This window comes from Bicyclus anynana, chromosome 22 (genome assembly GCF_947172395.1).
Source record: "Bicyclus anynana chromosome 22, ilBicAnyn1.1, whole genome shotgun sequence".
Classification (NCBI taxonomy): Eukaryota; Metazoa; Arthropoda; class Insecta; order Lepidoptera; family Nymphalidae; genus Bicyclus; species Bicyclus anynana.
In genome coordinates, this window is record NC_069104.1 from 10,267,015 (window position 1) to 10,411,193 (window position 144,179).

A 144,179-nucleotide genomic window follows, 5' to 3' on the forward strand; every position below is an offset into this window, starting at 1 on the left:
TGGAAACTAGCGTCGGCACGAGCCAACATGAGATCGAGAGACGTCATGTCCATCTCAGACTACTGTTTCCTACAATATTATGATCGGCCTATTTTTAACAGCCTATTTTATGGGTGATACTGTAGCTTTGATTCACCACGCTACTTCAATGCGGGATGACGGGCTTAGGATGATAACGTAAAACTATAACAACCGCTACAAATATGAATGATAACATCAGGACAGGCGGCTCCAGGGTAATTACAACTTCCCAATTAATGAGTAAAAATGTTATTTATACTCATAATAAAGAATAGCTCAGTATTTTATTATTCAGCGTCACATAAGCCATGGAATAGTCACAGACAGACATAATGATTGATAGTAAATCAAAATCAATATTATCAATAAATATTTGAAATCTCTCCCACGGCTTGATCTAGTAAAAATCTCAGCATTTACTTGTGTAACCACAACCTCGGTTCGCTAGGATCGATGTAATCAAGATTTAATACCAATGGAATGTAAATTATGTGGTGCTTGGACGCGAAACAAAATGCTCTCCGACTGGAGGTAAGTGCTTCGGACAAATTATATTTCATTTTCATTCAGATCACTGGAACTTTCGGAATATTATGTGGTTGGAAATTAAATTTTGGTCTTGTCTTAGCCCGGTGAATTGACATCATAAAAAATATTGTGTACATATTTAATAATGATGCGGCTTCGTCCGCGTGTACCTATCTACCTTACAACTACACACCTACGATGAGTATCCTATGAACGTTTTTTAGCTCTTAGCTACCTCTCCACCAATTTTCAGCCAAATCGGTCAAGCCGTTCCTGAGTTATAAAAAGTCCACGTCCACTGCAGGACATAGGCTTTTTGTAGGGATTGTAGGGACTTCCAAACATCACGATACTGAACCGCCTGCATTCAGCGAATCCCTGGTGGGGGGTCGACACTGCGCTTTCTAGTGCGGGATCACTATTCCAGCACTTTGGGACCCCCAACGCCCATTAGCTTTTCGAACAATGTGCCCCGCCCATTGCCACTTCAGCTTTGCGACTCTTTGATCTACGTCGGTGAGTTTACTTCTTATAAAAAGTGACTTTCTTTTATATATAGATTTATTTGGTTCAAAAATGAGTTATAATCTGTGGTCATTTATGCATCGATATAAATATGTCTTTTTTTCTACAAAAAAGACACTTGAAGGACAGTGAGCTTTTTGCTCACGGTCACCTACTCGTGTAACTTTTTAAGGCGTGCCATCTCACGGGTTAAAAAAAGCTTAGTTACATTTACAATTTACTTTACAGAATGCGATATCAGGCTTAAAACTAAACTAACAAACGTACTGACACGTATCAACAGAAATGGAGATGGACTGAACATATGCTCCGCTGCACAAAAGAAAAATGGAGCAAACAGGAGACAGTTTGGTATCCAAGGGACGGTGCTAGGAGCCGAGGTCGGAAAACAAAAAGATGGGAGGATGACCTAAAAATGACTTTAGGACCCCTTTGGATGAGGATAGCGGCAGACAGAAAACAGTGGAAGGAGTTGGAGGAGGCCTTTGCCGTAAGGCACACTGAAATAAGAGACATTCTATAGTAATAGTGTAGTTTGAATGTGTACCTACTTTTATTTTTCAAATTATTGTAATGTATTTGTTAACAACTGTATATATTTCGGGAAATAAAAGGCTTTATTATTATTATTATTATTATTATTACAGAATGCGAGAGAGTTGCAAGTAGATAATCTTATCGATTAGTGTAAACGAATGGTGGTAGTTTCGCCACTCGGAAGCAATTATTGGCCCATTAAACTCTTCGATCACGTGTGTAAATAATTGAACGAGTTTCGCCATTCACGACGAGTTACTCTCGTAAAAATAGTTAGGACTGATCTGTACGTTGACCAATGTTTGTACAAATCAAGATCAAATAGTATCATCATTACACTCATATTCGGCTCACTGTTGAGCACGAATCTCCTCTCAGAATTAAAGGGGTTAGGCTACTTCACCGCGCTGGGCCAATGCGGATTAGCATATTTATATAAATTCTCAAGTATGCAGGTTTCCTTACGATGTTTTTCATTAACCGTTTGACACTCTTGTACTATACTTTCATAGTAAATTAAACATTATAATCCTAAGATTACTAACACGCTTTTCAAATAATGCTGCCTTAAAGAGTCATTGGTTAAAAAAAGCCCTAGTTTAGGTAGCTTAGTGATACTAGCCTATGGACATTCCTGACAGGAAGAAAATGGTACCACCCTGGATATATACTCGTCCAAATGAAAAAAAAAAACAAAATAACGGAAATATATAAAAAAATACATAAAACAACGTACATAAAGCCGAATATAGAACCTCCTCCTTTTTACAAGTCAGTAAAAAAGGCATGTTCACGACAACTAAAAATCAACGAATATTTTCATAGTTTTATTATAAATAAAACATAATTCAATAAAAAACAAACAAATATCGGATTACCGTGAAATTCAATCTGTTATAAAAATCATGTATCCACAAAAATAACATTATACAAAAACAAAGCCTAAATATTTTATTTGCATAGAAAAAACAGAACGCAAGCTACGTGTTATGTTTTCATTATACTCGTATCCGTGTTTTAGGTAGAAAAATATGATATTTCGTTATTATAAACAGTGAATTTAATACACACGTTATTAGAAAGAAAAACTCATAACAATATTATGAATATTAACCGTACCGCGGAACTTTCCTCTTAAAACATGAATTACTTTGTGAATATTTTCCATACATTAAAAACGAGATTCATATCAACTGCCAACAGTTTTATTGCCTCTCATATTTATACTAAAGTTGAAAATTTGACATGGGTTGAGCAGTATTTAAATATGTATTTATTTATGTGACCTGCGAATGCCTCTTAGACTTAAGGGTAAAATATACAAAACGGTTGTAAGACCTGTCGTGCTGTATGGATCAGAATGTTGGGCGGTGAAAGGGACGGATAGTAAACGAATGCATGTGAACGAAATGCGTATGTTGAGATGGATGTGTGGTGTGACAAGAAAAGATAAAATAAGGAATGAGTATATAAGAGGAAGTCTGAAGGTGGCGCCATTGAGGAGTAGAAGGTTAGCTTGGTATGGACATGTAAGGCGTAGAGAGGAAAGTCATATTACTAGAAAAATGTTGAATGTGCAAGTGGAAGGACATGAGAGGAGAGGAAGGCCAATGAAGAGATGGTTGGATTGTGTGAAAGAGGACATGTGTGTAAAAGGAGTGGATGATGAGTTGACGAGTAATAGAGACGAATGAAAAAGATTGACATATTTTTCCGACCCCACTTAAGTGGGATAAGGGTAAGGAGATGATGATGATGTATTTATTTATCTACCTTTCTCTCTGAGGCACGGTAGCCCTACCCAGGAATTTGGGAAATCTAAAATTAGTAGCCGATCAAGTTATGTAGATTTTAATTTGAATACTTCTCGGTATAGGTAGGTAACTATGAAATTGAGTACATTTTACTACCTAATTACTACTTAAATTTTGGTTACACCAGCTGGCCTATTCACTATTTTGGTCTTTATTATCAACATAATCTATTGACAAAGTGCCGTCTACATACCTACTATATAATGATATCCACCAGTAAGCACTGGATGACATTTGTAATTTGTATCTTAGTTTGTGGATGACATTTTGTCAGTTGATTTGTTTTTATTTTGACGGTTTGATAATAAATACCAAAATAGGAAATAGGCCAGCTGGACTATAAAGAGCACACTAAGCCATAAGTATTGGTCATTATAATTAAAATATAATAGTAAATTAAACAGTCGGATACAAAAGGCAGTGATTCTTGAGACGCCGCGTATTGTGAGGAGGTTCCTCACTCTGGAGCCCTGACCACCGGTTGCTTGGACACTCAAATGTCCCGCAGCGGGAGGGTGAATTTTTTTTTTTTTTTTTTTTAAATTTTTAATAATGTTTTGTATTTTATACTTATATTGTTAAAAATTAAAAAAAAAAAAGAAGTAATAAATAAATGAGAGATAAAATTAGTAAACTAGTACGGGTGGTACTAAAATCCATTATTTATATTATTATCAAAAAGAGATGAGCGTTAATATATTATAAAGGTATCCCTTAAACCTACACCCAAGGTCACAAGTTCTGGGACCAACTCGAGGTGTTTCCTCTACCACGAAATGATGGTACATTCACTGTCGCTTCTACCTGTCACGTCTCTATCATTAGGCTTACTACCCGCGGCTTGGTTTTTACTTATTTTTGCAATTAATGGTACATTCCAGAGTGGAAAAATGGCGTTGGCGAAAAATTTAATCCAAAAATTGCACTGAAAATAATCACAGTTCTGTGAGCTCTCTCTTCAAAATGTGCACAAATATATTTTTAAGCTATTGCATATTGAACCTTATGACTTCGTACAGTCGTACCATGTATATAACCATATACATGGTAAGACTGTACGAGCTCGCACGGATGTAAATAAATAGTTAAGTTAGTCTCTTACCATCAGGTGAGATTGTAGTCAAGGGCCAACTTGTAGAGAACAAAAAAGAACAGTTATGATTGCATATTTATTAGTATTTTTATTTAATAATTCGTATTTTTTTTAATTTTTCGAGTAGAATAAAAATTAGTTATAACACATTTAAAAGTATCATTACATGTGTAACTATTGCGTCCATTTGGCGAATCGTGCACGAATCGGGCGCGGTCCAACGCTATTAGACTAATGTGTTTTTTGTTACCTGCGTCAGCGAAAGATGTGTAGTGAACGGACCTTGTACTTACTGCCTTTTATCTAAGGATAAAAGGATCTACAGTGTTTTTCAGCTCTATGTCAGTGTAAATATTTGTAAGTTGAACTAATGTTATCAAATCTTTATCAAAAAATAGTGCCTGAAGACTAGACAATATTGCTAGTGAATGACCTATGGTTCCGAGACTTGGCTGTTAACTATGAAAAGAAAGAAGACACAAAATATCTTTATTGCTACATTATGTGGCATAACCTAGGAAAAGGTCCCAGCTCAGCATATTGTACACCTTCCTATAGGCAAAGAGCATACACCGCCAAGTCAGCTATGGGTATTATAAGATGGAACGAGCTATGCTCGAAGTACCTCTGCGAAATCGAATCAGAAATTCGGAGATCCGCAGAATAACCAAGTTGCCGACATGACTCAACGAGTCGCGAAGCTGAAGTGGCAATGGGCGGGGCACATAGATCGATGGCCGTTAGTACTATAATGGCAAATCCCCAGTAGAAAACGCAGTGTTGGTCAACCTCCAACCAGACCTGGACGAATTAAGAAAACCTCAATCGATCCAGCCGGGGATCGAACCCAGGACCTTCGTCTTGTAATTCTTCAGGCTTACCACAGCACCACGGAGACCGTCATGTGATATTAGTAGCAAGTCTGACAAAATTATAAACGTAGCGTATGGTGGTGTGGCGTTTACCTTCCAAGCCACTATCCAGACTTTGGTGCATCCGATAACAAATAAAATTGACCAGCATCCAGCTACAATACGATACGATACTTACGTAAATGAACTGAGTAATGTGTAATACCTACAGTTCATTTCCTCCAGTGATAAACAACATTAAGATGTAATGCAACAGAAATTGAGACCATCATTCTTCGGTACGCGGCTAAATCCATTAGCGAAACCAAAAAAGAATATCCTCCAACATTACGTAATGTGTCTTCGTAATTAAATTTGTTTCACTGTGACACTCTCCATTTACTTCGCGCGTTGCGGAGCAGTGGCGTAGCGTGCCATGGAGGGGCCCTGTATCAAACTATGTTGAGGGGCCCAAATTAAGAGTTAAGATTTCTCACAAAATAAAAAAAAATGCGTGCCTAAAATTAATATGACTGTGACTTAACCGTCCGTGAAAGTTCGTGATAGCCCAGTGGATATGACCTCTGCCTCCGATTCCGGAGGGTGTGGGTTCGAATCCGATCTGGGGTATGCGCCTTTTTAGTTGTGTGCATTTTAAGAAATTAAATATCACGTGTCTCTAACGGTGAAGGAAAACATCATGAGGAAACCTGCATACCACAGAATTTTCTTGATTCACTGCGTGTGTGTAGTTTGCCAATCCGCATTGGGCCAGCGTGGTGGACTATTGGCCTAACCCCTCTCATTCTGAGAAGAGACTCGAGCAGTGAGCCGAATATGGGTTGAAAACGTGACTTAACCTGATTTTTTTTTATATTTTGGTAACGTTTTCTAAATTTTGAGCGCACGCTTAACCCGGGAAAAGAAGATTTTTTTGACTTTAGTCATTTCTGAAGTGAAAACTTACAGGCAATTTTTCCGGGAAGCACCAAATTAAGTGAGATTGCGGTTGCGAAATACCTACCTAATAGGTATTTTAAGAACGTTTGCTTGCACACGTAAGGGGCCCCTGTAGTCCGAGGGCCCCGTATCATTGATACGGCGATAGCTACGCCCCTGTTGCGAAGGCTTTCATATAAATGCGTGACTCGGCTTCGTGTTGGGACATAATTCATAGAATAGGACGTGGATTGCATATTTTTTGAATACATTCAAAGGTTTTGGTTTTGCCTCGAAATATGTTAAAAAATACATATAGTCTAGGATCCAGGGAACATTTTTACAATTGATGTCAAGCTAACGTTCCGTGAGTAACTTCATCATGCGTGATACATATCTTCGTGTAGGGAGAGAATTCATATAAATAGGATGTGAACTACATATTTTTTGAATAATTCTATTCAAAGGATCAAGGCTGAATTAGAATACATATTTTGTGGTTCTAAAGTTAAAAAGTATAAAAAAATGTGTTATAAAAGGAGGATACAGTTTAGTGATATTTTTATTTGGATAATTGACGAAATACGCAGTACCAATTCTTAGTTTGGAATTGGAAAATCGGTAGTGTTACACTTCTGTGTGGACAGCACTAACCAAACTAGTAAATCGGTTAACCCTCCGGGTCATCCCTGCAAGTTCCTACTAACTTTGAGTACAAAACATTCGAAAAATCGCTTATTGGTAGTCCACAGATCCGCATCGTACGTAAATATCGCTTATTGGTAGTCCACAGTTCCGCATCGTACGTAAATATCGCTTATTTGTAGTCCACAGATCCGCATCGTACATAAATATTAATAATTGGTAGTACACAGATCCGCATCGTACGTAAATATCGCTTATTGGTAGTCCACAGATCCGCATCGCACATAAATATCGCATGTTGGTAATCCACAAATCCGCATCGAACGTAAATATCGCTTATTGGTATTCCACAGACCCGCATCGTACTTTATTAACGCTTATTGGTAATCCACAGATTTGAATCATACGTAAATATTGCTTATCGGTAGTCCACAGTTCCGCATCGTACGTAAATATCGCTTATTTTTAGTACAAAGATCCGCATCGTACGTAAATATTACTAATTGGTAGTCCATAGATCCGCATCGTACGTATCGGACGCATTGCATTAATAAGTATATATAGTCCCGTGGGATTTGTGAAAACTAAATTTCACGTGGACAAAGTCACGGGCGCTCGCTAGTATATGACTATGTTTATAAAGTTACAGATAAGAATAAAAAAATGGGTTCCTTTTACCTCTCTAAGAAAGAATTACCTATACGAAAATCTACTTCCCCAAATCCCATAGGGGAAATAAGGGAGAATGGATCGTGTGTTGTGTGTTTTGGAAGATTTGTTCGTGTTTTATTCCGCGTTCTTTGCAAAATAAATGCAAGATAAGTAATCCTTTTGTAAAATAAATTGCAATGTGCATTTTGTACCATATGGAATAAAATATAGCCTACTTATATCTGTTGATATATTATAGCAAATTAAGGTTTCTGTTGGTTATAGATAAAACCATACACAGATATTCATGACGTATAAAAAGGGGTTTAAAAAGGACGAAACAAGAAAATAATTCATATAGAAATCTAGAAGTGCATAGGTACACGAGGTAACAAACATTAAAAAAAAACATACGCGTCCATTTGAGAACCTCCTCCTTTTTTTGAAGTCGGTTCATAAATAATCAAGGTGGTCGGACATAATCGATTTATATCTGAATTATTTTCTTGTTTCGTCCTTTTAACATCGATTTTTATACGTAGACGGCTTATATATTTTAAACTTTATTTTTTTTAAGTATTTGTTGTTATAGCTGCAACAGAAATACATCATCTGTAAAAATACAATTATCCAACTACTAGCGGACGCCCGCGACTTCGTCCGCGTGGAATTCAGTTTTTCACAAATCCCGCGGGAACCATGGATTTTCCCGGGATGAAAAGTAGCCTATGTGTTAATCCAGACCAAAATTTATTTCCATTCCAAATTTCTGCCAAATTGCTTTAGTAACTGCAGCGTAAAAGAGGAACAAACATACTTGCACACTTACACACAAACTTTCGCCTTTATAATATTAGTGTGATTAGTGTGATAAAGGTTCGTGAGATACAGCTTGATGATAGATGGACAGACGGACAGCGGAGTCTTAGTAATAAGGCCCCATTTGACGCTTTGGATACAGAATCCAAAGGTATCATTTCTCTGGTTTCTACTTCGCAACACTGTAAACCCGATATTGCTGCACTAAGGATAGTGCAATCAGCTGGGGGTGGGTTGGGATGAAAGGAATGAAACTTTATAACTAACGTAATTAAATAACGTGGGTAAGCTGTATAGCTTAACGAGAAACCGTGTGAAATGGGGGATAACGAGACTAGATGGGTAGATTCGGTCTATAGGGCTATTTTCAATTATAACACTTTTATAAAGTCGCTTTTCTAACTATTCATAAGATAAACTAGCTTACGCTCCTCGGTTTCACCAGCTTCGTTCCCGTTTCCGTGGCATTACGGGGATAAAGTAAAGCATATGAGACTCACAAATAACGTAAATTTCTAGTGGAAAAAGAATTTTCGAAATCGGTTCAGTAGATCCAAAGATTACCCCCTACAACACTACAAACCTTACCTCTTTATAATCAGTAGCGTGCACTTCATAGATGCATAAACTCAATGCATGAGGATTCATCATGTACCTGTATTGGAGGTGGAGGTTTTCCATTTTGTACAATTTTTATCTTTTTTGCATACCCTAATTAAAACGCACGCAACTGTTAATAAAAAAATATTAGTAAGTATAGATAATACAGATGAATAACTGTAGATACATACATTATCCATCCACACTAGTGCATACTAATATTATAAATACCAAAAATAAATCTAAAATATTATTAAAATAATGATGTAACACATAATTACACACATTATTTTCAAAAATAATAAGATGTTTTTTTTTTACAAAATTACGCCTAATTGCTACACGCAATTTGAAATTGATAAGATCGGAGGGCTAGATTTTACATCAAGATTATTTTGACTTTAATTATAATATTCGTGTTAGCAACACCAAATTAGTGGTTGTAACAACAAAAAACGAGTAAATTTACAATGTCTGTTATGTTTTTAGCTAGAAAACCTATTATGTTTTTAATTAGAAAGCGCAGTGTTGGTTGCCTTACCAGGTGGACTGACGACATCAAGCGAGTCGCTGGATACAGGTGATGCAGGTGGCTTAGGATTGTGATGTTTGGAAGTCCCTACAAAAGGCCTGTGTCCTTCAGTGGACGTCTTTCAGATGATGTGATGATGATTATGTTTTTAGGGTTCCGTAACACAAAAGAAAAAACGGAACCTTTAAAGGATCAGTTTTATGTTGGTTTGTTAATCTGTCAAGACCCTTTCGGTGACTTAAACAGGTATAGACTTGAAATTAAACACATATACCCAGAGCCACAATCGCTAGTAGTTGTAAAAATACCGAACTTCCTAGTTAACGTAATAAAGGCCATGGCTGTTTAAGCTACAACAGACGTATATATTTCGCCACTGTCAAGGAATCAACGGGCCTTGCTAGCTAGGCGTGGGTTCGAATTCGGTTCAGGGAATACACCTCCAACTTTTCAGTTATATGCATTATAAGAAATTAAATATCACGTGTCTCAAACGGTGAAGGAAAAACATCGTAAGGACCGTAGCGTACCTGCATACCAGAAAATTTTCCTAATTCTCCAATATGCGTGTGTGAAATCTGCCAATCTAAATTGAGACTCGAGCTCAGCAGTGAGTCGAATATGAGTTGATAATGATGAAGGAATCATAATTTTCAAGGTTCAGAACTATGAAACTCGACAATTATTACCGTCTAAGTCTATGGAACATCTGCAACTAAATCATAAAAAATACATTTTATTTAAATTACGGACAAAGTATCAATTACCTACATCCATCTACTATTAAAAAGTGGATGCACAATCAGCGATCAAAAAAACGTATACCCAATGAGTGCCAAACACAATTTCTTGGCACTCAATTCAAGTAGTCGCACTTGCAAATTCAACCTTAAATTCAATCCTTAAGGTTGAATTTGCTTTGAATTTGAGATTTTATTGAATATTACACTATATTTAAAGGCCTTTCTTTACTATTAATTCTAAAACTGTCAAAGCCAAATTGGCCAGTCTATAAGCGAAATTTTCTACTATGATTGTGAGTTTTTTTACTATAAGAGGTCAATGATTACCTACCTACTTTATACGGAACTCAGTGGGCGACTCCTACTCGCACTGGCCCGGTTTTTATTATTTTGCTTTCATTTAAAATACACGTTTATAAAAACTAGCATACAAATGAAAATCTAACTTATTTAACAATAGTAGCTTACCTAGCATTGTGCTCATATTAGATTTAAAAGTTATTGCTGCCTGTCTTCATAAAATATGTGGAAGGAAGCGGAGCTAGGAATATGAAAAGTAATAAAATTGTTGACATACATTGTTCTAAGCGCGCAGTATTACGAGGAAAGTGTTAAGTAAAAAGTTCCAAGTAAAAAGTTTGTAATAAAATTGTTCGTACTTGAAATTTTCACGATACGTTTATTATTTTTCACACATTTTGTAAACTTGAATTATATTGAAAGTTATATTTGAAGCTCGTAATCCTAAAGACAGGATTCTGGTTTAATTTTTTTTTTTTCTATAAAATATTTAAAACTGAATATATATACGAGTATATAATTATTATAAAAGAACGTAAGAAATATTCTATAAATAATTTATTTTATAAGATACTAGCTGACGCCGCGCGGTTTCACCCGCGGCATTCCCGTTCCCGTAGAAATACGGGAATAATATATAGCCTATAGTCTTCATCGATAAATGGGCTATCTAACTCTGAAAGAATTTTTCAAATCGGACCAGTAGTTCCTGAGATTAGCGCGTTCAATCAAACAAACAAACAAACTCTTCAGCTTTGTAATATTAGTATAGATTTTAACGCATTTTTCAGTAATTAAATGGACTTACTTTGGACGTCAATTAATCTGTATAATATTTACTTATGATTGCGATAACGATGTTATTTAATAGCTTTATAAGCAACATTTAAAAACTGCAGTGAGCGTTTAATTTTATAGGTTGATATATTTTTGACGGCCTCCGTGGCGCAGTGGTGTGCGCGGCGGATTTATAAGACGGTGGTCCTGGGTTCGATCCCCAGCTGGGACGATTGAGGTTTTCTTAATTGGTCCAGGTCTGACTGGTGGGAGTATACGGCCGTGGCTAGTTACCACCCTACCGACAAAAACGTACCGCCAAACGATTTGACATCCCTTTCGGTTTCTACATGTCATGTAGAAACCGAAAGGGATGTGGATTTTCATCACCCCTAACAAGTTAGCCCGCTTCCATCTTAGATTGCATCATCACTTACTAAGATTGTAGTCAAGAGCCTAGCCAAATGTAATGTTTAAAAAAATATGAGAAGTAGATATAGGTAATATTACTACAGGGTATTCCAGTTTTATGTTATTCTGTAGTTGTCTCTAACGGCATTTTCCTTGTCTGCAGAGAGCCTGCTGAGCGGGTAGGATGCAGCGGCATGCACCGCATCGTGCTGCTAGCGGCGCTGCTCACCAGGGCGGTCGCCGTCCACGTCCATATCACAGGTATTCATTCACTCACCCTTAGTGTTGTTATTCTGGTCAGGTGCATGCAGAAAGGCTGCTGAGCGGGTAGGATGCAGCGGCATGCACCGCATCGTGCTGCTAGCGGCGCTGCTCACCAGGGCGGTCGCCGTCCACGTCCATATCACAGGTATTCATTCACCTGTTGTGTTGTTGTTCTGGTCAGGTGCATGCAGAAAGCCTGCTGAGAGAGTAGGATGCAGCGGCATGCACCGCATCGTGCTGCTAGCAGCGCTGCTCACCAGGGTGGTCGCTCACTCACTCACCTGTATTGTTGTTGTTCTGGTCAGGCGCATGCAGAGAACCTGCATCGAGCAAATATAATAATATGTATGTTTAACATTGCACCATTACTATATAACAAATGGAAGACGACTATCCATTCCGAGAACTCGATTACACTGAACTGCTCAACCAGCAGGCTACAGTGTGGCAGGGCGCCTCAACTCCGTCAAGCGTATCAGACGCCCGCCATGTTGATACCGATGCTATTGGACGAGAGTCACGTGATCAATCGTTCACAGTCTTATTTATTTAAACAGTAAATAACTACAATTATATGAAAACCTGATTCTAATATTATCACAATAATTAACGTAGATTTTGCTAACCGTTCAAATAACTCACTCGCCGACATATGCAAGTATGTATATTTATTATCCTGAACCTGCTTTCCAACCTAGAAGTAGATTCATGATATAATTACACTCCACATTTCAAAAGTGCTTGCAATGTTTTAAATTTTAAAGTCAACCTGAAATAAACGTGCAATCATGGAATTGAATACTAATTTAAAAGCGTACAGTCGGTATTGACCTAATTGGGCTTATATCCTTTTTTGTTGAACAAGATAATATTTATTTTAACGAGTATTTGCTTTGATTATTAGCACAATTCATGTAAATATTTATTATTGAATTTCCGTTGAAAATTATTCATTTATCAACCCATATTCGGCTCACTGCTGAGCTCGAGTCATTGGGAGACTTCACACACGCAGAGAATTAAGAAAATTTTCTGGTATGCAGGTTTCCTCACGATGTTTTTTTCACCGTTTGAGACACGTGATATTTAATATCTTATAATGCACACAATTGAAAAGTTGGAGGTGCATGCCCCGGACCGGATTCGAACCCACAGCCTCCGGAATCGGAGGCACCACTGAAATATCCGACTGAAAATGATTACGTAACAATATTTACAAAGTGGTACAACACTATCTTCTTCGCAATTTTTAAAAATTTCTGTCTCTCCATATTCCTTTGTGCCTTAATAAACATTTGCCGAATTGATCGAACCGTTCGTTTGTCCGATTTCTTTACCGATCCCGTGGGAACCATGAATTTTTCGAGATAAAAGTATTCTATAACGTTGCCCAATACCTTCTTTATCTTCCACAAAAATATCCGTTCCAAACAGTTATAGTCTCAATAGCTCAACGGTGAGAGCGGTCTGACTCATCACTGAGTGCTGGTGGTTCGATCCCCGCCCCGTTGGTTAACTGTCGTACCCACTCCTAACACAGTACAGTACAACGGAGAGGAATAGGATATATTGGTTATACCTATTATAAAAAATGTGGCATAAATTCTTTTTTTTTTTAAGTTATAGCCTCAATATCTCAACGGTAAGAGCGGTCAGACTCATCACCGGGGGGTGGTTGTTTATTGCCGTACCTATCTATACTAATATTATAAAGCTGAAGAGTTTGTTTTTTGTTTGATTGAACGCGCTTATCTCAGGAACTACTGGTCCAATTTAAAAAATTCTTTCAGTTTTAGATAGCCCATTTATCGAGGAAGGCTATAGGCTACATATTATCCCCGTATTCCTACGGGAACGGAAACCACGTGGGTAAAACCGCGTGGCGTCAGCTAGTACCGAATAATGGTCATATTTTAAAAAAGATATGGCAAATATTAAGACATAAATATTTAAAAAAATGCTTGTGTTAAATGTTTGTGTTGTTCGTATAAATAGCTATGAGTAATTAAGTAGGTACTTAATGAGCTATAATTACTTGTTTTCAATATAGGTAATATATTTAGAGTGCTTGGGAGTATTTCCCATAACTTGAAGGTATTAAAAAAAATTTTTTTTTTCATAAAAGTAATTCAAATAATAAAATTTATTTATAATTAAATATAATTTATTGTTTTAAAAATATTATTACTTATTTTTATGTTTTTGTATGTTCGGTTGTGTGTATGTTTTTTTTTTCAATTTTACATGTTGGGCTAAACACGGCTAAAACGTCGGAGTGTGCCCGACTAGCTTCGAACCCACACACTTCATAATCAATTAATAAAAATAAAAATGTAAAAAAACGAGCGCAACCACACGACTGAAATAAAACTTCTTTAGCTCAACGTCCGTTCGCCTCGCCCGATTACGCTTTTCGTAACGCATTCACCAGCTTACTCGCCAAGTTAAGCGTGCGTAAAAAAGTTTTACTCCAAAAAGTAAAAGTTATATTTTGTTTCAGCACCGGGAACTGAACCTACGTACCCCGCGCAAAGCACGATGCCGCCCACCGTCTTCCACAACCCGCCGAACACCAAACCTCGTCGCGTCACCAACAGAAAAGGAAAAGCTGACTCCCCGATGCTAAATTACATCTTCGACTCTTACGCTACTAGCAATAAGCATTTCCATGACACGTAAGTATTTTTTACACGCTTTATATTACCTTCACTTGTAACTATGTATGTAAAAAAATCTTGGAATCCTAATTTGACCCACTTCCCGGTCTTCGATTAGGATGAAATTTTGCACACGCTCTGAGTTCTGATGATAATACTAGCACAGAAACGTCATTACAAATCCAATATGGCGGCCTCACCAATCACTTGTAACTATATATAGGTAAGCAAATCTTAGAATCATAATTTGACCCACTTCCCGGTCTTCGATTAGGATGACATTTTGCACACCCTCTGAGTTCTGTTGATAATACATGACTAGCTAAGAAACGACATTAGAAATTCAATATGTCGGCCTCACCAATCACCTGTAACTATATAGGTAAGCAATTCTTAGAATCTTAATTTGACCCACTTCCCGGTCTTCGATTACGATGAAATTTTGCACACGCTCTGATCTCTGATGACAACACATGACTAGCTAAGAAACGTTATTACAAATACAATATGGCGGCTTCCCCAAGCTTGTAACTATATACGTAAAAAAATATGAAATCTTAATTTGACCCACTTCCCAGTTTTCGATTAGGATGAAATTTTTGGTAATTATTGATTAGTCTATTATGATAATAATTTACGTAATAATCGTTGTTAGTGTTAAATCTTGAAATCAAATTATAAAAAAAAGTTTGTATAAGCGGATGTCAAGGAGACGCGTGACGATAGTTTTTTTATGGGTTTCCACAGCGTGGCTTGTAAAGATTCATTCTATATCATTCTTTATTCTGTGTACACAATATTATGTTGAAATAACGATCTCATTCTGTATCATTCTTTATTATGTTGAAATAACGATCATTATTGCGACCAACAAACAGTAAATATAGAAACAGAAAAGTCCTTTCGATACAAATACCATTCACATAAAGTGAAGTACGCCACAAGTGATAGCTATTGAAAGAAAATAGACTAGAAAATAGAAAATTCCTAGAAAAGTACTGGCGAAGTTCAGTGAGAGGCCGAGATCTATAAAAATATTTGCTTTATACAAAAATACATGCGATGCGTGGTATAGATCGTGTGGTAAGAGGATTGTAAAGTGCTCAGAAATGCAGTGCATTTTAGTTGGGCAGATTTTTCGTAACTTACTCGCAGCTATTTGTTGCATCTCTTGGATTTATGTTATGCTTTTTCCCTGTAACGTAGTTGTTTTTAATCTTGAGCACTTGCTTATCTTCTTTCTTATACATCATTTTTTCCTATATAACATAACTAGCTGACGCCGCGCGGTTTCGCCCGCGTGGTTCCTGTTCCCGTAGGAATACGGGGATATAATATAGCCTATAGCCTTCCTCGATAAATGGGCTATCTAACACTGAAAAAATTTTTGAAATCGGACCAGTAGTTCCTGAGATTAGCGCGTTCAATCAAACAAACAAACAAACAAACAAACTCTTCAGCTTTATAATATTAGTATAGATAATATTAATAATTAGATAGTGGGCTGTCATAGCCCAGTGGATATGATATCTGCCTTCGATTCGAGAGCGTTGGTTTGAATCCAGTCCGAGGCATGCACCTCCAACTTTTAAGTCATGTGAATTCTAGGAAACTAAATATCGTAAGGAAACCTAATGTAGGTATACCTAATAATTTTCTTAATTAATATCTAAAAGTGTGAAGTCGGCCGATCCGCATTGGGCCAGCGAGGTGGACCATTAGGCTAACCCCTCTCATTCGGAGAGGAGACTCGTGCTCAGCAGTGAGCTGAATATGGGTTATCACTGATGAAGATCTCTATTTTTATGATATTTATTTTTGCTCCTATTTTATGTGATATATCGGTTTTTCTTTTGTTTCAACATAATTTTTAAAATATTTACAAAATCATGTTCATCTGTTTATATGTAGGTTGTAGGGGTAATCTCTGGATCTACTGAATCGCTTTTGAAAATTGTTTACCAATAAAAATCTACATTTTCACAGAGTGAGACGAATATCTTAGAATTCCATGGATTCACCGTGCAGGTGCCGGGTCCATCGCGTGGTAGAGAGAAAAACTCCGAGCAGAGTCCTGAACTTGTGACTACAGGATGTAGGGTTAAGAAATTCCTTGACGGTCATAAGACTATTTTATAGTCGTAATTTATAATCCTACGGACAGGAACTACGCTGATGAAAACGCGGGGCCTCTGATAATATTTTTTTTTGATGTAGACTTAATGATGTACCCAATGTAAACTTTATCAATCAATTTACTTAACGGTCAAAATGTTTGTTATCGCCGTGTTACAACGACTTGCGGTACGGACGGCTTCAGTGTACTCGTGGCACAATGTATCATCTATGCTCGTGGCGTTCGAGCTGTCCACATCTCTTATAGTGTAATTCTTTATGGGTTACTTGGGATAGGCGGGGAGAGTTGAGTGGAAAAGGGGAGTGTTTGATATCAGTCAAAGGATTCTTTAACCCTACACACATCGTTCACGAGTACGTAACTCCACTCAAGGTCAAGAATCATAACCTTTGTTCGACATTAGTTTTCTTATTTTTGTAATCACCTTTGAGTCCACTAAAATGTTATTTTTTCATCCCTAGGGATGTATGTTTTCTTAATAATAGCCCTTTTCTGATGTACTCGTGAATTCCATTTGGTAGTTTCTGATTGAAGTTCCATTAACAAAACAAAACTGTTCCATAAATGCTTTATGTAGAAAAACAACGTCTCAAGGATATCCAGTACCGTGTAATAACAAAACCGTTTTCCGAAGCAAACTAATTATAGCTAAGGAACTTATGCCAGAGCATTTTACGCTAGAATGGAGTACTCCCTTTGTTAGTAGGAACGTCGCTTCGCACGACCGTTTTCTGTTTTACAAGCTCAGAACTAGCGGTTGAGACCTCATTCAATAGTACCTTATATAATATTTCTTGAATATTCATTCATGAATATTTCTATGAGTTAATTTCTCGGTTTGTAAGATATGCAGATTTTACTTCTTAATGGACTAAGTAAAAGCTCTTTTCGCGTGGGATACGTTCTCTAAATGTGTTGCGAATACAGAAACCGTGAACATAGAATGGTATTTTATATGGCATTATAAGGGATACGTTCTTGGGTGACTTGGGTGAATAAATAACAAATATATAAAGAAAAAACAATTAATTGAAGTTATTAGTTAACTATTATCTTCAGTCTTAGACAATACTTTGAGGAATTTTGATTTTTTTTCTTGCTTGACATTTTTTAAAAGCTTCTATTCAGAGCCATTTTAAGCAGTGGCATTTTTAAACCATCCATTCGCAATTTCGACAATAGGTATATGCAAGTTAAAGTTTAAATTTGCAGATTTTACGCCAGTTTTGTCAGTCAGATCCGCGAATAACGAAATATTTAGCCACGAATATAGGAATTGGGACGCAATTCTTTTATCCGCGAATAGTGAAAACGTGAATAAGGAGCTTTTACTGTAGGTACCTAATTTCATAATATCTGAAAGGTTGCCAACATATACTTGATTATGAATATTGTAGATTAATAAAGAGGTTGGTTTGGAAAGAAGCATGTCCAGGGTCCAGACTTACAACTGTCCAAGTATAAACCTTATTTTTAACCGACTTCAAAAAAGGAGGAGGTTCTCAATTCAAGTCTATGTTTTTTTTCTACAACAAATCTCCACAAACCCGCAAGGTATCAAAGCACATGATATTGAAAATCTTAAGATGCTGATAGACGAGCATTCACTTGTAATGAGGCTTCGGCCGTGGCTAGTTACCACCCTACCGACAAAGACGTACCGCCAAGCGATTTAGCGTTCCGATACGATGTCGTGTAGAAACCGTGTGGATTTTCATCCTTCTCCTAACAAATTAGCCCGCTTCCATCTTAGATTGCATCATCACTTACCATCAGGTAAGATTGTAGTTAAGGGATAACTTGTAAAGAAAAAAAAAGAGCAGATTTGACACACGCGACCTTCAAGTCTAACATCTTTATGAAGAATATCTTTTGACGAGCATCGAATAGAACGTTCGCTAGAATTTTTAAGATGTTCGTAGCAATATTTGGTTCTATGCTTGACCCGGTTTGTTGTTCAGTTCGACAAATATAAAAACGGTGAATGGTCGATGTTCAGTTACAAGTGAATGCTCAAGTCTATCAGCACCTTTAGGTTTCATCCGTGTGAAAGTTAAATGTGTCAGCTCGCTCCGAGATCTTACTCTAGTATGCCTATCGCAATCTCAAGTTCACGTTCTAATAGCTAAGGAACTTAAGTCAGAGAATTTCATGCTAGAATGGAGTTTGTGCTCCCTGTTACTTGGGACGTCGTTTCACGTTTAAATAGCATAGCGTATAGCTCAGCACTAGCGGCTGGGACTTCGTTCAATAGTTAAACCTGATATAATATTTTTTGAATATTCTCTTGAATATGAATATATCTATGAGTTTTTTTTTCTTATTGAGAAAGAATACAATAAGGAACTTAAGCTAACTTATCCTAATAACTATACTAATCATGCCCACGTGGAATGGTGGCAAGAATGGCTGCATTTCCGCGTTGGACAGCTATGCTGAAAAATGGGCCAGCCCTTCTGTCACCAGTCGAGGCAACTAGCCGCGGTGAAATTATTCGGTAAAATTTTTTGGCACTGCGACTTCATGGCCCAAGGGTATTCACGGCAAAAGGTAATCTTCTAATAATGTATTTCTCTTCTCTCTTCACATACCGTTTTCAGCTTTTTCTGCTGCGGCTCCCGGTCTTGATTCTGTCTCCCTGATATGGGTGCTAATGTGTCAACGCATGTAGCGTCCCGCATTAGGGCCCGTCCCATTTCCCAGGGAACCAGCGTCAATCCATCAGGTCTCTTGCCAACAACCCGACTTATTCCTGACGGCTCTATTAGCGCAGGAATATTTATGGTGGCAAGAGCCCTTTTTATTATATCATTAAGAGAGCCATGCCGAAATAGCCTACCGCCACTCCTTTGGCATGAAAGCCCGTGAACTCCAAATGCACTTACCTCTTTTTCTATGAGTTAATTTCGTTTGTAAAATAAGCGGATTTTACTTCTTTATAGATAATGAGCCTGCTATAGACATAATCATTTTCAACCCATATTCGGCTCACTGCTGAGCCCGAGTCTCTTCTCAGAATGAGAGGGGTTAGGCCAATAGCCCACCACGCTGGCCTAATGCAGATTGGTAGACTTCACACTTGTAGAGAATTGAGCAAATTCTCAGGTATGCAGATTTCCTCACAATGTTCTTCCTTCATCGTTAAATAAACAGACTGTTGGATTTTGTTAAATGTGGAAGATCTGGCCATTACTGTCTCTTATTCTAGTTGAAAAAATACTAATAAATGTTATCTAAAGAAAAGATAACAAACGATTGCAGAAAAACAAACTTTTCTCCTCTAACAATGATAAAACAATAAGCAACTTCCACTGTAGCCTGCAGTCGTTTAAATCTTATCCGATATTTATGAAGACTTTTCTGAATAAGAAAAAGGCAAGATTTAAGATTCCTCTTATCTTATTTTTTTCTTTATTCAACGATTACTTAACCCTTCACTTGGATTTTTAAGTCAGGCAAAACTTGGTAGGGATTCAAAATTTATTAATTTTTTTTAATATACCAAACTCTGATGCGGCTTAAAAATGGAACGCTAAATCTATATCTATTATCTATACTTATAATAAAACTGGTTAAATTCTATACATTTATTCGCAATTTGAAATTCTACTTATACTATTTGTAACACCAAACGGTACCGTGGCATAACGGACGCCAGCGCCATCTAGAATCTATACTTATAATACGAATTCTGTACATTCTGTACATTGACGATATTTTGAAAATTTTTATTGTAGGGTATTAAGTATATAAAATAAGTATATAATTGATACTGAAACCAATTTTTTTTTTTTTTATTTTTTGTCGGTCTGTCTGTCCGTTGTTTTTTGTTATTCGGGCATTACGCTGAAATTACTGAATAAATTCAAATGAAACTTAGCACAGTTTGAGATCAAGATAATGAAAAAAGGTTAAAATATACTTTTTATTGTAAAATAAAATAGGGGTTGAAAGTTTGTATGGAAAGTTTTTATTTTTTAGAGTTACAGTTTTAAATTTTTTTTCCTAAATGATTTTTTTTCACATCATCAAATGTGGTTCGAAAATTTTTAAAATTAAACCTCTGAAGTGGTGAAATAGGGCTTGAAATCAAATCATGTATTTTCTAATAAATTACATTTTTTGAAAGTTTACATTTCGCCCGCTAGTTTAATTAGTGTAGATTATTCTAAGCCAAGAAGTATGTAAAGGATTTTATAATACATGAAAAACTAACAAAATATTCATGAAAGAGATGCCTGATTTGCTGAAAAACTCATAAAAAGCATTTGTTAGCAACAAGCTTGCTTACATTGAAATTACATCTCACTCGGCATTCCCGCTGCAGTTTTGCGAAACTTTACAAAGCAAACGTACTTTTGGAACAAGCTGAAATATCATAATAGTTTTCGTGTGCAAAATTGTTTTCAAAAGGGTGTTGTTTCTACAACTAAATTGTATAACTGAAATAATATTTATTTACTTTATGAAACTACTATATACATATACTACATAAATAATAAATAACAATAATAATAAGCTTTGGTTGTGCACATGATAATGCACAATAATTTACGACCTCCGTGGCGCAGTGGTGTGCGCGGTGGATTTACAAGACGGAGGTCCTGGGTTCGATCCCCGGCTGGGCCGATTGAGTTTTCTTAATTGGTCCAGGTCTGGTGGGAGGCTTCGGCCGTGAATAGTTACCACCCTACCGACAAAGACGTACCGCCAAGTAATTTAGCGTTCCGGAACGATGTCGTGTAGAAACCAAGAGTGTGGATTTCATCCTACTCCTAACAAGTTAGCCCGTTTCCATCTTAGATTGCATCATCACTTACTATCAGGTGAGATTGTAGTCAAGGGCTAACTTGTATAGAATAAAAAAAAAAACATAGGAAGTTAGGATTGCGTACTTTGCTTTGTTTATGTCTTGTTTACTTACCTACTTTAGCAGCCGATAGACATCCAATAGTGGACATAGTCCTCTTGCATGGATCTCCAAGCACAACGGTCTCGAGTCGCCAGCATCCAATGGCTCTCTGCAACCCGCTTGACATCCTAGGTCCACCTAGTGGTGGGTCGATCAACACTGCGATGTCTCGCTTCTCTTCATTCTCGCTGAGCTATGTCAGTGACTTTAGTCTGCGGATCTGCTCATTCCCGATTCGATCACACATAGAAACTCCAAGCATAGCACGCTCCATCGCCCGCTAAGTGACTTTGAGCATTCTAGGCGTCATTCATAGTTAGCGATTAAGTTTCGGCGACTAAGAACTAAAATATTCAAAATGGCGTTCATTTTTATTAATTCTTATTATTATCTTATACAACTCACAGATAAAAAACGAATTTAATAAGAGGTGTAAGTTGATAGTAAAAATATAAAATTTCAAAGGCTTTAAAGGCACTTTTGAAAATTTATAGTCCCTTTAACGACCCGACCGGAAAAGTTTTAATAGTTTCGGAGCTCTTTACGAAATTGTTTCAAGTCCATTACTAAAGATATCACGTCAAATATTGGAGGAAACTTTGACTACTTTTACCCCAATTTTGTGTTTTATCATCGTTAGTTATGAAGTAGATAATTTGTTTTATTTTGCCAGAAGTCTATACTAATATTTTATAGAGGTAAAGTTTGTTAAGCTGTAGACCTGTGGAAAATGATTTTAAAATATTTTTTTCACTAGACAATCACGTAGACATCCCCGTATTCCCGCGTGTGAATCCGTGGCCTGTCTACTACTGTCTACTTATTAACATTTTAATCCTACTAATATTATTAAGGCAAAAGTTTGTATGGACGCAACTACTGAACCGATTTGGCTGAAATTTGGAATGGAAATAGATTACACTCTGGATTATCACATAGGCTACCCCTTCTCATTTCGGAAAAATCTATGATTCCCGAGGGATTTGTAAAAAATTAAATTTCACGTAGACGAAATTGCGGGAGTCCGCTAGTAGAAAATAAATTGTTACATGATTTAAGGAAACACTCAATTTATATTATTAAAATAATTTTATTGTTCGTTTAATAAAATGCACTCATATTTTAATAAACCTTGTGTACAAAAACTTGGAAGCTAAATAAGAAAGCTTTTCACAAATCTCTCGGGAACCATTCCTGCTCCCAGAGAAATTCCGGAACAAAAAGTAGCCTATATATTTTTTAATAACTTATTTGATCTTCTAGTGAACGTTCAGACAAGCTGACAGTCCTACATTTTATAAAATGTCTTTTATTTTGGTATCATGTAATGTAATGCAATCTCTTGAAAAAACATTACCTTAAATTACTGTCAGCCTGCGCGACAGTTTGTATGGATGTTTGGATGTATGTTTGTTACTCTTTAACGCCGCTACTACTGAAGCGATTTGGCTTAAATTTGGATTGGAAATAGATTTTACTCTGAATTAACATACAATTTTTATCCCAAAAAAATCCATGGTTTCCCGAGATTTGCGAAAACTGATGATTTTGGTGATATAGATGTTTGTTACTCTTTCACGCCTCGACTACTGAACCAAATTAGCTGAAATTTGGTATTGATATATATTATAGCCTGGATTAACACATAGGCTACTTTTTATCCTGGAAAAATCCATGGTTCCCGAGGGATTTATGAAAAACTAAATTCCACGCGGACGAAGTCACGGGCGTCTGCTAGTTTTTTTCATTATTAAAGAGTATTGGTTGTAGCTTAATTTCGTAGTTACATACGAGTAGGTAATGTATAGCATTATTAATATATAGCATAGCTAAAAATTATATAGCATAGGTGACAGCTCAAAATAATACAAATTATGGCAACAATTTAGCCAAGTAGCAAAGTTTTGCATTTCAATTCCAAGGAACCACTGTGTGACATGTAAAATTCATAAGCTTCGCAATGAAAAAGAAAACATTTTTATATTAAGAGAATGTTTCGTTCAGTCGAAGCTTTTAGGCATGAGTCTGATAATAAGCTATAATAATATAGCTTCTATAATAGTATAGTTTCATAACTGTATTAAATTTAACGTGACTTTTTCGAATAATGGCCAACTATTTTAGAAACCACGTAATTTTTTGTATTAGGTAGTTTTGCTTTAGTAGGTTCCTCTCGTTGCGTGAACGAGCTTATGGTTAAGAACCCCGTACGTGTTGGAGACTCATAGTTTTTAACCGACTTAGTGTTTCCATAAGGTATTTTAAACCACTACAATTTTATGAATTGCGGTGCCAATCCAGTGTCATGTTTTAATTAAAGCCGTTTCTGAAAGAACCACAGAATTGTGTAATTTAAACAGCTTGAATTAAAACATCACTGGCTTGGCACTGCCTTCAAAGTGATCAGAAGGTAGCACATAGGTAAGATGTTATTTTTTGCTTTTTAGTTTAGGTTAATTTTTGAGTTGGAAGTCGGTTGAATTTTTTTTATTAAAATTTTTATAATAATGTATAAAGAAATGTTAATAGCCATGACATTGTAGACAATATTTAGGTATTTATTAGTTTAAATTACTTCTGTTGTTTACTATGCTTCAAAATTAAATTAAAACATTTAGCCACCCTTGTTCGCCTCAGTTTCGACACGCTAGTGACAAAAGCATATTTTTTTTAGAATTGTAGGTATTCATATTAATTCATTATGAAACACGGCTAAAACTAACGTAATACAACGTCAGAGTATGCCCGACTAGTTTCGAACCCTTAGTCCCTAGCTCTCAGTTAAGAGTCGTGTTGCAAGAACCAACTCATGACTAAGGGCCCCGTATGGGTTGGAAACTAGTCGGGCATCCGACGTTGTATCACGTGAGTTTTAGCCCTGTTTCGTAATCAATTAATAGTATATCTTCTCACGGTAAATTATAATCTATCACTTCCGATAGATTATAATATACCGAAAAATAACACTTTAAATTGTAATCAGTATTTTCAGTTCACAATATGACGGCAGATTATAATATCACGAGTGAGATTATAAACTAACGTATTTTACAATTTAACGGTAACATATACATATGTATAATAGAAGTGTTTTTGAGGTATAGACGAGATCTGGCACATAAAACATTTCTACTTTAAACATTCCTATAGCACTTGCTTTGTAACGTTGTTTCAAACTTCTCAGCTTCGCAATTTTAAAATAAACAGTGTATATTATAGCTTGCCATCTGGCCCCGGCCTTGTAGTAAAATTATACAGACGTTTTCTTATTACAAACTAAAAGAACATTTTCCGAGTCTCGACAAATACGAGTCGCGACATTTTTATCAAATAATGCTTTTTGCAAAGTCTGCGATCCTTTTAGTTCCACTTTTATTTGATATTATTGTTAACTTCAGTCTGTATAGATAAGAAAACTACACCTGTGACGTAACACGCTAAGGCTTCCATTATTTACTTATCAGAATGATATGTGAATAATGGAAGAAATAGAATAGAATAGAATAGAATCTCTTTATTTGTCCACACACAAGTAATGAAATAAAAATAAACAAAATGAACATACAATACATACATCTGGTCGTGGACAAAAAAGGTATCCACCTCAGCACGATGCCACAGCGAGCTGTGGCGCTGGTTTTCAGGTGGAACCTTGTGTGTTCTCGGACGTGTCTACGTGACGTGTCTTAACTTAAAAGTTAATATGTGTCTTAACTTAAAACTTAATATGAAATGATATATTAATGATAAACTTAATATTTTATGACACAACTATCTTAAAATCTCAAGTCAGACAGGCACTTCAATTTTATTTATATATGATATGACTCTGCCTCCGATTTCGGAAAGTGTGGGTTCAAATCCGGTCCGGGGCATGCACCTCCAACTTGTCAGTTGTGTGCATTTTAAGAAATTAAATATCACGTGTCTCAAACTGTGAAGGAAAACATCGTGAGAAAACCAAAGAATTTACTCAATTCTCTGCGTGTGTGAAGTCTGCCAATCCGCATTTGGCCAGCGTGGTGGACTATTGGCCTAACCCCTCATTTTGAGAGGAGACTCGAGCTTAGCAGTGAGCCGAATATGGGTTGATAATGATGAATGATGATGAAGTAAACTAAGGCCAAAGTCTTAGTCGACACATTTCTAGTTATTACGTATGTGATCACGAAATGTGTGGGCGTGGTCTAATAAACCATAGACTGCGACACACATGACTTCCCATTTACCACTTTAGCTTGCTAATCCACATTATGATAATGCACACCACTAATTCTAATGACCACTAACGTCGGCCATCTTGAATTAAGTGACGTCATGAGATCCCTTAAGTACTCCACAACTTGATGGTTTAGTGGTTTATAGCATCAGTTTTATTTTACCATGGCGGATGCCCGCGACTTCGTCCACGTGAAATTCAGTTTCTCACAAATCTCGCGGGAACCGGATTTTCCGGGATTAAAAAGCCTACTATGTTACTTAAGAACCTCCTCTATCTTTCAGTGAAAGTCGTATTATAATCGGTCCAGTCTTTTCAAAAAGTAGCCTAGACAAACACGACAGACAGACAAACATACATACGCACAAAAATAAAAATAAAAAAATTGTGTTTTAGTATCGTGTAATTATAACTAAAAGCACTTTAATAACATAACTAAATGAAAACAAAAACAGACAATTCAGTTTTATTGTTAAAGAAATTCAGATTCTATGTAACAAAATATCATCCGGTGCCTACTAGTGGAAATACAAAATATAGATACAAAAATTATGTTATGTAGATGACATTTCTCAATTCATTTGTTGTTTTTTTATGGATTCGAATCGAACTCGCATCGAATCAGTAATTAGGAGATCTGCAAAAGAATCAAAGACAGCAATATAGCTTGAAAAAGTAGCAAACCTAATATAGCAATAAGCGGTGTACGTAGTCCGAAGAATGGAAGGTGGGGCTCACGACGTTGGAATGACGTTGTTTTAGTCGACAATGTCTTCCAGTGTAGAAAAGCTCTATCATCCATTATGCACTATTCACTGCTATCTGAGCAACATAAAAATAACTTTGAACGTATCACCGTTTTCTTCTACTCCTTATACTGTACTAGTTTACCAAGTAAAGCATTTGGCCGCCATTAATTTAAATTCCAGCAATGCCACACTTTAAATATTAGCCGCGCGCCAAAACAAACGGAAATGTTTGGCAACACCCTCGTAATGGCCGGCTTCGCGATTAACGGTCACGCGACGGCCTAATTAAAAGTTATTACCACTGTGTTACTGGTGTGACGGACCTTACAATGTGTTACACTGGAAAACTTAAGAGCGAGCCACATTAGTGCGTTACGTTACGTAGCATCGTAGCAAAGTCGACTTACGTCCAAATAGTTTTAGCAGACTCAAAAGTGATTACAAACAGTGAACAAAGGCTATGATTCACAACATTTGTCAGGACAACTTAATTAACAAATCAAACTGTTCAAAATAACCCTAGAATGGCAGAGAATGACCTTGAGTGAAGTCACGCACTTGTGAACGTTGTGTGTAGGGTTAAAGAATTCTTTGACTGTTAACAAACACTCCCCTTTTCCACTCAAGTCACTCTCCCCGCCTATCCCAAGTAACCCATAAAGAATTACACAACAAGAGATGTGGACGACTTGAACGCCACGAGCACACTAAAGCCGTCCGTACCACAAGTCGTTGCAACGCGCCGATCACAACAGTTTAAATGGCGTGCCACATTCAAGCGTTTTGTCGTAATAGGACGTTTCAACGGACAACGGACAGTGCTGTATGTATTGCGACGTTGTGAGTCATCGAAATACACGTGTGGTATACCATTCGTTAATCTGTTGCGACGACACAACACAACGCACCAATGAGTAATAAAATTTGTCTTAAAAGTCTGTAGTATTTTTTCCTACCGCTGAAGTCGAAAAAAGCATATAACCTTTTATTCTTCCTATCATCGAATCTACTAAATCTAATCGATTCCAATTACGCTTTAGTAATTGCAAAGGAGATGGTCCTAAATTGTATAGAGCTCCGGATCAGTCATTGCACCCTAGCGGAAATAAAAAAAAAAGTGTGTGTCAGCTCCGACGCACGGATGGAGTTTACTCTTTTCAATAGCAACGCCTGAAAAGTGAAAGGTGCGCAAGCGAGGTGCAGCGCTGCGTGCGCGCCCACCAACAGCGTGCACGTGCGTGCGGACGCGCTAGGCATGTGAACGCTGTTGTTCACACGCTAGGCATGGTTGCGCACAAAAAAGGTAACGCTATGCGTTCATCGAATTTTACTGCCCATATTTTGTTCATAACGGAGGCTATATATGAAAAATCTATTCTTAAGGAGTGAACTCCAATAAGTTATGAAATGACATGCGTTACGTTTTTTGTGCGCAACCTATTCTGCGCACCTTTCACCGTGCGCTGCCGCCAACAGCGTGCACATACGTGCGCACCCATGTGCACGCTGTAGGCGGGCGCGCACGCCGCGGCCTGCTGCACCTCGGTTGCGCACCTTTCACTTTTAAGGCGCGAGTATTGAGACGTGCTTCGGGGTAACTTTTTGTTTCTTTTTAACATGCACACTTTTTTTTGTTGGTAAACAGTGCACATCGAGTTGGGCTTTAATACTTATGTTAAAGAAGACTAAATGTATAGAATTGTAAAATAACTAATAGACTTTACAATATACTTCACATTATATATTTTACTCTTACAATGATATAATCATTAAAATAAATTAGAAAGTTGCGCACTAAAGGTGCGCACCAAAAACGTGACACTTTTTCGTTAGTTCAGTTGGTTTTACCCCTCGGATTTTTCTCATACCGGGCGCCATATATATAAAAAATCGATTCTTAAGGAGTAAACTCCAAAAAATTAACTATTTTCTATACAAATCTACGAATTTACTTTAATTCTTTCGAAATAATATTCATTCTCTCCCAAGAAAATGCAACACTAATATGGGTAACAGTGGCGGATTGATGACCTTTTCAACGCAATAGTCGTTATGACGTTTGCTGTCAAATGTCATGTCATAGTTGGTTTATGGGCGCCATCTTGATATAACTCAAAAACTTGGATTTCATTTTTTTCTTTTTATTTATGTAGTTACATTTCTTCACTCACTTATATTTTAACAAATACCCTGTATGTTTTAATGATACGGAGAACAAGAGTGTACCTGGAATGGACCAACTCTTTTAGCATCCCGGGCTCGCCTACTACAAGGAGGATGAGTTAAACTTTAAATCATTTTGCTTTGCTGCAGGTTCAAAGCGCCATCGTTCGACGGTGACATGTCGTCTGATACGCTTATCAATGCTGATACAGGCGCTACTGTTCTATTCGACTGCCGAGTAACATCGCTGCGGGATAAAACAGTTAGTATTTGTCTAAATAATTATTTGTTTGTTTGATTGAACGCGCTAATCTCAAGAACTACTGGTCCGATTTGAAAAATTCTTTCAGTGTTAGATAGCCCATTTATCGAGGAAGGCTATAGGCTATATTTTATCCCCGTTTTCTTACGGGAACGGGAACCACGCGGGTGGAACCGCGCGGCGTCAGGTAGTAATTATTATAAAGAGGCCGCTATTGAGTCGTGATAACCCAGTGGATATAACCTCTGCCTTCGATCAAAAGATATTAGTTATTATTTAAACAAAATTTACGCTTTTTTAAAGTTATTAATTAAAAAAAAGCGCAAATTTTACATTAAGAGCTTCTAAATTTCATGTAAAAACAAATTTTAGGTAATATTTTGTTTCAGGTCTCATGGATAAGGGTTTCTGATGAAGATAATCTCGAATTGCTGACCGTTGATTTAGAAACGCATACAGCTGATTACAGGTGTGTTTTTTTTAACCAATTGGTTTAATTCTTGGCTGCAATTAATTTCATTTAATTTCTATTCATTTTATTAAACTTAGTCAAAGTTTGTTCGTTTTTATTTATTTGGTTTCATTACGTTTCAATGCATTTAATTTTAGTTTAAATTACTTTTAAAAAGAAAATTCACTTCAGTGTCATAATCAGTATACATTCTTTTTAACATAATACATGACTGTTAAAATAGAATGGGCTTACAGCTCACCATTAACGCCATGATGCCATGAATTGCAAAAAATGCAATACCTGATGCTGGTATTCTGCTGAGGCTTCACAGTCAGTTAAAAAAAAAAATATTGTTACGAACTAGGGTTCGAGGATTTGGAATTAAACACCCGGTGACTCGTATAAGACTTTATTTCACTTTTTAAACCAAGTACCAATACTGGTGGTAATTTACGTTAACTTCGATCGATAGCTTCGTTGGAATACACCCGGAATGATAAGATACGGAATAGGAAGGAACTCACGTGATCTTCGACCCGTTCTTTTGTCCAGGATGCGTCCACCATAAGACTTAAACAGCGGGTGCGTGGCAACACAAAACAAGCAAAATTGATTCACAGTCTATTATTTATAAGGAGCACTCAACTTGTTGGTTTTTAATGATTTATCCACAAAACACACGCGTACACGGCTTTTTGTGATGGCGGTAAAATATTTCTCAGCGTGCGCACGACCAGCTCTCAACGAATTAGCGGGGCGACTCCAACCATTGTCGATCGCAGCAGGCGAACGTGCGTAACGTGAGATGGAAGATAGGGGAAAGGATAAAATGAAGCAGGACAGCTATCGTAGCTACACTTTAATTTCTACCATTCCCCCGCCTGTGAGCTACTAAGCTCGCAATAAAAAAAATAAAGAAAATAGCGAAAGTACATAATACAAATAAACAAATTATACGTATAAGTACTTAGAGACAAATATTTATGAGTTATAAATATTAATAGCGATAAATAATATAGTTAATAATAAAATAATTCTGATAAATTAATAGATATTTAATACAATAAGACACTTACTTAAAATAACGTAAGACTAGTCTATTGCGCAGGCAAAGGACAAAGCTTCACCATAGGCCGAATGAAGAGTCCAGTTTTAGTCTTTACTTCAGCGACTCTAGTAATCCCATCCTTGCCAGGGAATATGCGTGTTATAATGCCCAATGGCCATTGCAAGGGCGGAGCGTTATCTACGTTAATAAGGACCACAGTCCCTGCCTTAACCGAAAGAGACGTAGTATTCCATTTCTCGCGTGTTTGGAGGGTGTGTAAGTACTCAACCCTGAAGCGTTTCCAAAATGATTGAATTAGCGAATCTAAAAGCATAAATCTACTAAGTAACCGTTCCTTTTCACCACTAAGATCGGGTGCAGGTAAATACTCTAAAGGCACTCTATATAAAAAGTGAGCTGGCGTTAGAGCAGAAGGCTCAGAAGGGTCCGTACTCGCAAGGTAAAGCGGCCTACTATTTAATATCGCTTCAATTTGCGTAACTACTGTAAGCATCTCTTCATACGTCAAAATCTGCTTACCTATCACTTTAAAAAGAAGGGATTTTGCACTTTTTATGTTGCTCTCCCATATGCCCCCAAAATGGCTCCCAGTGGGAGGATTTAGTTTCCAGATTATGCGGCGTTTAGCGAGTTCAGTACTAAAATCCTTATAATACTCATCACTTTTTAATAGCGAAAATAATTCATCAAAATATCCTTTCGATGAAACAAAATTAGTCCCATTATCACTATATATAAATTTACAATTTGCACCAGATCTAGAGATAAATCTCTTAAATAAATTTAAAAATGAAGCGGAACTAAGATCAGGTGCAAGTTCAAAGTGAACTGCTTTGGTAACCAGGCATATAAAGATACAAAGATAAGCTTTTTGCCTATGTATACCTCGGCCTCTACATAGAGTAATGTAGAGCGGACCTGTGAAGTCCACGCCTGTATAGGTATAAGCGTTAGCCTGCTCTATGCGACATGGCGGCAAATTAGCCATAAACGGGAATATTTGCTTAGGATTTAATCTATAGCATTTGATACATTTATGTATGCGTTGTTTTATGGCGCGCCTCGCGGATAAAATCCAATATTTTTGTCTAGTTATAGAAAGTAAAATCTGAGGACCTGCATGTAAATTTTCACGGTGGTAGTAATCAATTAACAAATCGATTATATGACCTTTTCTAGGCAATAAAATCGGATGTTTATGACAATAATCTAAAGAGGAATAAGTTAAGCGACCACCTACGTGAAGAATATTATCGCGAATAAACGGATTTAATTTTTGAATAGCACGCGAACACGAAATTCCTTTTTTTAGTTTTTGAATATCCTCATAGAAATTTGTATTTTGAACAACTTCAATGACTTTTGTTTCTGCGACATTTAAATCTTCCGCGGTAATATGAATTCCTTTAGGTAATTTCTTGAGAAATTTCAATAAAAAGACAACCGATCTCAGATACTTATGCCAAGAAGAAAACTTAGTACTTAACGTCAGTAAAGGATGTTCATCTACACTTCGCATGACAAGAGATATAGATTTCTGTTCTGGAAGCGCAGAGGCGTTAGGTGAGAATTTCTGAACGGGCCATTGATTAATAGGCGATGAAGCCCATGTTGGCCCATTGAACCAGAGTTCATGGGTTAATAATTGCGAAGGCAATAGTCCACGAGATATACAATCTGCAGGATTCTCTATACCAGAAATATGATAAAGATCATCGGTACACAATAGTTCCTGAAACTGCGATATTCTATTAGCAATGTAAGTTTGAAATCTGTGAGGTGAGGACTTTAACCAACACAGAGCGACAGTAGAGTCTGAAAATACAAAAATATTGTCTACAGGTTGTCGCGATATTAAAGTATCATATACGTTGCGAACTAATTTTGCAAGTAATACAAGAGCGTTTAACTCTAGTCTAGCCAGCGTAACTAAACTAGAGGGAGAAGACACACGTGATTTAGAGCAAACTAATGAAATGATAGGTTTATTATCTCCATTTGTCACGTGTGTATAAATTACACAACCATACGCCTTTTCACTGGCGTCGGCGAATGCGAGTAAAGATAAATTAGAGTTATTTTCTACACCAAGGTGTCGCGGAATTTTAAGCTTTGATAAAAGAGGCAGCTCATCTATAAATTGTAACCAAGCCTCTATAATATGAGAAGGGAGCGTTTCATCCCATGACAACTTTAAAATCCATAATTCCTTAATTATCAATTTGGCGTATAAAATCACAGGCCCAACGAGTCCTAAGACATCGTAGAGTTGAGCAGTTGCGGAGAGAATAGAGCGTTTCGTCCATTTGAGCGAGGGGGGAGATACAAAAAAACTTAAACTATCATGAACGGGAAACCAATGTAATCCTAAAATCTTAAAGGTGTGTTCGTCGTCAAACGATATTCCTTCAGACTGTCGGTGCGTTTGAGGTATGTTACGTAATAATTCAGGAGAGTTACTAGTCCATTTAATTAAATCGAACCCTCCGGACTTAAACATTTGGATCAACTGCTCAGCCTTCTCTACTGCTTCTGAAGGATCAGAGGCAGAGGAAGCGAGGTCGTCCATATAAACATCTCTTTCGATTATCGCTGCGGCCGCGGGCCATCTATCCTTCTCTCTTTTAGCCAATTCGCGTAACGTGCGAAGCGCTAAAAAAGGAGACGAACGCAATCCGAAAGTAACGCGATTAAACTCGTAGATTTCTAGTGGTTCATTATTAGAAAATCTAAATAAAATTCGCTGAAATTTACGATGAGCGGGGAGAACTTCAATACATAAATACATTTGTTTCACATCTGCGAAAAAAGCGATTTTAAAGAGGCGAACGTTTATTAAAATATTAAATATTTCAGCTTGCAAGTTGCAGCCTGTATGAAGTAAATCATTTAAAGATATATTAACATCAGTTTTCATAGAAGCGTCTAGAACAATTCTAAGTTTGGTAGTCGCTTTGTCGTCCCGTATAACAGGCCTATGAGGCAAGTAAAAACCAGGCATAATGCTTTCTTGAGGAGAAATCTTAGAAAGAATACCCTTATCTAAATAATCTTGAATAACTTCGTTATATTTTATTCTTAAATCAGGTGAGTTATTAAACTTCTTCTCAAGGTTGAGAAACCTTCTCTTAGCGGGTATATAAGAGTTACCCAAGCGAACCGGGTCTTCCTTAAAGGGAAGAGATACAATAAAACTGCCATCAGTTTTACGAGTAGTCGTTGTGACATATATTTTTTCACATTCCTGCTCTTCGGGACTCAAAAATTTCTGATGAGGAGCTTCTTCTACCTTCCAGAACCTCTCTAAGAGATTATCTAGAGGTTCACGACTGAAAGCGCAAAAGGCAGAAGTAGATATAAGCCCAGAAGCGATCGGCGCGTCGCCCATGATGACGTAACCGAGCGAGGTTTCTATAGCAGACGGTGACCTATTCTCAGCGGTAATTTTATTAAAAAGCAAAATATCGCAATATAATTTAACACCAATTAATAAATCAACACAACCTGGTTCTGAAAAACTGTCATCGGCTAATGGAATGTTTTTTATCAAGCTTTCTAGTGCGGACAAGTTTACTTTAGCATCAGGCAATTGAGAAGTAATACCTTCTACCACCAGAGGGCGTATATCGTATACTTTGGTGTCATCGAAGCGTGAGGTGAATTTCAAATTAGAAATCCCAAGTATTTTTTGAGAAGTCCCACCTATGCCCTGTACTTCTGTAAAGCGATTTTGTGAATATACAGGAAGCGATAATTTTTTACAAGAAGCTATAGTAATATAATCACTCTGCGAGCCAGGGTCTACTAGACATCGCAGAAAGTGAGTGCGGCCATAGTTATCAATAACTTTTATTTTAGCGGTACCTAACAATGTAGTTGCGTTGCGTTCATGAAAATCACGAGAAATTGTACATAGCGATGTGTGTCCATTAGCGGACGAGTCATTATTCGACTCATTTTTAGCTTTTTGTGTAGCTACATCAGCGGGTATATTAGCGTAAGAATTAAAATTATTATGAGAGTTAGCGGTTTTATTAGCGGGTAGCGATATAGAATGAGAGTGCGTTGCGTTTTGTGCCGTGTTTATATTAACCGGATCACTATAATTAAATTTATTTGCGTGAGAAAAACATAACAGAGACGAATGTCTCTGGTTACAATGAGCGCAATTGTGAGTCGATAAGCAAGAGGCGGTTTTATGAAGAGTGCTTAAGCAGTTAGTACAATAAGAATTATTTTTTACTACTTGAAATCGTTTTTGCGGCGTTAATTTCATGAAATTCGGACATTTATATAAGTGATTATGCTTTTCATTTTTACATAAAATACATTTAGAGTCTTTAGAGTTTTGAATAGACTCCGTATTCACAAAAGATTTAGTAAATTTTGCAATAGGCGATTTTTTATTATGAGGTTTGGTTGAAACGTGCGAATCAGATGGTTTACTATTACATCCTCTAGAAAGAACCTTACTTTGTTCTTTGACAAATTCTACTAATTGTCCGTAAGAAGGAATTTTTTCTTTGCGATAAGTTATTTCAAAAAGTTTCACCGTTTCGGGATCAAGCTTCAGAAGTGCGAGATGTAATAGGAAAAAATCTGTTAAATTATCCAATTTTAATTGTTTAAGAGCGTCGACGGAGGAGTTGAAAGAATTTAAAAATAATTCGAGACCAGAAGCGGTATTATTATTTAATGATTTAAAATTCAAAAGTTGATTTACATATGTACCAGCCAATGAACGAGGATCGTCATACTTGTCTATCAAATTTTTCCATATAATAGAATAATTTTCACCCGATACTGGCAACCCTGCGCACACGGATGCCGCAGAACCTTTCAATTTTCCAACTAAATAACACACTTTTTCACTGTCAGAAAGCGTTGGGTTATTATGTATTAAATTCTTGAATTGTTCATAGAATAGCTGCCAGTGAGACGAATCTCCCGAAAAGTCGGGTAATTCAATAGCAGGGAGACTGGATTTCATTGTGGGAAATTTAGAAAGACAAGGTTTTGTAGAATCATTTTTACTATGATAATAGGGTTCCAAAGATTTTTTAATAAAACAAAACATTTCCTCAAATGCGTTCCAACTTTGATAACTGATAACAGCGTTTGGATTTACTTTCATTTGCGCCATAGTATACTGATCCAAATTTAATTCAAACTCCTTACGCAAAACGTCTATATTGGCTGCCTGTACCAATAACGAAGGTAGTTTGCTACTGTCATCGCTAACTAGTAAGGTCAAGTCGTAAATACCTTGTAAGCGGCTAAACATCATTTCTTTCTTCGCTTCTAACAGCTTGAGATGGCATTCATCTGCGCTGTAGCTTGCGGGCAAGACTTCTTTTTTACTCATGATGAAATATTAATTTGTAAATTAATTAAATAAAAGAAAGTAAATACTTCTTCTTTAAATAAGTGTTAAAAAATATTAACAAATAGCGTTATATTAAGATGTCAACAAAAAGTTACTTGAAATCTATTATAAGTATCAAAAGATTTATGCTATAAAATGGAATACTTCGTTTCTCGTAACGAATGAATGAATGAATTCGGAGTATGTACCGTTATGTACCTACCTACTAGTTATGACGCGGCGTAATAGTTTAGCGTAATTAGCGTATCGATTTTATTTATATAGCGGAACTAACCGAAGAAAACATCTTATTCTTCGATTATAATAAATATATATATGTGCGGAATAGTATATTATAACAATAATATAAAAATATAATACGAAATAAGAAATAGCGAACTTAGTACGTCACAACGGAGGTAGGTTAGACAACGAAATTATAGTACAAATCCGCTCGAATAGGACCAAAAATGTTATGGTGGTAATTTACGTTAACTTCGATCGATAGCTTCGTTGGAATACACCCGGAATGATAAGATACGGAATAGGAAGGAACTCACGTGATCTTCGACCCGTTCTTTTGTCCAGGATGCGTCCACCATAAGACTTAAACAGCGGGTGCGTGGCAACACAAAACAAGCAAAATTGATTCACAGTCTATTATTTATAAGGAGCACTCAACTTGTTGGTTTTTAATGATTTATCCACAAAACACACGCGTACACGGCTTTTTGTGATGGCGGTAAAATATTTCTCAGCGTGCGCACGACCAGCTCTCAACGAATTAGCGGGGCGACTCCAACCATTGTCGATCGCAGCAGGCGAACGTGCGTAACGTGAGATGGAAGATAGGGGAAAGGATAAAATGAAGCAGGACAGCTATCGTAGCTACACTTTAATTTCTACCAAATACACTTCCAAACGTAGGAAATTCGTTGTCCAAAATCGTAGCCGAGTTCAGTTATGTTCACTTGAATCGCTTGTGTCACTCCGAAGTTCACTTCACTCCATTCTGAAGTGAACTGAACTGTTAAGTGTTGTTTATTCCACAGAGTTCGCCAAATCATAACTATAGATATGAGATAAAAACATCTCGATTTTTAAACAACTCGAAGGGGCGAGCGATTATGAACCCTATGTCTGCAGTAATAGGGTTCTCCGTAACAATATTAAAAATACTCGAAAAAAATTCTTGTTAAAAATAAAAAAATCTAATCGCAATATCGAAATTAATAATTATAATAATAATCATGTGGATACTCTGACCACTTACCATAGGACCTACCTCGCTAGACGTTATCCCACTGTCAAAAGTATATATGATCACGATCTAACGTTCTAATACAAACTGCGTATAAAGAATCGATGTTTCAGTGTATTAAAATTACACGTGTGTGTATTACGATTTAAATTTATAGTTGTGTATAGTGTAAGGACACAGGATAATGTTTATTGGTGTTCAATACTTTCGATGTGTGAGTTTATCTCGTCCTCTTCAAAAAACGACAGACAATTTTGTTGGTGAATTTGAGTGTGTTAGTCCAAGTGCGATAAAAGTCCAAATTGGTCTGAGTGTGTGTACTATAAATATCTATACTTATATTATAAAGCTGAAGAGTTTGTTTGTTTGTTTGTTTGATTGAACGCGCTAATCTCAGGAACTATGGTCCGATTTGAAAAAATCTTTCAGTGTTAGATAGCCCATTTATCTAGGAAGGCTATAGGCTATATATTATTCCTACGGAAACGGGAACCACGCAGATGAAACCGCGCGGCGTCAGCTAGTTGATCCATAAAATGACACAGCCTTACATATTCCAAACCAGAACACCATCTGTACGAGCTTTTACGATAACTGTCTCGTTAACTACTATCTCAGAGTCACAGACTGTTAACATTTACGTCCTTCAAGGATACTAATAATAACTCTGTACCCCGGTTACCTAATGGTTTAAGCGTAGTTAACGATTATTGCCGAATTCATAATAATAATGATTATTTTAATTATATGACGTAGGTAGAAGGTATTATGGCTTATACTAACGCCTGCAACAACGTCCGCGTGATAAAATCTATCTAACTCTATCTATCTTATGATGATAACTACCTAAGTGTAAGGTAAGAGTGACATAGGGTTTAATATTGTCTTTATTTACTACTTCACTTTAAGCAGCTTATGTTTTAAATTTCATAATTTATTTTACTTTTATTTTGACAGTTAGTTAATCTATCTTAATATATAAATGCGAAAGATCATTCTTTTATTAATTTCTCGAAAACCGCTTGACGTACAAAGTTTAAATTTGGCAGGGAGGTAGTTCGTAGGAAGTAGACGTCCACTAAGAACGAATTTTGCGCGAGGGCCAGATTAAGGAGGTGTAAGGGCGGACGAAGTCGCGGACATCTGCTAGTACTCGTACTTTCTAATACAGAGGTAAAGTTTGTGGTGTTGCAAGGGGTAATGTACTGAACCGATTTTGAAACTTCTTTTACCACTCAAAGACACGTTATTTGTGAGTGTAATTGGCTATTTCTTATCACCGTATTTTTACGAGAACGAAAACTAAGTGGGTGAAATCACGTGGCGTCGGGCCTATTCAAAATGATCAATCCGTTTTCTTGGTTTATTGAGAGTAACAAACAGAAATTCATGTATGTAGAATTAAAATGTAATGTACAAAATATAGATTTCTCGTTTAACTTCGGTCACTTCTGCAGACTGCAGGAAGAATTTTCAATTTAATGCAGCAAATTTGTTAACTCGTTTAACACGAGTTACGAAACTCAGTGTGCAGAAATTAATTTAGGTTTAACCCTCTTTTGGTATGTTTAATCATATTTTATATTTAACCGATATGAAAAAAGTGGTTCTGTATTCGACTCACATGTTTATATTATGTTTGTGAGACCGCGAGTTGCACAATATAGAGTTCTTGCTCTTTATATGAATACTAGCCGACGCCGCGCGGTTTCACCCGCGTTGCTTCTGTAGGAATACGGGGATAAAATATAGCCTATAGCTCTCGGGGATAGTTTAGCTTCTCAAAAGTGAAATAATTTTTCAAATCGGTTCAGTAGTCTTAGAGCCTATTCAATGCAAACAAACAATCAAATCTTTCCTCTTTATAATATAGATAATTCATTGAAGTTTCAAATTCACGGAAGTTTGTTTTTCCTTGGAAAAACATTACAACCCTATCTCACAAATTATATTTTAATTTTTCCTTTCCACACGAATGTTTTCTTTTTTATATTCATGTAAAAAATCGTTTTAGGGAGGTTTTTAAAATTACAAATGATGTCCTAAATTATATTATTATTACAAAGTAAATTACATACATAGTAAAAATTACATATAAAGTAAATTACATTATTATGTTTTATGTAATATTTAAATTAGAATTTGGCAGGTTGAATATTTCTATTTACGCTCAATTTTCCAAGACAGCGTAGTTGGTGTAGGGGCTAAATTTTTCATTTACTCATTTACTTTATGAAATCCCTGGGTTGTGACCATGAGGTCTTGAATTCGAGTTCTGGATCACAAAAATAAAGTAGCGTATTATTAAAACTATATTTTTTTAAATAATAATTTAATCTAAAACTACAGCCTCCGTGGCGTAGTGGAATGCGCTGCGAATTTACAACACGGAGGTCCTGGGTTCGATCCCCGGCTGGGCCGATTGACTTTTTATTAATTGGTCCAGGTTTGGCTGGTGGGAGGCTTCGGCCGTGGCTAGTTACCACCCTACCGGCAAAGACGTACCGCCAAGCGATTTAGCGTTCCGGTACGTTGTCGTGTAGAAACCAAAGAGAGTGTGGATTTTCATCCTCCTCCTAACAAGTTAGCTTGCTTCCATCTTAGATTGCATCATCACTTGCCATCAGCTGAGATTGTAGTCAAGGGCTAACTAATTGTAAAGAATAAAACAAAAAAAAAAAATTCCTTTCGAAGCATCTCTTAGTCTATTAAGTGCAGATGCACTTAACAATTTTACTGTTTCTTAGGTACAAAGTGGACGTAGCGGGCGAGACGTGGAAGCTAACGCTGTCGGACGCCAAAGTGCACGACTCGGGCATATACTGCTGTCACGTGTCCACACATCCTCCGATGTTGAAGCGCTTTAAGCTTATTGTACATGGTAAGTACCTGAAACTCAGATTAATTACGTAAGGACCTGCCTCGCTAGACGTTGTTTTTCTGTCAAAGTATATGATCAACGATCTAATGCGATTATAAAAACTGTCTCTATAGAGGTTTTCTTAATTGGTCCAGATCTGGCTGGTGGGAGGCTTCGGCCGTGGCTAGTTACCACCTTACCGACGAAGACGTACCACCAAGCGATTTAGCGTTCCGATACGATGCCGTGTAGAAACCGAAAGGGGTGTGGATTTTCATCCTCCTCCTAACAAGTTAGCCCGTTTCCATCTTAAGACTGCATCATCACTTACCATCAGGTGAGATAGACAAGGGCTAACTTGTAAAGAATAAAAAAAAAATATATTTGCTTTTAGGTACAATTTTATATACGAATATCGATGTGAAAATGTGTGTTATTTAACCTTACAAAATTTTTCCAGCGCCCGAAATAAAAATGAACAAAGAAGCTTTCCTGGAGAGCGGGGAGACTCTGTCGCTTAAATGCGCCGTATTGCACCTCAGTGCCGGGGAAACATCGCCCGAGATACGTTGGTACAGAGGCAATAGCACGGCGTCGCTTGACGAGATACGAGGCGGCGTTCTGATTGAGACAGACCTTTTGACGCTGACGAGTCATCTACAGGTAAGTTCATCATCTTAATTATGATGTTTGAGCAGACTCACAACATTTGTCAGGACAACTTAATTAACAAATCAAACTGTAACCAAAAGTATACCCTAGAATGGCAGAGAATGACCTTGAGTGAAGTCACGCACTTGTGAACGTTGTGTGTAGGGTTAAAGGATCCTTTGACTGTTAACAAACACATCCCTTATCCACTCAAGTCACTCTCCCCGCCTATCCCGAGTAACCCATAAAGAATTACACAACAAGAGATGCGAATGGCTCGAACGCTACGAGCACACTGAAGCCGTCCGTACCGCAAGTCGTTGCAACGCGGCGATAACAGATGTGAATACACTTGATTTTGCTCAAAATCAAGGGTAAGGTAATTGACTAGACTTATAGAGAGACATAGGTTGAAATGTCGCCTGAAATACGTTGGTATAAGGGTCAATAGCACACCGTCACTGGTCGAAATACGGTGCGGTGTTCTGATAGAAACGGATCTTTTGACACTGACGAGGTTACAGGTTACTTTGTCATCATAATCAGACTATTTAATGACGGAAATGTGCAAGAATTCGGTGTAAACCGAAGGTAGGTAGTATGTCAGACAAGTAGGTAATGTATTGCCTGAACTTAGCAAGCCTTATGTCGAAACACTCATTCGAGACGCTGGCTCAGATGCAATAGCACGGCGTTACTCGACGAGATAGGAGACGGTGTTCTGAAAACTATTTCTGGATTGTTTATTAGGTTTCGAGTGAGTCGTGTTATATTTATATAATATAAAAATAAAAAAAAAATAAAATAAAAATATGTTTATTTCAGGCCTTGACCCATAGTTGTTAGTGTACAAAAAAAAGACAATAGCTTAAAATAAATAAATAGTAAATATTATATAAATATGCAATAATAAAATAATTATTACGAGATCGATCTCCAAATAGCTTAATTCGCTCTAGAATTTACGATTAAAATCAACTGCTCTACAAGCAGTGGTCAATAAATGCATGGTTAAACTCAAAGCGTTAATGCAATTTATAAACGTGAAATATCCACGCTCCTTTACTGGCTGTAGCTCAAAAATCAAAGACAATATTTTAGAACAGCTGAGTCATGCATTGGTAAATACAAAAGCGTTAGCTTTTAGCGATTTCTGTTCTGTGGTAAATACTATAGGCAGCATTGTCTTTGCACAGTCTTAAAATATTTCAAAAGATTTATAATCTATATTAATATTATAAAGCTGAAGAGTTTGTTTGATTGAACGTGCTAATACTACTGGTCCGATTTAAAAAATTCTTTTAGTGTTAGATAGCAGATTTATCGAGGCTATATATTATCCTCATATTCCTATGGGAACGGGAACCACGCGGGCGTCAGCTAGTTTTTAATATTTTCCATGACAATTGTCTGGTGATCATAGTCTCCTAAACTATTACGAGAGCTACTTTAAACGCCAAAATATGTACATTCAACGTATTTAGATCGCTCATTTATCGATTAATAAAAAAACGCATTTTAAATGGGTCAAACGGAACAAATTAAGCGAGAATTCTACCAATTTAGTATTTGTACAGATCCTATTGGATTTAACGAATATCGTATTGAATTATTGACAGTTTAATGCAAACTGGGACCGGGCTTTGTCAAACTAAATTAAATCTCTCACTTTTCGACAATATCGTGAATTCCTACAGATATTGGAAGAGTCAATTTAGGAGAACGTTTGTTACTAAATTCAAAATGTTGGTATATCCACTTTACTCCTACTATGCACACATATTATACACACTTTTGAAAAGTAAAGTCTGTCAGTAATTAGTGACTGTTCACCGGTTCACAAATTTTGCGAGTAAAGTGAGCAAGAAATTCAGTAGTTTCAGTCAATGAGTTTAAACCACGAACTTACGAATTTTTCACGAACAACACTGCGATTTCCGAGGCAGGGTCACCACTCCATTACCTTGGTACCTACTCCAACGTTCATTGGAGTAGGTACCAACGTTCATTGGATCTTCGATCTATGTGGCCTGTCCATTGTCACTTTAGCTTCGCGAATTGCATTTTTACGCGAATTTACGAAATAATAAATAAGTTCGTATTGGTGTTCATATTTTTCACTGTGCTCTCGTCGGGTTAAGTGAAAGCATCTAACAAAATAGATTTAAACGAGGCTAAAAACGCCTTTTTTATACAAAATTTTATCCCAATTTACCCTAAGAAACGAGAATTATGCGAATAAAATAGCGAAGAACAGCTAATATAACATTAAAAGATAGCAGTATGGTGGGGCTTTCCGATGCTCAGTGGGGGTTTTGCTACATTAACCCTTACCTTTCCCTCAGTGCACACCCTGTTGATCCTGGTTCCGCTACACTCGTTTGATTTTGATGTTCATTCTCGTAATTGAAAGGAAGAGGAAATTCTTTATAGCTAGACCTTTTTTAGGCTAAGAGATAGCATTCAAATTATCACAAAGATTTTTACAAAACTTTTGTTGAATATTTTTTAGATATTGTTAATTTAGAAAGAATAAAATTATTTTTATTAGTGTTGATTGACGTCATTTAATTATGTAGATATTTAAGAGATAGCATTCAATTTGTCACTAATATTTTTTACTAAACTTTTGTTGAATATTTTTTAGATATTGTTAATATAGAAAGAATAAAATCATTTTTATTAGTGTTTATTGTCATTTAATTATGTAGATTTTAAAGTATTATTGTTTGATTTTCTTAGTTTGCTGATATAAATTGACTAGCAGACGCCTGCGACTTCGTCCGACCTTGACCTCCTTAATCGGGCCCTGTCGCAAAATCCTTTCTTAGCAGATATCTACTAACATTAAACTACCTCCCTGTCAAATTTCAAGTTTGTTCGGTAAGCAGTTTCCGATATTTCGTGAAGAATGACCTTTCGTTTATATGTATAAATTTTCTGTTTTTCATCATAAAGTTCCTTCGGTAAAATTAATTCAAAGATAAGGTCGATTATTATAATCCTTCTTTTCTTTCTTTTGGGCAGATTAACAATTCAAGAAACATAATATTATATTACCTAAATATATTTTTCATTTACCAAAAGTGTCAATTAATGAAGCAATTACTCAAAATTTTAGTTAGTAAGAACATGACCAATAATATATTTTTTAAAACAGAGTATCTACACTACAACCGTTCTTGATGAATACTGTTTACCAACAAAAAAATTAAAAATGAGGGTTTAACTAGTCATTTCATTAAAATGAATAAATCAAATTAATAAAAACAAATTTGATTAATAAGCTTAGAACAATAAGCTTAGAACAATAAGAGGCTAATAAATTTTGAATATATAAACAAACCATACATAATTTAAAATAAATAAGTTATGAAATTACATGCGTTTTCTGCCTTCATTTTCAATTTATTTGTTGATAAACAATTCATCAAGAAAGGCTGTAGTATAGACATTTTTCCACAGATATTATTTTGTTGTTTTCATAAATCCTTTACAAAGTTCAAACTTATGTATCATGCTTGCTGCATGAACGCGCATTTAGAGCACGAAGATTGAAAAGAAAAATAACACACTAAGACCACGCTAACTTTGTTTCCTCTTACAAGGAAAGAAAATTAGAAACCCACGAAAATGTGCAGGAAAATTTTTCACTAAAGAATTGTGTATACACTGAACAATAGTTGGAAAATGAGAATCTGCTCATATAGGAAATTTACTTTGTAAAATTTTCCACATCAATTACTGTTGTTCCAAAGTAATTACACAATATTTGTACTCTAATTTAGTACGTAGTAGTTTATGATTTATGATGTACTGTCTAGATAATACGACAAACTTCGTATTACGTCAGAATCATTAAATGTTATCTTCAATGGATGAATAATATACAGTTTTTTAAAGAACCAAGACCTCTGATTTTTTGAGATTTTTGGTAATTGTTTTGGATATTTGTTTCTATCTTCTTTTGTATCTAAATGTTACCTAAGTATTTTTTAATATTAAAAAATGTGAAAGCAGAAAACGAATAAAGTGAATTCTATAAAATTTATGACAGAGGAACATTTATCATATTAAAAAAGCACAATATCAGATAGGCAACAAGGTTCGTATTATATTTCGTAGCATCATTGAAAATACAAAATAAGGGTTCCTTTTTAACTACGGAACCTTAAAAACTAATAAAGAATCTTAATTGTATTATTCAATATAAATTAAGTTCGAAACGAACATTACTACGTTACTTTCAATGTTAATTGAGACTAAATTTTTATAACTGGAACAATTCTTTTTGATGTTGGCTCTTACAGTTTCCGTTGAAACCCGCCACTAAAAGTAAGGCGGTTTTACAACCGCATTTTTATCGGAATTGCTTTTAATTTCGCCTTCGATAGCGTTAGGACTTAATTAATTGAAACAAGGCGTATTTTTATAACAACCAACCTTGCTTCTATTTGCAAGGTGTATAAAATTTTATACCTACTTTGGTTGCTTCATAACGATAGTAATTAAGTTTTAATATTAGTTACTCGTAACTTGGAGACTCGTATACTTAAAAATGGGTAGGTATGAATTCAATAACTTCTTTGAATATAATATAATATAATAATTTATTTATTTTGCTATTATCCACGAAAAGCCGACGAACCCATGCGACAACGTCACCCAGGTCCGACAAAATACTCTCTACGTACGTGCACTAGATGTTGACTCTACAACGTGCAAAGTCTTTGCAATTGCACGTTATAGAGTCAACATCTCCTGAGGATGCTCCGGTTTCGGGGTGAAACGTACGTAGAGAGTATTTTGTCGGAGCTGGATGACGTTGTCGTATGGATTCGTCAGCTTTTCGCGGATGATAGCAAAACAAATAAATTATTATATATTCATGATGAACTTCCGCAAAGTAAGGTCTTTGATTATGTCATTGATGTAAATAAATCGCCTAAAATTTTCGGATTTTAGCTAATTTGTTATTCTGTGTGTTGAATTTATATTAATACCTTAATTGTTAGGGAATGACTTTCGTTACCAATCGGTTACATCATTTCCATATTTTTTTTAGTTTTCGAAACGTTTGCGTTAGTAGAAAGAGAATCGATATGTAACGTTGCTAGAGACTAGACTAACGCGATTTGCGTTAGTCCTTTAGTAGCATCACATTAATCAGCACGGCCCAAACTGCTGGCGCAGCTGCGGAATTTGCTCAAACGCTTAAGCCGTACATTACAAGGTCAGATGTAAGGAACGTATTTGAGGCGCTTGGGACTTTGGCATCTGTGGGTCTTTGCATATTTTATTTTAGGCTATAATTGGGGGATGGTTCTCTGTATAAACTTTATATTTAACTTAAACTTTATATAACTTGTACGCGGTATATCCAATACTTTTTATTATTTTTTTAGGGAAAGTAAGGTTATTTCTAAGGAAATACTAAATACTATCTCATTAACGTGATAGGACTTTGGGCATGTTTAGCCTTTATTTTGTCTCTAATATTGCCAATATTTTTGATAATATTTAGGGTAAGAGTGTTCTTTAGGAAATGGTTAGTGATATATAACACATCACATTGGATTTTGTATTATTAATTGTTTTCTTTGCGGGCTTGTTATTTAATGTGTAAAATTTATTTGCGAAAACTTGTAATTGTCTATATTATTTTATAAGCCATCATAATAATATAATTATTTATTGTAAACTAAAAGACGCCGCGCGGTTTCACCCGCGTGGTTCCCGTTCCCGTAGGAATACGGGGATAAAATATAGCTTATATCTCGGGGATAGTGTAGCTTCCAAACAGTGAAAGAATTTTTCAAATCAGAGCCATCAGTTTCAGAGCCTATTCAATGCAAAGAAACAATCAAATATTTCCTCTATAATATTAGTATACATAATATTGAGTGTGTGGGCAACTTAAGTTGTCATTTACGCGAGCAGCAATTGCTACAGACGACGGCAGTGGTCTGTAGCAATTGACTGCCGTTGATTGCCCTTGACCTGCCGCCGTGACTTCGCCGAATGCAGTCGACTGCAGTTGTCGGTAGCAGTTGCTGCTCGTGTAAATGGAGCCTAAGACTTTCAAATTATTATCATGAAATATCTCTTCTGTCTCTGTTCAAGAGAGAGTTAAAACCTGTCGTGACTCGTGGCTCATTACTGTCAGCGACACAATAATTCTAAATAATTTATTCTGGTAGTAAAGTATGTTACTGTCTGATTGGGGTAAGTGTTTGATGGTTATGGCGTCACTTACAGCGAATTTTGATAAGAGATAAAAAAATTCGCTAAACTATTGAGTGTGAGAAAATTATTGTTGATATATGTTAATAAAATATGCAGAACAGATTTTACTACCTGATTCTGATATATGTCAGACAATCTGAGAGTAAGTTTTGTCACTTCCTAACTTTTACTATCATACGATACAGACAAATAAAATTAATCCGACACATACGAAAAGGTGGTGAAACCGGTCCACAATATAATAATGAGCTGAGAATATTTAGATATCAGTATTTTTACCAATACAATTAATAGTTGTTACGCGTAATCACAATCAAATTAAATCTAAAATACATCTTTGAAAACAAACTTTTATGTTAATGCTAGAAAATGAAAATTTGCTACCACAGTCGTATATGGAAATTATCATGTCGAAAATAAAAAAAATCATTAAAGACTACCCTCACGAGCGTATGTATAAGCTTACTGACTGTGGCAATAAGTTTTTTATATAGTATGTTGTCACCCGAGTTTAGCTGTTCTTAAATCATGCAAAATGTCGAAGTCCCCTAAGCTTAGAGGAAGTTGCTCAAATTTATATTTCTAGGTTTGACTTACACATACATACATACCTACAAACAAGGTACTTTAAATAAAAGCTTGTAATAATTTATAGCGTCCCGCTGTCACTAAGGCCACACCCCTTCACCTCGGGCTATGTAATTTAGCCCGCCCGTTCGTTCCGAATTGCCGTCATATATTTGCGGGCTAAAGTGTAAGTGGTGAGTTAAATATTTTCCTGTACTTACTTCTTATATATCCTTTAGTTTATAGTGAAATAGCAAAGATATTAGAGCTAGCGTTTGCTGTATATGGGCTATAATGGCTTAAGCTCGCTTATGAGAGTCCCTGGTGCAGTTTAACGACTCTCGAAGCGGCAAACTACTATACTATACCTACTTGACTTTTAGCTCAGTATTCAGTTAAGCACTAGATGCTATATATACATAGGATTTGATAATAAAGATATTCAGCAAAGAACTAGATATTCTTTATAAGGATTTATTGGTTTGTGGGTTTTATACTATTAAAACAACTCGATGGATATAACTGATCACTATATTATTATCCAAAATATTATTATTTAGCAAGGTAGGCAATACGTCCGTCCACTAGCACGGTGTGACAAGAAGTGAGGAGCATTACGAAAACATTTAAATACATTCTGTTTGGAATGAACGATGATGGCGCTGGCGTATTATTTTATACAATCAAATATCTTCTTAATTATATTTAAAATCAAGATTAGTTTTTGTATTTATTTGTAAAATAAACCAACAGGATTTGCTACTGAAGATTAAAATAAATTACTATTTAAAAAAAACTTCTCTTCTTTTTAGGGTCCCGTGTCTCAAAAGGAAAAAACAGATGGGATCACTTTGTTGTATGTTGGTCCATCAGACCGTCGGTTGATAAAACGAATTGTTGTCCAAAGGAGTTCACCACTTTCATACGATCAGTGACCAGATCAGACCATAAACTACTAAGTACCAAGTAACTATGTTAAAAGTGAATTTCAAATTGACACATTTATTAGCTCCATCTATAATTTATATTATTTTTTACAATAAATAACACGTAAACAAATAATGAAACCCGATGTTAAGTTAATAAATTATTTAGCTGTGGTGTAAGTTTATCTATGGCACCGCACATAATAAAATGCTACTTGAATGACTATTTGTCATATTGCGTTTGTCACATCGTATATGTGTGGTTAGAACCCAAACAGTTTAAAAAAAATGAAGGAAAGATTATAAAATAATTATATCTTATTTATTCTGCTTTAAAAATAAATTGTTACAGTTATTATGGAGTCTTCCAACAATTAACTATTTTTTCTAGTATTTCTCAACAACTGGCATTTCCAAGTTAAACATGACCGACCTCCTTTGGAATTTGAAACCATGTCATGTGGGTCATCGCATGAAGTGGCTTTAGCACAAGCATAAACAGAATTTTATTATTTTTATGATATAAAGTTTTATGACTAAGAATGATTGGTACTGAACCCTATGTGGGCGAATCTGACTCGCACTTGTCTACATGCTTAAAAACATTTCTTACCTGCTTAAAAAAAATCTGTTGCAGCCTGGTAGTTAGTTAGATACAATTCGTGCTTATTCCAGTCATGGTTAGTGACTAGAGATACCTTGTACCCATTTTTATGTTGGTCTTTGCCTCTGCATTGGATGTCCCATATTTGTTCAAAGCTATCCTACGTGGGTATACCTTCAACGCGGATTTTTACCACATTTCAATGTCAGCCTTAACTCGGTGGCAAAGCCGACACTTTGTTTCCAAAAATGTGTGCCTCAAACGCGATTGTTTGCGTCGGAATTGGAAGCTTGGTTTTCTTTTTATGACAACGCGGGCTAACGCAAAGTTGCCAAAGAGATACCGATTGGATGAACCATGAAACGTTTTTTATTTATTTTCCTTTGATCTGGTCATACACCATTATTTCATCATCATTATCAACCCATATTCGGCTCATTGCTGAGCTCGAGTCTCCTCTCAGAATGAGAGGGGTTAGGCCAATAGTCCACCACGCTGGCCCAATGCGGATTGGTAGACTTCACACACGCAGATAATTAAGAAAAATCTCTGGTATGCAGATATCACGATGTAATTCCTTAACCGTTTGAGACACATGATATTTAATTTCTTAAAATGCACACGATTGAAAAGTAGGAGGTGCGTGCCCTGGATTCGAACTCACACCCTCCGGAATCGGAGGCAGAGGTCATATCCACTGGGCTCCATGTTGGCAAGAATACTAGTTGCATTTCAGCGCAGGACAACCAGGCTGATCATTACTTCATACTATTTTTAAACATCCAATTTGATTGATGATTTACTTTACGTAAATTTTAGGTTTAAAACTGAGATTTTTAAATTTAAAAAAATATTTTATCCAAGTTATTTGTCCTATCCTATTCAGTTAGGTAGGTCCAATTTCAAGAAAGATGTAAATCGCCGAATCCAGCTCGACTGGGCAGCGTTTGGGAAACTCTTTTCATCCGAAATTCCTCAGTGCCTGAAGACGAAAGATCCGAGACTTGGTCGCTAACTAGGGGCCTTATTAAAAGACTCAAAGTCACTCAGCGGGCGATGGAGCAAGCTACGCCTGGGTTTCTCTGCGTGACCGAATCAGAAATGAGGAGATCCGCAGACGAACTAAAAAAACTTATATAGTTCAGCGAGTCACCAAGCTGCAGTTGCAATGGGCAGGCCACATAGTTCGAAGAGTCGATGGACGTTGGGGTCCCAAGGTGCTGGAATGACGACCCCGCACCGGAAAGCGCAGTGTTGGTCGACACCCCACTAGGTGGACCGAAGACATCAAGCAGGTTGCAGGGAGCCGCTGGATGTTGGAAGCTCGAGATCGGTTTGTTTGAATATCCATGTCCAGCAGAGGACGTCCATCGGCTGATAATGATGATGATGATGATGATTTGTCCTATTACAAGGAAAAAAACTAAAGCAGACGAAGTAGCGAGCGTTCTTTAGTTAACGTACAACATTGCCATCCGATCAATGCGTTTTTCCTTTATTTTCGGGATCTAGATTTGATTTACGATTCCCCGAGAAGCCTGTCTTTGTCTTCGTAACAAAGGCTTTAAAACGTTTATATCCCTGATAGAGTAGGCTTTGATTTGGCATTTTACTTTTTCTCTATACCAAGGAAGATTACGTAAAGCCTTGATTCTCGGATCTCGTTACTACAATCAGATACCGGTAATAAAATTGTCATTCTCCACTTACTCGAATGCTTCGTTGCCCGTTGGTTCAGTGGTTAGCCTATACGGCTTCGGGTCACGAAATCTTAGTTTCAAGTCCTGGGTCCGGCTATAACCGCCAACCCGTATTGGATCGGCGCGGTGGATCTAAGCTCCATATCTTAGAGATGTAGTTCAGCAGTGGGGTGATAATGATGATGATGATATTCTCGGACCAAGACGCTTTTGGAACCCTCGTAACTTTAATTTTAAGTTTTCGACTATTATTACCACCATTAGATTAAATTAAATTATGACATAATTTTGACCTTTCAAAAGTGCTTGTAAACTAAGCCTAATTGAAATAAATGAATTTTGAATTTTGAATTTTTTTTTAAATTTTGATGATAACTAATTGTTCTCAATGACTAACTATTCCAATAGAGGATAATTCATTCATTAATTATCAACCCATATTCGGCTCACTGATGAGCTCGAGTCTCAGTATAATTAGAGGGGTTAGGCCAATAGTCCACCACGCTGGCCCAATGTGTATTGGCAGACTTCACATGCGCAGAGAATTAAGAAAATTCTCAGGAATGCAGGTTTCCTCACGATGTTTTTCCTTCACCATTTGAGACACGTGATATTTAATTTCTTAAAATGCGCACAACTGAAAAGTTGGAAGTGCATGCCCCGGACAGGATTCGAACCCACAACCATGGGCTATCACGGCTCTCAAGATAATAATAGCTTCCAAGAGGATATTTGTTTTTATATATTCAATCGGAACCATATCAGAAAGTAGATTTGGGACTATTGTATAGGTAGTGACTTGTTTCAGTCATTTTGATTTGAAAACCAAATTAGTACATAAATTTTCGTAAACATTTATAAGACCAATCTAGAAATACCTATCTTTCAAACAAAAAAGACGAAGTAATTTCATAATTTCACAATTCATTTATTTTTGCTGAGAACACATACAATCTAATGTATTCAGCCATTTCTAGCATACAACAGTAGTACAAGAAGTAAAAAATAATACACGCGTTAAACTGTGAACCTCCTCCTTTGAAGTCGGATAACTACCCTAACATCATTCAAATAATGCTAATTGTAATGTTTGTTACAAAGGAAGGCAGAACCTTACGATTTCTCAAGGCATTTAACGCATACACAAAGGATCTTGTTCTCGGAATGCATATTAAATGAAATATTATTCTGATTGTGAATTACTGTAGACTTATTAAGATGCAGCTTTACCGGAGGGCTTAAGCTTATGTTAAAGCTTTGCTAAAGAGAGAGCCTGGGCGCTACAATATTACAATATTAGAAACGAAACTAAGAAGCTGCGATCCGCAACAAACAGGCTAATGAATGATATTTCGCCATTCCCGGAGAATAAAACCGCAATTGCAAAAAGCTAATTTTTTAGGTGAAATAAAAGACCTATTTTTGATGATTGTTGACAAAGTAATAGACTTAGATAGAACTAGCGGACGCCCGCGATTTTGCCCGCCTTTAGATCTGTTTAATCCGGCCCTAAGCAAAATCCGTCCTTAGCAGATACATACTGCAAGATAGATACAACTATAGACCTCCCTGCTAAATTTCATCTTTGTTCGAAAAGCAGTTTTCGAGATTTAGTGGTCATCACTCTATATTCTATATTTTGAGATTTAGTGATCATCACTCTATACTATCGCATTTATATATTAAAATTAAGAAAGCTCTTTTAAGCCAACTTACGCGCAGCGACCGGAAGGTTTTGTAGGAGAATAAAATGGTAACTGCCATTACGCGTGTTTTAGTGATTGGGATCTATAGGGTTAGCACCGCCTTCAAACTGATCAGTAGGTAGGTAATACGATGTTTTTTTTCACATTTTAGTTTAGTCGGTAGGTACGTTTTATGATTTTTGAAGTCGGTTGAATTTTTTTTTTATTTTTTTTTAAATAAATAGTTCATAAATTATATTAAAGGGTCCTGTTAAATTTTAGTTAGAATATTCCTCAGGAATGGATTAGGTACACTTTGTTGAATATTAAACACAGCCCGCTTAAGGCCGGTAACATGGCAGGTCAAAGGATATTTCGAGTATGAATTTAAGCCCTCGACGCTTTAGTAAATGCGTATCAATATACCGCCCCGCAGCTCCTCTCAGGATTTGCTGCCAACTCCGTTCCACGGAACACGGACTTGGAGCGGTATTATGCAAAATAGAGTTTATAGTGGAACGTTGAATTTCGAATAGTTGTAGAACGTTAGTATGAATTTGCAATGCGTTAAGGCTACGTTACACGTCAGTTTCTTGGATACGTGTGACTGTTGTTGAAGTGACTTCTTATGGGAATGTAAACTTGGTAACGTAACGCGTTACGGCGCCACTGTCTGGCTTCCCTTTCACTCATACGGCAGCAGGTTTAAGTTGTCGTCCAGAGACGCAGACGTTTGTTTTTCTAAGCATTATTTTTATCGATGCAGGTCGAGAATCTCTTAGTGTAACTTAGCCTATAAAAACGTTAACTTGTAGTATAATTATACTTGTATCTTAATAATATTATTAATAATATGAACTTTTGTTCCTTTGCAGTACAAATTGAAATTCAGAATTCGTTTGTCTTAAAATGGTTAAACTTACTGGTTTAAGTACTTTTGAAACGTCAAGTTTACTTATTTCTAGACACTCTAGCACTCTTCCGGAATTCAGGTTGTGATGAAAAGAAAGCAATAAAATCAGCAGTTGCACTCTTTATTGCAGAACTAGCTGACGCCGCACAAACCGTGCGTTCCGCTCATGTGGTTCCCGTTCCCGTAGGAATACGGGGATAAAATATAGCCTTTCTCGATAAATGGGCTATCTAACACTGAAAGAATTTTTCAAATTTGACAAGTAGTTCCTGAGATTAGCGCGTTCAAACAAATAAACAAACTCTTCAGCTTTATAATATTAGTATAGATTTATCATAATATTAAGATACACAATTTATAATTCCCACAACGAAGTTCCTAAACAGATGGACCATTTTGTATAAAAAGCTGTTTTTCGAGATACTTGTAAGATTCTTATTAATGAGAAGGTGGTACTCTTTTTTTTATTCTTCACGAGTTAGCCCTTGACTACAATCTCACCCGATGATAAGCGATGATGCAGTCTAAGATGGAAGCGGGCTAACTTGTTAAAAGGAAGATGAAAATCCACACCCCTTTCGGTTTCTACACGACATCGTACCGAAACGCTAAATCGCTTCTGCGCCCACTCTTACACCTAAATGCTAAATTGCTTGGTGGTAGGTCTTTGCCGGTAGGGTGGTAACTAGCCACGGCAAGAAAATTTCAATCGGTCGAGCTGGGGTTCGAACCCAGGACCTCCGTTTTGTAAATCCACCGAGCAGACCACTGCGCCACGGAGGCCGTCAAAATAGATATCACCTTAGTAAAAATCTAAATTTTAAACTAAGGCTTTTATTTATAATCGTTAAAATAAGACGTGAAGATAATATCACTGTTTTACATGATTTTGGAAATATTTTGGATTTATTGGATTTGGTTTTTAAGGTTTCGTAGTTTATTTATTTTAGAAAGAACAGTTATCGGAATATTAGTTTGCCCAAAGAGCTTGATAATTATTCCTAAAGTCACACTAGATGGCGCTAGTAGTACTTTAGGACGCGTTTACGTTTTGCGTTTAGAGGAACCGTATAATAAATCTCACTAACACACAATTTCGTCATTAGATATCGGGATCTTACGTTATATTTTTGCAATTGTTTTCATATGCACTAGTGCATATAGAAAGCATACGGAAAATAATAAATTGAACATGAACACGCGTCCTAACGTGCATTGTGCTTCACATACTCGTAGTGTAAGCGTGTATGTTTGTTCCTCCTTTTCCTTTCCGCCTTATCGTTCGTAGTTTTCTTTTTCAGTCAATATGTTTGTAGTTTTAGCTGGTGGGAGGTTTCGGCCGTGGCTAGTTACCACCCTACCGGCAAAGACGTACCGCCACGCGTGTAGAAACCGAAAGGAGTGTGGGTTTTCATCCTCCCCCTAACAAGTTACTTTACTACGTTTCCATCTTAGATTGCGTCATCACTTACCATCAGGTGTGATTGTAGTCAAGAGTTAACTTGTAAAGGATAAAAAAATACTATAAAACAAGAAAACCAACAACAGAACAGATAAGAAAGATGTTTGTATCCACAAAATGCGGCCTTGTCGTTCGTAGTGTTCTTTTCCAGGCAATATGTTGTAGTCAATGACGTTAGAAGCAAAAAGATTTAGAAGAAGAAGGTAGATAGGTTATACGCGGATCCCAAGTAGCACGTTAAAACTATGCTAATTAGCAAACCTGAGCTCAGTCGCAGCACTTTCGTCGCGCCGTTGACAACGCTGCTGAAATATGCCCGTTGTAAACATCGAATGTGGTTTATATAACCTATCTACCTCTTTTTTCTAACATCATTGGTTGTAGTCTCAGACTAATTAGATAAAGACCTGCCTCGCAAGACATTATTTTTCTGTCAAAGTATATGATCAACGATCTTATGCGATTATAAACACTGTCTTTATAGAATCGATGTTTCATAGTTTACAATCGTGTCCGTCGGTTAAAAACCTCCGTAAAAATACCTTCTTGTGTAGTTAAATGGTGTAAAAAACGAACAAAAACTCCTAGTTTAGTCTATGATATGTATGAAATCGAAATAAGCTCGTTTTCCTTAGAAAATGGCAGAAAATTTTGTTCGTGAATTTGGGTGCGATACTAGTCCTTATGTATTTAGTCTGAGGTTGTAGTAGTAAAACTGCACATTTTACATGAAACCTGCGCAACGAGTTATGTCTCTTATATCCAGCGATTCAATTTAGAAAACGAAATGAGGAGTGCGCGATTTTTATCCCTGTGTCGTAATGCTATAGCGAAATTGTTTCTTTTTTCGCGCTCGCTTACGCTTGGAGCACATTCTGTTTCACTATTTGTATAATAAAGCTATACTCGCTCGAAAAAAAGCGTATTCGTAAATTTTGTGAGCTCAGATTGAGTTGGCAAATGTTGGGAATACTCTGACGAATATAGTAAAGGTTGCCGCGCATTTACAATTTACGTTTACGTTCAGAATAATACTAACTGTTGGTTTTGTGGTCAATCTTAAAGTGAAATTCATCATTGTGGAGGTGCCCTCAGGGGATCGTTCACCTGAGCGTCGAATTTAAACTCTATGCGTTAAAAAATTCGACACTCAGCGGGTGAATGGTCCCCCGTAGGCGCCCCCACAACGTCTGAATTATAAGTGGCTTCGAATCACAAGATTCTGGTTTCGAGTCATGTCTATAAAATACTAAGCTTGAGAAATTTTCAATGAAAAATTCTTAGCGCAGCGTTGGGCTATAGTCTACAAAGTAGAGGGTTCTAGGTTCAATTCCTAGCACGGTTTTTATATTTCCTAATTTGGCTCATATTGGTTTGGGGGATTTAAATGTATTTTAGATGAACAAAAAAAACGAAAATACGATGAAAAAAAACGTACATACAGCCGAACGTAGAACCTCCTCCTTTTTGAAAGTCGATTAAACGATGTAGTGACTCATTATTTCAATAGTACACCGAGATACATAATAGGCCCGCAGATCATCAGAAGATATTGAACCATGTGATATGTCCATATAACATAATTATAGTGCTAGGCTAAGCCCAAGTACTTTGGATTGATGTCAGTCAGTTAGTCAGTTTGGCCGATATCACCGTACTCCTGAACCTTTTCGAAAACCTCTATTAAAGCTCTTAACAACCGGTTAATGATGAGAAGATCGTAGTACTCTATCGCTGAATATGAAACAAAATAGTTATTATTTTTCTACCTGCATTTGTTTATGTGACGATTATATGAGATGAAGACAAAAAATATTAGTCAATGTCGTTAAAACGAATTTACCGCCGGCAAGGTATGGCCGTAACGTAATATCCGGAGAATTATACGTTACTCGGCGAGATAATATGTGGTTATCGGTTTACCTACGCTAAGGCAGCGTACACATGATTTTATGAACTTGAGCGTAGACACTTAAGTCATAACGCAATGCTGTACTAACATTAAAGGTACTAGATCGTCAGACTATGAATATCTTATCGTAATTCTTAACCCTGAAGCGGTCGAGCACTTAAAAGTAACGGGAGTGGTCGTGCGAATTACATCCGTAGTACGTTACACATTGCGGAGCTCAGGTACAAATTTTAGTGACCACTCCAGGGTTAAAACTTTTGCTAGAGGCCGTTTGTTGGAAGTCCGCGATATTAAAGCCCCGTGCTTTGAGAAGTACCTTTAACCCTAGATACCCATTTCCATACCCACGATTTTTTGATATCCATCACTTAAATAATGTTCTGCTTTCTAACTAAACCAAACGATAAGCTTGTACGTGATAATTGTCCAGCGGGCGCGGTTAAAATTCAAGACTGTTCAGCCATCTGATAACCATTTGTTCCAACGGTGGTAAAATGTGCTAGAACGTTGGCCTTAATACCATTGAAGCGAGCAACGATGACAACAACCCAGATGAGCCACAAATACTGAAGTACCACCAATACCGGGGACGAAGACGACGAACCACCAATAGTGAAAGACGTACCCTTTGAATAGAGTAACAAAAGTGACGACCATGGTATGAGCTTAATTGGTAATAGTCAATCGAGTGAAGATAAAGCCCCAGATTTTGAAGCATGAGCTTACGCCGTAACCGTTGATATCTTGAGATTTAAGTGGCAATAATTACCACAAACTTGTGACAACAAGTGGATCAAAAATGCTTAAATTTATACAAAATGAAACATGACCTAGGTCCCTGTATCGCATTGAAAACATCAAATAATATGTATACTCGATGACATGTATACAAATTTTGATACAAAATGTATTAAATAACAAAATATTGAATATTATTTGACGATTATTTCATTTAAAGAAGCTAATATATTTTTGTGAAATAACATTTCAAACAAACCAACGCACACTTTAGTCTGTGTGCACTGAGCTTAAAATTCGTCTCTTATATCGCGCTGTTCAAAATTTGGAAGCCGGTGGGACTGTGCACCTGCTGATAAAATTCCTCTATTTGTATTCCGTTTCTTTTAAAGCTTGAAATTTGAAAAATAATCCTCTCTTCACGGTCCACAGATTCATGCATTTTTTGTATAAATTAAGTGGCATTGAAGGATTTTTTTTTGCCACTGAATAGTAAAAGGGCTAAACGTTTCAAACCCGAATGGGTTTTTAGTGTTGGTATAGTAATCGGCCTGAATGTTGAACTATGCGCATTGGTAACCCCTTTTTCGGGTGTTAGTGACTTGCAGTAAGAGGTATAGGTATAAGTAGGTAGAGATACCACGAGTAACCGTAGCAACATGTTGACGCCAATACTCGTACAATCGCGTACGAAAGTTTCAATTATTTGACATCCTTTTAATGTAGGTAGTTGACAACTACGGAGAACGTGACTAACACTTTTGTTTATAATTGTAGTTGCTCAGACAACTGACTGAACCTCCTTTCTTGCCCGGGTAAGACGCTGGGATCTTTTTCCCCCAGTTATGTTCTTCCAGCCCTTTTTGGCCTATGAGTGATGGGTAAAGATATATTAACATACGAGAAGGACCTCAAATATTTATAACTGTGATTCAATTCAGTTGTGGTTTTTGAAAAACATGTCTTTTGTTTTATGTCCCGTTTTCTAAGCCTGATTGGAAGAACCTTGACGCAAAATGTTATCAAAATTACTATCTGCTTATTAAAAATTTAAATTTGCTAAAATTTTATTTATTCAAAAAATGTAGGCCTCACTGACCCATTTCAAATTCTCACTCTGCATATTGCTTTAACTAAAACATTTTTCTTAACCGAAAAGGCTCGACGAGAGCTTAAAATACAACGTCAAGCGTTTTATATGAATTCACACATTTTTTACGTATAACAAGAGAGGAATTTTTCGCGTCGTATTATATTACGTTTTTTGTTTACGTGAACCAGTATTTTCCTCTTGTGCAATATTACTAAGCGACTTTATTTACGCAGTGTTGAAATGGTGTATTTTTTTCTAGGGTTTTTTTCTGGCATACCGATGCGATATCGTATAGAATTATATATTAGTTTATTTTTTATATACCTACTAAGAAACGGTGCTTTTCGGATACCTATTACATTTAATGCAACAAAATATTTAGGCTTAATTTGTTCAATTGTATTATAAGATATCAATAATTTTTTAGATTTTTAAGTAAAGGTTTTGCTGATATGCCTCTTGCACCCATTTTTACGACATGTAAACTAACCACAAAAAAAAACATATAACATTTTTTTTATTGGGTTAAAAAGCTCATCAAAAATAGTCAAATGAGTGCTATAAACCCAAAACATTGTAACTTCAGTTACCGTGTTTTGGGTTTACACGGCAGACATAGGTTATTCAATTGCTAGAATATACGGTGATGGAACGAGCTATGCTTCGAGTTTTCGATTTTCGCCTTTTAGATAGTAATGCGCAAGTCCGACTTGCACTTGGCCGTTTTTTTTTTTGTTAGGATGTTTTTGTCTCCGATATCGGATCGGATGGTTGTAAAACGCTCTAATACACTTTATTCCGCAGGTGGCACTCTTGAAAGTGGAGGACGCTGGCAACTACACCTGCGCATTGGAAGCACCCCTGCTGATGAAGACCTTCGCGAGGGTCCATGTGTTACAAGGTACCAATATTCTTAAGATATACCAATTGATAAAACAGGTCACCTGGTGTTAGGTGATGATGCTAAAAGCATTACGTTTTAACATCAAATGATATTGAAAAATGTGGAATCTAGTTTCTTACAAATATTAAAAACTAGCTGACGCCGCGGTTTCACCCGCGTGGTTCCTGTTCCCGTAGCCTATAGCCTTCCTCGATAAATGGGCTATGTAACACTAAAAGAATTTTACAAATCGGACCAGTAGTTCCTGAGATTAGCGCGTTCAATCATACAAACAAACAAACAAACAATCAAATTCTTCAGCTTTATAATAATAGTATAGATTTGACTTGCGATATATATTAACTGGCTTATTTACTTACTAGCGGACGCCCGCGACTTCGTCCGCGTAAAAATTGATGTAAACTTCTCTCCCTCTACCTTACCCTGCTGATAAACCTACCCTACCCCTACCTAACTCCTACCCTACCGCTGACGCTAACCCTACCCTCCCCCTACCTCCTCCCTACCCTAACCCTATTCGTACCTTATCCATACCCTATCCTACCCTACCCCTAATCTACCCCTATCCTACCCCTACCTTTCTCCTACCCTACCGCTAACCCTAACCCTTCCCTACCCCTACCTTACCCCTACCCTACCCCTACCCTACCTTACCCTACCCTGCCCCTATCCTACTCCTCCCCTACCCTATACGTTCCATATCCTTCTCCTACCTCTACCTTGCCCCTACCCTACACTACCCCTGCCTTATCCGTACCCTACCCTACCTTACCCTAGACTTTCTCTAAATTACCCGTACCCTACCTCTAACCTACCTCTTCCCTACCCCTATCCTATCCCTACCCTCAGCAAAATTGGTCCAGCCTTTTGAGCGTGGTGCAATGACCAAAAGACTATAATTTCCCAAGCGACTTCTATGCTAATACTATAAAGAGGTAAAGTTTGTGTGGTTGTCGGGGGTAATCTCTGATTCTACAGGACCGATTTGAAAAATTATTTTGCCAATAGAAAGCTACATTATTTGCGAGTGTCATAGGCTATGTTTGGTCCTCATATTCACACGGGAACGGGAACCACGTAATTGAAACCGCGGGGCGTCATATAGCGGCATTTCTGTGACTTTCAGTAAATTTTGTATTATCTCCGAAACTATATAATTAATTAACATACTGTAAAGGGCAAATCTTATCTCTATAATATCCTTGTGATTATTAAATAATTTATTTTGATAAGGATTTAAGTTTAGTTGTGTAAATAATGACGTAAACCTCTTTATAATATTAGTATAGATCAATTAAGTTTTGTTGTTTTTTTTTCTGTTTGGCCTTTTCTTTTAATTTATTATTATTATTATTATCATTATCTCTTTTATCACTATTGGATTTTGTATTAAATACTCTCCTTGCGAGTATTATAGTATAGGTAGTAATGTATTTACAAACAAAAAAATAATTTAAACAAATTATGAAAACGCATGTTTTTTTTTTCAATTTGTTTAAAGTAAATACTGTAAGTACTGAATTATTTTATTATCTCGCAATCGTAGTGAAAGTTTAGTGTAACAGCGGGGGCTAAACCCATTTTATACTCGGTTTCTATTTAGCTGCCCTCGAAAATGTTGAACCCCCACTAGGTTGACCGATGACATCAAGCAAATAACAGAGTGTTACCTATTTTTTTATTTTTATTTAAGAAAGAATATTTGCCATATTTTTAAATATGACCCATATTCCCATACCCCTCCAACTAGTCGGGAAAGACTATATTAGGAGTGGGTACGTCTATAGACCAACGGGGCGGGGATCGAACCACCACCCCTTAGTGATGAGTCCGACCTTACCGTTGAGCTATTGAGGTCGTTGGAGGCATGCAGCTCGAGTTCATAAGGAAGTCCATACAATAGGCATGTACAGCAGTGGATGTCTAAACTACTCTGTACCATAATAGTTTATTCATTGCGGCAGTAAGAATTTATAATAAGTTACCAAAAGAAATTAGGAAAGAAAAGAATATAAACTGCTTTAAAAATAATTTATATAAATACCTAACTCAACAGGCATTCTACAGTGTAAATGAGTATTTAAGTTATTATTGTTATTTTCATACATATTTTAATTGTGACGATGTAAATTTTAAATGGTGAAATTGTCATTTGAATCATTAAATACTTAATAAATAATTTGCATGCCTAATTGGCAAGATACATTTACCATCTACATCTACCGACCATCTGTATAAATAATACATGTAGGTATCTGCAAAGAAATAAATTGATTGATTGATTGATTGATTGATTGATTGATTGATTGATTGATTGTCCATCGGCTGTTAATGATGAATAAGTAAAGAGATTTAAATAAATAAATACGTACCACCGATTGTTTGCCGACCTTAATGAAGGTTGATCCCTTGTAATTGTGACGTGATATAATTATTCCGAGGGGTGTTAAATTCTGAATTGAATGCATACAAATCTGAATGCATAATTTGAATTGCATTACTCATTACTATCGGACTGTTTTAATTGCCACGCCTTTTACAATGGGGTGGAGGGAGCCGTGATAGCCCAGTGGATATGACTTCTGGCTCCGATTCCAGAGGATGTAGGTTTACCAGAGAATTTTCTTAATTCTCTGCGTGTGTGATGTCTGCCAATCCGCATTGGGATAGCGTGGTGGACTATTGGCCTAACCCCTCTCATTCTGAGAGAATGAAATTATGAGAATATATATAACAAATAATGCCTATATATATATATATATATATATAGGCATTATTTATATATATATATTATATATTATTATTTTTATTAGTCGTTCGTTCGTTCGTTAGTTCGTTGTTTAATTGGCGACGAAATTAAATTTAGTCAATATTCCACATTTGTCCTCTTCAGTTTTAATGCGCTATGGCTTGGCAACTTCGCCTCACTTCCCCGCATGCACGATTTCACACCCGCCCAGTCTTTCCCCCCGTCGCCCGCATATCATGGGAGTGTCATTAACGAACTTGCTAGACTATAGCGCCCCATCTCTAGTATAAAATATAACTCTTTAGTATTATTTAAACAATATGTTCTGAAAATGTAATGTTTGCCGACCTCTATAACTTAGTTGCCGTGCATTGCTTTATAACGAGTTTTCCGGAAATCGAAGTTCTGGAAAACTCAGTTTTCTCTTCGATTTGACTTCCAGGTTTGTTATGAGGTGGTTTCCAATTTAATTAAAGCAAAATGTTTCTTAGTTTGGTATAAGAATCTGCAGTGGCATATCATTTATAAAACTGAAATCTGAAATTTGAGCTCATGTTTTTTCTTTACAAGTTAACAATTTGACTACAATCTCACCTGATGGTAAGTGATGATGTAATCTAAGATGGACGCGGGCTAACATGTTAGGAGGAGGATGAAAATCCACACCCCTTTTGGTTTCTATACCGGAACGCTTGGCGGTGCGTCTTTGCTGGTAACTTGTCACTGCCTAAGCCTCCCACCAGCCAAACCTGGACCAATTAAGAAAACCTCAATCGGCCCAGCCGGGGATCGAACCCAGGACCTCCGTCTTGTAAATCCACTTCGCCACGGAGGCCATCAAATGTGACCAAAGTCGTGGGCATCCGTTAGTATTAATTTTTTTAATTTTTTTATTCTTAACAAGTTAGCCCTTGACTATAATCTCACCTGGTGGTAAGTGATAATGTAATCTAAGTTGGAAGCGAGTTAACATGTTAGGAGGAAGATGAAAATCCACACCCCTTTCGGTTTCTATGCGACATCGTACCGTAAATCGCTTGGCGGTACGTCTTTGCCGGTAGGGTGCCGGTGGTAACTAGTCACGACCTAAACTTCCCACCAGCCAGACATGGACCAATTAAGAAAACCTTAATCCAGCCAAGCCGGGGATCGAACTCAGGACCTCCGTCTTTTAAATCCACTGCGCCACGGAGACCATCATATGTGACCATTGTCGTAGGCATCCGCTAGTATTCAATTAAGATACAGTGTTCAATTCTCATAGTAATGAATCATACATTAATGCGAGATCGTCCAGTATGAGATTTTACGATTGGACGCAGTTTCGAGTAACAAGTAAATATGCAGAGCTTCTGAATAAAGGGATTATACGATACGTACGGGTCTCGAGCACTCGCTGCGGTGTGTTTGTATGGACGTTTATATGGACGCGAAATATAAATACAATCAGATGTGTATGTATAATACACTAAACTAAACTCGTGGACGCTTGCAATTTTGTGCACGAGGAAGCTTTTGATATGTCCCAAAATGGGCCTTTATAATTTATAAGTAGGTTGATAGTATTTTTTACGGATAGAAGATACAGATTGCTGTTGAGAACATAATTGCAGAATTTTTGGAACCCGCATTAATTAGATAATTTTTTTTTTGTTTCCCTTGTCTAACACCTGGAATTGAATTCCTGGTGTAAACTGTCAATGTCATGTATTATTGTCGAATGTCAATAAAACACAAGTTAAAAAGAAACATTAAATTGTAGACAGAGAACCGTTAAACAAAAAAATCCTTAAATTGCTATTAAAAAGGCCATAAACGAACGCTACTACGCGTAGATACAATCTGTCAGGGTGTGAGTTTCAAGCATGTTGCCATGATAAAAATTCTTAATTAATGTTGTCAGTTATAAAAAAATACATTTTATTTAATTTATTAAAAAAAAATGCGGGTTCCAAAATTTTATTAATTTTGGGTTTTAAGCGCTATATTTTATGTTCTTTTAAGAAAAAAATGATTTGTTCTGCTTAGTTGACACTCGGAATAACGGCCCAGCCTCCATACAAAATTGGGGCATGTCCTTTGAACCTTGGTCGTCATCATCACTATTCATATATCCACACACACCCATATTCGGCTCTGTTGAGCTCGAGTCTCCTCTCAAAATAAGAGGGGTTAGGCTAATAGTCCACCGGACACAATGCGGATTTACAGACTCAACACACGCAGAAATTAAATTCTTTAAGAAAATTCAGCCTTGTGGGTCTAAGCTGCCAGTATCTGCTGTGAAGGAGCCTCCTTCTTCACTGGCTCGTCATGAAGATTTAAAAAAACTGTCATCATCCATAATTTACACTTGAACAATAAACCACCCTGAGCCGTGATAGCCCAGTGGATATGACCTGTGCCTCTGATTCCGGAGGGTGTCGGTTCGATTCCGGTCCGGGGCATGCACCTCCAAATTTTCAGTTGTGTGCATTTTAAGAAATTAAATGTCACGTGTCTCAAACGGTGAAGGAAAAACATCGTGAGGAAACCTGCATACCAGAGAATTTTCTTAATTCTCTGCATGTGTGAAGTCTGCCAATCCGCATTGGATTCATATTGGCCTATTGGCCTAACCCTTCTCCTTCTGAGCGGAGACTCGAGCTCAACAGTGAACCGAATTGAGTTGATAATGATGATGATAATAATAAACCATGGAAGCAGTAGTTAAAAGCTAATATAATCCCAAACTACTAAGCAGTCATTAATGGAACGCAGCAAGCAAATGTATTGCACAAACGGCCAAGTCACAATGGAGCCAGGAAGTCTGCCTCAGTGTGGTAACAGGATGTGACAAACTTCTGGCTAAATTACAGAGACGCGTAAGATAACAGAGGAAGTCTTGTGGATATAACGGAGTCATGCAGTGAACACAGCTATAAGTTATAGGAGCTTGATTAGAGATGCGAGTAATGTAAATGACAGACTTGAACAATGTTTTGAAAGTAGATTATGATCGTCTATGTTAAAAGCATTTTATTTTATTTTATTTTTAATTATTCTTTATTTTACATGAGCACACCCAGTTTCAGCTGCGTAGTTTTCCTTTCTATGCGCATTCGGGGATAATATATAGCTTAGGACAAGCAAAAATAATGTGGTTTTCTAGATGATAAAAGAATTTTCAAAATTATAAATTACTCTTTAATATATTAGTACAGATTTACAAGAATAAAAAAGCATTAAACAATTTGATAGAGGAATAGTTTGGATAACGGAAACAAGTCATTTTATTTATTTTATTTTAAACTAGCTGACGCCGCGCGGTTTCACTCGTGTGGTCCCCGTTCCCGTAGGAATACGGGAATAATATATAGCCATCCTCGATAAAATAATTTTTGAAATCGGACCAGTAGTTCCTGAGATTAGCGCGTTCAATCAAACAAACAAACAAACTCTTCAATTTTATAATATTAGTATAGATATCTTTAATGCAACAAAACATAATATACGAGTATATGTGGAACACACAAAATCAAGTTATGTGTACGAGTAATATTCTTTACTTTCACGAATACACAATATGTTACCCAAGTTCGGATTACCCAGGTTAGGATGAAGCAGTGGACGTCCATCGGCTTAATGATAATGATGACTGTATACCCAGTTTTTTAATATATAAAATTATTAATATTATTTACTTTTGTACCCAGGATCGAGCCTCGCAGAACTCCAGAGCGGCGTCAAAACAACGACCAGCTACGTGAGTCTCCTACTCACGACGCTTATCTTCCTCGTCGCCACCCAAAACGGAGTAAGGTGACCTCTTTAGTCCGGACAAACCTGTTTGGAAAGGCTGGATAACGCAAGAATTTCCCTGGGAGCAAATTAATATTAATAAATCCTCGTCAAATTTCCCGACGAGCTTATTACAACTTGATGAAGAGAATATTAGAATTATAAACAAGCCGGAATGGCGTCAAATTTATCGAATGGAGGTCATTTACAAGTTTTAATGAACGCTTTCCGAGACGAAACTTATCCGTTGAAGTTTAAATATTTATCAAATATCAAAATACGATGTCTTGAAAATTGCTGCGAATTAATTTTAATGGTTGGGCCTAACTGGTATTGATGGGGATAATTAAAAGTAATGCATATTCAAGTGACAAAAGCTGTGTCGTGAAATATGTTATTCATAAACTGTAATATCTAATTGCATATCTTGCTCATTTAGAAATGTTTTCATACTAAGCAGACATTGTTATACTTGAGTCAAATTTTGTGGTATATTTGTAAAAATATATATTATTTATTTAAACAATTGTGATTATATTTATACATTCGGTATACCCTATACCTATATAATTAATTTTAAAATAATTTGCATATCAACTATAAAACATACAATTGGATATTTTTATCTTACACGTTAACAAAATAAATGAACTATAATTTAAATAAACTGAGGCGGTGTATAAATCTAATTAGAATTTATATTATCATAGAGCCTATTCTAAAAAATATAATTTGGAATAGAATGATAATAAATTATTATTCTAACCCACAACTTTAAAATAACGTTTTTGTTATAGTGATGATATCATATAAAGTCATATCAGAAATTTTACAATTCTCTAGTTCAAAAGGTTTATTATTTGATACTTATTTTCAATTATGCAAACTATTTGACTAGATATTTTAGGCTATTATAATATGGATCAGCTCGGGAGAAATAAAGATTTTTTAAATCCCGCGGGAACAATGTATTTTCTGGAATAAAAAGTAGCCTAGGCTCTGCTCCAAGGTCTCATTTATTTCTTTACCAAATTTCATCCAAATCGGATCAGTGGCTTAGCCTTGAAAAGGTGACAGACAGACAAACTTACTTTCTTATTTTTGTAGATTTTGGATATGGTCTTAAATATATAAACGAAATTTGAATTCAACTTAAGAAACTTTTAATTTTGCACAAATTTTAGTGAAAAATTTTCATAGAATTTTCTCCATTTTCCCATTTAATGATGATGAAGCTAGATTCACGAGTGTATTTTGTCGTCAAAGTAAACATGGTGAAGGGTAGTTCAAACTACAAAGTTCGCTACTTTAAGTGTTTACACAACTCCCCCTAACCTAATTAACTGCAGCGCTTCTATCCCTAGTTTAAAACCGCGGCTTTGTTTTATAATAGACTCTAGCGGGTGAGTTAATGGATGGGAAATTTAACTATTCCTTTTAACTGGCTTCATAAAAAGAGGGCAATAATTTGGCGTAGGTGACGTAAGAAGTTTATGTGTCGGACTTTAATAATACAGACTGTCCTGCACAACATATTCTACATGAATGATGACATCAAGGCCCACTAAAACGTTAACCGAAAGAAGGTTGGCGAAAGTGGGAGTCATACTTTGAAGTGTCGTACACTCTTATATTTGTATTGATTAAAACTATTATTTTGTAAGATGCTTGTAAAAAAAATATTGAGATTTTACAGAACGGGAATCAAAAGAAAAAAAGTGCTTTTTATTAAAAAAAGTCGCCCGCAAAAACGCCTTGTCTTATTTATGAAGCAATCACGCAGTTATATGTCAGCGGTGTTGTTTTATCACATTTATGTATAATAAGGTACCTACTAATGTAAGGTATTTTTTTTCCCCTGCTTTTTAAGACCGCTTACCATTTACTTATTTCTTAATTTAATCACGATAAACAACAATTAATACGTTTTTATTATGCACGCTACTTTTATCAGCTAGTCCCAAAATACATGCAATCTCGCCATTCTCCTTTTATGGTTTTTAAGTTATATTTATTGTTTTACAAAATACAATGTAATGTAGTCGTACCATATGTTGTAACATTGTATAAGCATTCATTTTTAATTGGAAATTATTTTAAAATAATACTTTTAACTAATTTTATTTAATTTCCTGTACAGTTCTCGTAAGTCTTGCTACTTACGGGACACCCAGTATAGATATTATTTTGATGTCATCTGACCTTTACAGTCAACTGGTCAGATTAAATTTCTAAAGTTCCTGAGTTTGATTAATATTGTACTAATGCTGTATCCAATACTAACGACTTTGTGTTTACCTAATTGAAGAGGAATCAAATAAATCAATATTGGTTGTGTTTTAGAATATAAATATTCCACGCCATTGAATACACACATGCCTAAACTAACATTTCCGTATTATGATTTACGTAAATTGAAGTCTTTAAAAATAATTATGTTTAACTTATCCCAATATCTATGACTTTGAAAACAAAATTATCTTATCCTAATTAAAGATAAGAAAAATACTTTATCGTACAATGCAAAACAACACATTTAAATCTTTATGAGATTTGGAACTTATAAAAAAATAACTTAAAAATAGGGGTCGTAATCTTAAAGTATCTTTCCTTAATAAGAATAAGTAAAATTGCTGTTTTAAACTACGTTTAAAAATATTTTATATTTGTACTTACTATGTGTATTTATATTTTGTGTGTAAATAATATGTGTATCCGTATTCATTATTTTACATCAAGAATAATTATATCAGTAAATAAATATCCACGATTTATTCCTAGCTTTTGTGTAAGCTCACGTATGTAACTTGCTTGTCCAGCGTTTCAGAGGCTAACGATCCTTACCAAGTAGTCGTAGACTATTGCCGTCCAAGGGTCTTAGATAAAGAGAATTTTTGTATAATATCACTGTACAGTTGTAACATATCCATAGATTAAAATATAATAATGTTATTGTATGGAAATACTTTGTTGGTGTTTAAGGTTATGAGATATTTGACATGTTAGTCAGCACAGTTAAAACTGATTTGGGAATTAGTGCGAATAAAAAATTAATTAATTTAATTGGTAATTTAATATTAATAGACTGCGATATCACCTAATATTAAGTTCTGATGCACTCGAATGATTTTTCAGGTCTTTTCTGGCAGTAGTTTATTCAACCGACTTATACCTAACGGAAAAAAAATGTTTTGCAGTACGTTTTCGCAGGTATTACCCCATAAGACAGGGTTTTTATTAATTAATTAATATCTGCCACCTTGGGTATCTTCATGTCAAGATTTAAATAAGCAAGCGCATTTCATCGTAGTATATCCGTTAACCATCAGGCCACAAAGCTTACTAGACCAGACCTGAGCTATGTACCAAATTCAAGACCATCTCTATGAAAAAGTATTACAAAAGGACTTATATTTAGGCATTCCCTGTGTTTTCACATTATGGTTTAACGCAAAAGCATGTTAATTTTGTATAGAACAGCTGGTTTATTGACTAATTTGGTATTTATTAACAACCTATTCATATAAACATAAAATCCACTTAGAAATATCATCTACCTACTGTATGATATCCATGAAGGGTTGTCAAGGCACCGTATGACATTTGTTACATATAATATGTCAAGTAACATACGTCATATCAGTGAATTAGCCTGTACGTTTAATATTTGTTATTTTTGGCCGAATGTAAATATAGGTAATATAAATTATTTTATACATTATTAGGATAAGCATTCTCTCTTTCTACATTTTGCACATTATTTTTTAATGAATTTTATAATTTTAAATTATATGTAGATATACAACACACTTCAATAGTCTTTTATGTAATCAGCGTTACAACCACTTTTAACGTTTACTTATAGATTTAAACTTCTTATACATATAGAAAAATGCAACTAAAATCTAAGGAAAAATCAATAAATTAATTACTTATTGTACTAAAATTAATTAAAAAGCAAGGCACATATTTATTAATTCTTTTAAAAGTTATTAAAAATGTAGAGGAAATAACAATGTTTTCAGATAATTGTGACAATTTACACTGACCAATGTCCTGACCACATAATGTAAATTGACCAACATAACCATATTGGTCATAAAATTAAATGATACAATTATGATCGAAAATGTACATAAATGAATGAATGAGATACTAAGTTATTTTCGCGTAAAACATGTGAATCTAAATAAAAATGTACGAAAAAAATCTTCAACTTACTTTTTATTTTTTCTAAATTGGAGCTGTTTAGCTGAATTTAATCATTACTAATTATTATTAATTTTAGCATTTCAGTATTTTGTGTAGTATTCTATACATTTGTTAGTGTTTCGTGACAATGTCACCAACATTGTTGCGAAAGACTAACGAATCTATGAAGAAATACCACCAAGATTACGTCAAAAATTCTGAATGCACGTTTCACGCTAAAACCTGAGCATAACAGGACGCACAATAGATGTTGTTGTAATATGATCGCGTAAAATCAACGAATCTGTGAGGAAACGCCACAAAGATCCGACCAAAAATTTTGAATGCAAGTTTCACTCTGAAACCATAGCGTACTCTGCAGATGTTGACTCAAAATATTCAACCAGTTTCATTTTTGTGTTGTATTCTAGGGACTTTGTCGCAAAAGGCCGACACAGACAAATACATTTTTAACGCACGTTTCACACAGGATAATTGTTTGTCAGACAAGCGGAGGGATTTTTATCGTATTTATTAGGTGACATTATCGCGAAAGACCAAGGAGTCTGTGCGGAACCGCTACCAAGAAGCGACAATTTGTCTCAGAAATAGATTCCTAGATACTCAGAACGTTTTGCTCACTTGAACGTTCAATAACTGAGAAGACTGTATCTGGGTGGTACGTTGCACTGAGCCATTATTTTCCAAACATTTTTGTACTCGATCCTTTCGGAAAATTGTGTCAGCAATATTAAGTAATATACAATGTCTTCGAGTTGAACGTAATATTTTAGCGAAGGCAAAAAATTATTTTCTCTTTTTTCTTCATAGAAATTCATTTTGTACTCGTAGTTAGGAGAAAATAGTAAAATGTTTTCAAAATTCAAAATTCAAAATTCAAAATTCATTTATTTCAAGTAGGCTCAGTTTACAAGCACTTTTGACACGTCAGTTGACTATTTGTAAAGATTCTACCACCGGTTCGGAAGGCAGGTTCTGGTGAGAAGATACCGGCAAGAAACTCAACAGTTGCTCTTTTGAAAAAGTCATACAGTATTACAATTTACATTTGATAACAATTAAATTACAATTTCTTATAGTTTTATTTCCTGTGTGAAGGTGGAAGCTGATCCAATGGCCTCCATGCACCTTTGTCGTTAAGGAACTCATCAATAGTGTAGTAACCTTGACTAAGTAAATGTTTTTTAACACATTGCTTAAAGTTGTGCATTGGCAAGTCCATCACAGTCTTGGGGATCTTGTTATAGAAGAGTACACCCAAACCCACAAAAGATTTTTTAACTCTTTGGAGACGATATGCAGAAATAACTAACTTATGCCCGTGTCTAGTAAGACGTGGGTTTAGATCTCCTTTTCGTTTGTACAAATTAATATTTTGTCTTACATAAACTATACTGTTATATATATACTGACAGGCTACTGTTAAAATGCCTATTTCTTTAAACTTTTGACGAAGGGACTCGCGTGATTTTAGTTGATATATTGCTCGAATTGCTCTTTTTTGAAGTACAAATATAGAATGTATATCAGCAGCCTTGCCCCACAACAAAATACCGTAAGACATTACGCTGTGAAAGTACGCAAAATAAACAAGTCTAGCTGTATCAACATCAGTAAACTGTCTTATTTTTCTCACTGCAAAAGCAGCTGAGCTGAGTTTACCTGACAGTTTTTCTATATGAGCACCCCACTGAAGTTTAGAATCCAAGGTCACTCCCAGGAAAACTGTAGAATTCTCTATTTCTAGTGTTTCACCATTGATCATTATAGACTTATCTAATTTTATAACATTTGGTAATGAAAACTCAATACATTTAGTTTTCTTTGCATTTAAAAGTAAGTTGTTAACAGTGAACCAATGCGACACATGCGATATGGCACGGTTTACATCGTCGGAATTATCTTTACTTCTGTCACTCTTAAAAATTAGGGATGTGTCGTCAGCAAACAGTACTATCTCACAGATGCCGCTAACATGGTGTGGTAAATCGTTTATGTACACTAGGAATAGAAAAGGACCCAGAATTGAACCCTGTGGGACGCCCATTGTGTTAGAAAAACCGCGAGACTTTGAATCATTTATGCATACCTTTTGTGTTCTATCACTAAGATAAGAGGCGATGAGATCGAGTGCAACACTTTTTATGCCATAGTGGCTTAACTTAAGTAAAAGAATGTTATGGTCAACACAATCGAATGCTTTGGACAAATCACAAAATACACCAATAGCATTCTTAGCATTTTCCCATGCATCATATATATGTTTTAAAAGTTTAGCACCTGCATCAGTTGTACTGCGACCTTTTGTGAGCCTCGTAATCACACGTACGTAAAGTATGATCCAGCTGATCGCAAGTAAACGATACGGCTCCGATACGACTTATCAGAAACTGATGAAAGATTTATTAGAATTATTTAATTAATTACATCTCTTCTCTCCGCGTCGTGTTCCTCATTACTGAGGATCTGGATCCCTATCACATATTCACGACATTTTCCCGCACGATGTCTTGAATTACACCTCTTACTAAACCATATTGAAAATCATGTACGAGTAGTAAACTAGAAAGCCTACTTCTACTCAACCAATGAATGTTGTCTTTAATTACTTCACCTTAATTTCAATCGACAGGAAATTATTAAAAAAAAATTATATTCTGAAGGTTACCGCTACTCAATCTACCCTCAAATCCGCAATTGGCTTCCACAGTGCTTTAGCACTTTCAAGCATTTCACGAGTTATTGCCCGGAAAGTTATTGGTCATCAAAATCTGCGGCTGGCGAATCATAATAAATTATTATCATTAATTTGTATTGGAGGCACGGGGTTATAATAGCAATTTACTAACGTGGATTTTTACTGAAAATTTCTTAGAAGAAATTAAATTCAGTTTTTTTAATCCCACCCTGTAATTGAAACCGATATACCTATCCGAAGACATTTATGCCAGCCATCGAACTAACTTTATTAATTAGTTCTGCTGTCTATATCATCAATATTGTGTTTTTTTAGACTTGCGCTTGACTACAATCATGCCTGGTGGAAAGCAATGGATCAGGTCTAGGTTGGAGCGCGCTTGTCTAGAAGATGCCTATTCACTCTTGTCTTGAAGTTACATAAATCCTAAGTGTTAAGAAACACAGTAACCGGGCATTCTACATCTTCGCTGTTCTTATTATAAACGTGATTTATATGAAACCGTACGTTTCCATATGGTCAGTCAGCCTTATCTCGAGAAGTAACCAACAATAAGCGTTGGTGTGAATTCAGTGTTTATTTTTTATAGTCGCTACAATAAACGTTGGTGTGAATTTATAGTGATTTTTTTTTAATTATCGAGCTGCCTCTTTTAACAGAACGAGGAAGTTGTCATTGTTAACATATCGTTGATAACCATATCGCACAATGTAAATAGTATTGAGGCTGAATTATTGAGGCGAAGCCAAACCAACTTAGGCAAGGCACACACGTGCAACACGGCAAAGGTAATCTAATATTACGTTTTGCTGTACCGACTACAAATGCTGTTTATTTTACCCGTTCGCATTTTCCTTTTAGCATTTTCGTTGTGGTCCTGTACTTTTGTTGGAAGAGTTGCGAGGTTGGAGATATATGTGGCGTTGAGTTGTGGGCGTATACCGACCGATTTTTATGACCTTGTGGTTGACTTAATGTATCGTTTTATTCTTCGTATCGCACTTTTTGACTGCTGGGAGGCTTCGGCCGTGGCTAGTTACCACCCAACCGACAAAGACGTACCCTTCCGGTACGATGTCGTGTAGAAACCGAAAGGAGTGTGGATTTTATCCTACTCCTAACAAGTTAGCCCTCTTCTATCTTAGATTGCATTACCATCAGGTGAGATTGTAGTCACGGTCTAACTTGTAAAAAATAAAAAAAATCGTTTTTGTCGCGAATGTTGAATTTGTGTTAATTACGAGTGTTCCTTTAAATTGTAATTGATAGTAAAAATTTGTGGATAGACGTATGAATAAAACAGTCTTTAAAAATAATGTCGGTTTAAAATAATAGTATATTTGATTACTAATAGTTACCAAGTAACGACTATCAAAACATTGGAAAAGAGAAACCAGTCTTTATTCAAACTCGGGCCCAAATTATACGAACAGTACAGAGCAGAAAATTGGTTGAAAATGAGGAAAATTAAGGAGGCTAATTTTCAAAGAAATCTATATTTGCCTAATCAGTTAAATTAGTTGTTATGGGTGGACAATAATTTGTATCCCTTTGATACAAAACTCATGTATTATTAGTGTTAAACTGACAGGAGATAGTTTTAGTAAGGAATTGACACTAACTTGACACATTTAGTCAAAACACGAAAATTTATAATGTCAAGTTTTATAAACACATCACATTATTGAAAATTCGACATAAAATTTGACAGTGACTTTTCATTCATTCTTCAGTCAGTCTTTGATATTGACAGTCCGCTTTGGCAAAGACAACTGACAATCAGTGAAATACGTACGAATCAAAGAAGATACAAAAATCACTATGATCGGTGTAAAAATAATGAAATCAACTTTTTTCCCTGTTGGCTAATATTATTTCGGCTAAGATTCTAATGGAGTATACAAGATTTTTTGAAATTTTTTTATTTCTCGGAAATCGTTTTTGTAAATCGTTCTGTAGGTAGTATGTCAAATTTAATTCAGTAAAATTACATGCAAATGAGGTTTAAAATACGCTTCAGATTATTATCGGCCAGCGCAATACCGTGCCGTTTGCAAGCACTGCAAAGAGTTTCTTTGTTATAAAGCAGTTGGCTTTTTCACTTAACGACATCACATCTTGTCAACTTCGTTAGTAGAAGGAAATCTTTTCTACCCTCCTATACCACCATACCATATATATTATAATCTATCTTTCAACCTTATTATACCTGTGAGCTTAAAAGCTCTGTATATCTCTTACCACAGAAAAGCCTTGACAATGAAGTCAAAAAACATATAATTTTGGGAAATATTCTCCGTCTGCAAGAGCCCTGTTTTATAGAGAATACACCCGTCCGTAGCAAATTTCAAATTAAGGATAATCGACAAATGAATAGGTACTCGAAATAATGATTGAAGTTACGCATATGGAAAGGACGTGTACAGCCAACAAATTAATTAATAAATTATTATCACACAACAACAACCCCTATGTTATTTACAATAGCGATTAAATTACCGTCAACAAAATGATTGTCGCATTTCGGTGGTTATACGTAAGTTTATAGGTGGACGATCAAGAATTTTGGGGTTGAGGTATATTGAAGCGTAGTTCATTAATTTTATGCCCCTGATCAGAAAATGGGGTAAACTCCTGTATGTGGCACACACAAAATTAATTTTGTATTCTGGGTATAATGATGTTATATCAGCTATATATGTATATAGCTTCAAGCTTAGACAAAGCATACAATAATTTGGACACGATATACCTAAAAGTGAGAGCCATGGATATGATCTCTAGCTCCGATTCCGGAGGGTGTGGGTTCGAATACGGTCCGGGGAATGCACCTCCAACTTTTCAGTTGTGTGCATTTTAAGAAATTAAACATCACGTATCTCAGACGGTAAAGAAAAAACATCGTGAGGAAACCTGCATAGCAGAGACTTTTCTTAATTATTTGCGTGTGTGAAGTTTGCCAATCCGCAATGAGCCAGCGTGGTGGACTACTAGCCTTGAGCTCAGCAGTGAGCCAAATATGAGTTGTTACATACAAGTATCTACTCTTTATTTTAAAAACATGTTTAAAACAATAAAAGTGAACGTTAAAAATATTCTTTTGTAAAATTAGTTTGAAATTTTTTTACTATGATAATTTATTGAACAATTCATCGTCTATTAAAAGTAGGTACTAAGCAGGATATGCCTATAAAGAAGCTGCCTTTTTGCTATCAATCTAAGTTTTAGGTATTTAACGTAGAGCTTGTTCATTCGTATACGTAGAGATTGAAAAACAACAATGTTGCCTAATAATTCGTACTCCTCAGGGGATTAATTTGCCATAAAAACCTCTAATCTAAAATGATAAGAACTAGGGTCCTACCCATACTAATACTAAAACTAGTGATAATGTTTACTAGGTATATTTGATATTTTCAAAAAGTTAAGTAAACAAACTATGTAGCTTACTTCTACAGTTTACCTTTAACGGAAACTTGAGCGTGACAGACTATGTATATTATTATTGCAGGTGGAAAAGTGGTACGGTTAGATAAAAAAGTGTTTAAATTTCTATTATGTTTAGATTTACATTGGTAATATTTTTTTATAATTATGTCTACTAGCCGATTCTTGTATAGTTACTTTTTTGTGATACATGCTAGCGCTAGACTACAAAATCCCTGATGGTAAACGATTACAGCCATTGCTAGAACGAACTTGTCTAGAAGATGACTATTAATTTTTTCCATATCTATTCCATTACTTGTAGGAAAAACGAAGTTTGCAATATTAATGCTGAAAAACACTAATGTGTTATGTATTTTTCAATTTAGAAACAGTATTTGTTAGGACTCAGAGACAAACGTTGGCCCAAAAAATGTATTTACTTACCTAAATTTTTATTTGAATCAACCTTTACCTTATGTTTAATTATCCGATTTTTACTACTTTTTTTACTACTTAGTTATTAATTTCTTATTAATTTATGAGAAATTGAGGTAGTTTCCAAGTTTTAAAGCTGTTTAGCTTATTACGAATTTTTTAATTCTATAGCTTTTTATTTTACTGGCGCTGCTTAAGTATGTTTATGTTTAGTTCTATGGTACAGGTACATTGATTTTTTATTATTATTTATTAATAGAGAAACATATAAACACGCACAGAATTGTATTAATCATATAGATTTTTACTTTTACACTTTTGTTGCTGACGGTACTCTTGTTATGAATACTATATGTTATTTCATGGAGAGTCTTACGGCTGCTTTAACAGGTGTTTTGTTTCTAAGCACGCTTGTGTTTTGTTGAAAGTTATACTTAAGTATTATAAACAAAGGCAGAGCGTAACGCTTAGTAGCAAGGAAAATACCTACATTTATTTTATACTAGCGGATGACCGCGTGGAATTTAGGTTTTCACAAATCCCTCGGGAACCATGGATTTTTCCGGGATAAAAAGTAGCCTATGTGTTAATCCAGGCTATACTATATCTCAATACCAAATTTCAACTAATTCGGTCCAGTAGTCGAGGCGTGAAAGAGTAACAAACATTCATATCATCAAAACCATCAGTTTTCGCAAATCTCGGGAAACCATGATTTTTTCGGGATAAAAATTATAAGTAAGCCTATGTGTTAATTCAGAGTAAAATTCATTTCCATTCCAAATTTCAGCCAAATCGGTTCAGTAGTTGCGGCGTTAAAGAGTAACAAACATCTAAACGTCCATACAAACTTTCGCGTTTATAATATTAGTAGGATACGATATTTCTATATTATTAATCACTAAGGCGTACGAGGTCAATTGACCTCGTACGTCTAATGACTTCGATATTTACGAGGTCAATAGGCCTCGTACCTCACCACTCCAAGTTTTAGTATGAGGTCAAAAAACCCCGTACCGCAGCAGAGGAAAGTACAGAAAAATCAGTGCCGCAGCGAAACTAAGTCCGGCAACTTAACGTGTATCAAATTCAAGTTTTACTAAACATACTAATTTTCTAATCTTATTTTTTATTCTTGTAAATTTTCTTATCTAATCTGACAACGTACATCCTAACATCTACCTGGTTTGATGGTAGAAGATGGCTATAGGAACTCCAAAACTTAGAAAAATTAACTCATCGATCTATTGTTTAAAAATAGTAAAATACCATTTCCATCGTCTATATTTAACTTGTATGTAGGTAAATATAAAATACCTACTTTTCTTCTAATGCTTTTATAACTTCACATGTAATATATTGTAAAATTGCACATATTAAACAATATAGTAGTAGATATATTTATTAATAAAAATAATTACGTGTATGATAAAGATTTTATATAATATCGAAATAATAAAAAATATCACTATAATATATAGATAATATAAAAACTCTTCTGTTTCATATTTGATTTTTGTGCCTTGTTTTTATACACACAATATTAGAAATATTGTTGAATTGTATGTATGTACAATTCATTCGAATTATGAAAATATTGCCTTAACTCTGCCGCGATATTCCATATGCTGATTGTTGAGTGTTGATATATAAATTGGTCAGACCAAATGAACTATCAGGTAAATAAATTGTCATTATATAATATATACTTGATATATACTATATATTTACTATATATATACTTAATTGAGTTAAAAAACAATGACCAATATATGCTACAATATTCCTTACAGCTTATAGAGCATAACAAATGGAACAAAGTCAGGTCAAAACAAATAAATTGTCAGCATTGTATTGGTTGAAATAAAAATAATGGTTAGGAGTCATTATTTTCATAACACGAATAAATTATAGTTATTTATTAATATAATTAAAAATGGTGTTTAAAATTATTATTAAATAAATTACATATCGGTGCTTTTGTTGACCGTACGTCGGTTATAGTATATTGATAAAATAATTATAAATGTACAATATTGTGATAATATAAGAAAATGTTTTTTAATAAAATATTTACAAACTATGAATGAGTTTTTTCTCTTTTATCTCTTAGAATAATTAAGACGATCTTTCCTTATTTCTTTTCCTTGTATTTCGTTTCGAAATCCTTTGAAGGCTTTGCAAGACAATTGGGGGATCTACCGTAATATCTAAATACATATTTATGGGAACAGAATTTCCATAACATCCATATTTTAACATACAAAATATATAGAGATTGAAGCAATGTTAAGACGAAAATACTGCGTAAATCTAGGGATATTTTTTTGTACATCTAGTGGATAACCACAGAGCAAAAAGCACTTATGTTGCGTTTCTTAAATCCGTTTAGATAACTATGGGCCTCATAAGAAAGCTCAGAGTCACACACCGGGCGATTGAACGAGCTATGCTGGGAGTATCTTTGCGTGATCTAATCAGAAATGAGGAGATCCGCAGATTAACCAAAGTCACCGACATAGGTCAACGAGTCGCGAAGCCGATGGCAGGGTATGAGAGAGGCACATATTTCGAAGAGCCGATGGACGTTGGCGTCTCAAGAGGCTGGAATGGCGAACCCGCACTAGAAAGTACTGCGCTGTTCTACCCCCATCAGGTTGACTGACGACGTAAAGCGAGTCGCAGGAATTCGCTGGATGCAGGCGGCTCAGGATCGTGACAGTTGGAAGTCTCTACAAAAAGCCTATGTCCAGCAGTGGACGTCCATCGGCTGATACGACGATGATGATGATGACCTAGTGGATACATTATGGTGATGAACTACCTGATAATAACTAGAAATAATCGCAAAAATATGCCCTACAATACTTTTTCTTGTACCCGTCAACCAGAGGCTTAGCTTTTCGTCCTAGTAAAAAATCAAATCAAAAATCAAAAGTCAAAATTCATTTATTTCAAATAGGCTTAGTTTACGTGCTCTTTCGAAACGTCAGGTAATAATATTCAACTTAAGATAAATAATTTTATTAACAACTTAATACTCTTCAGACCAAAACCAAAGACACAGTTAGGCTCAATGATATATTATACTAGAGATGAGGCTCTAGCGCATCAAAACTGGCAGACAAATGTGGAAAATTGACTTAATTTCATTTAGTCGCGTAATAAACAATGAACGTTATTTAAACAAGCAATACCTAAATATCGTCTACAATGTCATATTGTGTGTTCAGGAAGTAAAAAAATTATATGTAGGTACATGAATATATAATGGAAATAAAGACAAAACTGTGCATGTGTGCGCTCAGCGGTGTAGCTAAATTCGGATCACTTTTTGCAGTGATTTTATAGGGACGTAACCTATCTATAGCTTAGGACTACTTGGTGGATTACTATATTATTTATGGTGATTGTACTTATACAAGACGAGCATTTATTACTTATAATCTATATTGTTTGATAAATTTAAAATCAACTTTTATATCCTCTTAAGTTGCTACAAGTTACAACGAATCACCAACTGCAGAATTTATCAACAAAAATGCTCTCAGCGATACTAAGGTCAACTTTCAGGCTAATGGGTTTAATAAAAACTTGCAAAAAGCGTTAACTCCTCTCCAGAGGGCAGTCGAGTTGAACGAATTTATGAAGGAATATTTTCAAACGTTTCATTACACGATCCCCAGATCGTCCGATGCTGTTTCGTTTTGTTAATAAACTTTTAATTTCTTTCGTTGCATTTCTTCGCAGTCTTCCGTTGTTTTCTGGTGCTTTTGTTTCTGTCGTTTTCATAAGCGAATGCAGTTTTGAAATTGCTTTTCGCGATACTGTAATGGGAATGAGTGATTATTATTTTTCTATGAAATGAAATGGGAAAGTTTATTCTTATTTTTTTAACGGATTCTTGATTAACGGATACTTTGTGGACGCTCATTACGAATTATGAATATCAAATGTATTGCTATTCTTCACAAAATAAGCTAAAAACCAAAAAAAAAAGATATCATTTCAAAATTCACTGTGTGGGCACAATTTACATGCCCACAACTTTAAAAAACTTGTCAATTTGGGATACGTAATTCATGTAAGCACTTAAATAAAATCATTCAATAAACAATGCTAGTATATACTTTAACTTTATTTTGCAAATATATCATCGTAAATGTTTTGATATTACATAAATTGTTTGATGGAATGATGCAAGGTTTCTCAAAGTGGGGTACGCGAACCCCTAGGAGTTCGCTATTCGACGGCAGGGGGTTCGCGACTTACGTAACAACGTGGAGCCGAAACTTCGAGAAATCATTCAATGATGAATTGAATGATTCAAAATAATAACAATATCATATTAATTCAAATTAATCATTAAATTTATCATAATACTTATGAATTATGTAAAAAATAATACAATAATAAGATTTTTTTTAAGTCAACTTGACTTTGACTTTATAGTAGGTTCTTTTATAATGGTTTCTTCGAACGTAGCCGTAAGTTTTTCCTAACCTTGGTTTCAAAATGGCTTTAGCAGCGTGTCAAATATCACGTTTCTCGTCAAAAACACAAAATTGAACCCATTATAAAGGTACGAGTTAAAATATTTCCCATCAAATATCCTGAAAACAGAATGAAAACAGAAAATTAATTGCCGATCAAGGAAAACTCGGCTCCAACAAAAAACGATTGAATTGAAAAACGGATTGTTTAGAAAAGTACTTCAAAACAATTGGACCGATTTTCAGGTCAATTATTTACGAAATTGATTTTACGAAACTTGATTAACTAGAATCTGATTCCTACAAACTTCATCATCATCATCATTATCAGCACATATTTGGCTCACTGCTGAGCTCGAGTCTCCTCTCAGAATGAGAGGGGTTAGGCCAATAGTCCACCACGCTGTCCCAATGTGGATCGGCAGACTTCACATACGCAGATAATTAAGAAAATTCTCTGGTATGCAGGTTTCCTCACGATGTTTACCGTCTGAGACACGTGATATTTAATATTTAATTTCTTAATATGCATACAACTGAAAAGTTGGAGTTGCATGCTTCGGACCAGATTCGAACCCACACCCTCCGGAATCGGAGGCAGAGGTTGTATCCACTAGGCTATCACGACTCTCACCTACAAACTTAGTATTATATATTTAGATCATTCTAGTAACTTATTAGTAATACAATTTCTAAATATGTAATTGTAATGTTATTTCTAATCTGAACTTATTATTATATTTTGACGGCCTCCGTGGCGCAGTGGTATGTGCGGTGGATTTACAAAACGGAGGTCCTGGGTTCGATCCCCGGCTGGGCAGATTGAGATTTTCTTAATTGGTCCAGGTCTAGCTTCGGCCGTGGCTAGTTACCACCCTACCGGCAAAGACGTACCGCCAAGCGATTTAGCGTTCCCGGTATGATATCGTGTAGAAACCGAAAGGAGTGTGGATTTTCATCCTCTTTCTAACAAGTTAGCCCGTTTCCATCTTAGACTGCATCATCACTTACCATCAGGTGAGATTGTAGTCAAGGGCTAACTTGTAAAGAATAAAAAAAAAATGTTTTAAAAACTTATTACTTACAATTTTAGTTTTTTTTTAAAGTGATCAAAAGGCAATGCGGGTCGCGCCTTAGGGACCGAGCGCGTACCAATACTATACCTTACACGACCTAAACATATTCCGGACACTCCGCGGTGTGGCCGATACCAAATGTCACGTAAATTCAATTCTAATAAAGATATTCTATTCTATTCTATTCTAAATTTGCAGGTTAGACCACAGAACAGACAACGCTAAAAGCTAATGCTTTTAGCAATAGAATAGGTAGGGGCGTGGCCCGCGTACACCCGGGTGTGCGGAACATCGCAAGCGTGTCCGCGCATATACTAGCAGTCTTGTTTTGTTCTGTGACAAAAGGAATAAATAATATTCAACTCTAAAGTAAGGGTGACATATTTCATTTTTCACTAAATATTAAACAGTCATTTAGGCCACGCCCTTGGGTACGCTGGTTTCAATACTAATACAATAATTGACACTTTATAAATCTAGTTACCTCTTATATCTGTGGGTTAGACAGTGCACTCGCCGCCATTTTATTTGCCGGTCTCCTGGACCGCTGTGTAGCGCATGCATTCGGAGGTTCTGTGTGCTGATATCCTGGCCATGGGCCTCCAGATTTGACGAGACACGGACGGGCTGATACAATATGGACCACTGGTTTTTAGTGGGTATTTTCGCATATTTAGAAGTTGTAGTCAGCTTAGTTAATATTTTCTAAATTGTCTTGTCTTCTAAACGGTCTTGTCTGGTGCTAGTTAATGGCAAAGGCGAACCGCAAATTCTTGTCTTTGAAGTAAAGCCGAAAATTAATTAACACCTTGCTCTCGTCGCCTTTTGCAGAATAGTTGCCGTGTTCATTAATATGCGATCAATGTAGTATAGTAACAAATGCGGTATGCTGCTAGTTACTAAATAATATGTATGTGCTAACCCTTAGACAGTACCTACATTAGCATAGGTTGCTTGATTCTTGAGACGAAACAAGTGAAATAGCACACTAATATTATGGAGGCGAAAGTTTGTGTGTAAGTATGTTTCTTCCTCCATTACGCTGCGGGTACTGAAGCGATTTGGCTGAAATTTTTTTTTTTTTTTTTTTTTTTATTCTTCACAAGTTAGCCCTTGACTACAATCTCACCTGATGGTAAGTGATGATACAGTCTAAGATGGAAGCGGACTAACTTGGAATCTGGAATGGAAATAGATTTAGAACTCTGGAATAACACATTTTCATTCCGAAGAAATTCGTGGTTCCTTTGGATTTGTGAAAAACTGAATTCCACGCGGACGGGCGTCTTAGTAGTATAATACCGAATGTAAAAATTAATATTGAATAATCACATCCCACTAGTAAGTATTATAAAAGCGAAAATTTCATCCCGGAAAAACGGGGTGTGGCGTAAATAATGGATAACCCTGTACCTGCCGAAGATAATCATAATGGGCTATACGAATATAGATTTTTTTTATTAATTTAAGTTTTTAGTCTTGAGAAAAATGGCTTAATTCAAAAAATGTTTTTTTTTTTCCTTGTTTTTCAAAAAATGGGTACTTTCACTTGCTAATTTTTCTACAGTTACCACAAATTTTAGAATTTTTGCATTCTGTTTTTTTTTTTTATAATACAGCTAAGAATTTATATAAATGCCATTCATCAAGATATATCGAAAACAGCTTGACGTACAAACTTGAAATTTGGCAGGGAGTTAGTTCACAGGTAGGTCCACTAAGAATGCAGTTTGCGAGAGGGCCGGATTAAGGAGATCTAAGGGCGGACGAAGTCGCGGGCGTCCGTCAGTATATCACTAAATATCAGTAAGTACGCTGGAACGGAAAAGCTGATTTAAAAATAAATTTCAAATTATTCGAACGCCATTTCCCTTGGAATGCTTTTCTCTTTTGCTATAAGCAAAGAGTTGGCCTCTTGAATTATGCAAAAGTTCACATTGTATTCGAAAAGAAAATCTTCTTTTACTTCAACCGGTAAAGTGTTTTTGTAGTGAAATCCAATTCAAGCTTGCGAATAGTTTATGCGCTCCTTAAGCGATATATCCGTATTGTGATATAAGGCGTGTTCACACTGATGCTATATCGTTTTCATCTTGAAATAACAACAGAGTCTGAAATAGTCATTCTCAAACTACTCAAAAGCCATTGAAATACATTTTCAAATTACTTTACGGTCTACTATATAGGAACAGGCTCTATATCCCCACGCCTTACAGGGTATAGAGCTTAGACCCACCCTGCTGCTTCAATGCGGGCTAGCGGGATTAGGGTGAAAATGTTGAAGATCAGTAGGTATTTCCATGACCAGACCTACAAATCAAACACAGAACCTCGTGATCCGAACATATGCTAACCACTGGATCAACGAAATTTCAGGCATTCAAACACATTGTATCCTTTTTACTGAGTTAAGTTACTAGAAAAAGGAAATTTGTTTTCACTACGAAAAGACTGTTTTCACTACGAACTTCGGTTTAAAGATTTTTGTCTCTCCAAAAAAGAACGTACTGCTCAATTAACTTAGAGTTAACTTAACGTAATTTTTGCAGACATCATGCATTACGAGTATTGTAACAAAATTTCAATTACATGGTTTTTTCAATATTTTGCCCAAATTAGTGAGGATGTAGGAATAAATTAGTTGTTCAACTCCAACTTACAATAATTTTTTACTTACCTACTTTAGAAGAAGACATACTTACCACATTTTATGAAGACTCAAATTGTCATCGCGCTCCAAACATAGGCCATAAGTTTACTCCCTATTTTAAGTTTATTAAGTAATAAATATTTATATTTAATTGAAGTTATATTTAACTATTTAATTAAGTTACATAATACTAGTTCTTTTTCTACAGATGACAAAGACAGACTACAATCTCACCTGATGGTATGATCTGATGGATGAAGTGATAATGCAATCTAAGATGAAAGCGGGCTAACTTGTTAGGAGTAAGATGAAATCCACACTCCTTGCGGTTTCTACACGACATCGTACCGGAACGCTAAATCGCTTGGCGGTACGTCTTTGTCGGTAGGGTGCTAACTAGCCACGGTCAAAACCTCCCACCAGCCAGTACTTAACTAGTTAAGTTAACTAAACTTTCCAATTATGGAGTTTAAACCGCGGTGGTTTTGGGAGGCTTTATTTTGTGGTGCTTACTGTTATTTCAACCAAGAATCTATCTATATATTCATGTCGATAGTAAAAAATAAAATACTAAAAATTAACTTCAACATCTAATCAATTTTTGTCACGTTGTCTAACATAATTATTAGGCCTACACTACACTAAAACGTGTTTTTTTTTTCTGTCTGTGTAGGTGCCGATAGCTCTCTGCGGAACCACTACAGCGTCACCCGGGGGGTTGGGCGAGCGCAGAAGCATCGCCTGATGAGACCCGAAGGCTGAAAGAAAGATAGAGGCCGGAACTCTCTAAGGGTCTCCTATGAGACTTGGACCTCGGCTTAGAGGGCCATTCGAGAGGGGGTAACCATGACCTGAGTGAATCAAGTGGCTATATCTTTCACTTTGTAGGTATACCCGAAATAAATAGCAGGTATATTTTTAGCAACAATGTCCCCACTATGCCGAAATCTCGCAGTTCGCAGCACTAAAGAGGCAATTTGAAACTAAATTGCGAGCAGCCTTTAAGAAAATTTACACGTAAATCACGTGTTTATTGCATGGAGAATTTCAATGAGGACCATTTTCCGGTGTTGCGCTACATAAATTGGGTCCTTCAAGCTCAAGTCTCGCTTTTGGACCACATCCAACGTACAACGTCCATTATGATTTGAGATACATTTATATTCGAAATTGTTTATTTCGAGTAGGCTTTTATAGTAGAGGAGCCGAAGAGGGGATTTTTGCAGTTACTCGAGCGCGGCAGATAAACATGAGGGACTATACCTTACACTTTGTCGAGTACCTCCACCGAGTATGAGCCCTTAATATTGGTGGGTACGTTTAGGGCAACCAAAAAAAAAAACTAACTTCATAAATACTCAACCAGCACGTCAGATTAAGATAAGGTAGGTGAGTTGATAGCTAAAAACTGCACATTTCGAAAATCTGACGATTTGAGCGTAACGTAATGGAATGGGAGGGTTTTAAAGTTACAAAATTAAACCCTTATATTTTAGTGGTCGAGGTACGAGTGCGATTAATTTTTTACTTATTTTTAAGGAAATAATCTCCTAATTAATCGCTAAAATTTTCTTACAATTTCAGTAAGTTAAAGTAATAGAAATTGTTTTTAAAGTCTGTAGTTTTTTTTCCACCGCCAAAAGCGGAAAAAGTAAATAACCATGTATTCTTCCTATAATTTAATCTACCAAATGTAATCGGTCTCAATGACGCTCGAGTAACTGCAAATTTAGCATCCCGGGCTCCCCTACTATTACAAGTCTGATATCTCAAGATTGTCTGCTTTTAGTGACTTTCGGACTAAGATCTGCTAGGCTATTCTGTAACGATGCTTTTATAACTTGCAAGTGTGAGTTCGAATTCACCTCTATCTCTCTCTGTTTAACACGACACTATAGAATGAGAAAGATAGCGGTGAATCCGAAACTCTCATTTGCGAGTTTTACAAAACATAGTTAGAGCATAGCCGTGCTAAATTAGAAAGGATTCACCCAACCATGTGTTTGTTGGGTGATGTTTCTTTTCGAATTTAATCATCATCATTATTAACCTATTTGCATAAGCCCATTTTTGGGCCAGCCAAGCCTCCTTAAGGCAGGCATCCACAGATCCGCATTGAACGCAACAAACGGATTTTAGTATTTTTTGTATAGAAAGTCATACAAGTCGTACGGATTGCATCGAATAGATTTTATCTACCGTAAAACTAAAAAAAAAATAAAATAAAAAGAATTAAACTGACTTTAAAAACATAAAACGTACCGACTAAACTAAAAAGCGATACATAAAATCATATTTTGTTCCTGCTGCTTTGCTGTTGATTACCTACTGATCAATTTGAAGGCGGTGCTAAGCAGTTAACATTATCAGACCATCAACCGGCATTGAGCAGGCGTGGTTGACCTAAGCTTTAAACCTCTCTCTCATATAGGAGAAAAGAAGCCAGCAATAATAAATAAATTAATTAAACAAATAAAAAAACCCGACTGCACAAAGTATAAAAAAACTGAAAAGAAAAAAAACAAGCTCAGTCCAGAAGTGTAGAAAGCAATTAGAAAACAGTCGGGACCTATTAAATAATGTAGAAGAAAATCATATCTAAGGTCCCGGCTGTTTTCTAATTGCTTTCTACACTTCTGGACTGAGCTTGTTTTTTTTCTTTTCAGTTTTTTTATACTTTATGCAGTCGGGTTTTTTTATTTGTTTAATTAATTTATTTATTATTTGGCTTCTTTTCTCCTATATATGAGAGAGAGAGAGGTTGAAAGCTTAGGCCAACCACGCCTGCTCAATGCCGGTTGATGGTCTGATAATGTTAACTGCTTAGCACCGCCTTCAAATTAATCAGTTGGTAATCAACAGCAAAGCAGCAGGAATATAATATGATGTTATTTATCGGTTTTTAGTTTAGTCGGTACGTTTTATGTTTTTAAAGTCAGTTTAATTCTTTTTTATTAATTTTTTTTTTAGTTTTACGGCAGATAAAATCTATTCAAAAAATACTAAAATCCGTTTGATGCGTTCAATGCGGACCTGTAGACACCTGCCTTAAGGAGGCTTGGCTGGCCCTAAAATGGACTTATACAAATAGGTTAATAATGATGATGATTAAATTCGAAAAAAAAACATTAATCACCCAACAAACACATGGGTGAAGATCCTTTCTAATCCAGATCTTAGTCCGAAAGTCTTTTTTTTGTTTATTCTTTTTTGTTTATTCTTTACAAGTTAGCCCTTGACTACAATCTCACCTGATGGTAAGTGATGATGCAGTCTAAGATGGATTTAGTTACAATAGACGGTTAATTTCGGATTTATTTATTACGTTTATTACAAAGTACGATAAGTTATACGTTCAACCGAGGTTAAGCAAATATTCAAAAAAACCTACGGAACGCTCGGTGGGCGAATCCGACTCGCACTTGGCGGATTTTTATAATCAATATATTTAATTTAGTCTATTTTATAACTTCACTTCACAAACCTGCTCGCACCTATAGTCATCCGCCTCGCGTATTTTGTATAGACAACTAATAAATAACGTTTATCTAATTGTAGTTTTTTTTAAACAGGGGAATGACATACCATTTTAGAATCCTCATAAAAAGTTCTTGAATTTGACACCCATATTGCAATATTAGGAAAAAAAAAATTTTTTTCATCTCGAGTCTATAGCGTCTCACAGTGGTCTTGTTGGTTTTTTTCAGTTTCACCTATCTAAGAACACTTGGGTTATTGAGACAAATCTAACGATACCCTAATTACGTAAATCCGTTCAGTGGTTTGGAAGATATGAGGTAATAAAGAATATTACATACATACATACATACATACATACATACATACAAGATACGCGCGAAAAACATAACCCTTCTTGCAGTCGGGTAAAAAGATGATGACATTATTTTTAAGTGTACAAGGCTTTTATATTCACTTGTTAATATGCAGATTATGAAACTCTTAAGCTAAGCATAATGTATACAGTAGAGTTTTGTACTGAAACAACATTCAAGTTTTGAAGAACTTTTAAAGCTGCTTTGAGCTTGTGTAATCTTTTTATATTGGAATAAATTGTAAGTTCTGGAAAGCTCCACAGCTTTTGATAAGCAGATTTTTTTACTTTACAGAAACTTATAGTATGAGTATAATATTATTTTGCACACTTTATATCAGATTTTTCGCTTAGCCTGGGGTTGTAAGCCGTTCGTTTTGTGATATTTTCTTTGTAAACCACGTAGAATCAAATTGTTCACATAGACGTAATAAAAAGTCCAGACTACGTCTCCTGAACCAAAAAGTCATCATCATTATCAACTCATATTTAGCTCACTGCTGAGCTTGAGCCCCTCTTAGAATGGAGAGGGTTAAGGCCAAAATATAGTCCACCACGCTGGCCCAATGCGAATTGGCATACTTCACACACGCAGAGAATTATAAAAATTCTCAGGTATGCAATTGATTTCTTAAAATTCACATAACTAAAAAGTTAGAGGTGCGTGCCACGGACCGGATTTGGTCCCTACACCTTTCGGAGGGTGTAACGTACACCCTCGTACACATCGGAGACAGAGGTCACTGGGCGACCAGTGGGTAACCAAAAAGAAACGCACCCCAATTCTGCCAGTTTACATATTTGTACGGACATGCCAACACGATTGACTTCACATAGATAATCGGCGCTAATAAGGTGCTTAAGTTGTTTGACAGCGTGATACCGTCTGCCTATTTTATAAGTCTCTTATTGTTCTGTTAAAAATATATGTGAAATTGTCATAGTCTTCATAAAATTATGGCAGACAGACAAAAGAAAATAAAACCGGCTAAGTGCGAGTCGGACTCGCGCACGAAGGATTCCTTACCACTGTTTCACTCCTTAAACCGTCGGTTCCAGCCAATAGCTACCTATAGTATCATCATCCATCATCATCATATCAGCCGATGGACGTCCACTGCAGGACATAGGCCTTTTGTAGTAGGGACTTCCAAACATCACGATACTGAGCCACCTACATCCAGCGAATACCTGCAACTCGTTTGATGTCGTCAGTCCACCTGGTGAGGCGCCGACCAACACTGCGCTTTGTGGTGCGGGGCCGCCATTCCAGCACCTTGGAACCCCAACGGCTCGGCTCTTCGACCTATGTGCCCCGCCCGTTGCCACTTCAGCTTCGCGACACGAATTATCTGACAGTAATCGTTAGAAATTAAACAATATCATGCTAAGCACGCGATGAAATAGCGTGGTGGGTCTAAACTCTATATATCTCTATGAGGAGTGAGACCTGGCCCTAATAGGCTGATAATGATGACGATTAAAAAAAACCTAGCAGATGTGAGCTCTTTTTTGACAAACGTTTGGAATCTTCGTACTTTTCATTATAAGTTTCGAATTTACTAATCACTATTAAATATGATAACATAACGCAACGTTTCAGAAGTAAGTACTTGTAAACCAATGTGAATTTTTTATTTCTAAATAAAATGAATTTTTGGCTTTGACTTTGAAAATTACTATTAGATTCATCGATCGCATTAGATTATGTTATTTAGAATCATTGAATGCATTGTTGGATAATTTGCGGTTATTCTATACATAAATTACGCCCTACATAGTACACTGGCAAGTTGCCAAGTTCACGGATAAACTCCTAGTTATACAATTAATAAAACAACTAAAAGGTGGATAATTTGAAGTTATATTATGTATATATGTTAGTGCATAATTTATACAAAATTTGTTTGTAATATTATGAATTCCCTACACCTACTTTGTTTGGTTAAAATATGAACAAGTGCGCTTCGTTTCGTCGTCGCAACAGCTCACGCATTGTTGCAATAACGCACGCTGTCGACGCACGCACCCATACATTTTTAACAATGGATCGGAAAAACTAAAACATCGTCCGTCTTCCGTCGTAGCAACGGACTAACATGCGACAGGTAGTGCAACGCGCTAACGGCTCTCGCTCTAAGTATACTTATGCGTATACTTATACGTATACGTATACTTATGCGTATTGTAATATAACTGGCTGGCTGGTGATTATAACTGGTTGGTCACCAGGGTTTCAGGGCTTTTTGCGATGAACGGCTAATGCTGAGCTGTAAACCTTTTCTCTTTGGTGTCACAGACAGTCATATAATATCTTAGATAGGATGTACTGTTTGTGACACTAAAAAATGAATAAACTTATTTTCTTTATTTCTATTCTTATACGTCTACTTATGCGTGTACTTATACGTATACTTATGCATACGTCTCTGCCTGTGAGCATTGATGTAGATGTCCTCTATGTTTGTGAGACATTAAATTAAGCTGTTTTATTTTAATTATTTATTTTATTACATTGCTGGTGATGTTTTATGAACAGGAGCCCATCCCTATGGATAACTTATCTATTATTTTATTCTTTACATGTTAGCCCTTGCCTACAATCACACCTGATAGAAAGTGATGATGCAATCAGAGATGGAAACAGGCTAACTTGTTAGAAGAAGTTTCTTCAGTTCAGTTCCCTTTCAGTTTCTACACGACATCGTACGGGAACGCTAAAGCGCTTGGCGGTATATCTTTGTCGGTTTGTAACTAGCCACAGCCGAAAGCCAGATCTGGACCAATTCAGAATCAATCGGCCCAGCCGGGGATCAAACCCAAGACATCCGTCTTGTATATCCACCACATTATTTATTTATTTTTTATTATAAAGGGGTCAAAAGCAAAAAGGGGTCATAAAAAATCCTCCCATTTACAAGTTAACACGTATACTTACCAGAAGGGTGATCAGAAATGCCCAAAGTAATCCCGGTTCTATTGTGTCAGCAAGATCGACGAACTTTCAAAGGATCGTTGAAGCTGTTTTGAAAGAAAACAACATTTAATTTTGTAAGCCATTGTTCGTTGTATAATTACGAGCTCTGGGGCGAGGCGGAATTATTTATGCTATAGAAATATTATTGCTTCGGGAACGAATGTACCTACAATATTGAATAGAACTTATCATTGCTATGCGAAACTTTGTATTATTATGTTTATACTAGCAAATGCCCGTTACTCCGTTTGCGTGAACGTTCTGTTTTTAATATGTGTAAAAAGGTATACATTAAGTACATCATTCTGTAGCACAAATACTCTATCCTGTGTCTCTTATCATAACTATATTGGTCTTGTGAATTGTCCACGCATTATTTGCAGGAAACCAATACGTAATGAGTTGAAAACATCTTAACGCACCTTAATTTTTTAAAAGTTGTGTGACAACCTCCTTTAAACCTATGTACAGTCTTTAGTAGACCGATGGACGTAGGGTTAAGGACGTCTTACTAAACTAGTTAACACACCACCCAAATCATTCTTTCCGCCCAACCCAAAATAATCCATGAAGGATTATCCAACAAAAGGTATGGACGGATCGAACGCCACGACAAGAATGAGCTAGTCGTATATCGTCAGAACTCGGTCTCCCACTACTACCCACCTAACTCACAGAACACTTCGTACTATCTCGTCTACTGACTCATTTGGCCGACACAGGCGCGTAGTGCATTATGCAAGAGCTTTTGTTCACACGATTCTGTTACATCGTAGCCATTATACAACTCTAATAGAGTTCAAACTCCTTTTAGTAACAAACTCTGTAAATACTTTATCTAATACAAATACCTACAAACATGTTCGTAAGCCGCAATAAAAAGACACCCGAAATGCGTTGAGCCATAAAATCGAACCTTAAACATATCTTAAACAGGCCTGACCTCAAGCTTATCTCAAAAACACTATTCATCGTCGAGGTCGTCGATGAAAATATAGGTATATTTGCTTTGATGACGATCTTTCTATATATTTTCATAATTATTCAAGTCAACAGCTCAGTTTCGTTTCAATCACACCACTTTTTGTGATGACTGTCGTCCGTGGAAATATAACGTCATGTTTAATTTTTCCACCAAATACGTTGGTAAGTAAATAATAAAAATATCGCTAAAATATCGCTTTATATATTCGCTATATATTATAGCAAACATCACATTGTTTTACAGGTTTGGTATCGTAATAACTAATATTGTACTAAAGCACCGGGTACACTAGAAGTTATTGAAAGCAAGCATGAACATAAATGGGATCGTATTACATAGGCTTTCTTACTTCACAATTTGTGAAAATTCGATTCAAATACGTATTATGCGTTCAAACTTGTTACTAACAATTTTACAGCCGCATATACTTGCTAGTTATTATTTATTGATGATTAAATAAAACATGTTTGCCTTACATCGCTGCGACAGCGTTGTTAACATTTACATGCATGTACACAATAAGGTTACAGATCTCGCGGCGTAGTGCCTACATACATCGAATTTCCATTTACTTACTGAATAAATATTTGTTTAACATATCGTTGTATCAACGTTGAAAGCCTGCGATGATATTCTAACAATCTGCAATTTATTATTTACTTATAGAATTTGTAATTTATAATTATCATAGAGAAAGCACATCCTAAACGGTCAACAACAAATCACCTTTCTATTAGAGCAAAAGCTTCTTATTAAATGTATTATATTGGTTTACGTATTCTTAACAATTATACTTAACAATAGTCTACCGAACTAGTCCTAGTGGCAGTTTGATACTGTTACTGTCACGTAACGTAAACGCGAATTTCTAAGGAATTGAAACAGCACCATCTAGTGGCACTACTGCACAACTGTTTCAATTCCATATAAATTTGCGTTTACGTCATCGTGATGGTAACAGTATGAAAATATTGAAAACTCCCACTAGGCACACAGATGGTTATTGTGACATTATTGGAAAAGCATCTTCTGTAACTTCATCTTCTGTAACATCACAGACTTATGTTTAGACAGACTTATGTTTAGTTAGACGCTTGTTTATTCAATAATTCCATTCCACTGTAACTCTAGATTGTGCTGACGTGAAATGAATGAATGAAATGGCCATGACGAATTGCACTAGCGGGGATCGAACCATTGACCTCTCTAATTTGAGTCCAATCCAACCGTTACTGAACGCCACGAATTGATTTTTAAAGTGACAACCAAACACAAAGTAAAGCATTTTTATAGTCAGGTGATCACTAAGAATCAACCATCACTAAGAATAAGAATAAGCCTTGATAGCCCAGTGGATATGACCTCTGCCTCCGATTCCGGAGGGTGTGGGTTCGAATCCGGTCAGGGGCATGCACCTCCAACTTTTCAGTTGTGTGCATTTTAAGAAATTAAATATCACGTGTTTCAAACGGTGAAGGAAAACATCGTGAGGAAACGTGCATACCAGGGAATTTTCTTAAATCTCTGCGTGTGTGAAGTCTGCCAATCCGCATTGGGCCAGCGTGGTGGATTATTGGCCTAACCCCTCTAGTTCTGAGAGGAGACTCGAGCTCAGCAGTAAACCGAATATGGGTTGATAATAATGATCACTAAGAATAAAGAAATTACCATTAATTATGGTTCTGTGGAGTAGGAGTGACAAGGTCGCCGATTGCTTGTTAAGATCATTAAGTTATTTTTCATTGTTAATAAATAAAAAAATCCCTATTATTCATTTAGAACCCACCAGGCAATTAAGTTTTTAATCTCAAAAAGGTAAAATAATAATTCTGTTTTCGCATTTAATTCGGGTCTAATTTCGCACGGTCGACATCGCAAAGAAATTAATTATGAAGAAAAAAATGTAAATTTTACAAAGAAGTGGCTTTTATTAAAAGCAGTCACGAAAAGGTAGAGTATGGCGAAAAATTCCGTTATGTTTAACCAATCTGCAGAGAAATTAACCGTAAAATAATAGTGAAAGTACGGATAAAAAATAATCATATCGTAGCTTTGGGATATACTTATATAGATAGGTTGGTATGTAGTGGTAAGATTATGGGTTATTGAAGCACACATATCGACGAAGAAAGGAATCGCAACCGTCATCATTCTCATCTCATTATCATCCTTTCGGCTCACTGCTGAGCTCCAGTCCCCACTCAGAATGGGCAATATAGGGCTTACGCTAATAGTCCACCACGCTGGCCCAATGCGGATTGGCAGACTTCACACACGCAGAGAATTAAGAAAATTCTCTGGTAATAATTCCTTTACCGTTTGAGACACGTGATATTTCTGTTCTTAAAATGCACACAACTGAAACGTTCGAGGTGCGTGCCCTAGACCCGAGTCGAACGCAAACCCTCCAGCCTCGGAGGCAGAGGTCATATCCACTGGGCTATCACGGCTATCACTGGGCTATCGCAGCCGTATCGCATCACTGTCAACAAGGTGTCGCCGTCGATTCAGCTACAGCTAGGCGACGCCTCGCTGTAGCTGAATCGACTCGATGACTCGCCGTCAGCGTGCTTACAACTAGCCATAAGCGTGCTCACAACTCGCCGTCAGCCCACTCACAACTTGTCGTCAGCGTGCTTACAACTAGCCATAAGCGTGCTCACAACTCGCCGTCAGCGTGCTTACAACTCGCCCTCAGCGTGGTTACAATTACTCGCCATCAGCATGCTTACAACTCGCCCTCAGCGTGGTTACAATTACTCGCCATCAGCATGCTTACAACTCGCCGTCAGCGCGCTTACAATTACTCGCCATCAGCATGCTTACAACTTGCCGTCAGCGTGCTTACAACTCGCCGTCAGCGTGCTTACAACCGCCATCAGCATGCTTACAACTCGCCGTCAGCATATTTATGTCTCTGTATGGTAAAGCCCGTGGAGATTTTTGGGTAGGTATTTGAAGCAAGTTGAAAATTTGTTATGTACCTCTCCTATGCTACTCTAACACACACTAAAAATCTTGGATAAATCAATGAAAAGATGTTAAATTAATTTTTAAGTTAAGTTAATTAAGTTAATTTTTTTCTAGTACAAAAAATCCCAATAACGTATTTTTTTGTTTGCCTGACCCTGGATTCGAATCCTGGACCTCATTGTCCGTAGTTGAACCGGCTAGCCACGGGAGCAATGAGGCAGTGTAAATATTATTATTCTAGAACACAAAGTTGTTTAATTAGAAATCGATTTTCCGTCACGTAAACGTAATCTTTGAGATTTTCCGAGTCCTACATAACAGGCCACAAGCAAAGGCATTGTGTAAGGAAAGCTTCGCGTCATGACAGCTTAATTTGCTGATAAGCTTTTAAAAGATTGCCTTTTACGTACTTTGATTACTTTGGGATCGTGATATTTTGTTTACGATACTTATTCAGGTACAGTAGATACAGACTACAATGGTCTTTACGAATGTAGGTACCTACTTTTTTCCTAAATGAAATATGAATGGTTATACCAACCATATTTAAAAAAAACTGGCAAATCTATGATTTTTATATGTGTTCGTGATAGACCATGATTTTACCTGCGTAAGTGTATCTACACTTACCATAAGGTAAAATCATGGCAATGGGCAGGCCATATAGCTCGAAGAGAAGATAGATTGGGGTCCCAAGGTGCTGGAATGGCGATCACGCACTGGAAAGCGCAGTGTTGGTCGACCCTCAAGACCTCAAGCGGGTTAAAGGCTGCCGCTGGATGCTGGCGGTTCGAGACCGTTGTACTTGGAGTTCCATGCAAGAGGCATATGTCCAGCAGTGGACGTCCATCGGCTGATAATGATGATGATGATGAGGGGTTTTTAACTTTTCGCCGAAGTTCGAAGCTTTGAGTTTTCGCCAAAAGTAAATATATGCCAATGTGTCTCGTGGCTCGGTAATAGATAATAATAATAATAAAGTCTTTATTTACTTCATACATTGATACAGTTATACAATTTTAATAGAATTTTCTTTTTACATTATGTATGAATCCCATTGTCTTGGGTATAGGCCTCCTCCAGCAGTATCCATTCTCCTCTGTCTCGTCCTGACTTCATCCAACCCTTACTAGCCACTTGGGCAATGTCATCAGTCCAGCGCTTCTGGGGTCTGCCAACTCTGCTTTTACCTAGTGGACCCTGCTATTGAGTGACGGTAAGTGTCCACCTGTCGTCTTTCAAGCGCGATACATGTCCTGCCCATTGCCATTTTTGTTTCAAGGCATGTTTGAAGGCATCTGTAACTCCGGTTCTTTCTTTGATCATTTCATGTCTGACTTTATGGATCTTTTTCAATTTCAGCATACTGCGTTCCATTGATTGCCCTCTGACATGACCTTACTTTGCCTTTGGTTTTGTTATCAAACACCCATGTTTGGCTGCCAAATGTTATAATATGGCAATAGATAGTCTAATTTAACTTCAAATAGCTGTGAATTTGGTTCATCATTCTTCTCGATCATTAATAATTAAATGGAAGCAAATCACAAAATTAGTCAGCACTTTTGTGTGGTGTACAAAAATGTTCGCTCCGTGAATTTTCCTCATCGCACCATCGAAAATCTTACAGAAAATCAGTGAGTTTATTTGCTCTGTCTCCCATCCCGTATATTTGTCAGTATATCTGTCCCATGACAGATGGAGGGTCTCACAAACATTATTACTGGGAATGTCAACAATCAGCTCGCGCGAACACTCGCGCTGGGAAATTATTATTATGTTTGATAATAATACACGGTGCAAATATAGACGGGTCTTTTTGAAGGGTAGGACATTTTTTCCTGTGTTTAATTTTGGTAAAACAAAACCTGCAGCTTTTTCATATACCCACGAAATTTATCATAATCACTCAATCAGTTATATTAGTAAACAGCTGTTTTGAGTGTGAAACAGTGAGATTGTCAGGGGCTAACTTGTAAAGAATAAAAAAAACGTTTTCGAATATTATTTTTATACGAATAGTACGTTCATGATTTTGAAGTCAGTTGTATTTGTTTAAGAAAAAATAATAATAGTATTATAAATAGCCAGATGTAGTAATATTAAGTGAAATATTGCTTATATCAGAGAACCCTGCTCAAAGCATGCATGGAATGCAATTTTGAAACGCAAATTAATTTAAAAAACTTCATAAAACAATACATAAATAATAAGTGTACGGACCCTCGTCTATACTATAAGGTAAGCTAATCACTGGCTCATTATTACACTGGTATGGCAAGCAGACCACCCCGGTCAAGCGCCGGTGACAGACTGTCCCATTGCCCCCACTACCAATGTACATGAGATAGTGTGTGTAGTGTTGTAGGTAAATATTTAGTATACACAAACACTACAATAAGTATGGTTGGTAGACGTTAATTTATTTAACAGGGACTTCTATCGATCTGCTTGACTCTAGAGTAATTCCAAGGTACTTCCTTACAGACAATGCTATAACGGACAAGTCAAGCATGTTCAAACAGGAAACCCTGACTGGACGCTTCTGCAATTTAGCGATATGCGGGTACATTACATAATCTGTGAAGAGTGCAAAGTTGTTAAATGCAGCGGTTGCAGCGTTTTAACGTTACTATTTTCTTATTTCAAAAGCTTTGTTACTAAGTTCTTTTAATAATTGACGTCTTCGTCTTAAGTAACCTAAATTATTTCATTGTCATTGTTAATTAGGGTACAATGGGACTGACATGTTATTTATAATAAAAGTCCCTTAAAACTTATAGATTAAAAAAAAAAACCTAAATTAAAGTTAAAAAGCTTAGCTTTGTATATGTTCAAGTTTTCCAAGGAACATAACTATCGATATATAATTATCTATATATATCTATTTATTTATCAAATATCTTCTATACTCATAATAAAACTGGTCAAATTCCACATTTATTCGCAATTTGAGATTTTACTTATTTGTAACAATTGTAACACCAAACGTTACCGTGGCATAGAATACTACTAGCGCCATCTAGAATCTATACTTATAATACGAATTCTGTACATTTTGTAAATTCTGTCTGTCAGTCTGTTCGTGTTTTTTTTGTTATTCGGGCATCACGCTGAAACTACTGAATGAACTCAAATGAAACTTGACACGGTTTAGAAGAGGGTGAAATAGGGGTTGAGAGTTTGTATGGAAGGTCCTTTATTTTTAGAGTTACAGTTTTAAAAATTTGCTCATAATTCATAAAAAAATACGAAATATAATAGAGTTCAAAATTTTTTTTAATTCAAACTCTAAAATGGTGAAATAGGGCTTGAAAGTTTACTTTAATTTTCCACGCGGACGAAGTCGCGGGCGTCCGCTAGTATACTAATATATAGTGATATCTAAAATCGAATACTTTCATAGTGGTGCTAACAATAGTTAAAAGAAATTTAAAGTAAACAAATTACAAAGATACGGTCTAATGAACTAAATGTTGCAATTTTATAAAGCTTTATTTGTTAACTAAATTAAAAAAAATCTGTTTTAACCAAGATTTTAATTCAATCTAAATAAACCTTTAAATTCCACCACAAAGAAACATACGCATAGGTACCTATACGAGCAGCATTACAACTTCTTTTCTTAAAAATATATTAATTATTATTTATTAGTTATAAGTTATTTGTGAGTGTCATAGAATAAAATAGCCTATGACACTCACAAATAACGTGACTTTCTAGTTGTAAAATAATTTTAATATTGTAAAACTTTACCTTGCACCTTTTACCTCGCAACGACCCCACAAACTTAACCTCTTTACATTATTAGTGTAAATTAGTTACGACTAAAAAGTACTAATAATATTTTCTAAACTTATACTGCAGATGGACAGACGGATAAACTGACAAGCATACACTATAATAGATTCTAATTGACTCATAATTAACAACACTTAATCGGCTCACTGTTGAGCACGAGTCTTCTCTCAGAATGAGCCTTAGTCCACCACGCTGGCCTAATTAAGCAGGATTAGCAGACTTCACACACACGTTTTCCGTTTAAGACACGTGATAATTTCTTAAAATGCACACAAATGAAATGTTGGAGGTGCCCCGGATCGGATTCAAACCTACACCCTCCGAATCGAAGACTCACTGGGCTATCACGTCTCGTCATGTTCTAATTGACTACGGAACCCAAAAAGAGTAACGTACCCTCAAAAATATAGCATATTATCATTGGCTTTATTACATGGTCCAATAAATTTTGAGATAGACCATCCCTGACCCGTTTTATTGTACCTCTAACCGCGGGAGGATTTTATTAAAAAAGTTCGCAGTAATTTTTGAGAGGGACCTCAAAATAAATTAACTTCATCTCCAGTCTTGTCGTTAGCACAAAAATTAACGGAAATTTATTCCTCATTATATCGTAATCTATAACAACGGTGGGCATCGATGGACCTTATTACCTATTACATAGAGGCTATATTTAATTGATTAAACGAGTTCTAAACAACGTTCCTATTTTAAGTAGCAAACAATATGATGAAAAGATAAACCATCAATCATTTTGAAAATGGAATTCGTGTTCTTAGAAAAATTATCATGAAAATGCTTCCAGGAAAAGTGATTTTGTTTTTTTACGTATATTTTAATTATTAACAATACTCGTACTAACCTATGTAACTCTTTAACCTTATTAAACTCCTTTAATTGAAACCCCAAATTATATACAACTGGCTGACCCGCACCCGCGTGGTTCTCGTTCCCGTAGGAACAGGGGATAATATATAGCCTTACTCGATTAATGGGCTATCTAACACTGAAATAATTTTTCAAATCGGACCAGAGTTCCTGAGATTAGCGCGTTCAATCAAACAAACAAACTCTTCAGCTTTTATATATTAGTTAAGATTAAACTGTCTACCATCAAAATTGTTCTAAACTTATGAATCAAAATTATTTTCCTCATTTTTAACCGACTTCAAATTGAGGAGGTTCTCATTTCGTATCTAAGTTTTTTGTATGTATGTTATTAATTTGTTTGTTGATAAACATTGCACTTCGAGTATGGCTTTAGTATATGCATTTGGCCTCAATCACGCGAAATGGTAAGTATAGCTGCTACCTACGGTGGAAGACACATTTCTAACAGGTGCCTGTTTACTCAACACTCATGTAGTTAGTAAGGAAAACGGAAGCTGAAAACCATTCTAAATATTAACTTCGAACTTATATAACTAAAAACCGGACAAGTGTGTGTTGGGCCACGCGCAATGTAAGGTTCCTATTATATTATGAAATATAATATAATAGGAAATACATATATATCTATATCTATTCTTATAATAAATCTGGTCGAATTCTATACATATATTCGCAATTTGAGATTTTACTTATACCATTTGTAACATCAAACGTTACCTTGGCATAGAGTACTACTAGCGCCATCTAGAATCTATACTTATAATATTTTGTATTGTGTACATTTTGTACATTGAAGATATTTTAAAATTTTTAGTTAGGGGGACATTATATAATCAACACTGAAGCTAAAAATATTTTTTTTTTATTTTTTGTCTGTCTGTCTGTTTTTTGTTATTCGGGCATCACGCTGAAACTACTGAATGAATTAAAATGAAACTTGGCAATAGTTTAAGACCATAATACGGAGAAGGTTATAGAATACTTTTTATTGCGAAAATAAAATAAGAAGGGGGTGAAATAGGGGTTGAAAGTTTGTATGGAAAGACCTTTTAAGAAAAATAGAAAGAGTTGCAGTTTTAAAAATTTGTTCATAAATCATAAAAAAAATACGAAATATGATGGGATTCAAAAAAATTTAAAATTCTAACGCTATAGTGGTGAAATAGGGCTTTAAAGTTTACATTAATTTCCTCGCGGACGAAGTCGCAAGTGTCCGCTAGTATTATATTATTATCGGTACCTCACACTGTGGGATAGACGAGAAAAAAATAGTAGGTTTTTTTTTACTACTTTATAGACGTACTTATTATCCCCAAATTAACTCAATATACATGCTCAATTTCAGCTTTCTAGTTTTAACAGACGATGAGTTATTTCTAACAACTTTAACGAACGAACGATTAATATTTTAGAAACGGATCTCTAAATCAAAAAATTGTGTATCCAGACCCACCATATTTTAACAATCTATCCAACTATATGAGATAAACGAGTGAAATAAAGTTTATCCTCCAAAATATTTTTTTACATGATTTGTAAATTTTTTTACTTTAGTTTTTCGGAAATTACAGCTTTCTAAGCCTCTGTGCTAAGCCGCGGACGGACGGACTCGGCGAAACTGTATCTTGCTGACTACGGAACCCTAAAACCTGTCAACTCTCAGAACTGACATTTTCGTAATATAGAACTGACATTTACGATATCAGTGTATATGTGGTTACCTGAGTGACGTCACTTAAAACTCTTACGTCACGCTCGCGGTGTCAATTGTCTATTGAATCATGATAAGGGTTGACATGTGAATGGCACGGTGTTATCGTATTTTTTATATTCGGGCCACTTTTTTTGCGCACCTTACAAAATTACTTTTCAGCGAAAGTCGCTAAGTCGGTTGTTCGGGGAAGTTTTTATTTTTATCTACTAGACAACCTTCAGGCTTGAAAGAATTTCGTCTACCCACTTGCTAAACTACTACAAACTACTGTAAAAACTTGTTGTCTGTAGGTACCAATATACTGGGCTAACTTTTATCTTGGTGGCTTTTTTCATTTGTATGTATTTACTAATAATGGAATGAGAAACATGAAATGTTTTGTCAATTATTGAACAATCTATGCTAAATATATTTTTGTTTGTTGGTAACGTTACGTTTACGTTTCACCCCGAAACCGGAGCATCCTCAACTCTACAACGTGCAATTGCACGTTGTAGAGTTGAGGATGCTCCTCAACATCTCCTGAAAAGTCAACATCTCCTGAGGATGGGGTGAAACGTACGTAGAGAGTATTTTGTCGGACCTGGATGACGTTGTCGCAGCTTTTCGCGGATGATAGCAAAATGAATAAATCTATACTAATATTATAAAGCTGAAGAGTTTGTTTGTTTGATTGAACGCGCTAATCTCAGGAACTACTGGTCCGATTTGATAAATTATTTCAGTGTTAGATAGCCCATTTATCGAGAATAGCTATAGGCTATGTATTATCCCTGTATTCCTACGGGAACGATCCACGCGGGTGAAACCGCGCGGCGTCAGCTAGTCATTTTATAAGTATGTAATGTTGTCTCATATTGATGGCTGCAGGAGGTTGTTATGAACTTTCCTTGCGTAGACAAAGTCGAGGAAGTCTGCTAGATCGACAATTATTAAATTACCGTGTACTGTATGCAAATACACGTCATAACATCGACCCGTGCTTATACACCGTAAATAGATTAAAACTTTTATCGTATGCGTAAATTGAAATTTATTATAGGATCCAGTGAATAAATAACCCGCGAGATTACAATTTCATAGTTTATTTCGACAACAAAATGTCAGAACAAGTTAATACAATATTCACGCGTTGCAGGTTCATCCGAAATCCGGCTTTTTGTGAAATTGACGCAATTTATTGAGTCACGATGCCGTGAATTAGTTAAAAAAATTAATTTAGGGCTTGTTTTTTTACACTAATTTGGAAGGTTCATTCGTCATCTATCCTTACAAAAAACTGTTCAAGGGATTGGCGTTTTCGTAATTTGTCCAGATAGAGAGAAGAGGGAAGCCTTGGCCGTGTCTAGTTACCACCCTACCGAGCAAGACGTACTGCCAAGCGATTTAGCGTTCCGGTACGATGTCGTGTCCTGACAGTAGCCCGCTTCCATCTTAGATTGCATCATCACTTACCAACGGGTGAGATTGTAGTCAAGCGCTAACCTATAAAGAAAAAAAACGCAAATTAGCGCGTATATACGTGCTTGTCATAGACGTCAAGAATATTCATAGACGTGGCGAGCGCGCTAACTTAACAAATAGATGTCTCACATGAATACATCGATTACTCTATAGCTCCTTCCTATGTATCGGAATCAGTAGAGCTTAGTTTAACCGCATAGCTAACTCGGTTAATTGCGGTCGACTATCCTACCGGAAAATCGAAGGCTTTGTCTGTCTAGGCGGTCAAATGATTACTTCTGCCAAACACATTTTACATTGTATGTATGTTGTATTATTATTTTGACTAATGATTTGTTGTTTATCTTGCAATAAATTGTATAAATAAATTTGTTAATAATTTCATGCTATCAAATAATTTTAGTCTTTTTTTTTTGGAAATTTTCGTGCATGTTATCTATATCTATACTAATATTATAAAGAGGTAAAGTTTGTAAGTTTGTAAGTTTGTCACATTTTTTAAATGGGGTAATCTTCGGAACTACTGGTCCGATTTCAAAAATTCTTTCACCAGTAGAATGCTACATTATTGGGGAGTGCTATAGGCTATATTTTATATTAGTATGATATATATTCGCCGAGTTAACACAGTTTTTGTCATACAGGTCGGACCGAAAATCCTCTTAAGCAGACTTATTCGCATGCGCTGCCTTAACCATTGTGTAAAATTGAAATTAATGTATGGAGGCTTTATGTATCTTTAAAAGTTCTACAAAAAAGTCTGCGACACCATATATCTATCTTCTATATATTAGCAGATATAGTACCTTTTGTGTTTTAAAAATTATAAATTTTATATACTTAGGTTTGCGTCATTATCTAACTTAAATCCTTATCAAAATAAATTATTTAATAACCACAAGGATATTATGGAGATAAGATTTGCCCTTTATAGTATGTTAATTAGTTAAATAGTTTCGGAGATAATACAAAATTTCTAAAAGACGCAGAAATTCCGCTACATGACGCCCCGCGCTTTCAATTACGTAGTTCCCGTTCCTGTGTGAATATGGGAATCAAACATAGCCTATGACACTCGCAAATAACGTAGTTTCCTATTGGTAAAACAATCTTTCAAATCGATCGAAGATTATAATTTTAGCATAGAAGTCTCTATTTTCCTTTGTCATCGCACCACGCTCATAGGGCTGGACCAATTTTGCTAAGGGTAGGGGTAAGCTAGGGAAGGTATAGGGTAGGGTAGGGTAGGATACAGGTAGGGTAGGGGTTGTGTAAGGGTAGGGTAGGGGTAAAGGTAGGGTAGGGGTAGGGTGGGGTAGGGCAGGGTAGGGGAGTGTATGCCTAGGTTAGGGGTAGGGTAGGGGTAGGGCCTACCCCTATCCTAGGGGTAGGGAAAGGGAAGATTACGGGTAGGGTAGGGATAGGATACAGTTAGGGTACGGGTAGGGTAGGAGTAGGGTAGAGGTAGGAGATCGATACTGAAGCCTATTTTCTATTTTTTGTCTGTCTGTTTGCCTTTTTTTTGACCGGACATCACGCTGAAACTACAGAATGAATTGATACTTAAGACGATTTGAGACCATAATAGGTAGAAGGATAATAGAATACTTTTTGTCGCGAAAACAAAATCAGAAATGGGTGAAGTAGGGGTAGAAAGTTTGTACGGAAAGTCCTTAATTTTTCTAGGTACATTTGTAAATGTAAAATGATAAGTGGACTATTTATTAGGTATAAGTTATAAAACTTGCAAAATATAATGTGAAATAGGGGTTGAAAGTTGACATCAATTTTTACGCGGACGAAGTCGCGGGCGTCCGCTAGTTTATAATAAATCTGTAGAGAGGTCAATTTTGTACATGAAATATATTTCCAAAATAACTATCGGGGGTGATTAGTGACCGATACTGATGCCAATCATGCACTCAGTTAAATGTTTGTCTGTCTGTCTGTATGTTCGCGACGCGACGGAGTTTAACGAAACTTGGTATAATTAATTATCCATACTCCTGGGCAAGTTATGGTGTACTTTTCATCACGCTACCATCAATAGAAGCAGAGCAGTGAAGGGAAATGTTGGGAAAACGGGAGAAGTAACTCCATTTTTACAGCGATACTACTGTAAGGGCTGGATTAAAGAGGTCTAAGGGCGGTCGAATTCGCGGGCTAGTTCATAATAAATTAATATGTTTAGGCTCTAAAATATAACTTATACAGTACCTAGTAGCATGGTTTTAAAGTCTAAGTAAAATGAGTATTAAAGTAAAACCTATAGATTTAAATTAAGTGAGTTATTTTTGTGTGTTTCTTACTTTTAAGTTGGTATTAGAATTCTAATGAAATATTATTGTAACTTTTAAAAAAGTTTTTGGAGCTTACAGTATTTAACGTCTAAGTTGTGTATTTTAAAGTTTAGTTGCAGTAATTTTTCTAAGGATGTAGTAATTTTACATTTTGTCAAATTAACACGTATGGACAGGGACATTTTATAATTATAATTATTATGTTATAATGGTAAAATTATGTTAGATCCAGCTTTGCATGAATACAGAAATAATGTAATTAGAATTTAATTATTTTCTCGATTATGGACTAATGACTTAATTGTAATTATAATAATTTTGCGTAAAACCAATTACAGAGATAATTAAATGTATTAAATCATTATAAGAATTAAAAAATAAATTCATGTCTTTGTAAAATTGTTTAACCTAAAAATATAATTTTGCACTGGTAACTACTAGCAATCTACCAGCAAAAAGATACAGGATAGTACTGCAAGGTTTCGCGGCGATTATTCAAAAGTCAGGTTTCTTTAACGAAATAGATACCTGTAGCATACGCCTAACGAGATAATCTCATTAAGCGAAATATACAAAATTTAACACACAACTCGACATTGTAGACAATATTTAGGTATTATTTCTTTAAATAAATTTCGTAGTCTAATAAGCAACTTAACTAAATTAAGATCATTATGCACATTTGTCCGCCTCAGTTTTTATACGCGAATTGGCCTTGGCAAATTCGTTCATAACACTTCCGATGGCCCGCGGGGGCCGGGAGGGAGGTAGCGATGCCCCGCGCGCACGTCTTCATACCCGTGCAGTCCTTTCCCGTCCCGCATACAAGGAACTTGCCATGCTATGTGCCCTATCTTTAGTATGAAATATCGTTGGGTTTTAGCTCTAAATCTACTATATTATACGGTGGCCTGGCCATTGAAATAGTACTGAATGATTATGGAGCATTAAAAATTCCCTTAGAAAAATAATTAGGAAAATATTTAGGTATATCTTTGAATAAAAAATATTATAAATAACCAACGTACTGCAAATTAAATTTAGTCGGATATGTACTCAATTAAGATGAAGAATGCTCGGTGCCTCGGCTGGGAATTATTCACAAGTAAAATTATTCCGACTTAGATAGAAAAGTTCCCTGAACTTGATCCGAATACTGAATTGCTCGTAAAGTCATAAGTCGTTACCACAGAGCAATGATGTGAGAAAGCAATACGCGTTAAATTATTTATTCGTCCTTATTTTTTGTTTACTTTAACACAACTTCTAGATGAAGTTGATGGCCTACATTTCAAATCTATACTAATAATATAAAGCTCAAGAGTTTGTTTGGTTGTTTGCTTGAACGCGCTAGTATCAGGAGGTCCGATTTGAAAAAATTCTTTCAGTGTTAGATAACCCATTTATCGTGGAAAGCACATAGATAATATATAGGTGTAGCTATATATTATCTATGTATTATATGTATTATATTTCCTACGGAAACTCTTAGCTTGGAGTAAGTATCTCTGAGTGATCGAATCAGAAATGAGGAGATCACTGACATAGCTCAACGAGTCGCGAAGCTGAAGTGGCAAAGGGCGGGGCACATAGTTCGAAGAGCTGATGGACCATGGGGCTCAAGGCGCTGGAATGGTGACCTCGCACTAGAAAGCGCAGTGTATGTCGACCCCCTACCAGGTGGACTGATTTCATCAAGGAGTCACAGGTATTCGCTGGATGCAGGCGGCTCTGGATCGTGATGTTTACAATTTTGTCCCTACCGTTGTGCTTGGAGGTCCATGCAAGAGGCCTATGTCTTGCAGTGGACGTCCATCAGCTGATATGATGTTGATGATGATGATGATGAATAATAATAATCATCTGATTTTATTTCTCTGTTTCCAAATTACACTGTGCTCGGGCATTCGTCCTTCGTATTCGGCTCGCGCGATCTCCGAACATCCGAATATTATATTCCGCGGGATATTTTTTTCGATTCGCTCCTTTTTATTGTGTACTCAGCAAATATATAGTAAAAAGTTTTGCTTGACCCTAACATAGGAATGGGTATAAATCTTCTGTGTATTATGTAAATAGCACGTAGTTTACTTTCTCTTTGAGTATTTGTATAAAATACTCCTCCTAAGCTAGGTTAGACTTGGGATTTTTGATCGACCATTTTTAATGCGATGAAGATAATTAAACGGTGTGTGTATATATACTTATACTTATCTACTTACTATATTTTCAACTAAGCAACAACTACTTTAGGGAAACATTCAAAATTATTTAAACTTCATCATGATCAAATTCATACAACTTGATGACTTTTTTTTAAATAACTGTATCAGAAGGGCAACATTATTATAATTATCTATACTGATATTATAAAGCTTAAGAGTTTGTTTGTTTGTTTGATTGATTGAACGCGCTAATCTCAGAAGCTACTGGTCCGATTTGAAAAATTCTTTCAGTGTTAGATAGCCCATTTATCGAGGAAGGCTATTTATTATCTCCGTATTCCTACGAGAACGAGAACCACGCGGGTGAAACCGCGCGGCATCAGCTAGTCAGACTATAAACTTGGGCGTTCACTGAGCCCTCATTCGTACGAGAGTTAATTTAAACGGACATATACTTGGGAATGTATTAGTTATTTTTTTATTTATTTAATTAGCAGCCGACTGACGTCTACTGCTGGGCATAGGCCTCTTGTATGGACCTTCAAAAACAACGGTTTCGAGCCGCCGGCATATCCCTGCAACCCGCTCTATATCCTCGGTCCACCTCCTCCTCGGTCGACCAACACTGCGCCCTTCGGTGCGAGGTTGCCATTCAGCACCTTGGGACCCCAACGTCCATCGGCTCTTCGAACTATGTGGCCTGCCACTTCAGCTTCGCGACTCACTGAGCTATGTCGGTGACTATGGCACTACTGCGGATCTCCTCATTTCGTATTCGTAGCTCCATATCCCGCTGTGCGACTCTGAGCCTTCTTATGTGGCCGAGCTAGCGACAAAGCCTCAGAACTTGATCATCACTGACAACACACGCTTTTCGAACTATGTGGTCTGCCCATTGCCATTTCAGCTTCGCGACTCACTGAGCTATGTCAGTGACTTTGGTCCGTCTGCGTATCTTCTCATTCCTGATTCGATCAGAGAATTCCAAACATAGCTCGCTCCATCGCCCGATGAGTCACTTAAATTTTTTATTACATTTTTTTTTTATTGAGAAAGATTACAATATGGAACTTAAGCGAACTTATCCTAATAACTATACAAATCATGCCCACGTGGAATGGTGGCAAGAATACTGGCTGCATTTGCGCGCTGGACAGCCAGGCTGATCCTTTGCGCAAAAAATGAGCCAGCCCTTCTGTCATCAGTCGAGGCAACTAGCCGCGGTGAAATTATTCGATAAATTTTTTTGGCACTGCGACTCCATGGCCCAAGGGTCTCCACGGCAAAAGGTACAAATATGTAACTCTCTGTCAGAGAGATTTATTACATCGTCGTTATCAACCCATATACGGCTCACTGCTGAGCTCGAGTCTCCTCTCAGAATGAGAGGGGTTAGGCCAATAGTCCACCACGCTGGCCCAATGCGGATTGGTAGACTTCACACACGCAGAGAATTAAGAAATTCTCTGGTATGCAGGTTTCCTCACGATGTTTTCCTTCACCGATGAGACACGTGATATTTAATTTCTTAAAATGCACACAACTGAAAAGTTGGAGGTGCATGCCCCGGACCGGATTCGAACCCACACCCTCCGGAATCGGAGGCAGAGGTCATATCCACTGGGCTATCACGGCTCTTATCGGATTTATTACATAAATAAAAACAATTCACAAACAGAAGAAACAAACCAGTCTCTATTAGGTACACTAAACAGGGCCGACGCAAACTTTGCCGCAGTAGCCCGGGTGGCGGGTAGCGGTAATGAATGGCGCCGCAGTTGTTTTCCCTGGGAAGTATTTAACGCAGAGCGTGATAATGAAGTTATTTTATTACATTAAAAATTTACTTAGTACTCTACTTTACTTTAGCCATACTTTAAGGGAAAACGGCTTGAACATTTTTGCATGTTTCGTGATTTTATTAAAACAATTCTTAATTACGATTTTATGTGTTTTTACAATGTGTTTTGTACTCGTTAGTATATTCACGAGTCGTCGTTATCAACCCATATACGGCTCACTGTTGAGCTCGAGTCTCTTCTCACAATGAGAGGGGTTAGGCCAATAGTCGACCACGCTGGCCCAATGAGGATTGGCAGACTTCACACACGCAGAGAATTAAGAAATTCTCTGGTGTGCAGGTTTCCTCACGATGTTTTTCCTTCACCGTTTGAGACACTTGATGTTTAATTTCTTAAAATACACACAACTCAAAAGTTGGAGGTGCGTGCCCTGGACCGAATTCGTGGGTTCGAATCCTCCCGAATCGGAGACAGATGTCATAACCAGTGGGCTGTCACGGCTCCATTTGTATTGTTTCCTGTATTTACAGGTAAAAACCTCAAAAGTTGGAGGTTTGGAGTGAAATGTACCTATACTATGACGGTTTTTAGAGTTCCGGTCTGGACGTCTGTCATAGTCAATTTTCTTCGTATCTACTGGATCAATTTAATTGAAATTTGATACACATATCAATTCCTGTGACCAAAACGCAAATTCAACATTCCACTTTACTCTCATAAGTGCACCTCATATTCAGATGTCCAAAGATTTTTAAACGGTGAAGCAAAAACATCGTGAAGAAACCTGCATATCAGAGAATTTTCTTAATTCTCTATGTGTGTGAAGTCTGCCAAACCGCATTGGGCCAGCGTGGTGGATATTGGCCTAATCCCTCTCATTCTGAGAGGATACTCGAGCTCGGCAGTGAGTCGAATAAGGGTTGATATTGATGAAAATACAAATAAAAACAAATCATCAAAATATGAATTGAAAACCTCCACCTTTTTGATAGGCTATTAAATAATATCTACCCTCCCTTACTCCTACATCCGTTGTTGAAAGGGAGCGGTAACTCATCTGTCATTAGATGACAAAGAACTTTCATAAGAAAAATATTGAGGATACTTGAGAATTTTCTTCCGCGTTTCCTCTTTAACGAAGTTTTAATTACTGCTGATTCATCGGAACAATTACGGTATGATTTCCATAATTTCAAGACTATTTTATTTCAAGTGGTTGAATGAAATTTTTTGTAGTACAAAAACGAAATAATAAACGGCTCTTTAAACAGTATAACTGTTTTGTGGACTTGTTTGTTATAAAGTAACTAATAACTTTTCGGCGTATAAATTAAAGAGAGTTATTTCTGCATATCGTCTCCAAAGAGTAAAAAAATCTTTTGTAGGTTTGGGTGTACTCTTCTATAATAAGATCTCCAAGACTGTGATGGACCTGCCAATGCATAGCTTTAAGCAATGTGTTAAAAAACATTTACTTAGTCGAGGGTACTACAACGTTGATGAGTTCCTTAATGATAAAGATGCTTGGAGGCCATTGGATCAGCTTCCACCTTCACACAGGAAGTAAAACTATAAGAAATGTAAACAGTAGTTGTTATCAATTGTAAATTATAATACTGTATGACTTTTTCAAAAGAGCAACTGTTGAGTTTCTTTCCGGTATCTTCTCAGCAGAACCTGCCTTCCGAACTGGTGGTAGAATCTTTACAAATAGTTAACTGACGTGTCAAAAGTGCTTGTAAACTGAGCCTACTTGAAATAAATGATTTTTGATTTGTACAGCTGAAGAGTTTGTTTGTTTGATTGAACGCGCTAATCTCAGGAACTAATGGTCCGATTCGAAAAATTCTTTCAGTGTTATATAGCCCATTTATTGAGGAAGGCTATGTATTATCCCTGTATTCTTACGGGATTGGGAATCACGCGGGTGAAACCGCGCGGCGTCAGATAGTTAAAATATGTCTGAACGCGATAAACTTATTTTCATATAATTTCCATCAATGGATATTATTATTTTGAACTTCGTGATAGCCGTGCCGTGAAGAGCCGTGATAGCCCAGTGGAAAGAGCTATGATAGCCCAGTGGATATGACCTCCGATTCCGGAGGGTATGGGTTCGAATCCGGTCCGGTGTATGCCCCTCCAACTTTTCAGTTGTGTGTATTTTAAGAAATTAAATGTCACGTGTCTCGGTGAAGGAAAAACATCGTGAGGAAACCTCTGGTATGCACTAGAGAATTTTCTTAATTCACTGCGTGTGTGAAGTCTGCCATTGGGCCAGCGTGGTGGACTAATGGTCTAACCCCTCTCATTCTGGGAGACTCGAGCTCAGCAGTAAGCCGATTATGGGTTAATATTGATAATGATCAGCGCGGTGTCCTCACGGACACTGCAATATGCTCAGTAGAGATCCTTTTAGGATCACATCATGCTAGTTGCAATGTATTTTAATTATTGTTTTTTTTTTCTCTCTTTCCTTTGTATGATGTGTATTCTGAATAAACTTTTCTTTCTTTCTTTCTTTATGATGATGACCGTATACAAGTTTTGTCACGCGACCCCCGGCGCGGCGGGGCCCGTATGTCCCGGCGTAATCTTACATAAGAACCACAGATATATGCCACACACCCCACGCACGTTCCTGATGGTTAAATAACAGATGAGATTTCAAATTAAGGCTGACCACACATCATACTTCATTATTATTTTCAAACATGAAGATATTATGAAGATAATCTAAATAAAGTTGACCTGCGTACAAATACAAAGGGCATTCTGAGATACAACTAGGGTTAATTTTTGACGGCCACGTGGCGCAGTGGGTAGTGACCCTGCTTTCTGCATCCACGGCCGTGGGTTCGATTCCCTATATATATATATATATATATATATATATATATATATATATATATATATGTAGTATATAATTGTATATTAATATTATAATATCAACTATCTTAGCACCCATAACACAAGATACTCTGTATGCTTACTTTGGGGCTAGATAGTGATGTGTATTGTTTAAGTATATTTATTATTATTATTATTATTTACAAGAGTGGCAGCTGCTACCGACGACTGCAGTCGACTGCAGTCGGCGACGTCACGGCGTCTGGCGACGGCGTCGCCAACTGCAGTCAGTGACGTCTCGACGGCAGCCAACGCCACTCGACTGCAGTCGGCGACGTCTCGACGGCAGGCTAACAACACAACACTAAGGCAAAATGCCCAGATAGGATCAATAATATACAATAATATAGGTACAGATATTTAGTATTCCTCTGCCTACCAGATGTACTTTTTGTTTAGTATCTTGCTGAAACTACAGTTGTATTCCCAACCCGTTTTCATGTAGGTATCAGAAAAATAGTGAAAAACACCCCACCCTTTGAAAAAAGGTTTTTCACTATGTCAATTTTGTTGTATTATACAAAAGACAAATCTTAAGTACTGTGAGTAGTATAGATAAATGTAGGTATTAATGATAGTATAGCGGGCGGGAATCAAATTCAGGACTGCATTCCCCGGTTTTGCTCTCTTACTTTGTTTTATTTCACGGTTAATAATAATATGTCTTTAGTTCAAGCTATTAAACCCATTAAAAATATACAAATACAAATAAAATAATAGTAGTTCCATACTGTAGGAATATGGAGGAAAAGTGATATTCTATGTTACCTAGCTGATAATGTAATTTTCCATATGTGAAAGATTTTATAAAATGTGTCAAGTAGTTTCGGAGCCTACAAACAAACAAACAGAAACCTTTCTTTTATCCTATCCTATCCTATCCTATTAATCCTACTAATATTATAAAGGCGACAGTTTGTGTGTAAAGGTGTAAGTGTGTAAGTATGTTTGTTCGTCTTTTACGCTGCGGCTACTGAAGCGATTTGGCTGAAATTTGGAATGGAAATAGATTTTACTCTGGATTAACTGGCTTCTTTTCATCCCGGAAAAATTCACGGTTCCCGTGTGATTTGTGAATACTGAATTCCACGCGAACGAAGTCGCGGGCGTCTGCTAGTTAATCTAATAAACAATCAAAAAATTTGTATGAAAGAAATAAGAAATTACAAAAACCAATATGCGTTCAGCGTATTACGTATTTTATTTATTTAGCAGAGGTCAGATTGATCCATTTACGGCTTCGGAATATTTCGTGTGAAGAACCACAAAATCGTGTTTTATGAAGTACAAAGGGTTAGAGAGTTTGTATTAAATGTGGTTTGTAGGCAGGCTTATACGGACGATGAAGAAAGTTTTATTAAATTTAATGGAATTATGTTTAACGTGGAACTATATGGAATTGTTTATTGTTTTGTTGCGGCTTTATGTAAAGTTTTGTATTGTAAATTTTATATATTTTACACCTAGCTGATGCTACGCGGTTTCACCCGCATGGTTCTCATTCCCGTAGGAATACGGGGATAATATATAGCCTATAGCCTTCCTCGTTAAATGGGCTATCTAACATTGAAATAATTTTTCAAATCGGACCAGTACTTGCTGAGATTAGCGCGTTCAATCAAACAAACAAACGAACTCAGCTTTATATATTTTAAAGATATAGTGTATAGATTAATAGGTAGTGACTGTTTATTATTAATAGGTAGTGAAGGATTAAAAAACTTGGCTTTTAATAAAGCTAAAAATAAAAGACACACTAACAACAAGCAACGGAGGACTGGGCTTTTAAAATAATTGCTAGAATAATACATATCCATCAAAATTGGCACAGGCTTTATCAAGAGACAAAAGCTTAAAAATAAGCTTTCCTTCTGAAACTTATAATTACGTTTAAGTTAATCAAGTTATTCGGAACTATACTTTATGTCTTGTAATCTCTTAGTGAATTTAAATTAAGTTCTATATCAAAGGTTACTTGATAAGACAACCCACTTTAATCTCTTCGCACCCAATACCTGGTCTTTAATTAAAACTCTTGAACTTTGAGTTAATTATCTTTCGAGTGTTAGTTGTTTAATGTGATAAGTTGGATAATAATGTTTTATTAGATCGATTTATTGTAAAGTCGCGAAGCTGAAGTGGTAATGGGTGGGGTATATTGTTTAACGAGTCGATGGACGCTGGAATGGCGACCCCTCACCGGAAAGAGCAATATTGTTCGACCCCTCACAAGAGGGGTTCTTACAAGAGATCCGGCAATGAACGTCCATTGGTTGATAACGATGATGATGATGATGACGATTGATTGTTAGATTTATGTGCTTTTTAATAATTACTAGGGGACGCCTTTCTTAAACACTGTTAAGCTTTTCATGACGATTTTTATGTTTTATATTTTAAAAGGGTCGAAGTTCTACACGATAGCAGCGATGGTCACCAACAGAAGCCGATGGAAGGCGTAGACCCGCAGGAGGTTGGGATCTTACCAGGACCACGAACTTCAGTAATGAAGGAACCGACTATATAGAGAGAGATTTGTATTTGGATTTAAAAGGCAAATGTTATATATATAAAAACCTCATTGCGAAACGGGCTGCGCTGAAACTCGTCACGCGTTTAGTTATGTCTTGAAATAATCGTCAGCTAAGAAAAGATTTTTTACAATTCACCCCCTAGGGGTAAACTAGGGGGTAAGAATTTGAAATTCATGCGAAAGTTGCGGGTATCCAGTAGTTGAGTACATAAATGACTTAGTTTTTTAGAACACTATGAGTCATGTCCCGTTCTATTTCACTGAAATCCAACTAGTGTTCGCTCATTCTCAAATTATTTTAATGGAGGCCCCTCATGTATATGTTAACGTGTAATTTCGAAGGTTCGGAATAATTCACTTAAGGAGTTATCTTCATACGGTTAAGAAGACTTACAGAACTCGATTAAGTGTTTGTGCTTCGGATTATTCATGTTAACTCGGAAAACTAAGTTTAAATTGTGTTTAGTGATGTTGAATTTTTACACTTGACACTTAAAGGTTGGTATCTTAAATTGACACTTTTTAATTTCTTTGGGAGAATTTCACACAATATATCTAAAAAGGAGAGCCGTGATAGCCCAGTGGATATGATCTCTGCCTTCGATTCGGAGGGCGTAGGTTCGAATCCGGGGCATGCACAACTTTCAGTTATGTGCATTTCAAGAAATTAAATAGGTATAACATGACTCAAACGGTGAAGGAATAACATCGTGAGGAAACCTGCATATCTGAGAATTTGTTAATTCTCTACGTGTGTGAAGTCTGTTAATTCGCATATGGCCAGCGTGGAGGATATTGGCCTAACCACTCTCATTATTAGAGGAGACTCGTGCTCAACAGTGAACCGAATATGGGTTGCTAATGATGATCATATCTAAAACCAGTGCCGTAGCGTGTTTTTTCGCCTATAAGTGCCCACTGGAAGTTCACCGCCCAGGGACGATTGGAATTGGCCCTCTTAATTTTAAAATAGGCTAATTCCGATTAACACTATGATAATGATAATGAAAAATGGTTCACTTGCGACATATACTAGCGGACGCCCGTGACTTTGTCCGCGTGAAAGTCAATGTAAGCTTTCAACCCCTATTTCACCACTTTAAGGGTTGAATTTTAAAATTCTTCAATAACATAATATTTCGTATTTTTTATGATTTACTAGCTGACGCTGCGCAGTTTCACCCGCGTGGTTCCCGTTCCCGTAGGAATACGGGGATAATATGTAGCCTAAAGCCTTCCTCAATAAATGGGCTGTTTAACACTGATTTTTTTTTTCAAATCGGACAGTAGTTCCTGAGATTAGCGCGTTCAATCAAACAAACAATCTCTTCAGCTTTATAATATTAGTATAGATGAACAAATTTTTAAAACTCGAAAATTTCCTTTTCACTTTCTTTGGGCGGAAAAAGGACTTTCCATACAAACTTTCAACGCCTATTATATCCCCTTTTATTTTTATTTTAGGGCCAAAATAGTTTCGTCCTCGATCGTGGTACGATCAATTTAGTTCTCGTTACACTTTCGCTAAATCCATATTCAGGCTTAAGGAAGCTTCGGTAAACAAGATTTTATTCATACAACCCTGAAACCGCTTAGGATCTTCATGAAGGCGTACAATTACTGGGTCAGTCAGACCCATTGTTGTCCCTTTTAGGATTTAGGGCTCGTTATTTATATGCTAATTCGAAGGGATATTCGGCCTTCAATTTTATATTCTAACATAATTTATACCTATAGCTGGAAAATACGTATTGATTACACTGTTCAACAGCGGTTTTGATGTAATAACTATGCTGTGTAATTTACTGAGGGGTTTACGTTACGGTCCGTTTATATATGTCAACGTTAGATTGTTAAATACGTTAGTTTATAATCTCACTCGTTATATCATAATCTACCGTCATATTGTGAACTGAAAATACTGATTACAATTTAACGTGTTATTTTTCTGTATAATATTATAATCTATCGGAAGTGAAACCGTTAAATTGACAATCAGGATAAATTTACCATAGAGTTACAAAAATATTACAGCGGGCATAATAAAAATGGTAAAAAATTACAATGGACAAATCAAAGAAAAAAGAAAAAGAAAGAAAACACTGCGCTTCAACTTCGCAACTCGTTGTTCTATGTCGATGACTTTCTTCTGCGGATATCTTCATTTCTAATTCGAAAATTAAGTTTAGTTTTTAAGTATAATTCAGTGAAATCAAATGAAATTAGAACATTCGGGCACTTAGGTCAGTCTTTAGGTATAATAAATAATAAATAAATAAGTGATATCAAAATTCTTGAAGTATTTTACTTGACTGACATATGTGTTTCATTCCTAAGTCTATAGACACAGATCGGTTGCTGTAAGGCCAACAAATCAGGGGCAAGTTCGGACAGTCGACGTTTTAAGATTGCAATTTAACGGGTTCACTTCCGATAGATTGTAATATACCGAAAAATAACACGGTAAATTGTAATCAGTATTTTCAGTTCACAATATGACGGCAGATTATAATATCACGAGTGAGATTATAAACTAACGTATTTTACAATTCAACGGTAACATATCTACAGACATTTAGCGTGCCAGACACGTGCCATAACATACAAAATAATAGTCTTCTATTCAGTGTTTATTAACGTATTTATATCTATCGTAAAGCGGCCACGCAGACGTTGACAGACACGGGCCTATTCGCGGAAAGAATATCTTGTATGTGCGGTTCATGTCTGTAGTTCCTTTTCATGAAACCTGAACTAAAATTGACAGCGCCTTACACAAATGACAATATGACCTTTATTACCACTATTAAGACAATGAGCACCGCGTCTGGGAGACTTCTTTCATGTAGAGGACTTTAAGTGTCTCTAGCTACCTGCTGGGCAGTGTGAATAGAGGGTGTCTGTGGATGTCTGCCACACTACTTGTCTGTGACGCACTATGTCTGTAGATATAAACGGACCTTACGTTTCATAACGTATCTAGTCAGCCCGCCAATTCAAGCAGCGTGGTGGGTCTAATCTCCATATCCCCTCTCCTATATGGAAGGAGGCCTGGCGCTGTTAACAAAAGTATGTATTGATTTAAATAGTATTAAATATTATTTCTTGAGAAATATAAATGTTACAGCTATACCGCACAATTCGCAAAAGTTTCCGATGCTAAATCATACACGCCAATATTTTCTGGCACAAATATTTTTACTCCCTATCACAGAGCGAAACATCACCTACCCTATACTGTATTGCATTCACAAGTGGAAATACAATGTAAATAAAAAAATATAAAGAAATACAAGTGTATTTTAAAAAAAGAAACCCTGGGCTGAAAAAACGGCTGAGTTTCTTGTAGGCTCTTAACAGTAATTTTAAATTTTCTATCTCAAATATCAACCGATCTATAAGAGCCTCTGCCTCCGATTCCGGAGAGCGTAGGTTTGAATCCGATCCCGGACATACACCTCCAACTTTTCAGTTATGTGCATTTTAAGATAATAAATATCACATGTCGTAAACGGTGAAGGAAAAACATCGTGAGGAAACCAGCATACCTGGAAAATTTCTTAATTCTCTGCGTGTGTGAAGTCTGCCAATCGGCCAGCGTGGTTGGCTCTCATTTTGAGAGGAGACTCGAGCTCAGCAGTGAGCTGAATATGGGTTGACAATGATGATATTGCCATAAATAATAACGTTACGTTTTCCATGTCCTGTGTTTGAAATAAATGAATTTTAACTCTGAATTTTTACTTTGAGAAAATTAGGAATAAAACCATCCAGTCCTAGTTCCCTTGATAATTGGATCCAAAGGGAAATAATTACGAATCTAGGAATTTCAGTATTTTATACCAGTCTCTGGTGCTTTACTCATAATTTTATGAATAGCAAAATTAATTCAGGAATATGAAAACTCTTGATATATTGCAAACTTGTCCAATCCAGGCAAGTTTATAGAGCAGTTTTGTAAATTTAATCCTAACTTATTAAATTTGTAGTGGATACTTACAACTTTTTTTACACAATTCGTGGAATTTCTTTGACATTTAGTACAAAATAATCACATCTTCACCGCGACTTTCCATGTCTCCCAGACTGTAACGTGTACTTTGCAGGTGCAAAAATGCATTGTCTATATACCCTGAGGTACAAATGTGTATTGGAGGGGGAAAATCCATTTTGAATAATTTCTAAGTAGGTATATATAGTGCACACCCTAGTTAAAACCTTGTGCATGGCGCACTTGTTATCGCCGCGTTGCAATGACTTGCGGTACGGACGGCTTCAGTGTGCTCGTGGCGTTCGAGCCGTCCACATCTCTTGTTGTGTAATTCTTGTGAGTGACTTGTGTGGAAAAGGGGAGTGTTTGTTAACAGTCAAAGGATCGTTTAACCCTACACACAACGTTCACAAGTGCGTGACTTCAATCAAAGTGAAGTGCCATTCTAGGGTCTTATTTTGGTTACAGTTCAATTTGTTAATTGAGTTGTCCTGACAAATGTTATGAATCATAACCTTTGTTCGACATTCGTTTTCTTATTTTTGTAATCACTTTTGAGTCTGCTAAAACACTGAAGACAGTATATTATAAATTTCAACTTTGGGCAGTAACTATCTTATTAAGAAGAAATATCAAGTATTTTCAAATACCAACACAGAAATCGAACCGAGGACCTACATATTATTCTATAGCTATTTAGTGTCACCACTGAACCAAGATTCCTTATTAATTTTTTTTTATAAATTTTTTGAATTACAAGTTTCATCATCATCATCATTATCAACCCATATTCGGCTCACTGCTGAGCTCGAGTCTCCTCTCAGAATGAGAGGGAGAATTACAAGTTTGCTGAAAGTAAACCATGTACTCGTGTGTACCAATATTTTGGCTTCAAGTGTACAAGATCGGTTCGATATTGTTCAGCTATTGGAAAACGTGTTTTTTTACTAAAAAGTCACACTAGCGCACCATTGTTTGCTACAGAACCGAATATGTACGGACTTTTAAATAAACATTTTTGCCTTGTTTTTACCCGAGGGTGTGTGGAACGGATTGTAATGTTGTTTGAAAATGCTGTACTCTGTAATTAATGTAGTAACGGCATTTATAACTGAAACGAAATTGGAGTGTTGGATGCTTATAGTGCTTTTTTCTGATTGTGTAAATGCCGTTCAGAGGCATCACTGGGGATTTTGGGCGAACGCAGAAGCATCGCCTGAAGACAGAAGCAGAATAGATCGGCGGAACGACTCTTTAAGGGCGTCTCCTATGAGACTCAGACCTCGGCTTAGAGGGCCATACTGGAAGGGTGTTTTGGCCTGAGTGTATCAGTTGGACACCCCCGAGTTAAAAAAAACCACGTTCTGGTGACGTTGGCTATCGGGGACCTCATTTTCGGCGGCGAAGACGCTATGCAGCTTATGTTGCCTGGGCATCGTAGTTGGTCGTTATTTAGTCGTCAGGATCGTAATTTTTATAGCTAATAAAGATATTAGCAGCTTTACTGTTTGGTGGCAGAAAAAAGTATGGCAGTAATAAATGTAACCGTAAGGGTAATAAATACTCGTATATTTACTAAGCAAAGTGTCATTGGGTTGAAAGGGAAAGTACAAAAAGAGTTTCACGTGGATGTATTCGTGGGTCTCCCCTGGTTTTACTATGTAACACTATATTTTTATAATTTTTCGAAAGTCATACACTAAAATATAATTGCCAAAAAATTTGTTAGAGGTTTGTCTGGCCATTACTAGAATTTTAGAATTTTGATGTAATCGGAAAGCAAAAACGAAATCAAAATGGTTAGCAAGTTTAGCATAAACTCGTCTCTTAGCAGAGTTAAACAATAAATTTTAATTCAAACTCGTGATAAATCTGTTTTAAAATCTAATCTCTCAGTGTGGCGGAAAATACCAGTTGACAGGTTAATCTACGCGCCGTACGGTGCCGACTCGTAATGTGGTTTATATTTCATTCGCTGCCTAATTTTACACTGTGTGCTCATAATTTAAGGAAATTGATGACCCTTTTACGATGAGAGAGATATAAATTTTTATATATTCTTGTTTTAGCAGAATCAGAAGTGGATTATACTGTATGAACTAGTATAAGTAGTACTGTATGACTGTAGAAAATAATAGTAGAAAAAGTATTGTATGCCACTGCACGTAATTAGCGATTGTAGCACTCATGCTTTAATGGCCCCATTACATGACAGTAGTAAATAACTATTCTAGGGCAATGGGGATGATGACTAGGTTTGAATATATTGATTTTCATGATACATTCGGGTAAATAAGGTCAATGTTAACTAATTTATACATAAAAAGCAAAGATTGTCTGGATATTTGCAAAATAAATGAGATTATAAAATTTCAATATCTATTAATTTTTTCTTATCGTAATTAGATGAAAACTCATACAGTTTTAGCTTCCTTACATTAAATGTGACATTTTTCAATAACTGAACTATAAAGTTGACTTTTACAAAATTGCTTTGCTATTAGTATACTCTTAATTTATATACAATTTAAAAAACTGTCATCATCACTATTCTATTAAAACGTTTAATTATACCTCGTCAGTAAGAGTTCGTCTCTATTTAGAGAAACACCTAGCTCAACCATATATGCAAAACAGGACTCCTGTATTTAGAAATTCCCAATTACTGAAAGGAAGATCTTCAGTTCCCTTTAAATACGTATTTATCAAACCACTTCAAAAATCGCTCCGACCTCAAAACTAAAACAACACCACAGAATAACAACGCGAAGTTTAGATAAACGTCAAACTCCTCGACTCATCTGTTATTTTACGAACTACTCGGAATTTCATATTATCATCATTCTTGCCGATCTGTAAAGTGCCTTAGGGCCCGTTCACACATGGCCTCCGTTTTACTGGTCCGTTTTATCGGATACCATTTTTTTTCATCGATGGCGCATGAGTTGTATGAGCGGCTTCACTTAAGGTACTGTAGGAAATACTAGTCTGAGACGGATATGACGTCAGGTGGCGCGACTTGTTTCCGTAAAAAGTGGGGAGTTAGAGAGGGGTACCGATTGGTTTGCGGAAACGATTTGCGATATAAGGTGCTCGTCTTGCGGTCGGCTTCAGCATGCGTGGCTTTCGAGCTATCCACATTTCTTGTTGTGGCGTTTTTCAGTGTTAGATCGCCCAATTATCGAGGAAGGCTTTTTTATTTCCATATTCTTACAGGAACGGGAACCAGCGAGTGAAACCGCGCGGTGTCAGCTAGTGTACCAATATTAAGTCCATCCTCATAGAATAGCGGCGGTATACTGTGAATTTTTCTTGTGAACATAGTATCCAGTAACGACGGATACGTTGAACGTTATACGGTAAAAACATATTTTTTGTCGTATCCGTCAAATCAGGTACCGTTTATACGGAGATAGTGTGAACGAGTCCTTACGGTTACATTTATTTACATAGATAACTACGACTTCAAACAATAATACTACTAAGATAATGTTGACTTAATTATTGGAAAAGTTTATTGTACTAAAATGAAACTTATCCGGTAGTATTACGACCATGCTATTTTTCTGCTGTTCCAATCTGAAATATAGTTGCAATAATTGCAGTTGCGAGGCTCAATGTAAATATAATTACATACTTTTACTTACGAACTACACTCGTGGGGGACCTAGGTCCCTCACCATCTTGTACCTGGCAAACCACAAGTGTCCGCTCAGAGCACGTCCGAGCTCTCGGATGGTAAGAAGGAGCCGCAAGCGAGTAACGTTTAAAATAATAATTACATTTACAAAACATGCTTCCTGAGTGTTTGATGAGTTGCTTGGCGCTATATTGTGGGCCATCGCGTCTAATAGGTTATGGTATGGACTTGGCGTCATAAGTTTAGTGGGTCAGAGATGGTCGCAGATGTTGTTTTTTATTATGTACTAGTCGACGCCCGCGACTTCGTCCGCGTGAAACTCGATGTAAACTTTCAACTACCCCTTCCCTACCCCTACCCTACCCCTAGCCTACCCCTAGCCTACCCCAGCCTACCCCTACCCCTACCCTACTCCTACCTACTCCTACCCTACTTTTCTGGTTGATTTTTTACACCTTGTGTCCGGAAAACCCAAATATCTTACTGGGACCCTATTTTTTTCCAAAATAAAATTTAGCCTATGTTACTTGTGGATAATGTAGCTTTCGAATGGTGAAAAAATTTTTAAAATCGGTCCAGTAGTTTGCAGCCTATGGCAGAACAGGCTTGCCTAGATATTGCCTATTCACTCTTGACTTGAAGATACCTATATTGAAGTTTGTGGGGAAAACGAATCCTGAAAGACCACATCTTTGCAATGCATATTAGTAGCGGTGTAGATCTCTGCGATGCCTATAGCAATCATGTGGCCAAGGTGGCACAAGATCATTATTTGGTGTTCAGTTCCGGATTTAAAAAAAAAAGCGCCATTTTTTTAATTTTTATATTTATCACTGTATCCTATTAATTAATCATGCAGATGTCAATTTTGAATGTTATCTGTGTAGTAATATTTTTTTAACAGCTTTCTTTAAAAAAATACTTATTAATTACTTGTAAACGTTAGACACGGACAAACAACCTTAAAAAGTGTGATTGCGCTTTAGTGACCTGATTGTTTCTGACAGTTCACTCTAATAGAGGCACCAAAAATCTTTATTCCTGAAACATACAAAAGGAGTCATTGTACCCTAGCGGAAATAAAAGAAGATATTTTTTTCAACTATTTTTGATTATACAAATCTACGAATTTACTTTGATTCTTACGAAATAATATTCATTATCTCCCAAGAATTGCAACATTACTATGGGTAATGGCAGATTGATGACGTTTTCATTACAGCAATCGATTTGACGTTTGCTGTCAATTGTCATGTCATAGTTGCTCTATGTGCGCCATCTTGATATAACTCAAAAACTTGGGTTTTTTATTTTATTTATTCCTTTTTATTTAGTTAGATTTATTCCTATAATTCCTAGTATTTTATAAATTTTAATGATACATAATAGATTGAATTCAGCTGGGAATCGAATTTAGACGATCCTATAGTTATAAAGAAACAAGTTGACAACACAGTCAAAAGGCTCGTCAATATTCGGCCTTCGCTTAAGTCTTGGCAATTATGACAATTGAGCCAAGAGCTTGCAGCGTGCAGCGCAAATTGCTTAATTAGAGCTTTCGGCCTAATTGCGGCTATCTCCTTCAAGTGTTCCTGAAGCCAACTTACGTATGTACTTGGCAAGCATGCAACTTGCTGGAAACTATTTATTGCTACTATTTATTAAGAATTACTACTATTCATTTAGAGACGGGATAGCCCAGTGGATATGACCCCTGCCTCTGATTCCGGAAAGTGTGAGTTCGAATCCGGTCCGGGGCATGCACCTCCAACTTTTCAGTTATGTGCATTTTAAGAAATTAAAAATCACGTGTCTCAAACGGTGAAGGAAAAACATCGTGAGGAAACCTGCATATCAGAGAATTTTACTAATTCTCTGCGTGTGTGAAGTCTGCCAATCCGCATTGGGCCAGTGTGGTGGACTAATGGCTTAACCCCTCTCATTCTGAGAGGAGACTCGAGCTCAGCAGTGAGCCGTTAATGGGTTGATAATGATGATGAATGATTTATTAAGAAAGTGTTTATCTAGGCTAATAATAATTAAGGATTTATTTAAGAAATCATTTTCTTAAGATGAATGTGAGTATGTATTAGGATGTCGTTGCAGTGGAAATATTATGAAAGATGCCACTCTAGACATCTGTCGAGCGTATCATCGTCCTGGGGAGTCCCTCAGGCATATTGTGTCCGGGTGTTCTCACCTTGCTAACGGTGAATACTTGCACAGACATAATCAAGTAGCCAAGATAATCCACCAACAGCTTGCTCTTCAGTATGGCCTTATTGATTATGAAATGCCTTACAATAGGTACGACCCAGCGTCAGTTCTTGAAAATAGCAGTGCATTGCTCTACTGGGACTGAACAATTATCAGTGACAGGTATATTGTTGCCAATAGACCAGATATAATGTTAGTCGATCGGTCGGTACGTCGTGCAATGATTGTTGAAATTACTGTTCCACATGACAATAATCCGTTAAAGCTGAAAAGGAAAAAATACTTGGACCTTGCTCATGAGATTATCGCCATGTGGAATGTTGAGTCAACTATTATTGTTCCGATAGTTGTTTCAGTCAATGGTTTTATAGCGAAAAGCTTCGACCAACATCTGAAGAAGCTTTCATTTAACTGTTGGATCAAAAGTTGGATACAGAAGGCAGTGATTCTTGAGACGGCGCGTATTGTGAGGAGGTTCCTACTACTTCTAATTTAGTCTACCATTTACATACATAGGTTCTTATTACTTCTAATTTAGTCTACCATTTACATGCGTAGGTTCTTACTACTTCTAATTTAGTCTACCAATTTGTACTGCTTTGACACTCAATATTATATACTATGGCAACAAAGGCTTTAGAGATAAAATATTTCTACTTTTATCTACGGAAAAGATATCGATAGAAAGAGATTTACCTTACGACTAGTAGACGCCGCGTGGTTTCACCCCCGTGGTTCCCGTTCCCGTAGAAATACGGGGATAAAATATAGCCTATAGCCTTCCTCGATAAATGAGTTATCTAACACTGAAAGAATTTTTCAAATCGGACCAGTAGTTCCTGAGATTAGCGCGTTCAATCAAACAAACAAACAAACTAACTCTTCAGCTTTATAATATTAGTATAGATTCACCTTCGTCAAAATTAGTCCTCGCTACGCTACTGACCTTGAACTTGACTTTGCACCTATATACTAAAACCTTCGAATACAAAATGGACGACATTTTTCTTTGTAATTTGTCAAGTTTGTAAGTTGTAAAAACTTAATAACGGAACCTATTAGAATACAGCCTCGAGAATGCATTCTTTTATTACTTGTAACGTTTGGAAAACATTTTAATAAGACGTTTTTCTATGCATGTTGAATTTTTAAACTGAGACGTATGCAAATATTTTTATGTTTTTCATTAGAACTTAATATTTAAATTAGTTTTCCTTGTATTATTGTTCTGTGGCTAAATTGGAGTGGAAAGTTAGTTTTGCTAAATAAATGATACATTTAAGAAACACAGTAACACTAATGTCTTCCTGACTCTGGGCTGAGAATGAGAATTTCTTTCAAGAAAAGCTAAAAAAAATATTTTCACAGTCCAACCTGGGTCTCGAACTTAGAACCTCGTGATCGGAAGCGTTATTCACTGGACCACGAGTTTGGAGGAAATTTTAAATTTTTTTTTTCTTACGCTACCTCTTGAAGGCCGTCAAAAAATTAAAGAAATAAAAATAAATTTACAATAATTACTATAAAAGTAGTAAAAGGAAATAAGTAACAGGTACAATGAAGCTTAACGTAAGCTTATAACCGTTTTTACTAAAGGTTAAACCAGTGCTAGGATATGAAGTCCGTTGACCCAGTTTCTGAACGTTTATTTTTGCTCCAAAGCAAGGGTAATTTCCGGGCGGGTACTTAATGTCAGGACAATTTAAATCTAGAATATTCTATTATCATTTATTCCTCCAATCGCGCTAAAGGGAGAATTTGTGAAAAACTAGCGGACGCCCGCGACTTCGTCCGCGTGAAATTTAGTTTTTCACAAATCCCTCGGGAACCAGGGATTTTTCCGCGATAAAAAGTAGCCAATGTGTTATTCCAGAGTAAAATCTATTTCCATTCTAAATTTTAGCCAAATCGGTTTAGAAGTTGCGCCGTTAAAGAGTAGCAAACATTCAAACATCCAAACAAACTTTCGCGTTTAGGATTAAAAATAAGTTTCATACAGAATGTCATGGCCTAAGCAGCTCCTTTGGTCATCCATAAGATTATAGACGAAACACATATTTGATTTTTACAAGCAAAGTACTGAAGCCGGTGAAACCCATTAAAAAAAACAAACGTCACGCGTCTCCTTGACAACCGCATATACAATCTTTTTTCATAATTTGTATTTAAAAAATTAATAGGTACTAACAACAATCACCAATAAAAATACTCCATCTTATTTTTTTAGTTTTTGTGAACAGTTTTTAAAATTTACAAACACATAAGACGCCATTTTTCTTGAATAATATTGAAAATTACTGATGCGACGCTTCGTGTCGTACTGACTCGAGAATGTATTACTTTTTGAATTTCGTATTTGGACGAATCTGTATATTATTGATTAATCTACGGTTAAAACCAAAATGTTGTTATAGTCAAGGGCTAACTTGTAAAACAATAAAAAATATAATAAAATTGAAGTGTCTGTTACATTGAATATTTTGAGCCTTTTTTTGAAGATTCGTTGACAACAAAACTCAAAGTCAGTAATAACTGACTGAAATTATTATAGACTTTGTACCTCATGAAAAAATGCTGACGTACACAATTCCCATGCAAAATGTAAATTACATTATTAAATGTAAGTTTTTATATATTTTTCCTTTGTTTTTGTGATACATTATTATATAATATTATAAACATTAATATGTAAAGATATTATTTAATTAATAAATAAATATTTTTTTCCACCCTCTTTAAAACTAAAGGTGACACGTATTTGGGTCAACAATATGATTTCTGTAAAAATCATTTTATAAAATTAATGGTACCATCAAGCACTATTAATTACAAAACGAAAAAAAAAATGAAAATGGAAAATTTTAATTGGAAACAATAATTCAAAGGTGCAAGTACATTTTCCGTGTGAGAAAATATATTGGCAATGCGGTAGAAGCGGCCCGTGACCGCCGCCTGATAAATTGTTCTGCATTATGAAAGTCACTTCTAAAATTTATAGTTACCTTATGTACCCATACCTACCTTCAATGAGTATAAGAGCTCCCACACACGGGCCACCGGCCACAACCACAAAACGCCGCTACCGGCATATTTTCTGTAGTTTTCATACATTTTGACGGCCGCGTGGCGCAGTGGGTAGTGACCCTGGTAGTGATGAGCATGGGTGTTTTCCAGTGTCTGTATGTATTTATACATTATATAAGTATTTATTTGTAGTATATGAATATAATAATATTAACTACCTTAGAATATACCTTAGAATTGTATATGAATATTATAATATTAACTACCTTAGTACCCATAACACAAGCTACTCTGTATGCTTACTTTGGGGCTAGATAGTGATGTGTATTGTTTAAGTATATTTATTTATTTATTTATATGGACTCGCCGCACACGGTTGACGCCGGTGGCCGCCACACGCTACAATCGTCGCTGCTCGCTTCTTGTGGTCCACACCGGCCACTAAACGCCTACACAAACTACCACTCCACTCGCGCGATTGTGATTCTGCATGTATGGGTTAAAAAAGTAGCAGCCATCGACCGAAAGTGTTGACCACCAAGTGGCTGTCGCGCGCTCCAGCTACTTTTGTGGCCCCTTCTTGCTTCTTGTAGCTGCGTTTGTGGCTGTCGCATATGGCCCGTGTGCAGAGACACTAAAATCTATATTCACCTTATTAGTACAGTGAATGAAAATTTTCACCTCCGAATTGAACCTTCATCGATTTTCATGAAAATTGGTGAGTAGGTGGGAGATACTCTAAGAAACAAAAATGACATAGGGCTAACTTGCGCTTTAGCCCTGGGGGTGGATGCCAACCTTTCTCGGGGGTGGGAATTATTTTAATAAAAATAACCTCAGGAATCGAAAGAGAGACAAATTTCAAGCAAAATTTGTTATATAAAGTTATTTGTTATATGTACCCATACCCACCTTCAATGAGTCCTTAATTACTAAACTGATTTTTATTGTTTTGTTCTTGACAAGTAAGCCCTTGACCATTGTTTTCTACAAGCTAGCCCTTGACTACAATCTCACCTGTGTGATGATGCAATATAACCCTCCATCCTCCACCCTCCACCAATCCGCATTGGGCTAGCGTAATGGACTATTGGTCTAACCCCTCTTATTCTGAGAGGAAACTCATGCTCAACAGTGAGCTGAAAATGGGTTGCCAATGATGAATGATGATGACAGAACCCTCAGTAGGTACGACTCGCTCTTGTCTTGTATTGTTTTAATTTGTAGAATAGTAATAATATTTAAACGAGTGCTTACATAAAATCGATTTCATTATTCATTATGAGACGAAAATCTTAGCATTCCATGGATTCACCGTGCGGGTGCCGGGCCCATCGCGTGGTTGAGAGAAAATCTCCGAGCAGAGTTCTGAACTTGTGACTACAGGATGTAGGGTTAAGGAATTCCTTGACGATCGATCCCCGAGTGACTATTATTATCGAATATTTCTCGTATTGATTTGCAATTAATAAGAATATTCCGACAATAAATTATTATTGGACTACATAATTCTGCGTGATTCACAGCCAAAGGACGGTTTAATGAACCAAATGACAGCAGTGATTTACTGACGTTGAACGTCAAGTGACCGCTTATCTCGAAGTGCGCTCTTGGGTCCTAGGATGTAATTAGTGGTAGATTTATTTCGAGTTGATGCAATAACTGCATTTTGAAAATAACTTATTTATTTTATACACATATCTATACTAATATTACAAAGCTGAAGAGTTTGTTTGTTTGATTGAACGCGCTAATCTCAGGAACTACTGGTCCGATTTCAAAAATTCTTTCTGTGTTAGATAGCCTATTTATCGAGAAAGGCTATAGGCTATATATTGTCCCCGTATTCCTACGGGAACGGGAACCACGCGGGTGAAACCGCGCGGCATCAGCTAGTAGGTTATATTCAGACCCCGTATTTACATAGGAATAGAAACTGAGCTGGTGACTCTGGGGACATCGTACGACGTTCGCTAGAATAATATCTATTTCGCTATTATAGTAAAATTAGCTGATATTGTCACCGTGTGTCCCGTTCCCGTAGGGAATAACACAAGTGAAACCGCGCGGCGTCAGCTAGTTAAAGAATAATCGGCAGATTTAGCGTACGGAATACAGAAGGGATGCAGCCATTCTAAATATAAATTCAAAAACGAATACATTCTAGAGTAAGTGCGACACGAAGTAATTTTCAACATTAATTTTCATTTTCGCATTAGTAATTTTCAACATTAGTCAAGAATACGTTCGAAACCCTAAAAATGGCGTCTTATGTTTTTAAATATTTTGAAAACTGTTTACAAAAACTAAATTAATAAGATGGAGTATACTTATTATTTTATAGGTAATTATTGATATTACTATGAGACGAATATCTTAGCATTCCTTGGATTCACGGGTGCCGGTCCGGTCCATGTATATGTAAAACATATAGATGGACCGGACCGGACAACGGTCCAAAAAATATGTGCAAATACTTGCAACATTTGTGCCATACTAACTATTACTCCAAATGGGCAGTTTTAACCATAAGTACCATATTTTTGTTAAACGGTACTTTAAAAAATCAATAAAATAAATGGATTAGACGAATCATCGAAACTGTATAACTCGACATAAAGCTATACTACAATGTTTATGCCAAAGTAAAGATTGCTGCCAATGGCTAGTTATAACGATACGTATGATTTATTTTGTTTGCGGGCACTTACAAAACTCAGTAAAATGTATAGAAGTGACGAGTCATCGAACCTGTATAACTTGGTTCAGTGCAGTCCTACAACATTTGAGCCGTAGTAACTATTGCTCCAAATGGACAGTTCTAACGATACGTACCAGATTTTTTTCTTGGCGGGCACTTTTGAAAATTGACAAAATGTATGCAAATAACGAATCGTCGAACCTGTATAACTTGGTTCAGAGCCCTCCTACAACTTTCATGCCATATAAACTATTACTCCAAACGACTAGTTCTAACGATTCGTGCTATTTTTTTTCGTTGGCCGGCACTTTCAAAAAGGGCCCAAAATGAATGATCTCCTTTACGTAATTGTTGTTAGTGTTAAATCTTGAAATACAAATTATGAAAAAAGTTTGTATATGCGGATGTCAAGGAGACGCGTGACATTTGGTTTTTTTTATAAGTTTCACCGGCCTCACTGGCCTGAAAAATGAGCCTATACAAGCAGCGCTAGACTGTATATGCTCATTCTGTATCATCCTTTATTCTGTGATTGTATAATTAAACCTTCAATACCTCCGAAACGATAATTTCCTGGTAATTTGTATATTATTATTTATCCTAACAATTATAGTCATACTTCGACTTAAAAGACTTACTCAAACTATTTGATTTTCTTTTATAATATGCACATGGTTCGAAGAACCGATGTACTTTGGGTCCCAAGGTGCTGAAATGGTGACCCCGCGTTATAAAGCGCAGCATTGGTGACCTCCCGCCAGTTGGACTGACGACATCAAGCGAATCGCAGGGATTTTCTGGATGCAGGCGGCTCAGGATCGTGATGTTTCGAGGTCCCTACAAAAGGCCCATGTCTGTCTATGTATAATGTATATCTATGATCGTGATAGGTAAGGGATTATATTACTTCTATCTATGCGCAACAGTTCGATGCAAGTTTAAGCGATCGGTACCTATTACCCACTGGATGCATGACCGAACTTTAGAGGCACCAAAGTGTTGGAATTAATTACTTCGGTTCAAACGTTTACCTAAGCTCTGTTACTCACAGAACCAAGTGCGATGGTCCGAATTTATTCATTTAATATAACTGTAACTTACTGAAGTGTTATCGCCGCTTTGGCCGCTTTTAAATTTACATGTTGTTAATAAATAGTGTAGGAAATAGTAGTCTGTGACAGATATGACGTCGCTCGATCTCGTGTTGTATTGTCGTGTTGGATTCAGTGTGCTCGTGGCCAAAGATTACAGTGTATGTGGCGTTCGTGCCGTCCACATCTATTGTTGTGTAATTATTTATGGGTTACTTGGGATAGGCGGGGAGAGTGATTTGAGTGGAAAAGGGGAGTGTTTGTTAACAGTCAAAGGATTGTTTAACCCTACACACAACGGTCTCAAGTGCGTGACTTCACTCAAGGTGAAGTGCCATTCTAGAGTCTTATTTTGGTTACAGTTTCATTAGTTAATTAATTTGTCCTAACAAATGTTGTGAATCATTACCTTTGTTCGACATTACTTTTCTCATATTTGTAATCACCTTTGAGTCCTATAATAGAAGCTGGATGTTTTTTAGTCGGTAGCACAACCTAAATGAAAGACCAGTCCCTGTAGCTAACGTCGATTCTCTTTCTACAATCGCAAACGCTTCGAAAACTAGAAAAATGTATGGGAATGCAATTTGCTGGTCTACAACAACAACATCGACAAGTCACGTGATCAAGATGTGTCATTTTCATACATTTTTCTAGTTTTCGAAGCGTTTTTAAATGTAAATACAGAGGGCCTAGTGGCAGTTTGATACTGTTACTGTCACGTAACGTAAACGCGAATTTCTAAGGAATTGAAATAGCGCCATCTACTGGCACTACTGCACAACTGTTTCAATTATAAATTTGCGTTTACGTCAACGTGATAGTAACAGTATGAAAATATTGAGAACTCCCACTAGGCACACAGATTAGGTTTTCACAGCTAGGTTTTCATTTCGTAAATATTTATATTATATTAAACCTTAAATTCATTGTTATAGTGTTGCTATATCGATGGATGTTAAAAAATGTACACTATTTGTCAACGAGATGTTTTTAACTCAAGTTATCGGAGTCCATATACTAAAAAGCCTCGAGCAAAAACTTGTTAAGGTTACGTAAAGGTACTGTTACACACGCTCTAAAATAGCATGTTAAAACGTGCTATTAAGTATGCTCCATACGAGCATGTTTATCATCAGTTTACATTTGCTAGAAATAAGCATGCTATTTTTAAGTATGCCCTTGAATAGGCATGCTCAAAGCAAACATTCCAATTACACATGCTAATTTTTATCTATCGTTCTCTGTCTATAGTATCGTGTTAGACAGGGAGAGATGAAGGTGAAGAGAATACAAAATAGCAATGCTGATCTACTGGCATACTGAATAAGCAAACCTGTTCAAACGCGCTAAAAGCACGCCCCCTTCCACCCGCGCACGGCTGTTGATTATTGAGCAAGCTCGAAATAGGCATGCTCATTATTAGCCATGTTGCGATACACATGCTAATAAGTAGCAACTGCTCAATAGTAGCATGCTTTCGTGTTTGAAATGAGCATGTGTAACAGTAGCTTTAGTGCCTGTACCGTTGTCATAAACACAATGGTTCTTTTTGTTTTAGAAAATAAAAGCCTAACGGATAAACTGCTGGTACACGCTGAATGGATACACGATTGACGGAAAATAGGCCACTGAATGTTTTGAATAGTAAAATAAATCTGTTCTCAGCCTTTTTTTATATAGCGGGTAGATACACATAAAATAAAGTTTTTTTTTTTTTTACCGATTTCAAAAAAAGGACGAGGTTCACAATTCGACACGTATGTGTTTTTTTATTTTTGTTACCGCATAACTTCGCAATTTCTTAACCATTTTTAAAAATATTTTTTTTTTGTTTGAAAGACCGCCTTGAAAGTGATCAGAAGGTAGCACGTACCATGTTTTTTTTTCGCTTTTTAATATTTGTGTGATTTTAAAGTCGGTTAAATTTTTTTGTTAAAAATATTTTATTTTTCAATGAGATAATTCATGAAATCAAACAAAAATGAAAAAAATCAACTTCAGAGTTTTGAAGAAAACAGAATGTATGAAGGAAACTTTGTTCGATAATTTTCAAGGCCATATTATTTTGTTATCGGACGCACCAAAGTCTGGAAGAAAGCTTGGAAACAAAACACCATGGTCCACATTGCCATGAATATAACAATACATAGGTAAAGTTTTAGCAGTAAGTATAATCATAAATAAATATTTTGATACTAGGCATAAAGACTTTTCTAGAGATTGTACAGATGTATTTACATTACGTAAATTTTGACGATCAATAAATAAATCAAGAAAGAAAAAATGCTGCTGTGAGCAAGTTGGTCAAAATAATCGTTAAAAAAAGCACGAAACTAGCGCAAAAGAGCGCTCAGTGGATATGACCTCTGCCTTCCATTCAGAGGGCGTAGGTTCGAATCCAGTTTAGTACCTCCAACTTCTCAGCTATGTACATTTTAAGAAATTAAATATTACCTGTCTTAAATGGTGAAGGAAAAACATCGTGAGAAAACCTGCATACCTGACAATTTTCTCAATTTTCTACGCGTGTGAAGTCTTCCAATACGCATTGGACCTGCATGGTGGATTAAGGCCTCTCATTTTGAGAGGAGTCTCGTGCTCAACAGTGAGCCGAATATGGGTAGTTAATGATTATGATGATGATACCGCAAATGCAATTCACTGGAACATATAATATCCCTGCAAGATAGCACATTATGTTGTGACTATGAATATTCTGTGTGTATTCTCGCAATATTCTGTGATGCTGGGATCAACAAAGCTCTATGCATGCTATGTAACGCAATATTAGAAGCCTCTGTCTATGCTACTGCAATATTAGTTGCATAACTAAGACAGATTACAGTCAGGGTACAATGCCTCAGTGTAATTTGAGATTGAATTAATTATTATATTAGTTTATTTAAAGTATACCTAATATGCTTCCTACTCATGTACATATGTTTTCTGTGTTATTATTACAAACGCGAAAGTTTGTATGGATGTTTGTTGCTCTTTAATGCCGCAATAAACAGAAAAATGGAATAAAACTATTGTATATTGGTAACCAAGAAATAGCAAAATGAATCGAGGCAGACAGTTCCGAAGATGGGAGGACGAGTTAAAGGCGGTAGCAGGGGAGGCATGGACAAGGAAAGCGTTGAACCGACCCAAATGGAAGAAAATTTAGGAGGCCTTTGCCAAAGTTGGGCAAACAAAGTTGTTGGTGTCAATTTAATTTAAATAATTTATAAAATATGTACCTACGTCTAAATAAAGGCTATTATTATTATTATTATAATGCCGCAATGACTAAAACGATTTGGTTGAAATAGATGGTCCATTTCAGGTCCACTCTTATACCCCGTATCATTAAAATTAAAAAAATACAAGGATTTTATTAAAATCTAAATAAGTGAATAAATCAAACTAAATAAAAAAAAAGAATAAAATTGAAATCCAAGTTTTTGAGTTATATTAAGATGGCGCCCATAAAGCAACTATGACATGACAATTGAAAGCAAACGTCAAATCGACTACTGCATTGAAAACGTCAATCCGCCATTATTACCCATGTTAGTGTTGCATTTTTTTGGAGAGAATGAATATTATTTCGAAAGAATTAAAGTAAATTCGTAGATTTGAATAATCAAAAATAGTTAAAAAAATGTTTTCTTTTATTTCCGACAGAGTACAATGACTGAACCTGGGCTCCATACAAGTTTGAACCATCTCCTTTGGAATGGAAATAGATTTTACTCAATCCTTGGATTAACACGTGCTTTTCATCTTTGAACAACCCATGGTTCCTGAGGGATTTGTGAAAAACTAGATTTCACGCGGACGAAGTCACGGGCGTTCGCGAGTTTATAATAGTGGTGGAATTCTCTTTCTCTACTTCGATTCGAGAGAAAGGTACTTTTTCAAATTATTTATCTGACTATTGAGTTAAATAACATGAAAAGTTTAAAAAACTAAAAAACACGCTTGATACCCTTATCATTGGGGTGCATTTTAAATAACCTGTCCGCCAAATAGGATTTAACTCATGTGACTATGTTTTTCGTATTCCTGACAGCAAAACCTTTCATTTGATATCCATATCTTGGGGGTGGATTTCAAACAGCCAGCCATTGGGGAGGTTGCCATATTGAATTTGCAATGACGTTTCTTAGCTAGTCATGTATTGTCATCAGAACTCAGAGCGTGTGCAAAATTTCATCCTAATCGTGTGTGAAAAAGTGGATCAAAATAAGATTCCAAGATTTTCTTATATGCATAGTTACAAGTGAAGCTAATAATATAAGAGTGTTAATAAAAATTGCATCATGATTTAATGATTTCACGTAAAGCGAACTTGGCTTATAAAAACAGTAGAGAATTTGAAATTACCCTCAACTTTTGCCAGCACCTGCGTAAATTGCATCCCTAAAGTTTTGCAACAGGCGACAGATCAACTTTACAACCTAATTATGTAATCCACTATATACGAGTATATTATAATAGGTACTCTATTAGAAGAATTATAATGATAATGATTATTTTACTCATTATCTTTAGAAGTCAGTCATAGACTAATTAAGTAAACAAAGAGTCTATGAATGCAGTCCGCCTGTTATGTCGCGCTAGTGACATACGAGTATCTCTATTGTAAAATCTTTGTTTTATTACATTTTTTTTGATGTGAAACATTTATAGCCGCACGTCTTCGTCGTCTTCTGGTGTGGCGACGCGTCGCCACGCTATATGATGGTATACATATACAGCCTATATGCAGTAGTGTGTACGGTGTGGCGACGCGTCGCCATGCGCAATCGACTGTGCGATTCTCTCCATTCGATCCTGCGTTATGCCATATCTATATATATATAGTGTATACAGTGTTGTTTACTACAGTACACATAACCTGTATTTTAGTTGAAAACAATTTTTTTTTTGTCATAATAAAATGTTTGACCGTTATAATTTAGAGAGTGAGATGTTTCACATCTGCCAGGCGACCCGTGACGGCACACGGGGATCGAACCACCACCCCTCGGTGATGAGTCAGACCGCTCTTACCGTTGAGCTGTTGAGGCTGTACATAACATTGTTAATTTAATTTTTAATTCAATATCAAATTAGTAATTACTCACAACTCTCACACGTGTTCCCGAGATCCCGTTACAAACATTTATGTTTGAGTTCTGATATTTCGGCCGAAACAAATATAACTTCGTCAAGTAAATTTAAGTCAAGCGACCCTGCGTAGAGGGTGACCCAAATGTTTAGTTTTAGTCAACAATAATGTTAGGAAACTTGTTCTCAAAATGTTTGTTTTCGATTCACCCCTAGATAAACGTGACCTCAGATTGTATATGTATCTAATTAACTTAAACTGACGTTAATTTATGTTTTAACAAGTATCTTACAACTACTAATATTAGATAGACAATAATTAGGAAGACAGCCTAGCCTTAAGAAACGTGTTTTTCTAGTTTATGGCTTAGAATAAATGGCTTTTGGCTGGTGGGAGGCTTTGGCCGTGGCTAGTTACCACCCTTCGGACGAGTGTTAGTTAAGTGTCAAAGGCGCCTTTAACCCTACACTCAACGTTTACAAGTGCGTGACTCCACTCAAGGTCATTCTGTGCCATTCTAAGGTCTCGTTTTGGTTACAGTTTGTTAATTAAGTTGTTCTGACAAATATTGTGAATCATAATCTTCGTTCGACATTGATTTTCTTATTTTTTAAATCCACTTTTGAAACTTTTGCTGAAAGTATGCTGGTTTTACTAAACATTGATGTATCTAATAGTTTATCATGCAGCAGTGAATATCGATTACTATCTCTCACAAAATGTAGGAAGGAAATCTACCCCATTTTATTATTGAAACAACATTTTGTTTTGCGTAGCCTAACAACCTGCTTTGCTATGCATGGATGGGGACGTAGAACCTCCTTGTGGAATTCCTAAAACTTCAGTCATTGTTTATACTGTGAACTGATATCGAGTTTAGGATTATGTGTAAGTACTATTCTATCTATCTAATTCTATAGTCCAGTCTATAGCATTTCTGGCTTCGGACCACAAGGTTCCAGACTCCAGTCCCGGGTTAGCTTACGAAACATTGAGCTTTTTTAGGGGTCCGTAGTGCTCGTTCCCTTAAGAATATGGAGAAAAAATATAGTCTATATCACTCACTAATAACGTGGCTTTCTATTGGTAAAAGAATATTCAAAATCAGTTAAATAGATCCAGAAATTACCCCTAAAGCCTTACAAACTTTACCTCTAATATTAGTATACAAGTATTATTAGCAACGAAAAACCTAGCATGCTGCTGTGTATAAAAAACCAGAATTATTGATGAACCAGGCCAAAAAAGATATCAATACAAAATTGTATAAACTGTGAATTATGTACATTCAACTATCTAGATTTTTCATCCGTTATCTGAATAAAACAGTGTGGGTGTTAAATTTCGTTTGGAAATAAAAGCATGAATAAACGGACCGGTGGGATTTCTCGCTTTCAAAACGGTTTGCTGTTCGCTGTAGCACTTTGTAGGGTTAAGACAAATCATCGCGCTATTTCATTGTTTATTTAGGTACTTAACTGAATATTAGCGTGGTTTGTTAGCTCCATATCTCCCAGCCCTAGCTTGATAAGGTGACCAATATATAATATGTTTAATTAGTTATTATCTTCTTATCACCTTGGTTAAGTACTTGAGAACGACCTTAACAGATTTCATACTTTGTAAAATATTCTTACGGAACCAAAAAAGTTGTGCAGAAAATTGGAATTGGGTTCAATAATTGAAAAACTACGTAATTCATTCATCATTACAAAATATTTTCTAATACTTTGTAGAAGGTTCTTCCAAAGTCAGTCGTTACAACTTTTTGTCTAGCAACATGTCTGTATTGTGTACGTAGCGAAGATTGGTGTACTCACAGTGCTTTCTGTTGTAGAAAAAACTGTGAGTACACCAATCTTCGCTACGTACAAGTCAGTCATCATCATCATCATATCAGCCGATGGACGTCCACTGCAGGACATAGGCCTTTTGTAGGGACTTCCAAACATCACGATACTGAGCCGCCTGCATCCAGCGAATCCCTGCGACTCGCTTGATGTCGTCAGTCCACCTGGTGGGGGGTCGGCCAACACTGCGCTTACTAGTGCGGGGTCGCCATTCCAGCACTTTGGGACCCCAACGTCCATCGGCTCTTCGAACTATGTGCCCCGCCCATTGCCACTTCAGCTTCGCAACTCGTTGAGCTATGTCGGTGACTTTGGTTCTTCTGCGGATCTCCTTATTTCTGATTCGATCACGCAGAGATACTCCTAACATAGCTCGTTCCATCGCCCGCTGTGTGACTCTAACAAGTCAGTAATTTCCAAAAATACATTTGTATTCTACTTCCAAACAAAGTTACAAACTTAAGAGTACTTACTGAATTATCTGAGTGAGCAAAATTTACTTCTTATAGGTGTGGATTAACATATAATTATTAAAATCATCACAAAATGTGATACACGGCCTCTCCTGATAAGAGGACCTCCTCAGACTCCCCTCATTTCTGTGTTCCTTCTAATCAAGCAATGACCTGTATCTATTATAACTTGCACAACTCCTAAGTCATAGGCATGACACAACATTCAGGCAACCCCCAGAGTTAGTGGTAAGACGTTGAAATTGACTCTCAACCCCCCAGATCTATAAAAAAATTACACAACAAAAAATGTGGAAGGCTCGAACGCCACTAACATATTAAAGCCGACCGTACGACGAGCGCCTTATATCGCAAGTCGTTCCCACCAACCGATCGCTACCCCTCTCTAACTCCCCACTCTTTACGGAAACAAGTCGCCAACCGACACGAGATAGATTGACGTCATATCCGTCTCAGACAACCATTTCCTACACTATAGTTAACTTGCCAATAGAGACAAGTTTCTAAGTTGAGTTCACCTATGTGTCTCAGCTATACTCGTATATCAAAGGATTTGAGAAGTCTGCAATTTACGAGCTTTTAAGTTTACAACACGTCAGTTCGTAAAGACTCCCTTAGCGTTTATTGCTTTTTCAAAAAGTATTAAATTCTGAGTAAAACAAACTTATAGTTGTCCTAATTTGGATTATCTATTAATATTATAATACTAATATTATATAATATTGAAAAAAAAAATATTTTGGAGGCACGTAATTCGATGTTATTCGGGTAGAATATTAAAAAGATTTATATGAAGTATCACTTCTATAACAATTATAGTCAGTACAGTTTTAGCAGACTCAGAAGTGATTACAAAAATAAGAAAACTAATGTCGAACGAAGGTTATGATTCACAACACTTGTCAGGACAACTTAATAACAAATCAAACTGTAACCAAAATAAGACCCTAGAATGACAGAGAATGACCTTGAGTGAAGTCACGTACTTTGTGAACTTTGTGTGTAGGGTTAAAGGATCCTTTGACTGTTAACAAACACTCCCCTTTTCCACTTAAGTCACTCTCCCCGCCTATCCCAAGTAACCCATAAAGAATTACACAACAAGAGATGTGGAAGGTTCGAACGCCACGAGCACACTGAAGCCATCCGTACCGCAAGTCGTTGCAAAGCGGCGATAAAAACAGCAAGTTTTTTTATTTATTTGGTACCAACATAAGTCACACAAAAGTAAACAGGGAAACAGTGTTTATTGTAACTTAACGACTATGATAGTTTTTTTGACGGCCTCCGTGGCGCAGTGGTATGCGCGGTGGATTTACAAAACGGAGGTCCTGGGTTCGATCCCCGGCTGGGCAGATTGAGATTTTCTTAATTTGTCCAGGTCTGACTGGTGGGAGGCTTCGGCCGTGGCTGGTTACCACCCTACCGACAAAGACGTACCGCCAAGCGATTTAGCGTTCCGGTACGATGCCGTGTAGAAACCGAAAGGGGTGTGGATTTTCATCCTCCTCCTAACAAGTTAGCCTGCTTCATCACTTACCATCAGGTGAGATTGTAGTCAAGGGCTAACTTGTAAAGAATAAAAAAAAAAAAAAAAAAGATAGTTAACGATTAAATGTAGAGCTCAATAAAAATCGACGTATACATTATAATGTACTAGCCGACTACCCGCGGTGTCAACTGCGCATTTCCTGTTCCCGTGAGATAGCGGGAATAAAATATAACTTATTACATTCACAAATAAAGGGGTTTTCTAGTGGTAAAAGAATTTTTAAAATCGGTTTAATAGATGGTCTTTGACGGCCTCCGTGGCGCTGTGGTGTGCGCGGAGGATTTACAAGGCGGGGATCCTGGGTTCAATCTCCAGCTGGACCGATTGAGTTTTTCATAATTGGTCCAGGTCTGGCTGGTGGGAGGCTTTGGCCGTTGCAAGTTACCACCCTACCGACAAAGACGTACCGCCCAGCGATTTAGCGTTCCGGTACTATGTCGTGTAGAACCCGAAAGGGGTGTGGATTTTCATCCTACGCCTAACAAGTTGGCCCGCTTCCATCTTAGATTGCATCATCACTGATGACATCACAATCTCACCTGATGGTATCAGGTGAGATTGTAATCAAGGGCTAACTTGTAAAGAATTAAAAAAAAAACAATATCCAGAGATAACACAACAACCTCACAAACTTTACAACTGTATTAATAGGTATTAATATATAAGGTACAATAATATGTAAACTTCTCCAAAAGCATGCATGATTTATTTCTACATCTAATCACATCAACTTGATATTTACATTTTTTTATTCACTCGCAAGTAACTTATAGACGAATCGTGCCCACTATATTACAACGTGATTTATGCAGTTTATGCTTCATCTTTTGAACAAAAGGTTTATATTATCTCCGTACGTGAGCGCCCAAGTTATGTCCGAAACCTTCGCGGAATATAAAATCTCGCAACTATCTGCCACAGAGCTGGGATCTGAATTTTATTACGAAATATTTCATGTGCAACATTGTTTCCCTTATAAAACCGAAGCTTACACTTATAAATGGATAAAAAGTATCCTACATTAATAGTTTATACAGGGTGCTTGGGAGTATATACTAATAATATAAAGCTGAAGAGTACTTTGTTTGTTTGTTTGATTGAACGCTAATCTCAGGTCCGATTTGAAAAATTCTTTCAGTGTTTATTTATCGAGGAAGGCTATATATTATCCCCATATTCTTACGAGAACGGGAACCACGCGGGTGAAACCGCGCGGCGTCAGCTAGTTTCCCATAACTCCAAGGTAGGTAAGATAAGTCCACGTAGGAACCGAACTGCATAACTATTTTTATGTAAAAATGTAATCCTTGCATTTTAAAATACGTGATCGTAGTGGTAAGACAGACTATAAGTTAGCCCTTGACTACAATCTCACCTGATGGTAAGTGATGATGCAGTCTATGATGGAAGCGGGCTAACTTGTTAAGAGGAGGATGAAAATCCACACCCCCTTCGGTTTCTACACGGCAACGTACCGGAACGCTAAATCGCTTGGCGGTACGTCTTTGCCGGTAGGGTGGTAACTAACCACGGCCGAAACCTCTTACCAGCCAGATCTGGCTTTACCAATTAAGAAAATCTCAATCTGCCCAGCCGGGGATCGACCCCAGGACCTCCGTTTTGTAAATCCGCCGCGCATACCACTGCGCCACGGAGCCCTCAACAATGCATTTGAAAACACAGTTCTTTTGGAATAACGGGCAGACACTTAAATTTTATTTATTCATAATTATCAAATTCTCTGTAATTCTTCTCTATACGTGTCTTTGTCACCTCGTTCTTGTTATCAGTTCGTTTTATCAAGGAAAGCTATATTGTTATATAACATCACGCTACAACCAAAAGAAGCATCTATGAAAAATGTGGCAAAAGCGGAAAAAAATATTCATTTTGCGAGCTTTGTGCGCTCTGCGTATAAGGTAAAGTTACGCAAAAATTATGTACGGCGAAATTGTTCCTCTTTTTATGTAGGTATCTACCTACTTAAAACATTCGCGAATGAATTCGCAGGCGACTAATAATATTCATAAGAAAAAAGTAATTTTTGCCATTAATGAGTTCTTAGTCTATGAAAGCGTTAAACGTGCCTAATATTGTTTTATTCAAAGAATTGTGCTCATTATAACATGCCTCGAAGTAACTGGAAGCTCTGTGATTTATTTACCTCACCCGAATCCATTACAAGTAAATGTAAAGAGGTTTTCACGCTTAAAGACTACATTTACCTACCTTAGGGCGCGTTTTCACTGAAGCTGAAAGGGTAGACGATACAAAATATGCCGTAAAGCTGAAATGGCAATAGTCCCATAGTTCGAAGAGTCCCAACGATAGAGTCCCAAGGTGCTGGAATGGCGACCCCGCACTACAAAGCGCAGTGTTGGTTGACCCCCGACCTGGTGGACTGACGACATCAAGCGAGTCGCAGGGATTCGCTGGAAGCAGGCGGCTCAGGTTCATGATATTTAGAAGTCCCTACAAAAGGCCTATGTCCTGCGGTGGACGTCCATCGGTTGATATGATGATGATGATGATTGGTGGGTCAACCTTGAAACCAGTGTCAGTCAAAGACAAAACGGATCAAACTCCACAGGTGTATATTCTTACCGACAGCTGACAATCGTTTTTTTTTTATTGGGGCACTTCAGAGAAGTACAAGTTCACTACCTACCTTGAAGATTCATTATGAACCTATATGAAGAAATTTTCGATTTTATATCATTTGTATGTATAGTGCTTAAGTATAGTTATATACTCGTACCTTATGCACGCCTGGCTATCAGAGGCTCTCACTCAAATACACTTCCATTTTGCACGTGTGGCGCCAATTTGCTTCATTGGAAAACTACCCTTGTCTCTTCCGATTATCCCCGCTTGTCTGCACTACAGTGGAAACGCACCCTTTGTCTGGATGTCTTCAATTTTGCTCTGTTTATTCCGCTGCATACCAAGTGTTGGTTAATAGCTTAGAAACTAAATTACACTATCTCATACAAAGTAACTTTATTAAATAATATAAATGTAAGATTAACAGAATTGTTTGTAGATTATAACGAATAGGTATTAGAGATTAAAGCCGGATTTATATTTGTCTGACGTGTCGTGTCGTGAGGC

The 144,179-nt window shown here is 36.4% G+C and overlaps 1 protein-coding gene across 1 annotated transcript; it reads left to right on the forward strand.

Annotated features, from left to right (window-relative positions):
• The first annotated feature begins 535 nt into the window (after nucleotides 1-535).
• Nucleotides 536-66,629, forward strand: LOC112049423 (uncharacterized). The gene is made up of 10 exons (XM_052888288.1): nucleotides 536-552; nucleotides 11,950-12,047; nucleotides 12,088-12,333; nucleotides 14,551-14,725; nucleotides 29,038-29,149; nucleotides 29,539-29,618; nucleotides 40,046-40,179; nucleotides 40,619-40,821; nucleotides 59,460-59,556; nucleotides 66,004-66,629. Exons 1-10 carry the CDS (start codon nucleotides 536-538, stop codon nucleotides 66,111-66,113), a joined length of 1,272 nt encoding a protein of 423 aa, XP_052744248.1. The 3' UTR covers nucleotides 66,114-66,629.
• Nucleotides 66,630-144,179: the final 77,550 nt, after the last annotated feature.

Excerpts from the sequence above, each read along its gene's own strand:
- LOC112049423 (XM_052888288.1), top strand. Across the intron at positions 12,334-14,550 it reads GGTCGCTCACTCACTCACCT|CACCGGGAACTGAACCTACG; the intron begins GTATTGTTGTTG and ends ATTTTGTTTCAG. Across the intron at positions 29,619-40,045 it reads ACGCATACAGCTGATTACAG|GTACAAAGTGGACGTAGCGG; the intron begins GTGTGTTTTTTT and ends ACTGTTTCTTAG.